This window comes from Chlorocebus sabaeus, chromosome 28 (assembly GCF_047675955.1).
Source record: "Chlorocebus sabaeus isolate Y175 chromosome 28, mChlSab1.0.hap1, whole genome shotgun sequence".
NCBI lineage: Eukaryota > Metazoa > Chordata > Mammalia > Primates > Cercopithecidae > Chlorocebus > Chlorocebus sabaeus.
Window position 1 is genome coordinate 15,504,559 of NC_132931.1, and position 139,006 is coordinate 15,643,564.

Here is a 139,006-nt window from a genome sequence, read left to right on the forward strand (position 1 = left end):
GGGGATTTTAGAAGGGGAAAAAAATGTTGCAAAAGCTTCTGTTTCACACCATAAACCATAGAGTGGAACTGCTTGCACCAGAACTAATTTTTTCATACAGAAGAGCAGTAAAAGTCTGAGCCATGGGCAAAGAGGGCAGACTCAAGAAGGAGGGTAGGCCAGGCACAGTGGCTCCTGCCTGGAATCCCAGCACTTTGGGAGGCCAAGGCAGGTGGATCACCTGAGGTCTGGGGTTTGAGACCAGCCTGGCCAACATGATGAGACCCTGTCTCTAGTAAAAACAAAAAAATTAGCTGGGCGTGGTGGTGTGTGCCTGTAGTCTCAGCTACTTGGGAGGCTGAGGCATGAGAATCGCTTGAACCCAAGAAGCAGAGATCCCGCCATTGCACTCCAGTCTGGGTGACAGAGCGAGACTCTGTCTCAAAAAAAAAAAAAAAAAAAAGGAGGGTAGGAGAGACAGGTTTGCTGTCCCACTGGAACCTCGGTCGCAGCAGCCACACTAAGGCCAGTTATGGATATGTAACCCCCAAGGGGTTCACCTTGCCTGCTGCCTAGACAGAGCCAACTTATCAAGATGGGAATTGCAGTGGAGAAAGGGTAATTTATGCAGAGCTGGCTGTGCAGGAGACCAGAGTTTTATTATTACTCAAATCAGTCTCCCCAAGCATTCGGGGATCAGAGTTGGTTTTTTCTTTCTTTTCTTTTCTTTCTTTCTTTCTTTTTTTTTTTTTTTTTTTTTTGAGATGGAATCTTGCTCTGTCCCCCAGGCTGGAGTGCAATGGCACAATCTCGGCTACTGCAACCTCCGCCTCCTGGGTTCAAGTGATTCTCCTGCCTCAGCCTCCCGAGTAGCTGGGATTACATGCACGCACCACCATGTCCAGCTAATTTTTGTGTTTTTAGTAGACACAGGGCTTCACCATGTTGGTCAGGCTGGTCTCGAACTCCTGACCTCATGATCCGCCTGCCTCGGCCTCCCAAAGTGCTGAGATTACAGTGTTTTGTTTTTGTTTTTGTTTGTTTGTTTGTTTTTGTCTGAGACAGAGTCTCGCTTTGTCACCGAGGCTGGAGAGCAATGGTGCAATCTCGGCTCACTGCAAGCTCCGCTTCCCGGGTTCACGCCATTCTCCTGCCTCAGCTTCCCGAGTAGCTGGGATTACAGGCGCCCGCCACCATGCCCAGCTAATTTTTTGTATTTTTAGTAGAGACGGGGTTTCACCGTGTTAGCCAGGATGGTCTCGATCTCCTGACCTCGTGATTCGCCCGTCTCGGCCTCCCAAAGTGCTGGGATTACAGGTGTGAGCCACCGAGGTTTTACAGATAATTTGGCAGGTAGGGGCTTGTGGGCAGCGCTGATTAGTCAGGTTGGAGATGGAATCATAGGGGGTCGAAGTGAGGTTGTCTTGCTGTCTTCTGTTCCTGGGTGGGATGGCAGAACTGGTGGAGCCAGATTACTCGTCTGGGTGGTGTCAGCTGATCCATCCAGTGCAGGGCCTGCAAAATATCTCAAGCACTGAACTTGGGTTTTACAAAAGTGATGTTACCCCCAGGAGCAATCTGGGGAAGTTCAGACTGTTGGAGCCAGAGGCTGCACAGCCCCTAAACTGTCATTTCTAATCTTGTAGCTAATTTGTTAGTCCTGCAAAGTCAGACTGGTCCCCAGGAAACAAAGGGGTCTTTTCGGGAAAGGGCTGTTTTGTTTAGGGCTGTTTTATCAGTTTTGTTTCAGAGTCAAACCATGAACTGAATTATTTCCCAAAGTTAGTTCAGCCTATGCCCAGGATGAACAAGGACAGCGTGAAGTCGGTTAGGTCTGATTTCTTTCACTGTCATAATTTTCTCAGTTATAATTTTGCAATGATGGTTTCAGAGACACAAAGGAGGATGCATTTGACAACATAACTTTGGGGTCAGCTGTAAGTGCTCCCCCTTGATGGTATAATCGCCTGACAGGCTCTTCTTTCAGCTACACAGATACAGCCAATTTACTGAGACAACGGTGTTACAGTAAAAAAAAGCTAATTTCCGCAAGGCTAGCCACGTGGAAGGACTGGAGTTTATCACTCAAATCAATCTCCTTGAAAATTCAGAGACTAGGGTTTTGTATGGATAATTTGGTGAGCAGGGGGCTAGGGAATGGGGAATCCTCATTGTTTGCACTAGGGATGAAATCCTGGGGGGCTGGAGCTATCTTCTTGCACCACGTCAGTCCCTGGGTGGGATCATGTGACCAGCTGAGCCCTTTTACCAGTCACAGTGGTACCAGCTGGTCCATTACAATACAGGATCTGAAAGATACCTTGAACACCAATCTTAGGTTTTCCAATAGTGATGTTATCTATAGGAGAAATTGGGGAGGTTATAAATCTTATGACCTATGGAACAATGGCTGGTTATCATTGAAGTAAGCCTACATTTTAGCAGAATTCATATTCCTCACATAAGCCTAATCTTTGGTTGTTTATTAGTTTTACAAAGGTGGTTTAGTCCATGAACAAGGAAGGGTTAGTTGTTGGGAAGGGGCTTTTATCATTTTTTAAAAGTTAAACTTAAGGTCGGGCGAGGTGGCTCACACCTGTGATCCCAGCACTTTGGGAGGCTGAGGCAGGCAGATCACGAGGTCAGGAAATCAAGACCAGCCTGGCCAATATGGTGAAACCCCATCTTTACTAAAAATACAAAAAAAAATTAGCCAGGTGTGGTGGTGCACACCTGTAGTCCCAGCTACTTGGGAGGCTGAGGCAGGAGAATCGCTTGAACCCAGGAGGCAGAGATTGCAGTGAGCTGAGATCGCGCCACTGACTCCAGCCTGGGTGACAAAGTGAGACTCTGTCTCAAAAAAAAAAAAAGTTAAACTAATGCTGGGTGCAGTGGCTCACACCTATAATCCCAGCGCTTTGAGAGGCTGAGGCAGGAGGATCGCTAGAGCCCAGGAGTTCGAGACCAGCCCGAGCAACGTAGAGGTACCCCATGTCTACAAAAATTAAAAAATACCCATGCATGAGGGCACTTCCTATAGTCCCAGCTACTCAGGAGCCTGAGGCTGAAGGATTGCTTGAGGCCAAGAGTTGGAGGCTGCAGGAAGCCGTGATCTGGTCACTGCAATCCAGTTTGGGTAACGAAGTGAGACCCAGTCTCAAAAAAAAAAAAAAAAAAAAAAATTAAATGAAATCCCTTCCATAGTTAACTTGGCCAATATCCAGGAATGAACAAGGGCAGCTTGGAGGTTAGAAGTAGGATGGAGTCAGTTAGGTCAGATTTCACTCACTGTTGTATTTGCAGAGGCAGTTTCAGTCTCCACCCATTCTTGGGAGTATCATCAGAGAGTGACAGTCAGGGTGAGGCATGCCAGCTACTGCAACGAGCAAGCTCACTGTGTCTGTGTGTGCAACAACTGCCCAACACTGTGTATTCCAGATGCCTCTCCCTCTGGTCCTCTTGCTTCCAGCTCATGTTCAGAAATCCTTCTGACACTGCAGTCTCAGAGGGATCCCCCTCCTCCAGGCAGCACGGCTTCCAAGGCCTTCCTACCTCATTCTGGAGGCTTCCATCCAATGACATAGCATCTCTAGCCAGCTCTGCAGAGGAGCTGCCCTGGTGGCTTGCTGGGCCAGAGGAGTTATGAGAACCTGGTAGGGGGCGGCTACAGTGGTTACTAGAGCCATTCCCTGAGGACATTTCACAGTCTGTGGGAGGCTTATTCCAGGTTCCTTCCATCGGCCTCACCCTTAGAGCCTCCCTGGGGGATTGCGGTGCACATCTTCTTTGGCTTCCATGATACCCTCTCTTCCCTGGCTCTCCTCCCACTTCTTTTGCTTTGTTTATTTAAAAAATGTTTTTTTTAAAAGATGCAAAGTCTTGTCCTGTTGCCCAGGCTACAGTGCAGAGGTGCAATAATAGCTCACCACAGGCTTGACCTCCCAGGCTCAAGTCATCCTCCCACCTCGGTCTCCTGAGTAGCTGGGACTACAGCTATGCACCACCATGCCAGGGTAATTTTTAAATTTTTTTTAGAGATAGGTTCTCGCGCTGGGCCCAGTGGCTCATGCCTGTAATCCCAGCACTTTGGGAGGCCGAGGTGGGCAGGTCATGAGGTCAGGAGATTGAGACCATCCTGGCTAACACGGTGAAACCCCGTCTCTACTAAAAATGCAAAAAATTAGCCGGGCGTGGTGGTGGGTGCCTGTAGTCCCGGCTACTCGGGAGGCTGAGGCAGGAGAATGGCGTGAATCTGGGAGGCGGAGCTTGCAGTGAGCCGAGATGGCGCCACTGCACTCCAGCCTGGGCGATAGAGCAAGACTCTGTCTCAAAAAAAAAAAAAAAAAGAGATAGGGTCTTGCTATGTTGTTCAGGCTGGTCTCAAACTTCTGGCCCCAAGTGATCCTCCAGCCTCAGCCTCCTAAAGTGCTGGGATTACAGGCATGACCCGAAGTGCCCAGCCTCGCTCCTACTCCTGTGGACATCCTCCCTTGGCTTTCTTTGTCATCTCCTCTTCTTCTGCTGGTCCCAGGAAGTTGGAGAGCCTCAGCCTTTTCTCTCGTCATATACTATTGCTCTTCCTAAGGAATTGCATCCATTCTGAGTGACCTTGCACAACTGTAACTGCAGCTTTGTGACTAAAATTTCCTTCTCCTTCCTTTGCATACACGTTCCCTTGAATCTGCACCCGGAGATGGCTGCCAGGGAGGAATTCTATTAATAGATTTGTCTTTGAGTCTGGGAAATGAAGGACACGCATCAAAAGTTCCTACCATGCCCCAAGCATCTCATGTTCTCACTCTTGCACCTCCATTCATCCTGGGTTGAATTTTTCTTTTTTTTCTTTTTTTTTTTGAGATGGAGTCTCACTCTGTCGCCCAGGCTGGAGTGCAGTGGCGTGATCTCTGCTCACTGCAACCTCTGCCTCCCGGGTTCAAGCGATGCTCCTGCCTCACCCTCTCGAGTAGCTGGGACTACAAGCACCCACCACCACACCCGGATAATGTTTTATGTTTTTAGTAGAGACGGGTTTCTCCATGTTGGCCAGGGTGGTCTCGAACTCCAGACCTCAGGTGATCCACCCGCCTTGGCCTCCCAAAGTGCTGGGATTACAGGCATGAGCCACCGTGCCTGGCCCTGGGTTGAATCTTAATTTGAAGAGGTATTTTTGACACATTCCTTGCATCATTCCAGATATCACTTATTAGTGTGTCCACTGATTGATTGCTCACCTGGCCAGCATCCACGTACCTTCCTAGTAGTGCCCACACATCCTTCTAGAATCCAGCCCCTCCCCTGAGCAACTCATGTGCTTTGGGGGAAACTGATCCTCTGCAGCTTCAGCAGGAAGCCTTGTTTTACCCAAGACAAAGGGCACATTCCATTTTCCTGGTGACATCATGGTTCACGGGTGAGTCTATGACCCAAGCCAGCTTAATCACACTGAATGTCAGTACTCCTACTTGGACCTGGAGGGAGACCTCCCCACTGTCCCTTCATTGGATGTGGGTGTGGAAGCACAAAGCCCCAGCTACGGATGGTGCCCATCCCATCATCAGGAGGAAAGCTGGTCTTCAGACGAAGCCGATCTTCCAGGCAGAATGAGGGACAAAAAGAACATTGGTTCTTGATGATGCCATTGGGCTGCTGGTTCAAGTCATTCCTGAAGCAGCATCATTTCTGGACATTCCAATGGCAGGGACCAAAATGTCTCTTTGGTTGTTTAATCTACTTTGAAGGCTGGGCGTGGTGGCTCACACCTGTAATATCAGCACTTTGGGAGGCTGAGGCAGGTGGATCACCTGAGGTCAGGGGTTCAAGACTAGCCTGGCCGATGTGCCAAAACCCTGACTTTACTAAAAATACAAAAATTAGCTGAGTGTGGTGGCAAGTGCCTGCAGTCTCAGGTACTTGGGAGGTTGAGGCAGGAGAATCACTTGAACCCAGGAGGCAGAGGTTGCAGTGAGCCGAGATCCCACCACGGCACTCCAGCCTGGGCGACAGAGCAAGACTCTGTCGCAAAAAAAAGAAAAGAAAAAAAAAAAAAAGAAGGCGCGGGGCAGCAATTACAGTAGCGAAGGCAAGGTGGAAATTTGGGTGTAAATTGTGCACCCATACATTATGCTCCAAGCCAGCTAATAATGACAGCTGTGTCCCCACCTACTGGCCACAGGAATTTTTTTGGAGGTGATATCAAGGATGTAGATTTCCTTCTGCTATAAGTTATCGTTTTCTTTTCATTCATTCAGTTGATACATTTTTATTGGGCATCTACATGAGCTAGGTGCTAAAATAGTTGCTACTGATATAACAATAAGCCAACACAGACCCAGTCCTTTTTTTTTTTTTTTTTTTTTTTTTGAGACAGGGTCTTGCTCTGTTGCCCAGGCTGAAATGCAGTGGCACAATCATGGTTCACTGCAGTCTCAAATTCCTGGGCTCAAGCAATCCTCCTGCCTCTGCCTCCCCAAGTAGCTGAGACTACAGGTGTACACCACACCTAACTAATTTAATACTTTTTTTTGTAGTGGTGAGGTCTCATTAGGTTGCTCAGCCTTGTGTTAAACTCCTGGCCTCAAAGGATCCGCCCTCCTCAGCCTCCCAAAGTGTTGGGATTACCAGTATGAGCCACCATGCACAGCTCAAAAATACTTTTATGTTCCTTTCCTTCTTCTTCTTCTTCTTCTTTTTTTTTTTGAGACAGAGTCTCGCTCTGTCTCCCAGGCTGGAGTGCAGTGGCGCGATCTCCGGCTCACTGCAAGCTCCGCCTCCTGGGTTCACACCTTTCTGCTGCCTCAGCCTCACGATTAGCTAGGACTACAGGCACCCGCCACCCTGCCTGGCTGATTTTTTTTTTTTTTTTTTTTTTTTTTTTTTAGTAGAGTCGGGGTTTCATCATGTTAGCCAGGATGGTCTCGATCTCCTGACCTCGTGATCCGCCCGCCTCGGGCTCCCAAAGTGCTGAGATTACAGGCGTGAGCCACCACGCCCGGCCATTCCTTTCTTTCTTCTTAATGTCTCCATGGCAAAATTCCTCATGGCCAATAAATCACTGATTGTAAACAAGCATCATGTGTGATGTGCCTTTTGCAAGCGTAGCTACGAAGTCCTGTATCCCATTTCCAAGGTATAGCATCCATCATTCCCTTGGGAGCAAGAGATCATGGTGTAAAGCTGGTTGATCCTGTCAACTGATCTCGAAGCAGGTAAAAAACTGATACTGCAGGTCCAGTTTCAGCAGCTGACAGGAGGGTTTAGCAACACTCCAAAGAGGAATTCTTTGCTCCATGCATCACAAGCAATGCAATCCTTTTGATCACGCTTGAATTAAACTTTTGGTTTTAAGCTTAAATAGTCTGTTTTCTCCTATGCTATTTATAAAATGCAGGTGCCAAGGTTTGTGCTTGGAGGTTTTAAAGAAAAGGCAAAAAAATCAAACACGCCTAGATTTCAGAAACTGACCAAGTACCAGGAGGTTAATCTTTTTTTTTTTTTTTTTTTTTGAAACAGGGTCTTGTTTTGCGGTCCAGGCTGGAGTGCAGTGGTGTGATCCTAACTCACTGCAGCCTTGACCTCCTGGGCTCAAACAATCCTCCCACCTCAGCCTCTCAAGTAGCATGTGCATGCCGGCACACCCGGCTAATTTTTAAATGTTTTGTAGAGACAAGGTCTCCATATGTTGCCTAGACTGTTCCCTAACTCCTGGGCTCAAGCGACCCTCCCACAAGGCCTCCTAAAGTGCTGGAATTATAGGCATGAACCTTGGCTTTTCAATTCTGGGTCCATAAATTTATGAAGACCTTGGATACAATGTACACAGGAGAAGGCATCCTGTTGGTAAGGAGTTTCATAAAAAGGAAAAGAAAAAGCGTCAAGAAGCTGACATAGGTAGCAACGAGACAGGAAAAGGGAAGAGCTTTAAGGCCAGTGTTTGGAGATCAGACATTTCCCCTCAAAGGAGGACAGGCCTGGCTCAGGTCTTCAGAGGCATCAAGAATAGACCCTGACCTCAGCTGATTCAGAGACGGTCAGAGCAAAGGACACCCCACAGGGCCTTCTCAGGGCTATGTTTGGAAGCAGCTCTTGTTACCCCAAGGCTGCCTAGCATCAAACAGCGTTCCCTTTTATCCTCAAGGTCTGTGGTCAAGTACTTGTCACTGCCCCAGGGGGAAGATATTTAGGGCTGTACAGAGCAAGATATCCTTGTCATCAGGAGCAAGGACACACGTGGAGCGGAATCTGACTGATGGGTACACATTGCACTTTCTGTCCGCTTCTGCAACGGAAGATGCTGGAATTGTTCAGCTAGATCCCAACAGTGTGAGTGGCTGAAAGCAAACTCTGTCCACCACGCAGACACAGTCTGAGAGCCCCCTAAGTGTGACTGCCCTGGGCCACCCGGATCCCCCTGCTGGACTCTGAGCAGGGACATGAGCGGGCTCTGTTCAGGCCGCAGGGCAGCTTAGTCCCTGTCACAGCCCCAGTGTTATCGCCCCCACCAGTCCCAGGTCGGTCCTCCTGTAAGTCTCCTGGTAATATTGCTCTAAAATCCCACTTCCAGCCCAGTTCAGGGACTCACGCCTGTAATCTCAACATTTTGGGAGGCCGAGGTGGGAGGATCACTTGAGCCCAGGAGTTCGAGATCAGCTTGGGCAACATACTGAGTCACCTGTCTCTATTAAAAAAAAAAAAAAAAAAAAAAAATTAGACGGGTATGGTGGCATGCACCTGTGGTCCCAGCGACTTGGGAAGCTGAGGCAGGAGGCATTGCTTGAGCCCAGGAGTTGGAGGCTGTAGTGAGCTATGATAACGCCATTGCACTCCAGCTTGGGCGACAGAGTGAGGCTGTTTCTGAATGAATGAATACATAAGCAAATAAGAAAAAATACAATACAATACAATACAATACAATACAATACAATACAATAGCACTTCCCAGCGGTTACACCCGGTCACGGAGGTCCCCAGGCTGCCTGCGAGGGCGCCGGGGAGGTCACTGTTAGTCCAGCCCTGCAACCGGCAGAGGCCCTCGCACACTTCCGCCGGAAGTCAGCCCCGCAGGGGCGTCGCGCTGATGTCACTGGCCCGCAGGAAGTCTTGTGTCGCGCCCGGGAGGCGCCGGAGCCCAGCGGCGGGCGGTAAGGCCGCCTCCGCGGGGCTGTGGGAAGCTTGGGCTGTCCCAGGACCGTCAGTCTCCTCCTCTGACCCTCCCTTACCCCCTGTGTGTGGGGCCGCCGTCCCACCGCCACCTCGCCCACGTCCGGGGACGCCCCGGTGTCCCCTCAGAGCCTGCTGCACTCCACGTCCCCCTACCAGGGCTCCAGCCCCCAGGGAAAGCTCCGGCCAGGTGCCTTGGATGCGGGTAGCATCGGGAGGCCCTAATGGGGAGGGGCAGGGAGAGACCCGAGGCTACCGACTTGGCTTATTTCTTCTCAACTAGCTGTTTCTCTCAAAGTCTTTATTATTATTATATTTTGAGAGGGCTTTTCGCTCTTGTTTCCCAGGCTGGACACTGCAACCTCCGCCTCCCGGATTCAAGCAATTCTGCCTCAGCCTCCCGGGTAGCTGGGATTATAGGCATGCACCATCACGCCTGGCTAATTATTTTGGTATTTAGTAAAGACGGATTTCACCATGTTGGTCAGGCTGGTCTCGAACTCCTGACCTCAGGTGTTCCACCCGCCTCGGCCTCCCAAAGTGCTAGGATTACAGGCGTGAACCACAGCGCCTAGCCTGTTTTATTATTTTTAGAGATGGGGTCCAGCTTTGTGGTGGCCTAGGCTGGAGGGTAGTGGCAGGATAACAGCTCACTGCAGCCTTGACATCCTGGGCTCAAGCAATCCTTCCACCTCAGCCTCCCAAGTAGCTGGGACCAGAGGTGCGTGCCACCACGTCCCGCTGATTTTTAAATTTTTATGTAGAGACAGTGGTCTCACTATGTTGCCCAGGCTGGTCTCGAACTCTTAGCCTCCAGTGATCCTCCTGCCTCGGCCTCCCAAAGATTTGGGAGCCGGCCTGAGCAACTTAGTCTGGACCATTTCTCCCAAAGTCTTACCCATTTGTGCTGGGGGTGCTGAAAATCCCCTGCTTCCAAATCCTTTTCCACAACGTATTCTGCCTTTGACTGCTACTCCTGTTTTATTATGTGGGTGTCGAATTGATCTGTCTCTGCAGTCAGATCCAGGCTCCTGGAAGGACAATGTCCGGTAGCTACTGGTCGTGCCAGGCGCACACTGCGCCCAAGAGGAGCTGCTGTTTGAATTATCTGTGAATGTTGGGAGGAGGAATGCCAGAGCTGCCAACTGAAAATTATCCAACCAAAAGAAATGTAGGCCGGGCACCCTGAATCACCCGGTGAGAACTGCTGCTGTTTGTTTGCTCTCGCCTATCATGTCATGAATAGTTTCTTGTTTATCTCACTTGGAATTCCAGCCCAGAATCATGTCTGCTAAGGTCAAAAGTAACCAGTTCTGGTATCTTTTTGTGAGTGTTTTTCAGACAAGGCTTCATGCTGTTGCCCAAGCTTGAACTCCTGTCCTCAAGCAATCCTCCCACCTCAGTCTCCTGAGTATTGGGGACCACAGGCATGCGCAACCACACCTGGCTAATTTTTGTATTTTTTGTAGAGATGGGGGTCTCGCTTTGTTGCCCAGGCTGGTCTTGAACTCCTGGGTTCAAGTGATCCTCCTGCCTCAGCCTTCCAAAGTGCTGGGATTACAGGCATGAGCGACTATCGCCGGCCAATTCCAGTACCTTTTTTTTTCTTTTCTAATTTTTTTTTTTTTTTTTTTTTTTTTTTTTTTTTTTTGAGACGGAGTCTCGCTCTGTCGCCCAGGCTGGAGTGCAGTGGCGCAATCTCGGCTCACTGCAAGCTCCGCCTCCCGGGTTCACGCCATTCTCCTGCCTCAGCCTCCCGAGTAGCTGGGACTACAGGCGCCCGCCACTGCGCCCGGCTAATTTTTTCTATTTTTAGTAGAGACGGGGTTTCACCATGATCTCGATCTCCTGACCTTGTGATCCGCCCGCCTCGGCCTCCCAAAGTGCTGGGATTACAGGCGTGAGCCACCGCGCCCGGCCTCTAATTTTTTTTTTAAACCACTACACTATGGAAAAGAATTCCAGTATCCCTGGGCACAGTGGCTCACGCCTGTAATCCTAGCACTTTGGGAGGCCGAGGCAGGAGGATCACAAGGTCAGGAGATCGAGACCATCCTGGCCAAATCGGTGAAACCCTGTCTCTACTAAAAATACAAAAATTAGCTGGGTGTGGTGGCATGCACCTGTAATCCCAGCTACTCGGGAGGCTGAGCTAGGAGAATCGCTTGAACCCGGGAGTCAGAGGTTGCAGTGAGCCAGGATCACCACTGCACCCAGCCTAGTGACAGAATGAGACCCCATCTCAAAAAAAAAAAAAAGAATTCTAGTGTCCAGTGTCTCAGTGTCTTTCTTTCTTTCTTTTTTTTTTTTTTTGAGACAGAGTCTCACTCTGTCACCCAGGTTGGAGTGCAGTGGCATGATCTCAGCTCACTGCAACCTCTGCCTCCCGGGTTCAAGCATTCAAGTGATTCTCCTGCCTCAGGCCCCTGAGTAGCTGGGATTACAGGCACGTGCCACATGCCCGGTTAATTTTTGTGTTTTTAGTATAGATGGGGGTTTCACCATGTTGGTGGCTGAAACCACCAGGCTGGTCTCAAACTCCTGACCTCATGATCCACCTGCCTTGGCCTCCCAAAGTGTTGGGATTATAGGTGTGAGCCACCATGCTCGGCCACAGTATCCAGTATTTTAACACAGGCCTGTGTGTGGACTCTGGTTCCAGAGGGTGATTCCTGATAGTTGTGGCCAGTGTCCTGGAGGGATGCTTCTTAGGACAGGATGCCTGATTCTGGGTGCAAGCATTCTCCTGACTGCCTCTAGGAGATGCTTGTTCTCCAGGCATTGTCAGCAGATTCTTTGGGGGAAAATCCTGTATCTTTGTGAATATTTAAGGAAGTAAAAGAATGATTTGTGCCTGGGGGCAAGGAAGGTGGATGCATTTTCTTTCTTCGTTTATTTTGCATTTGCAGGTTGGAGATGCTTCAAAGGCAGGCCACAGTGTTAGAGTGTTAGATTCAAAATTTTTATCTTGGGCGGGTGCAGTGGCTCACGCCTGTACTCCCAGCACTGTGGGAGGCCGAGGCAGGCGGATCACCTGAGGTCAGGAGTTCGAGACCAGCCTGGCCAACTTGGTGAAATCTCGTCTCTACTAAAAATACAAAAATTAGCCAGGTATGGGGCACGTGCCTGTAATCCCACCCTCTAGGGAGGCTGAGGCAGGAGAATTGCTTGAACCCGGGAGGCGGAGGTTGCAGTGAGCCAAGATTGCGCCACTGCACTCCAACCTGGGTAATAAGAGCCAAACTCCATCTCGAGAAAAAAAAAAAAATTTTTTTTTAGATTGAAACAGGGTCTCACTATGTTGCCCAGGCTGGTCTCAAACTCTTGCGCTCAAGCGATCTGCCCACCTCTGCCTCCCAAAGTGCTGGGATTACAGGCATGGGCCACTACACCTGGCCCAGAATTTTTATCTTGATGGAGGGAGCTCAGGACCATTTGGGAGGCCCCAGTGAGAGGCAGCAGGCCTCTGTTGTGTGTGCCTGAGGAATTCTGTTTTGTTTGTTGGTTTTTCTGGTTTTTGCTTTGAGACGTCATTAAAGTCTGGATGAATTCTGTTTTGGTGGTCATTTGGGAGTTGATTTCTGAGAATGTGTGCCATGGAAGAAATCTCAGTAGCAGATAGTCACACTCTTCCTGTTCCTTTGTAGCCCCAGGATGGACTTCCTGATCCTCTTCTTGTTCTACCTGGCTTCGGTAGTGATGGGTCTTGTTCTTATCTGCGTCTGCTCAAAAACCCATAGCTTGAAAGGCCTGGCCAGGGGAGGAGCACAGGTAAGGATGATCCTTGGATAGCACTGGAATTTGAATACTGTGCTAGTCTAAGAGACTCACCGGTTTTGCTACAGGACAAAAAGGAGATGCCAGGCCGGGTGCAGTGGCTCACACCTGTAATCCCAGCTACTCAGGAGGCTGAGGCAGGAGGATCCCTTGAGCCAGGAGTTTGAAGTTGCAGTGAGCTATGATCACACCACTGCACTCCAGCCTGGACTACAGAGTGAAACCCTGTCTCAACAACCACAAAAAAGATGCCACTCAACGTCATTGATGGATTGATTTCACTGATGGCAGTTGTGGGACATTCCATAGCCTCTGTCTGTGTGTGTTTTTTGTTCCTGCTGAAAGTCCTCTTGCGGTGGTGCTTTGAGAGAAGTGGTTGCTGTTTTCCTCTGGATTAGATGCCTGTGATTGGGCATGGATGTGAGCAGGGTCCACCTGGGGGACTTGATGGGTGACTCTGGGGGATGTATGAGCAGAAAGCTCAGCATTGACTGGCCCCCCCTCCTTCAGGGATCAAAGTGAGCAAAATGGGACAGGCAGCCTATGGGAAGGCATTGACTTGGGAGGGACCTGGGCCAAGCCCAGTGATCTGGGTGTGGACGCTGGAACCTGGGATTGAACCCAGGCCGGGGAAGCAGCGGCCTTCACATTAACATTCTGCAACTCATCCCCTCTGCTCACCTCACTTTCCCTGAAGACCCTGACAGGTGCCTTCTTCAGAGTCAGACTAGAAATGGAACTGGCGTGAAGGGAAGACCAGGAGAAAGAATTCCCCTCTTTATTCTCTGCTAAATCACTTCTTTACCCGTATACGGAAACCAAACTTCCTCTCACGCAGATTGCCAGCTGTGTGTGGAGTGTCTGATTTGTTTGGGAGTGGAGAAGTGAGAAGTGAAATGGAATCTTTCCCTTTCCTTTTGTTTCAGATATTTTCCTGTATAATTCCAGAATGTCTTCAGAGAGCCATGCACAGATCGCTTCACTACCTTTTCCATACGAGGTATTTCTATTTCAGAGTTTAAATATTCTCCTGTTTTCTGCTTTGATTATTAATTGTTGAGATCCTCCAGCTTCAGGAAGCTCCTCGTGGTTTCCAGCATGGTGAGGGAAAGAAGGCCAGAAAGAATCAGGAGTCCTGAGTTGGGAGCCTCTACTCATAGTTAATCTGCCTTTTGAGACGGAGGTTTTAACTTGTCTACTTTTAAATAGTGATATTTAAAGATTGGGAAAATACTGACATGTATTTCTTTTTTTTTTTTTTTTTTTTTTTTTTTTTTTGAGAGGGAGTCTGAGTCTGGCTCTGTGGCCCAGGCTGGAGTGCAGTGGCCGGATCTCAGCTCACTGCAAGCTCCGCCTCCCGGGTTTACGCCATTCTCCTGCCTCAGCCTCCCGAGTAGCTGGGACTACAGGCGCCCGCCACCTCGCCCGGCTAGTTTTTTTTTTTTGTATTTTTTAGTAGAGACGGGGTTTCACCATGTTAGCCAGGCTGGTCTCGATCTCCTGACCTCGTGATCCGCCCGTCTCGACCTCCCAAAGTGCTGGGATTACAGGCTTGAGCCACCGCGCCCGGCCGACATGTATTTCTGTTAAATACATGCAGAATGTTTCACAGAGTTTTCTATGTAATTCTTACTATTATCTCAAGCCCAAAGGAAGTGGTTGGCCCTTGGTTACTTTCTTTAGTATCATACAATTTCTTTAAGGAGAAGCCCCCACGAACAAGCCATGTGCCTGTTTTCTTTCAGAAACCACACCTTCATTGTCCTGCACCTGGTCTTGCAAGGGATGGTTTATACTGAGTACACCTGGGAAGTATTTGGCTACTGTCAGGAGCTGGAGTTCTCCTTGTATTACCTTCTTCTGCCCTATCTGCTGCTAGTTGTAAACCTGTTTTCTTTCACCCTGACTTGTGTAACCAATCCTGGTAAGTTGACGCTCTTAGCATATAGCATGGTGACAGCTCCACTGTCTTACTAATAGTGCTGCAAACAAGGAGAGGCCCCCCCCGCCGCCGAGGACTTTGTAAAAGATTTGATGTGTAGCATTTTCCTTATCTTTCAGTTTGGAGTGTTTTCTAATTTTTTTTCTTCTTTGACCCACGGGTTATTTAGAACCGCTTAAAATTTTTAGTTTATCTTTTTAATACTTTCACTTCATTTTGTCATATATAGAGCACGTGATTGGTATGGTGCTGTTCCTTTTTTTGTTTTTTAAGATGGAGTCATGCTTTGTCGCCCAGGCTGGAGTGCAGTGGCGCGATCTCGGCTTGCTGCAACCTCCGCCTCCCAGGTTCAAGCAATTCTCCTGCCTCAGACTCCCAAGTAGCTGGGCCTACAGGTGTGCGCCACCTCGCCTGGCCAATTTTTGTATTTTTAGTACAGATGGGGTTTCACCATGTTGTCCAGGCTGGTCTCAAACTCCTGACCTCGTGATCCACCCACCTCAGCCTCCCAAAGTGCTGGGATTATAGGCCTAAGCCACCGCCCTGGCGGAATTGTACACTTTAAATGGGTGAATTAGGTTTGTGAGTTATATCTGAATAAAGCCGTTATTAAAAATGAATTGCACGGCTGGGCGTGGTGGCTCATGCCTGTAATCCCAGCCTCTTTGGGAGGCCTAGGCGGGAGGATCACCTGAGGTCGGGAGTTCCAGACCAGCCTGGCCAAAATGGTGAAACCCCATCTGTATTAACAAAGAAAAAAACAAAAAATTAGCCAGGCGTGCGTTAGCACATCTGTAATCCCAGCTACTACTTGGGAGGCTTGTGTGGGAGAATCACCTGAACCCAGGAGTCAGAGGTTGCAGTGAGCCAAGATCCTGCCACTGCACTCCATCCTGGACGACAAACTAAGACTGTCTCAAAAAAAAAAAAAAAAAAAAAAAGATTGCTTTGGGAGGCCGAGACAGGCGGATCACGAGGTCAGGAGATCGAGACCATCCTGGCTAACACGGTGAAACCCCGTCTGTACTAAAAAATACAAAAAATTAGCCGGGCGAGGTGGCGGGCGCCTGTAGTCCCAGCTACTCGGGAGGCTGAGGCAGGAGAATGGCGGGAACCCGGGAGGCGGAGCTTGCAGTGAGCTGAGATCCGGCCACTGCACTCCAGCCTGGGCAACAGAGCGAGACTCCGTCTCAAAAAAAAAAAAAAAAAAAAAAGATATTAAAGATAGCAGTTTCAGTTGTGTTTTATCAGGACGGGTTTTGTGACCATCCAGTCCACCATATTGCATGAAACTGACCTATGTCCTTACTTTTCCCAGGCATTATAACAAAAGCAAATGAATCATTATTTCTTCATGTTTATGAATTTGATGAAGTGATGTTTCCAAAGAACGTGAGGTGCCCTACCTGTGCTTTAAGGAAACCAGCTCGATCCAAGCACTGCAGTGAGTGTGGTTCTCGTGACTCCAGCAGCACCCCCAACAGCACATGTGTGGGCTTTATCTGTGAGGGATTGTTTCCTGAGTCTAAAAGCAGAGCCAGTTCACCCCCAGACGTGTTGTGGCCACTATTTGTAGAGTTGAGATAATGGTTTCTTTCAGATGAGTGAGGGTCAGGTCTTGTGTTCCTATGTAGTAGACAGTCCTCATCCCCGGGCATAACAGCCCTTCCCTCACCACATGGGAGGACATGCTCCCCACAAGGTGTTTCTGTGGATGTTGTATTTGCGGATTTCAGTCCTACAAAGCCTAGTCTTCTGTGGAGGGCCCAAGATTCTAGACCAGTGCTGTCTAACAAAAATAGAATGTGGCTGGGCGCAGCGGCTCATGCCAGGAATTCCAGTACTTTGGGAGGCAGGCAGATCTCTTGAACCTAGGAGTTCAAGACCAGCCTGGGTACTATGGGAAACCCCACCTCTACAAAAAATACAAAAGTTGTAGTCCTGGCTTACTCAGGAGGCTGAGGCGGGAGGATCACTTGAGCCCAGGAGATCGAGGCTGCAGTAAGTTATGGTTAAACCACCACACTCCAGCCTCAGCAAGACCCTGTCTCAAAAAAAAAAAAAAAAAAAAAAGCCATAAATAGAAACAGTTTTTAAAAATGTTTTTCAAAATGTAACTGTGTTTGGAGACAGTTTTAATCAGGATGTTATTTAACCTAATATATGTAAAATATCATTTTAACATGTAATTAATGTAAAAAATTCTTCATGAGGTAGTTTATATTCTCTTTTTCATACTAAGCCTTTGAAATCTGGTGTGTATTTTACATTTACAGCACGTCTTGATTTGGACACTAAATTTGCATGTGGAAATACTTGTGTATTTAGATTTAATAAAATATACAGTTGAAAAAGTAGACTCACAGGTGCAAGCTATATGCGTACATTCTTAAAAGTTTTCCGGCCGGGCGCAGTGGCTCACTCCTGTAATCCCAGCACTTTGGGAGGCCGAGGTGGGCAGATCACGAGGTCAGGAGATTGAGACCATCCTGGCTAACACGGTGAAACCCCGTCTCTACTAAAAATAAAAAAAAAATTAGCCGGGCGTAGTGGCGGGCGCCTGTAGTCCCAGCTACTCAGGAGGCTGAGGCAGGAGAATGGCGTGAACCTGGGAGGCGGACCTTGCAGTGAGCCAAGATCGCACCACCGCACTCCAACCTGGGTGACTGAACAAGACTCCGTCTCAAAAAAAAAAAAAAGATTTTCCAATATCTGAATTTGGTACCAAAAAAATCATTTTCCTTTACCATCCCTGTCTACATTGACATAATGATTCATCTTAATCAGAAGAATTGACTTGACTTTAAAGCAGGGACATCAGTTGTTTTTTTTTTTTTTTTTTTTGAGACGGAGTCTCGCTCTGTCGCCCAGGCTGGAGTGCAGTGGCCGGATCTCAGCTCACTGCAAGCTCCGCCTCCTGGGTTTACGCCATTCTCCTGCCTCAGCCTCCCGAGTAGCTGGGACTACAGGCGCCCGCCACCTCGCCCGGCTAGTTTTTTCTGTGTTTTTTTTTTAGTAGAGACGGGGTTTCACCGTGTTAGCCAGGATGGTGTTGATCTCCTGACCTCGTGATCCACCCGTCTCGGCCTCCCAAAGTGCTGGGATTACAGGCTTGAGCCACCGCGCCCGGCCGGGAACATCAGTTTTAAAACTATGTCTATGCAAGTCAAGTAAATTAACTAACTCTTCTGTTGTCTCCATATTCACACTGAATTCAAAGGAGTATTGTAGTAAAAAGCAACTGTAAATTTGTCAATATTGACAAAATGTCCTTTCCATTTTTTGGTTTGGTTTTTGAGATAGGGTCTCACTCTGTTAACCCAGGCTGGAGTGCTGTGGTGCGATCATAGCTCACTCTAGCCTTGACCTCCTGTGCTCAAATGATCCTCCCGCTAGCCTCTGAGTAGCCGGGACCCCGGGTCCATGCCACCACCTCAGATTTTTCTAGTAGCCAGATTGCAAGTGCTCAATACCCACATTTGGCTGGCAGCTCCTGTACTGGACACTGCACTTCCAAAAGCTTAGTTTGGAACTAAGCAGTGCCATTTCCCTCTGATTATACATCCAGTGGTCAGACTGTGAAAATCTCAGCAGGTGTGTGGCATCCTTGTCTCATCAAGCACCATCCCAGGACATGCCCCCTCGTTTCTGTGCAGGTGTGTGTAACTGGTGTGTGCACCGTTTCGACCATCACTGTGTTTGGGTGAACAACTGCATCGGGGCCTGGAACATCAGGTACTTCCTCATCTACCTCTTGACCTTGACGGCCTCGGCTGCCACTGTCGCCATTGTGAGCACCACTTTTCTGATCCACTTGGTGGTGATGTCGGATCTATACCAGGAGACTTATGTGGATGACCTTGGACACCTCCATGTTATGGACACGGTCTTCCTTATTCAGGTAATTATGCTGTAGGTTTCTGACTTCAAGTTTCAGAATTGCAAAAAGGACATTTATTTTCCCAGTAAAAGCATGAAGTTAGGTGGGGCCTGTAATCCCAACAGTTTTGGAGGCCAAGGTGGGAGGATCACATGAGGCCAGGAGTTCAGGACCAGCCTGGGCAACATCCAAATGTCCATCAACAGATGATTGAATAACTGGTCTCCTGTAGAGACCTTGTCTGTACAAAAAATACAAAAATGAGCCGGGACCGGTGCAGTGACTCATGCCTGTAATCCTAGCACTTTGAGAGGCCAAGGCAAGCAAATTGCCTGAGCTCAGGAGATTGAGACCAGCCTGGATAACATGATGAAAACCCATCTCTACTAAAATACAAACAATTAGCTGGGTGTGGTGGCACATGTCCATAGTCCCAGCTACTCGGGAGGCTGAGGCACAAGAATCACTGGAATCCAGGAGGGAGAGGTTGCAGTGAGCCGAGATTGCACCACTGCACCCCAGCCTGGGTGACAGAGCAAGACCCTGTCTCAGAAACTAACAAATGTGAAGTTTTTTCTTTTTCTAAACTGATATAAAATTCACATATTGGGCCAGCCACGGTGGCTCACAGCTGTAATCCCAGCACTTTGAGAGGCCAAGGTGGGTGGATCACCTGAGGTCAGGAGTTCAAGACCAGCCTGGCCAGTGTGGTGAAACCTCGTCTCTACTAAAAATGCAAAAAAGTTAGCCGGGCGTGGTGGCCAGTACCTGTAATCCAGCTACTTGGGAGGCTGAGGCAGGAGAATCACTTGAACCTGGGAGGCGGAGGTTGCAGTGAGCCGAGATAGCGCCCCTGTACTCCAGCCTGGCCAACAAGAGTGAAAGAGCAAAACTCCATCTCAAAAAAAAAAAAAATTCACATATCATAAAATTCACCCTTTAAAGTATACCACAGTGGCATGAGTGTATTCACAGACTTGTGCAACCCTCACCACTGTCTAATTTCAGAACATTTCATCGTCTCCATTCCCTCCTGCCCTAGACCCAGGTAATCACTAATCTACTTTCTGTCTTTTGGGATAGGCCTTTTCTGGACACTTCATGTAAATGGAATTGTGCAATATGTGGTCTTTTCCCCTGGCTGCTTTCTTGTGGCACAAGGTTTTCAGGGTTAATTCATGTAGCACGAATCTACTTTATTCCTTTTGTTCGTTTGGGATGGAGTCTCGCTCTTATTGCCCAGACTAGAGTGCAATGGTGCGATCTCGGCTCACTGCAACCTCTGCCTCTCGGGTTCAAGCAATTCTCCTGCCTCCGTCTCCTGAATAGCTGGGATTACAGGCACAAGCCACCACACCTGCCTAATTTTTGTATTTTTAGCAGAGAAGGGGTTTTACCATGTTGGCCAGGCTGGTCTTGAACTCCTGACCTTAAGTGATCCACCAACCTCAGCCTCCCAAAGTGCTGGGATTATAGGCGTGAGCCTCCGCGCCCGGCCATATTTCATTCTTTTTTATGGCTGAATAGTATTCCATTGTATGGATAGACTGAATTTTAATTATTTGTTCATCAGTTGATGGACATTTCGGTGTTTTCACTTTTTGGCTATTTTTGAATAATACTGTGAACATTCATGTACAAGTTTTTTGTGTGGACATGTTTTTGTTTATAAAACATGTTTTATGTTTATGTTTTTATGTTTTATGTTTAAAAACATATGTTTTATGTTTATATTTCTCTTGGGTAAATTCCACCTAGAAGTGGAACTGCTGGGTTGTATAGTAACTTTTTTTTTTTTTTTTTTTGAGACAGAGTCTCACTCTGTCACCTAGGCTGGAGTGCAGTGGTACCAGCACAGCTCACTATGACCTGGAACTCCTGGGCTCAAGTGCTGCCACCTTGGCCTCCCAAAGTGCTGGGATTACAGGTGTGAGCCACTGTGACTGGCCCAGAATAACTCTTGATTTGAGGCCTTTATATGATAATGACAGTTAATCTTTTGTTATACTGGTTTTTTGTTTGTGGATCTTTTGGATCTTGGGAATGGGGTTTTGGGTTTTTTGGGGTTTTTTGGTATAGAAAAGTTCAGACATTCTTTCTCATCAAATCTCTTTTCTTTGTAACTTCAACTAGAAAGTCTCCTCCATCAGGAGTTTTGTCAAATGTTCTTTTTGCTTGTGACTTTCAAAAATATTAAACTTTCTAAATTCTTCATTTTGCTTATTACAAAAACAACTTACAAAACTTGAAGCAGCGCAGTTCCTATGGCCATACACCATTTACGGAGTCAGTTTCGTTTTTACCCAAACAAGATCACAGTGTAATCCTTGCATCTTGTCTTTCTCATTAGTCAATATATTAAATCTTTTCACAATCAGTACATAGAAATTGACATCATTTTTCATGGCTCCTTGTTTTCCCATTGTGTGACCATCTCAGAGTTTACTCTTCCTGATGGATGGACAGTTAACTTGTTTCTTGGCTGGGTGCAGTGGCTCACACCTGTAGTCCCAACAATTTGGAAGGCCAAGGCAGGAGGATCCCTCAAGGCCAGGAGTTTGAAAGCAGCCTGGGCAACATAGCAAGACCCTGTTTCTATTGATTTTTTTTTAATTTTTATTTTTTGAGATGGAGTCTCACTCCATTGCCCAGGCTGGAGTGCAGTGGCACTATCTCGGCTCACTGCAAGCTCCGCTTCCTGGGTTCATGCCATTCTCCTGCCTCAGCCTCCTGAGTAGCTGGGACTATAGGTGCCCACCACCACCCCCGGCTATTTTTTTGTATTTTTAGTAGCGACAGGGTTTCACCATGTTGGCCAGGATGGTCTCCATCTCTTGACCTTGTGATCCACCTGCCTCGGCCTCCCAAAGTGCTGGGATTACAGGCGTGAGCCACCACACCCAGCCTTTTTATTTTTATTTTTTGAGATGGAGTCTTGCTCTGTCACCTAGGCTGGAGTGCAGTAGCAAAATCTCAGCTCATTGCAACCTTCACCGCCCGGGTTCAAGCAATTCTACTGCCTCAGCCTCCTGAGTAGCTGGGATTACAGGCATGCGCCACCACACCTGGCTAATTTTTGTATTTTTAGTAGAGAAAGATTTCACCATGTTGGCCAGACTGGTGTCAAACTCCTGACCTCAAGTGATCTGCCCACCTCGGCCTCACAAAATGCTGGGATTGTAGGCATGAGCCACGGTGCCCGGCCCCTGTTTCTATTTATTAAGAAAAAGAAAAAAAAACTTCGGAAGAGGGGTTGATAAAATCAATGATACAATGAATATCCTTGTACATCTATTTTTGGGGTTGTATTGTTTTAAGAAAGACATTGATCTCTTTTGTCCTTCCGGATTTTATTTTGATGAATGAAGTCTGCATTTATTTTATAAATAGCTAACTAGAATAGCACATTTTCCTGAGTAAACTTTCCCTTTTCCTTCAGTGTGAACACTTCCTTCATCCCACAGGAAACTTATATGTACTGGGATTATTCCTGGGCTGCTTCTCAGTGCTGTTTATGTTCAGTTTGTCACATTCGGACACAGGTAGGTGGGCTGAGGAAGCAGCGCTGGTGGCTGTGGCAGGCCCAGGGTTGGCCGGTTTTCACTCTCTCGGATGTCACAGTCCAGCTGCCTAAATCACTGCCTTTTCTCTGCCCCCAGTACCTGTTCCTGACTTTTCCACGGATTGTCTTCATGCTGGGCTTTGTCGTGGTCCTGAGCTTCCTCCTGGGTGGCTACCTGTGCTTTGCCCTGTACCTGGCGGCCACCAACCAGACTACTAACGAGTGGTACAGAGGTGACTGGGCCTGGTGCCAGCGTTGTCCCCTTGTGGCCCGGCCTCCATCAGCAGAGCCCCAAGTCCCCCGGAACATTCACTCCCACGGGCTTCGGAGCAACCTTCAAGAGATCTTTCTACCTGCTTTTCCATGTCATGGGAGGAAGAAACAAGAATGACAAGTGTGTGACTGCCTTTGAGCTGTACTTCCCATTTATTTACACATGTGGATCCTCGTTTTCCAAGCATGGCTTGTTTGTTTTGATTTCTACTGTGCTTACAAATCACTACCAGTGGGCAAGGGAGAGAGGGGAAAATGGGTGTTGACTGAGGAATCCCCTTGCTTATCTTCTTTTGAAACCGGGCATCTCTGAAGTCTTGGTGTCAAGGGAATCAAGAGGGGACTTCTCAGAGATTCCAGGTGGCGCTGAGACCTTGGTGTCTCTAAACTCTGGGCATGTGGACAGGAGGGGCTTGCAGCCGCGTCTCTGGCCTGCCGGATATGCAGGAGGGTCTCCACTTGGCGCCTGCACGTTGTGCCTGGCTGTGCTTTCTTTTATGCCCCCATCTATTCTCCTCTCTCACCCAGGGATTTTCATCTCAACAACAGTGTCCTCACCCAGGCCTGCCTTCTGGCCAGTATGGGCTTGTACACCAGGCACATTCCTGCATGCGAGGCCTCCGGCCTGCCCTCCTCTGTCCACATTCAAGCCCTTTCTGACTAGTTTAAATATTGTGAAAGTGAACTGCAACCTATTTCAGAGGAGAGATGACTGCCAGAAATGAGGTCTTGGTGCGGAAGGTCTTTGGAGTGGGAGGGCTCTCAAGTGCAGGTGGCAGGTGTTCTGCACCCTGCTAGGCCAAGGAGCCCGCAGCCAGAGAGGCGGGGAAATGGGAATCAGGGGCAGGGGTCCTTCCAGCCATCTTCCCCTGTAGCTCCCCAGCTAAGAACTGATGGAAACGTGAAGACGGGTAGCTGGGGCGGCCAGGGAACCCAAGTCCGCTGGCCCAAGCCAAAGCCCGGCACCACCCCGCATCCTTGCTGGTGGAAAGCACGGTGAAATCAACCAGCGGCGGCTCTGAACGCAACGCAGAGTCGGCGCGGGGGCCTGGGCAAGGACAGAGCGGGCCAGCACTGGCGGTTGGGCGGGCTCTGGGGGCGGGGCCTGGGGCGGGGTCCACCTGGGACCGCGGCACGCCCCTCACCGCGCGCGCCGCCAGGGGGCGCCCTCCCGAGAGCGCCCCTGGGCCGAGGCCTGCGCTTGGCCCCTGCGGGCCGCCGTCTCCGTGCCCGGCATTCGGCCGCCGTTCGGCTGCGCGGCGGCGGCTCCCGCGGCTCCTGGCGGCGCCGCAGTCGGACCTTCGGGCGGCCGCTGGCCGGCGGCAGCGGCGATGGCACCCTGAGCAGGCAGAGAGCAGGCTGCGGCAGGCGGGCAAGCGGGCGGGTGCCGCAGCCCAGGCCCGTGTCGCGCCTCTTTGTTTCCACGGGCAGCGGCTCAGCCCCGGGCCCCGGGCGGAAGTGAGACGCGCTCGGCGCGGGGCCGCGGCGGCCGCACCATGAGCGACATCCGCCACTCGCTGCTGCGCCGCGACGCGCTGAGCGCCGCCAAGGAGGTGTTGTACCACCTGGACATCTACTTCAGCAGCCAGCTGCAGAGCGCGCCGCTGCCCATCGTGGATAAGGGCCCCGTGGAGCTGCTGGAGGAGTTCGTGTTCCAAGTGCCCAAGGAGCGCAGCGCGCAGCCTAAGGTGCGGCCCGAGACGGTCGGGTGCCCGGGCGCCGCAGGCAGGCGGGCGGGCCTTTTCCCCAGCGATGCAGGGCTGTGTCAAGCCGCGGGCGCCCCACGCCCAGGAGCCCCGGGCTCGCGCTTGGCCTCGCTCCTGCAGCAGCCCGCAAACCCCTCTCCGGGTCCTGCAGTGTTGCTCAGCTGCCTGTCCAGTCTGCGGGGCGTGTGACAGCCGAGTCTTGGTGTTAAAGGGACAAACTGGGGACTGCCCGCTCTCTAGAAGTCTGTTGGGCTGTTACCGAAAGGCTCGTCCTGAGCCCTCCAGGAGGATGTATAATGATCTGTATAGTTTTCCTCTTACATCTTTTTCTTTTTTTTCCTCTCTCTCTCTTTTTTTTTTTTTTTTTTTTTGTGGTGAGACAAGGTCTCACTGTGTTGCCCAGGCTGGAGTGCAGTGGTGCAACCACAGCTCACTACAACCTTGAACTCCTGGGCTCAAGTAATCCTCCCGCCTTATCCTTCTCAGTAGCTGGGACTACAGGCATGCACCACCACCATGCCCAGCTAATTTTTGGATGTTTTGTAGAGCTGGGGCCTCCCTGTGTTACTCAGGCTGATCTCAAACTCCTGGGCTCAAGATTCTCTCTCCTTGGCCTCTAAAGTGTTGGAATTATAGGTGTGAGCCACAACGCCTGGCCTATATGACTTTTTTCTAAGAGTAACAGCAAAGATCTCCCTGACATCTGAGCTTTACGAAGGGCGAAAAGTTCTACGGGGTAAAAAACTTTTTTCCTGTTTTCCTTTTATTTTTTTTGGAGGCGGAATTTCATTCTGTCACCCGGCTGGAGTGCAGTGGTACGATCTCGGCTCACTGCAACCTCCACCTCCCGGGTTCAAGCGAGTCTCCTCCCTAAGCCTCCTGAGTAGCTGGGATTATAGGCGCACACCCACCATGCCCGACCAAGTTTTGTATTTTTAGTAGAGACGGGGTTTCACCACGTTGGCCAGGCTGGTGTCGAACTCTTGACGTTGTGATTGGTCCGCCTCGGCCTCCCAAAGTGCTGGGATTACAGGCGTGAGCCACCGCGCCCAGTCTATTTCCTGTTTTTTTAACGTACGAGTTAATAAGTACGTTACAGCCACATTTCTTAACGCTTTTCCTGGATTTCTTTTGCAGAGACTGAATTCACTTCAGGAGCTTCAACTTCTTGAAATCATGTGCAATTATTTCCAGGAGCAAACCAAGGACTCTGTTCGGCAGATTATTTTTTCATCCCTTTTCAGCCCTCAAGGGAACAAAGCCGATGACAGCCGGATGAGCTTGTTGGGAAAACTGGTCTCCATGGCGGTGGCTGTGTGTCGAATCCCGGTGTTGGAGTGTGCCGCCTCCTGGCTTCAGGTACTGCTCAAGACAGACCCTCGGCCGGGTGCAGTGGCTCATGCCTGTAATCCCAGCACTTTGGAAAGCTGAGGTGGGCAAATCACTTGAGGTCAGGGGTTCAAGACCAGCCTGACCAACATGGTGAAATCGTGTCTCTACTAAAAATGAAAAATTAGCCTGGCATGATGGTACGTTCCTGTAACCCCAGCTACTCAGGAGGCTGAGGCACGAGAATCGCATGAACTCAGGAGGCAGAGGTTGCAGTGAGCTGAGATGGTGCCATTGCACTCCAGCCTGGATGACAGAGCAAGACTCTGTCTCAAAAAAAAAAAAAAAAAAAAAAGGGGGTCTGACCCTAAGAGTCTCTGAAGAGGAATTGAGGAGTTTGCTGTTTGGAATTCTCATTGAATTGGATTTCTGGAATTTTTGTTTGTTTGTTTAAATTATTCTTTTAGGCCATGCTTAGTGGTTCACACCTGTAATCCCAGCACTTTGGGAGGCTGAGGAGGGGTCAGATCACTTGAGGTCAGGAGTTTGAGACTAGCCTGGGCACCATGGTGAAACCCTGTCTCTACTGAAAAAACAGAAATTAGCCAGGCGTGGTGGCACACGCCTGTGGTCCCAGCTACTTGGGAGGCTGAGGCAGGAGAATCGTGAACATGGGAGGTGGAGGTTGCTGTGAGCTGAGATCACGTCACTACACTCCAGCCTGGGTGACAGAGTAAGACTCAGTCTCAAAAAAAAAATTTTTTTTTAATTAGGGCGTGTTTTTTTTCTTTTTCTTTCTCGTTTCTTTTTTTTTTTTTTTTTTTCCTTTTCTTTTTTTTTTTGTGAGAAGGTTTCAGTCTGTCCCCCAGGGTGGAGTGCAGTGATGCAATCTTAGCTCACTACAACCTCTGCCTCCTGGGCTCAAGTGATCCTCCTACCTCAGCCCACCATGTAGCTGGGACCACAGGCACACATCACTATGCCTGGCTAGTTTTTGTATTTTTTGTAGAGACGGTTTCACCGTGTTGCCCAGACTGGTCATGAACTCCTGAGGTCAAGCGATCCTCCTGCCTCAGCCTCCCAAAGTGCCGGGATTATAGGCATGAGCCACTGTGCCCGGCCTACGAACAGGATTTTGAGAGAAATTCAGCAAGTACTGCTGTAAACAAACCTTTTCATCATGTGACAGTTCACAGACTTTCCTGAATCTCTTCAATGTGATAGCAGCTAATTTTTACCTGTGGCATCTCACCTGGGATCCTGTAGGGTTACAAAAGTTGTCATTTCCTCACCTGAAGGCAGAAATGATGTTTCCTAAGTAAACTGTAAAACAAGAGCTGGCAGATGTTGTATGTAAAGGGCGAGATAGTGAACTGTCTTAGGCTTTGCAGGTCCTGTAGTCTCTTTCACAGCTACTCTGTCCTTCTAGTGCAAGAACAGCTTTAAACAGTAGGCAAACAAATAAGCATGGTCACGTCTCAGTGAAATATTGTTTATAGAAACGGGTGGTGGGACAAATTTGGTCTGTGGGATGGTTTTTTTGTTTTGTTTTGTTTTTTGAGAGAGTGTTGCTTTGCCGCCCAGACTGGAGTGCAGTGGCGTGATCTCGGCTCACCGCAAGCTCCGCCTCCCGGGTTCACGCTATTCTGCCTCAGCCTCCCAAGTAGCTGGGACTACAGGCGCCCACCATCAGTGGTGCCTGGCTAATTTTTTTGCATTTTTAATAGAGATGAAGTTTCACCGTGTTAGCCAGGATGGTCTCGATCTCCTGACTTCATGGTCCGCCTGCCTCGTCCTCCCAAAATGCTGGGATTACAGGCGTGAGCCACTGTACCCAGTCAGGTGTTTTTTTTTTTTTTTTTGGTTTGTTTTTTTTTTTTTTTTGGAGATGATCTTGCTCTGTTGCTTATGCTGGAGTGCAGTGGTGTGACCACAGGGCTCACTGCAGCCTCAACCTTCCCAGGTTCAAGCCATCCTCCTGCCTTGGCCTCCCGAGTAGCTGGGACTACAGGTGTGTGCCACCACACCCGCCTAATTTTTTCAATTTTTTTTTTTTATTTGGAGTCTCACTCTGTCACCCAGGCTGGAGTGCAGTAGTGCGATCTCTGCTCACTGCAAGCTCTGTCCCCCGGGTTCACGCCATTCTCCTGCCCCAGCCTCCCGAGTAGCTGAGACTACAGGCGTCTGCTACCACGCCTGGCTAATTTTTGTGTGTGTGTGTTATTTTTAGTAGAGACGGGGTTTCACCGTGTTCACCAGGATGGTCTCGATCTCCTGACCTCATGATCTGCCCACCTTGACCTCCCAAAGTGCTGGGATTACAGGCGTGAGCCACCGCACCTGGTCCATTTTTTCTATTTTTTATAGAGATGGGTTCTTGCTGTTACCCAGGCTCGTCTGGAACTCCTGGGCTGAAGTGATCCTCCCACCTTGGCCTCCCAAAGTGTTGGGATGACAGGCATGAGCCACCATGCCCAGCCTGGTCAGTGGGCTTTAGATTGCCCACCACTGCTTCAGTGTAAGCCTTTAACTTTTTTTTTTCTTTTGAGACAAAGTTTTGCTCTTATTGCCCAAGCTGGAGTGCAGTGGTACGATCTTGGCTCACCGCAACCTCTGCCTCCCAGGTTCAAGTGATTCTCCTGCCTCAGCCTCCCAAGTAGCTGGGATTGCAGGCGTGCCCCACCACGCCTGGCTAATTTTCGTATTCTTAGTAGAGACGGGGTTTCACCATGTTGGTCGGGCTGGTCTTGAACTCCTGACCTCAGGTGATCCACCTGCCTCGGCCTCTCAAAGTGCTGGGATTACAGACGCGAGCCACCACACCCTGCCCCATCAACATCTTTTTTTCATCTTGGAAGTGGTTCTGCCAGTTCTGATGGTATTCACCGTGTGTGCATAGTTGCTGGTCTACTCACGACATCTGTAGTTATGTGGACTGTGTGGCTTCTTTCCAGCGGACGCCCGTGGTCTACTGTGTGAGGTTAGCCAAGGCCCTCGTGGATGACTACTGCTGTTTGGTGCCGGGATCCATTCAGACACTGAAGCAGATATTCAGTGCCAGCCCGAGATTCTGCTGCCAGTTCATCACCTCCGTTACCGCGCTGTATGATCTGTCGTCAGGTAAACTTGAAACAGGTTATTTCTATGAAAGAGACTTCCATCAATGGCTAGTTTTTTTTCCGCTGAATACCCAGGTGAAGTGTCCAGTGAATGCTTTGGCCATTTTGTCTCTTAAATGTATATTTTTATTTTTATTATTTTTTGAGATGGAGCCAGTTGCCCAGGCTGGAGTGCAGTGGCATGATCTCTGCTCCCTGCACCCTCCCCCTCCCGGGTTCAAGCAGTTCTCCTGCCTCAGCCTCCTGAGTAGCTAGGACTACAGCCAGCATGCGCCACCACTCACAGCTGATTTTTTTGTGTGTTTTTGGTAGAGAGAGGGTTTTACTGTGTTCCAGGCCGATCTCAAACCCCTGACCTCAAGTGATCTACCCACTTTGGCCTCCCAAACTGCTGGGATTACAGGCATGTGCCACCATGCCCAGCTGAGTTTTAGTTTTTATTTTTTGAGACGGTTTCACTCTGTCACCCTGGTTGGAGTGCAGAGGTGTGATCCCAGCCCACTGCAGTCTCTGCCCCCAAGGCTCAAGTGTTCTTCCCCCGCACTCAGCCTCCCGAGTAGTTGGGACTACAGCTGCATGCCACCACGCCTAGCTAATTTTTGCATTTTTTGTAGAGACGGGGTTTCGCCATGTTGTCCAGGCTGGTCTTGAACCCCGAGCTCAAGCAATTCTCCTCCCTCAGCCTTCTGAGTAGTCGGGACCATAGGTTTGCACCACCATGCCTGGCTAATTTTTTATATTTTTTTGTAGAGATAGAGTTTCACCATGTTGCCCAGGGTGGTTTTGAACTCCTGGACTCGAACAATCCTCCCACCTCGGCCTCCTAAAGTGTTGGCATTACAGATGTGAGCCATTGCACCCGGCCTGAAATGTGTGTTTTTAATTTAGGCTAAAAACTAAAGATGTGGGCCACCTGGACGTATGCAATTTGCTAAGGGGGAACTATTCTTAGTGATCCCCATTTGCCTGAGGTGCAGTGGTCCAAGGGGCAGGCAGCCCAGAAAGCGAGGGTCTGCTGTCTGGTGAGATGTGACCCACTGCCGGGACATATGACTTGATTTTTTATCTTCCCCCTACTTTCTTTATTTTACTTTTTTGGATAGAGAATCTTGCTCTGTTGCGCAGGCTGCTGTAATATGGTGGTGCAGTCATAGCTCATTGTAGCCTCAAAACTCCTGGGCTCAAGTGATCCTCCCACCACAGCCTCCCAGGTCGCTGGGACTGTAGACACACACCACCAGGCCTGGCTGACAAAACCTGCTTTTCTGCTGCTGTTTTCGGTTCATCCTTCTCTGCCCTTGGCTGTTGCTGCTCACAAGGCTGACAAATAGTCTCTCTCTCTTCCTGGGTTGATAGCCAAACTAGCAGTTTGAAAGCCTTCAATGGCATCTCTCATTTTTATTCAGTCCAGTATTGGTCTCCCACCAGCCTGCTGACCTTTTTTTTTTCTTTTTTTTTTTTTGAGACAGAGTTTCACTCTTGTTGCCTAGGCTGGAGTGCAATGGGGTGATCTCGGCTCACGCAACCTCCACCTCCCGGGTCCTGGTTCAAGCAGTTCTCCTATCTCAGCCTCCTGAGTAGCTGGGACTATAGGCGTACGCCACCACGCCCAGCTAATTTTTGTAATTTGAGTAGAGATGAAGTTTCACCATATTGGCCAGGCTGGTCTCGAACTCCTGACCTCGTGATCCACCTGCCTCAGCCTCCCAAAGTGCTGGGATTACAGGCGTGAGCCACCACGCCCAGCTGAGCCTTCTTTTATCTGTCACCCTTTTTTTTTTTTTTGTGAGACAGAATCTCACTTTGTTGCTCAGACTGGAGTGCAGTGGCATGATCTTGGCTTACCGCAACCTCTGCCTCCTGGGTTCTAGTGATTCTCCTGCCTCAGCCTCCCGAGTAGCTGGGGTTATAGGTGTGCGCCACCACACCTGCCTACTTTTTGTATTTTTAGTAGAGACGGTGTTTCACCACGTTGGTGAGGTTGGTCTTGAACTCCTGACCTCAGGTGATTCACCCAGCTCGGCCTCCCAAAGTACTGAGATTACAGGTGTGAGCCACTGTGCCCGGCCACCTTTTTTCCTGTTGTTAGACTTTTTAACTCTCTTGAGAAAGTTTGTGTGGAAATATTGTGAACATGTAAGTGCATGCCATATTCATATGCTAATTTCTTTTTTTTTTTGGTTTTTTTGTTTTTGTTTTTTGAGATGGAGTCTTGCTCTGTCGCCCAGGCTGGAGTGCAGTGGTGCCATCTCGACACACTGCAAGCTCCACCTCCCGGGTTCAAGCGATTCTCCTGCCTCAGCCTCTCACCCGGCTACTTTTTTGTATTTTTGGTTTCAGTGTTAGCCAGGATGGTCTCAATCTCCCGACCTCGTGATCTGCCCCCCTCGGCCTCACAAAGTGCTGGGATTACAGGCGTGAGCCACTGCGCCCAGCCGCAGATGCTAATTTTTTTTTTTTTTTTTTTTTTTTTTTTTTTTGAGACGGAGTCTCGCTCTGTCACCCAGGCTGGAGTGCAGTGGCCGGATCTCAGCTCACTGCAAGCTCCGCCTCCCGGTTTCACGCCATTCTCCTGCCTCAGCCTCCCGAGTAGCTGGGACTACAGGCACCTGCCACCTCGCCCGGCTAGTTTTTTTTGTACCTTTTTAGTAGAGACGGGGTTTCACCGTATTAGCCAGGATAGTCTCGATCTCCTGACCTCGTGATCCGCCCGTCTCGGCCTCCCAAAGTGCTGGGATTACAGGCTTGAGCCACCGCGCCTGGCCCGCAGATGCTAATTTTATACTCTCCTTTTCCTAGCAGTTTGCCTGTGGAATGGGAGGCAGGTCGTGGAGAGCAGGGCCACACCGCTGCAGTGGGGTTTCCCCTAGCTCTCTCCTCCAAAGGCTTCCTAAGAGCTGTTAACATCTGGGAGCAGTATTCAGGCCTTTCATCTTCCAATAGGAAAGATTTCACTGAACCCAGCTATGGTATCATAGTTGCCTTTTTGTTTTTGTTTTTTTTTTTTGAGGTGGAGTCTCACTCTGTCACCTAGGCTGGAGTGCAGTGGTGTGATCTCCCCTCACTGCAACCTCCACTTCCCAGGTTTAAGCGAGTCTCCTGCCTCAGCCTCCTGAGTAGCTTGGGCTACAGGTGTGCACCACCATGCCTGGCTAATTTTTGTATTTTTAGTGGAGTCAGGGTTTCACCCTGTTGGCCAGGCTGGTCTGGAACTCCTGACCTCAAGTGATCTCCCTGCCTCAGCCTCCCAAAGTGCTGGGATTACAGGCATTAGCTACCGCACCCGACCTACCTTTTATGTCATTGGTTATTCCAGGCCAATGAGTACAGAAATTGGCTTTGCCATTGGGAAGGGATGAGTTAGCATATGGAACAGGAAAGAATATTCAGGGAATGCCACTGACACAGCAGAGCAGATCTGAAACACAGTGTTTTTCTCTTAAGCCAGCAAGTCCATTGAGTTGTTGATGATTTCTCAAGTCACTGCCACACAGCGGTGGCCCTGGAAGTCACCATCCGAATGGTGATTGAAGCTGATCTCGGGCACTTCTGGTAACAGGAGAGCATTCTTGGGGAGGCTGTGTCTTCAAAGCACAAAAAGGAAGATACCCACATAATAATATCCCCCCTTTCACGAATGGTGCTGAGAACGCGGAACTCTAGAGACCCTAACTGGGATCCTAAAGACTGAGGACTGACGAAGTGCACACGCCAACGTGTATGCTGAGGGCACACCTGCACAAGTGTGTGTGCACACACACACGCATTACCTACAGGCTGTTGGAGATGCGTCAGCTCAGATCTGAGGGGGCAGGGATACACTGGAGAGGTGGATATGACCCTGGCGTTGCCCAGACAGAAACATCTCTGTGGAATCAAGAGGCAGCACACATGGCCAGTCGCAGTGGCTCACTCCTGTAATCCCAGCACTTTGGGAGGCCTAGGTGGGTGGATCACTGCAGTCAGGAGTTCGAGACCAGCCTGGTCAACATGGTGAAATCCCATCTCTACTAAAAATACAAAAATTAGCCAGTGTGGTGGCAGGCGCCTATAGTCCCAGCTACTCAGGATGCTGAGGCAGGAGAATTGCTTCAACCCGGGAGGCAGAGGTTACAGTGAGCCAAGATCACTGCAGCCTGGGCGACAAGAGTGAGACTCTGTCTCAAAAAAAAAAAAAAGGTGGCGCACAGGACAGCAGCTGCTCCCCGCTGTAGCCATTGTCTCACCACAGTAGGTGGGCAGGGCTGTTCATACTCCAACAGTTGGCAGGAATCATCTCAGATGGTGGGCACAGCCCCAGAGAGAGGGGGCTGAGGACCCACTCCTGTGAACACAGCCAGCCTAAGGGCATTGCACACCAAGCCCCACATGTGCAGTACAGCCTCCCGATTAAAAGCCAGGCTGCTGAGGTCAGATCTGGGCCATACGCTTTTGTGTGTGTGTGTGTGTGTGTGTTTTCCTGAGACAGGATCTCACTGTGTTGCTCAGGCTGTTGTACAGTGGGACAACAACAGCTGACTGCAACCTTGACCTCCCAGGCTCAATGATCCTCCTACCTCAGCCTCCTGAATAGCTGGGAATATAGGTGTGCACCACCACTTCCTGCTATATATATATATATATTTTTTAAGACGGAGTCTAGCTCTATCACCCAGGCTGGAGTGCAGTGGCGTGATCTCGGCTCACTGCAACCTCCACCTCGCAAGTTCACGCCATTCTCCTGCCTCAGCCTCCTGAGTAGCTGGGACTACAGGCACCTGCCACCACGCCTGGCTAATTTTTTTGTATTTTTAGTAGAGACAGGGTTTCACCGTGTTAGCCACGATGGCCTCGACCTCCTGACCTCGTGATCCCCCCGCCTCTTCCTCCCAAAGTGCTGGGATTACGGGCCTGAGCCACTGCACCCGGCCACTCCTGGCTAATTTTTAAGAATTTTTGGCCGGGCGCGGTGGCTCAAGCCTGTAATCCCAGCACTTTGGGAGGCCGAGACGGGCGGATCACGAGGTCAGGAGATTGAGACCATCCTGGCTAACACGGTGAAACCCCGTCTCTACTAAAAGATACAAAAAACTAGCCGGGCGAGGTGGCGGGCGCCTGTAGTCCCAGCTACTCGGGAGGCTGAGGCAGGAGAATGGTGGGAACCCGGGAGGCGGAGCTTGTAGTGAGCTGAGATCTGGCCACTGCACTCCAGCTTGGGCGGCAGAGCGAGACTCCGCCTCAAAAAAAAAAAAAAAAAAAAAGAATTTTTGTAGAGATTGGGTCTCACTGTGTTTCCAGGGCTGGTTTTGAACTCTTGAACTCAAGTGATCGTCCCACTTTGGCCTCCCAAAGTGCTGGGATTGCAGGTGTGAGCCTGGGCCACATACTTTCAATGAATCCTGTGGAAATCACTTGACATGACTGTGCCTCAGTTTCCTTGTCCTTTGTATGAGACTAACCGCTGGGGTAGAGGGAGGATTAAATGCATTCGTCTGTGTAAAGCGTTCAGACCTGTGTCGGGTGAGGCGCGTTCATGTGTGTAGAGCGTTGAGACCTGTGCTGGGTTAGATGCGTTCGTCTGTGTAGGGTGTTGAGACCTGTGCTGGGTTAGATGCGTTCGTCTGTGTAGGGTGTTGAGACCTGTTCCAGGTTAGACGAGTTTGTCTGTGTAAAGCGTTGAGACCTGTGCTGGGTTAGATGCGTTCATGTGTGTAGAGCGTTGAGACCTGTGCTGGGTTAGATGCGTTCGTCTGCGTAGAGCATTGAGACCTGTGCTGGGTTAGATGCGTTCGTCTGCGTAGAGCGTTGAGACCTGTGCTGGGTTAGACGCGTTCGTCTGTGTAGAGCGTTGAGACCTGTGCTGGGTTAGACGTGTTCGTCTGTGTAGAGCGTTGAGACCTGTGCTGGGTTAGACGTGTTCGTCTGTGTAGAGCGTTGAGACCTGTGCTGGGTTAGATGCGTTCATGTGTGTAGAGCGTTGAGACCTGTGCTGGGTTAGATGCGTTCGTCTGCGTAGAGCGTTGAGACCTGTGCTGGGTTAGATGCGTTCATGTGTGTAGAGCGTTGAGACCTGTGCTGGGTTAGATGCGTTCGTCTGCGTAGAGCATTGAGACCTGTGCTGGGTTAGATGCGTTCATGTGTGTAGAGCGTTGAGACCTGTGCTGGGTTAGATGCGTTCATGTGTGTAGAGCGTTGAGACCTGTGCTGGGTTAGATGCGTTCGTCTGTGTAGAGCGTTGAGACCTGTGCCAGGTTAGACATGTTTGTCTGTGTAGACCGTTGAGACCTGTGCCGGGTTAGACGTGTTCGTCTGTGTAGGGTGTTGAGACCTGTTCCAGGTTAGACGAGTTTGTCTGTGTAGAGCGTTGAGACCTGTGCTGGGTTAGATGTGTTCATCTGTGCTGGTTAGACGTGTTTGTCTGTGTAGAGCGTTGAGACCTGTGCTGGGTTAGATGCGTTCGTCTGTGCTGGTTAGACGCGTTTGTCTGTGTAGAGTGTTGAGACCTGTGCCAGGTTAGACGAGTTTGTCTGTGTAAAGCGTTGAGACCTGTGCCAAGTTAGACGCGTTCGTCTGTGTAGAGCGTTGAGACCTGTGCTGGGCTCATAGGAAGCCCAGACTAAGTGTCACCATCTGTTCTTCTCTGTCGAGGCCACAGAGCCTGCCAGGTCTCAGGGATCATACCTCCTAGGGTTGCTTAGATGAGGGTTCCAGGTTTGGGGTTGGGGCAGCCCTTGGCAGCTGCCAGATGACTGATGGGATTCTGAGCTGGTCCCTGAAGGCCACCATTGCTGTCACTGCCCCATACAGGAGACACTGAGCACAGGGAGGACACATACTCAGGAGGGAAGGGGTGACGTGTGGCAGTGTGGGATAGAAAAAGCGTGGAATTTTATCTAAATTAGCACGCAGGAGGACATTTCTCCAAAGCATGGTGGAGTTCCAGGGAATTGTAGACTTAGGTATTTCTGCAGCCTCTCCCTTGCTCCACTGATGTGACTGGGCCCTGGGATGTGACAGTGACTGAGATGAGAGTCCCAGTCCCCCTGGAGTGGACGTCCTAGGAAAGGAGACAGAAGGTAACTAAGCCAGGAGGCGTGATCCGGACCATCAGGCAGGCAGTGCCGTGGGCCCTGGGGTCATGCTCCCTCGCTCCCTGTCCTCAAGGCCAAGAGCGCTCCTGACCTAATGGTCTTTATTTGCAGATGACCTCATCCCACCTATGGACTTGCTTGAAATGATTGTCACCTGGATTTTTGAGGACCCAAGGTTGATTCTCATCACTTTTTTAAATACTCCGATTGCGGCCAATCTGCCAATAGGATTCTTAGAGCTCACCCCGCTCGTTGGATTGATCCGCTGGTGCGTGAAGGCCCCCCTGGCTTACAAAAGGAGAAAGAAGCCCCCCTTATCCAATGGCCATGTCAGCAACAAGGTCACGAAGGACCCGGGCGTGGGGATGGACAGAGACTCCCACCTGTTGTACTCGAAACTCCACCTCAGCGTCCTGCAGGTCCTCATGACGCTGCAGCTGCACCTGACCGAGAAGAATCTGTACGGGCGCCTGGGGCTGGTCCTCTTCGACCACATGGTCCCGCTGGTGGAGGAGATCAACAGGTTGGCGGATGAACTGAACCCCCTCAACGCCTCCCAGGAGATCGAGCTCTCGCTGGACCGGCTGGCGCAGGCTCTGCAGGTGGCCATGGCCTCAGGAGCTCTGCTGTGCACGAGAGGTGGGTGCCTCCCTGGCCCAGGCCTCCTGGTGCAGGGACACCACCGCCCTGCAGAAGGAAAGAGGGGCTCCTGGACAGACACTGTTTTTGCTTCATTTAGGACTTCTTTTCCTCCTAGTGAACACAGGGGAGGAAGGTACCCCAGCCGCGCCCCCTGCACTCCACCCTCCCTGCTTACCCATCAGGTTCCTAACATCCCACAGATGGGAGGTCTGAGTGTCACCCAGGACTGGGGACTCCTCGAGAGCCTAGATAGCTTTCCTTTCGAGGAACCCGTTTTCTTTTTTACTTTATCTTTTTTTTTTTTTTTTTTTTTTTTTTTTTGAGACAGAGTCTCGCCCTGTCGCCCAGGCTGGAGTGCAGTGGCCGGATCTCAGCTCACTGCAAGCTCCGCCTCCCGGGTTTATGCCATTCTCCTGCCTCAGCCTCCCGAGTAGCTGGGATTACAGGTGCCCGCCACCTCGCCCGGCTAATTTTTTGTATTTTTTTTTTTTTTAGTAAAGACGGGGTTTCACCGTGTTAGCCAGGATGGTCTCGATCTCCTGACCTTGTGATCCACCCATCTCGGCCTCCCAAAGTGCTGGGATTACAGGCTTAAGCCACTGCACCCAGCCTATTTTATCTTATTTTTATTTATTTATTTATTGCGATGGAGTCCCCCACTATTGTCTAGGCTGGAGTGCAGTGGTGCCATCTCGGCTCATTGCAACCTCCATCTCCTGGGTTTAAGCAATTATTCTGCCTCAGTCTCCTGAATAGCTGGGACTACAGGCATGCGCCACCACAGCTGGCTAATGTTTGTATTTTTAGTACAGACAGTTGCACTATGTTGGCCAGGATGGTCTTGAACTCTTGGCCTTGTGATCCACCCACCTTGGCCATCCAAAGTGCTGGGATTACAGGCGTGAGCCACCGTGCCCGGCCCCCTTTTTCTTTTTCTGTGTCCTTTTTTATTTCCATTTCTCTTTTTTTATTTTTATGAGATGGGGACACTCGCTCTGTTGCCCAAGCTGGAGTGCAGTGGCACGATCATAGCTCACCACAGTCTGCAACTCCTGGGCTCAAGCGATCCTCCTGCCTCAGCCACAGAGTAGCTGGGACTACAAGTGTGTACCACCACACCCAGCTAATTTTTAAAAAAATTTTTGGGCTGGGTGCGGTGGGTCACACCTGTAATCCCAACACTTTGGGAGGCCGAGGCGGGCAGATCACGAGGTCAGGAGATCAAGACCATCCTGGCTAACACAGTGAAACTCCATCTCTACTGAAAATACAAAAAAAAAAAAAATTAGCTAGGCGTGGTGGCGGGTGCCTGTAGTCCCACCTACTTGGGAGTCTGAGGCAGGAGAATGGCATGAACCCAGGAGGCGGAGCTTGCAGTGAGCCGAGATCGCGCCACTGCACTCCAGACTGGGCTACAGAGCGAGACTGCATCTCAAAAAAAAAAAAAAAAATGTGTAGAGTCAAGGTCTCACCATCTTTCTTGTCCAGGCTGGTTTCAAACTCGGGCTCAAGTGATCCTCCCGCCTCAGCCTCCCAAAGTGCTAGGATTACAGGCATGAGCCTCTGCACCTTTCATTGTCCTTTTTTATTGAGGCATATTTTTTTTTTTTTGAGATGGAGTCTCACTTCTTTGCCCAGGCTGGAGTGCAGTGGCACGATCTTGGCTCACTACAACCTCTGCCTCCCGGGTTCTATTGATTCTACTGCCTCAGCCTCCCAAGTAGCTGGGATTAGAGGTATGTGCCAGCACGTCTGCCTAATTTTTGTATTTTTAGTAGAGACGGGGTTTTACCATGTTGGCCAGGATGGTCTCAAACTCCTGACCTCAAGTATCCTCCCACCTCAGCCTCCCAAAGTGCTGGGATTACAGGTGTGAGCCACTGCATCTGGCCTTGAGGCATAATTTATACACAATACAATGACGTGGGTTAAGGGCAGGATCTGATGAGTTTTGACTAATAGTTACACTCATGTGACCACTTCTCTGTTGATAACAGACAACATTCCCACTGCCTGTGGGTTTTTTGGTCTTTGTTTGTTTTGAAGACGAGCGCTTTAGATCCTCCCACCTCAGCCTCCTGAGTAGCTAAGACTACAGGTGCGTATCACCACACCGGCTAATTTTTAAATTTTTTGTAAAAATGAAGTCTCGCTATGTTGCTCAGGCTGGTCTCAAACTCCTGGGCTCAAGCGATCCTCCTGCCTAGGCCTCCCAAAGTGCTAACATTACAGGCAGGAGCCACTTTGCCAGCCTCATGGCCTGTTCTGAGGTTCCTTCATTCTCCTGCATTTCAGTCCTTGGACTCTCCCTGGAGAATGATATGGTGCTAATGACATGCTTGGGTTTGCGTTTTAGCAACTACCTCACTCAAAAGGTTGCCTGTGGTGCCAGGGGATGGCCGTGGGTTTCCCATCTTACTGCTGCTCTTAGATTGCCTTGGGTGCCTGATTGCCCAGGGAGAGCCCAGCCTCTGGGCTTTTTCCAGCCATCTGACAAATTGCCAGCAGGGCTGCCTCCTTTCCTAAGTGCCATCTTTTGTTTGGGGATGGGGTTTTTTTTGTTGTTGTTTTTGTTTTTTTTGTTTTTTTTTTTTGAGACGGAGTCTCACTGTCTCCCAGGCTGGAGTACAGTGGCCGGATCTCAGCTCACTGCAAGCTCCGCCTCCCGGGTCCATGCCATTCTCCTGCCTCAGCCTCCCGAGTAGCTGGGACTATAGGCGCCCGCCATCTCGCCCGGCTATTTTTTTGTATTTTTTAGTAGAGACAGGGTTTCACCGTGTTAGCCAGGATGGTCTCGATCTCCTGACCTCGTGATCCACCCGTCTCGGCCTCCCAAAGTGCTGGGATTACAGGCTTGAGCCACCGCGCCCGGCCTAGGGGATGGGTTTTTTAAAGCAAAAATTGAAGACTAGGAGAATTCAGATTCTATTTATTTATTTATTTATTTTTCTGAGATGGGGTCTCACTCTGTCACCCAGGCTATAGTGCGGTGCCACGATCTCGCCTCACTGCAACCTCCCCCTCCCGAGTTCCAGCAATTCCCCTGCCTCAGCCTCCCAGGTTGCTGGGATTACAGGCATGCACCACCACACCCGGCTAATTTTGTATTTTTAGTAGAGACGGGGTTCCTCCATGTTGGTCAGGCTGGTCTCAAACTTCTGACCTCAAGTGATCTGCCCGCCTCGGCCTCCCAAAGTGCTGGGATTACAGACATGAGCCACTGTGACCGGCCAGGGGATGGATTTTTTAAAGCAAAAATTGAATACAAGGAGAACTCAGATTCTTCTTTTTTTTCTTTTTTTTTTTTTTCTTGAGACGGGATCTCACTGTGTCACCCAGTCTGGAGTGTAGTGGTGTGATCTCAGCTCACTGCACTCTCCCTCTCCCAGGTTCAAGCAATTCTCCTGCCTCAGCCTCCTGAGTAGCTGGGATTACAGGTGCCCACCACCACTCCTGGCTAATTTTTATTTTTTAGTAGAGATGGGATTTCACCATGTTGGTCAGGCTGTTCTCAAACTCCTGACCTCGGGTGATCCACCTGCCTCGGCCTCCCAAAGTGCTGGGATTACAGGCATGAGCCACGGTGCCCGGCTAGAACTCAGTTTCTAAATGATGCTAGGGAAATGTAGTATGAGGCACTCTTGCTGTCTTGCTAGCATCGTTACAAAGAATACCAATGTGTATTTCCCCATGTTATCTCCAGTATGTTCCTTAATCTTATATGTCCTTAATTGCAGATGACCTGAGAACCTTGTGCTCCAGGCTACCCCATAATAAGTAAGTATCCTCAAGACTCCTACCTGGGCCAGCTTGCTGGGGCAGGGTGGAGGGAGGCAAGACAGGGCGAACCCCTTTGTCCTGGGTTCTTTGGGGAGAGCCCGGTAAGGACATGATGAGAAGTGGGGCGTGGATACGATCAGATAACGCCCGTGAACAGAACTCAAGTAGAAAGTAAACCTGAAAAACGGTCATCATGCTGGAAGTCCGTGAAAGAGGCCAGTCCCTAGTGAGCGTGCACCTGTTGAGTTGTTGAGTGGTGGGTGTGGCGCAGGGGGCCCTCTGTTGGTGACACTGTGAACTGCACAACCATTTGGGAAGTCTGGCTGAGCCACAGCCTAGAGCACTCTGCCAGCACTTGGCCATCAGGCCGCACGAACCTGGGTTCTGAGCATGGCCCTGTCTGGGATCGACTGTGATGCTTGGGAAGTCTCTTGACCTGTCTCTGTACCTCAGCTTACCGCCTTGTAAAATAGGGGTGATACTGTTCCCTGACTCACAGGGTGGTAGTGAGGATGAGACGCAGTGGTGTTTGTGAATTTCTCATCCTACGCCTTGCCACGTGGAGACCTCTGCAAATGCAGTCGTCAGGTGAAAAGTGGGAACTGTGGTCAGAATCTGGAGAGAATCCGGGCCTTGCCACTTCCAAAAGTCCACATGTCCTTGGGCAGCTTCCCTGCCTTCTGCCTGAAGTCCTCATCTGTAACATCAAGAAAACCATGGGGCCTGCCTCAGGTTCCTCTTGCCTCCCCCAGCTTCTCACTGTAAGATTTTTGTGAGGAGTAAATGAGTAAAAACAGGCCAAGGCCTGGGCATGGTGGCTCATACCTGTAATCCCAGCACTTTGGGAAGCTGAGGAGGGCGGATCACCTGAGGTCAGGAGTTCGAGACCAGCCTGGCCAATGTGGTGAAACCCCGTCTCTACTTAAAATACAAAAATTAGCCTGGCGTGGTGGTTTGCATCTGTAATCCCAGCTACTCGGGAGGCTGAGGCGGGAGAATCGCTTGAACCCGGGAGGTAGAGGTTGCAGTGAGCTAAGAGCGTGACACTGCACTCCAGCTTGGGCAATAGAGTGAAACTCTGTCTAAAAAATAAAAATAAAAAGGCCAGATGTGGTGGCTCACACCTGTAATCCCAGCACTTTGGGAGAACGAGGCAGGTGGATCACTTGTGGTCAGGAGTTTGAGACCAGCCTGGCCAACATGGTGAAACCTCATCTCTACTAAAAATACAAAATTAGCCAGGTATGGTGGTGTACACCTGTAATCCCAGCTACTTGGGAGGCTGAGGCTGGAGAATCACTTGAACCTAGGAGGTGGAGATTGCAGTGAGCTGAGATGGTGCTACTGCACTCCAACCTGGGTGACAGAGCCAGACTCAAAAAAAAACAAAAAGGCTGGGCACGGTGGCTCACAGCTGTAATCACAGCACTTTGGGAGGCCAAGTTTGGAGACCACAGCACCTGAGGTCAGGAATTTGAGACCAGCTTGGCCAACGTGGTGAAACCCTATCTCTACTAAAAACACAAAAGTTAGCCAGGTGGCAGGTGCCTGTAATTCCAGCTACTTGGGAGGCTGAGGCAGGACAATTGCTTAAACCCAGGAAGCAGAGGTTGCAGTAAGTCGAGACTGTACCATTGCACTCCAGCCTGGGCAATAAGAGCAAACCTCCATCTCAAAAAAAAAAAAATTGGCCAAATATGGTGGCATGCATTTGTAATCCCAGCTATTGGAGTGGCAGAGACGAGGATTGTTTGAGCCCAGGAGTTTGAGGTTGCACTGAGCTGTGATCACCACCATACTACCTGGGCAACAGAGCAAGACCCTGTCTCTTAAAAGAAAAAAAATGTGAAAACACAGAACGCGCTTAAACTAGTACATGGCCTGTAGTGAATATCTAGTCCTAAAGTGTCAGCTGCTTTTTTTTTCTTTTTGAGACAGAGTCTTGCTTTGTTGCAGAGGCTGGCGTGCAGTGGCATGATCTTGGCTCACTGCAAGCCTCTGCGTCCTGGGCTCAAGCCATCCTCCCACCTCAGGCTTCCAAGTAGCTGGGACTACAGGTGTGTACCACCACAGCAGACTGATTTTTGTATGCACAAAAAATGTTTCGTACAGATGCAGTTACTAACTAGCAAAGAACTGGAAATAACCGGTCCTACAGCGTGGTGATACTTAAGTAAATGAGTTGTGATACATCAGGAGGATGGAACATAATGCATCTGCCAAAAATAGTAACTGACTGCTGGGGAGGCAGTGTGGATGGTGGAAAGCAGAACTCCTGTGCACATGGACAGGGTTAATAGAAATGACAAAGTGAGCTTGGTGGGGTTAGTCATATTCTTCCTTCGGAGCCCTCACACTGGTCTTTAGCAAGGAGAAGCAGGCTTCCAGGGGCAGGTGTTGGCAAGCAGTGTGGACAGAGGGGCAGCACACGGCTCGGCAGCCCTGGGGATACATGTAGCGTTGGCCTGGCCCGCTGGCTCTGTCAGGTCCGGCGGCAGAGCACTGGGTAGCGCTCGCAGGCTGAGACAGACATGTATAACTCGAGTCCGGGGTTCAGCCGGATGCTGGTCCACACCCTGCAGAGGAACTGCATCTTTGTGTGAGGGTTGGGGACTCCCATCCGTGCCACACTTACTCTGCCAGGTTCTACAAGGAAGGAGCTGGGGCAGCTGTCTGGGTGGGTACAAAGCCTGAGGGGGCAGAAGGGAACAGTCTCTGGGATGAGACTGTCCTGCCTGAGGTGTCATAACAGCAACAGAGAGAGATCACAGGGCCACCTCTCCCAGGGGCCCACACTCTTCCTCTCCTCTTTTTCCTTTTCTTTCTTTCTTTCTTTTTTTTTTTTTTTTTTTTTTTGAGACAGAGTCTCATTGTGTCGCCCAGGCTAGAGTGCAGTGGTGTGATCTTGGCTCACTGCAACCTCTGTGTCCTGGATTCAAGTGATTCTCCTGCCACAACCTCCTGCGTAGCTGGGACTACAGGTGCCCGTCACCATGCCTCATTTTTGTATTTTTAGTAGAGACGGGGTTTCGCCATGTTGGCCAGGCTGGTCTGGAACTCCTGACCTCAAGTGATCTCCCTGTCTCAGCCTCCCAAAGTGCTGGGATTACAGGCGTGAGCCACTGTACCTGGCCTCTTTTTCCTTTTTTTGGTCTGGGTTCTAGAAGTTTCCACAGCATCGGAGGGCATTGCTGGTATCAGCTGGCACCTTTCCCCTCCTGCAGGAATCCCTTTGTGATAGTTCCCTTCTTTGTCCACCACTTTTATTTAACATTTTAGTGTTTTCTTCAGGGAATTTAAAAGACAGCAGGATACAAATCCTTTGTATTGTCCGAGTCTTTTAACTCGGGGTCAACCTTAGAGCCCCCCTGGAACTTCTCAGCAGTCCCCTGCTGGTCCTGTTCTGGAGCCTCTGACTCCATTCCTTCCGAGGAGCTAGCTGATGGCTGCCTCTCCTGACACAGATCTGGGGAGCCCTGACCTCCCAGGGGCAGGCCAGGCATGGCTATTGGGGAAGGACAGGGGGTTGCCTGGAATACCTCTTAGATTTCTTTCCCTTTTTTTTTTTTTTTCCCAAGACACAGCCTTGCTCTGTCACCCAGGCTAGAGTGCAGTGGTATGATCTCAGCTCACTGCAACCTCCACCTCCCGGGTTCAAGCGATTCTCCTGCCTCAGCCTCCCGGATAGCTGGGATTACAGACACCCACCACCACACCCAGCTAATTTTTGTATTTTTAGTAGAGACGGGTTTTCGCCATGTTGGCCAGGCTGGTCTCGAACTCCTGACCTTAGGTGATCTGCCTGCCTCGGCATCCCAAAGTGCTGGGATTACAGGTGTGAGCCACCATGCCTGGCCTACTTCTTAGATTTCTGACAGTCTCTGTGTTCATCGTCTTTCCAAATAGACTGGAAACTTCTTGAAGTGCTTTCTATCTCTGGCAGGGTGTGTACATGTTCAAATCATCACATGACCACAATTTGGCCTCTGCAGTACCTCCTCCTTGGGTTCGTTAATCTCTTGCTAAATTACTTACCCAGAGTTATTTAGTAGTAGTAACAGAAAGAAAAGGGGCTCAGAAGCGCTTTGGGCACTAAATGCACCAGCCCTCCACATACCTTCTGTTTACTGCCTGAGCCCCTCCTGGGGGCCCTGGGTCCAAGCCTTTGTACTGCGGCGCTTGGGGGTTCAGTCTGTGACAGACCAGCCCCTTGACAGAGCACAGGGGAGTAGAAGGAGAGCAGGCAGGGCTGTCGGAAGGGTGAAATGGCTGGGAAAACGGGCTGCTGTGGGACCCAGTTAGGACAACGTGCAGGGACAGAGAGCCTTGGCTGAGGGACGGGATGTGAGTAGAACCTGGCAGGCAGGCCTTGGTGTTAGGAGAGACCAGCACAGGTGCTGCAGACACGGAACCCAGCCAGGGCGAGATCCTGGGGCAGGTCAGGAGATGGGTGAGCAGAGCCCGTCTGTCTGCAGCAGAAGCTTCCAACGGGGAAGCAAGGGGAAGGCAGGGTAGGGAGGAGGCCTGGGACCTGAAGCTGGGAGGGCCCCAGCGGGCCTTTTTTTGTTTGTTTGAGACAGGGTCTCGCTCTGTCTCCCAGGCTGGAGTGCAGTGGCACAATCATGGCTCATGGCTCACTGCAGCCTTGAACTCCTGAACTCAAGCAATCCTCCTGCCTCAGCCTCCTGAGTGGCTGGGACTAAGGGTGTGCACCACCACGCCCAGCTAATTTTTAGTTTATTTTCTGTAGAGATGGGGGTCTCACTGTATTCTGTCTGGTCTTGAACTCCTGGCCTCAAGCAGTCGGCCTCCAAAAGTGCTGGGATTATAGGCGTGAGCCACCAGACCCGGCCAAGAGAGGTTCTGATTGGGGAGAACCCATGGGGAGTTGGTCCTTTCCGGCTGACACAGGACGGGGCAGGCCTCGCCTGGACTGGGGGAGCTGGGGGTGATGAGCCAAGCCAGGGAGTTTTGGGGAGTTGGGGGATAATCCTGGGGAGGGTGTGGTTAGAAGGCAAGGGCCGTGAGAAACTCGAGAGTCTGGGAAGGGAACCCGCGTTGGAAAGCCAGGTTGAGTTTGCGGGGAGGAGGATTCCAGGAAGTGGCGGCCGTGGTGTGCTATACCACCAGGATGGGAGGTCCAGGCCTCTGGGGCTCGGGGGCCTTGGTGGGAGCGCGGTGGCGGATGGGGAGAGCGTGCGTGCAGCTATTCTCAGAGCCCCGGTGCTGGGTGCTGGGTGGGGTGGGAGGGTCTGAAGCTGAAGCTGCGCGGGGCGGGGCGGGGCGGGAGGTGGGCGGGTCCCGGAGGTCCTGGATGCAGGCCTGGGCCGTCACCGGGCGGGGGGGTCCGCACTGGACTCCTTCTGGATTTCAGGACTCCGAATTTCGGAGTCATTTGCAAGGCCAGCTTCCTGGGGCTTCTACTTGGAATTCAGGTAGGGCGCGGTCATTCACGGCTCTGAGGAGACTGTGGCCGGCTGTCCTGTGTGTCCCAGCGCAGCAGAGAGCTGCAAAGGCTGACATGGAGGCCGCCTGTGTGGGCTGTGCGCCCGGGACTGCTGTGGCCGGAGCTCCGTGGGCCGTAGGCCCCGTGCAGAGCCCGCTCCCACGCATCCTCGCCTGTGGGGTCCTGGCTTTGCCACTGCTGCTCCGCGTCCACAGCCTGAACCTCCGGGTGGTCCGTGCCTGTGTCGGTGCCTCTCCCCGGCGGGGTGCGGGGTTCGGGGTCAGCCAGCCGTGCGCACCTGCGGAGTCCCCGGAGTCCGCCCGCCCTGACGCTTCTCCTTGTGTTCGCAGCCTCCTCCAGCTGGTGATCTCGGGTCCCGTGCAGCAGTCGCCTCACGCCGCGCTCCCCCCAGGGTTCTACCCCCACATCCACACGCCCCCGCTGGGCTATGGGGCCGTCCCAGCCCACCCCGCCGCCCACCCCGCCCTGCCCACGCACCCCGGGCACACCTTCATCTCGGGCGTGACGTTTCCCTTCAGGCCCATCCGCTAGGCCGGCCCGCGTGTGCCTTCTGTGCCCTTGCTGGACGAAGCCTTCCGAGAAGGAAGGGGTGGCCGGTCCCCCAGAAGAGAACCTCGGGGAAGTGGCCGGGTGGCCCCTCCCCGCCGGCAGAACCGTCTGGGTGTCACGGAGTCCAGGTGCTTCCCACCCGGTCGCATTCTTCGACATCCAGATTGGATGGTGAAGGGAAGAGTCCAGCCTCTGCTGAGAGCCTGCTGCGGGCGTTTTTAAAACATGCCGGACCTGGGAGCCTCTGTTCTCAGCACATTTCAGACACAGCCTGTGTGGCGAGGAGTGTGACGGGAGGAACCACAGGTGCAGGCCCATGTGTCTGGCCTCTTTCCTTGTGAAGACGATGTGTCCCCGCCAGAAAAAGTGGGCTCTTTCCGCAGCCCCGTGAGCTGAGCCCAGGCTGCGTAGTGACCACAAGCTTGTGTGCAGCGCTGCTCAGGGAAGCTGTCAGGAATTCCCCTCACCTCGGAAAGGAACTTCTCAGTTTTATTGGGGGTGTCTAAATTTTCCTTTCATATGTTCAAATAAATTTTTCTAAACAGTCATGTAGACTTTATGGAATGTATTTTTAACAGCTTCATAAATGTTGTTTCCAACTGCAGGCATTTCCTTCCCAATTCTTTTTTTTTTTTTTTTTTTTTTTTTTTTTTTTTTTTTTTGAGACGGAGTCTCGCTCTGTCGCCCAGGTTGGAGTACAGTGGCGGGATTTTGGTTCACTGCAAGCTCCGCCTCCCGGGTTCAATCGATTCTGGCGCCTCAGCCTCCCGAGTAGCTGGGACTACAAGTGCGCACCACAACGCCCTGCTAATTTTTTGTATTTTTTTTTTTTTTTACAGAGATAGTGTCTTGCTAGGTTGCCCAGGCTGACTTTGAACACTTGACCTCAAGCTATCTGCCCACCGTGGCCTCCCAAAGTGCTGGGGTTACAGGCCTAACCCACTGCACCTGGCCTGCTTCCCAATCTCTTATGGTCGTGGTAGTTTTTAGTCATTTCTTTTGATGGAAACAGCTTGGACACCCATGTCCCCAGCTAAGCCAGGCAGCTGAGGTCAGCGGGCATAGAGCACTCCCGACCTTTTTTTTTTTTTTTTTTTTTTTTTGAGGCGGAGTCTCACTCTGTCACTCAGGCTGGAGTGCAGTGGCGCAATCTCAGCTCGCTGCAAGCTCTACCTCGCGGGGTCACGCCATTCTCCTGCCTCAGCCTCCCGAGTAGCTGGGACTACAGGCGCCCGCCACCACGCCTGGCTAATTTTTAAAATATTTTTAGTAGAGACGGGGTTTCACCGTGGTGTCGATCTCCTGACCTTGTGATCCGCCCACCTCGTCTTCCCAAAGTGCTGGGATTACAGGCGTGAGCCACCGTGCCCCACCTTTCTTTTTCTTTTTTTTTTCTTTTTTTTAAACAGGGTTGCACTCTGTCACACAGGCTGGAGTGCAGTGGTGTGATCTCAGTTCACTGCAACCTCTGCCTCCCAGGTTCAAGCGATTCTCCTGCGTCAGCCTCCCAAGTAGCTGGGATTACAGGCGCCCACCATCACCCCCGGCTAATTTTTGTATTTTTAGTAGAGACAGGGTTTCGCCATGTTGGCCAGGCTGGTCTCGAACTCCCGACCTCAGGTGATCCACCCGCCTCGGCCTCCCAAAGTGTTGGGATTACAGGCGTGAGCCACTGCGCCCAGCCTGCTTCCGGTCTATTTGCTTTGGGTCACATTTCTTCCCTCAGGTACAAAACAGCCCTCAGGGATCTTTTTCCTACTGAAAAGGGAAGGGTGTCTGCTTGGAGTCCTCCCTTAACGGACTGCAGGAGGAAGCAAAGATCAGGAACTATGTCACTGGCTCTCCTAGCCTGAAGTGAGAGATGGAAACTGCAAACATGGAGCATTAAAAGATGGAGCTTACCTTGCAGGGATGAAATTTAACCTGGGGCTGGGCACAGTAGCTCACACTTGTAATCCCGGCACTTTGGGAGGCCAAGGTAGGCGGATCACTTGCGGCCAGTAGTTCGAGACCAGCCTGAGCAACATGACGAAATTCTGTCTCTACTAAAAATACAAAAATTAGCTGGACGTGGTGGTGGGCGCCTGCAAAATCCCAGCTACTCAGGAGACTGGGGCAGGAGAATCGCTTGAACCCAGGAGGTGGAGGCTGCAGTGAGCCAAGGTTGTGGCACTGCATGCTAGCCTGGGTGACAGTGAAATTCTGTCTCAGAAAACAAAAACAGAGAAAATTGGCTGGGTGCAGTGGCTTACGCCTGTAATCCCAGCACTGTGGGAGGCCAAGGTGGGCAGATCACCTGAGGTCAGGAGTTCAAGACCAGCCTGGCCAACATGGTGAAACCCTGTCTCTACTGAAAATACAAAAACCAGGTGTGGTGGTGTGCACCTGTAATCCCAGCTACTTAGGAGGCTGAGGCAGGAGAAATGCTTGAACCCCAATTGCTTGTTGTTCTGACACAGAGTCTCACTCTGTTGCCAGGCTGGAGTGCAATGGTGTGATCTCGGCTCACTGCAACCTCCACCTTCCAGGTTCAAGTGATTCTCCTGCCTCAGTCTACCAAGTAGCTGGGACTACAGGTGCCTGCCACCACGTCAAGCTAATTTTTGTATTTTTAGTAGAGACGTGGTTTCACCATGTTGGCCAGGATGGTCTCGATCTCTTGACCTCGGAATGAGGTGATCCGCCCACCTCGGCCTCCCAAACTGCTGGGATTACAGGCATGAGCCACCAGGCCCGGCTGATTATTTTCGTGCAATGTACTTCCCTGTCCTGGAACATTTGATGGCATTTATTAGGTGTTTGACCTGAAGACTGACACCTGACATTTGCACACTAGGTCACTGCCAATGCATGCTTCCGTTTTTTAAAATTTTATTATTTTTATTTTCCTGTTCTATTCAGAGAATGCAAGTATTTCTAGGGAAGGACACTTGAGAAGGTGCTCCATCAAAATGAAGGGCAGCGTCATCGATGCTCACTGCAGCATTAATCTCGGTGTTTCTCCGTAGTCTGCTGCTCCTCCCCAGAACAGAATCCAAACCTTTTCCATCATCTCCAGGAGGAGACAAACTTCCTGCCGCCCCACAGCTGCCGTCTGGGAGCAGCTCAGTCTGTCTTACTCCACTCCTTTTCAAGGCACCTGCTCCTGGCCAACCAGCTTTTCCTCTCAGGCTCAAAGGATCAAGAATCAGAATGGCACTGGACTTCTCCACTAGCAACTCTGGAAGCTAAAAGACAAACTGTTAATCGCACCATGGCACTCCAGCCTAGGAGATAGAGTGAGACTCTGTCTCAGAAAAAAAAAAAAAAAAAAAAAAAAACGCAAAAAAATTGTCTTTAACATTCTGAGGGGAAACAATTGCCAATCTATAATCCATAGCCAATCTAATGTGAGAATAAAGACTTTGGCCGGGCGCGGTGGCTCAAGCCTGTAATCCCAGCACTTTGGGAGGCCGAGACGGGCGGATCACGAGGTCAGAAGATCGAGACCATCCTGGCTAACACGGTGAAACCCCGTCTCTACTAAAACTACAAAAAAACTAGCCGGGCGAGGTGGCGGGCGCCTGTAGTCCCAGCTACTCGGGAGGCTGAGGCAGGAGAATGGCGTGAACCCGGGAGGCGGAGCTTGCAGTGAGCTGAGATCCGGCCACTGCACTCCAGCCTGGGCCACAGAGCGAGACTCCGTCTCAAAAAAAAAAAAAAAAAAAAAAAAAAGAGAATAAAGACTTTGGCCAAGTGCCATGGCTCACACCTGTAATTCCAGCACTTTGAAAAGCTGAGACAGGGCTGGGTGCGATGGCTCACACCTGTAATCCCAGCACTTTGGGAGGCCAAGGCAGGCGGATCACAGAGTCAGGAGTTCAAGACCAGCCTGATCAATGTGGCAAAATCCCATCTCTACTAAAAATACAAAAATTAGCTGGGTGTGGTGGCTGGCACCTGTAATCCCAGCTATGCAGGAAGGTGAGGCAGGAGAATCACTTGAACCTGGGAAGTGGAGGTTGCAGTGAGCTGAGATTGTGCCACTCTCTAGCCTGGGCAATAGAGCAAGACTCTGTCTCAAAAAAAAAAAAAAAGCTGAGACAGGAAGATCACTTGAGCCCAGGAGTTCGAGGCTGCAATGAGCCACGGTGGCACCACTGCACTCCAGCCTGGGTAACAGAGCAAGACCCTGACTCAAAAAATAAATATAATAAGAAAGAGACAGACATGGTGTGAGAACAGGGATTAGTGTGAGGCTAACAAAGGCCAATCCCGGAAAGATGGTGATGGGGGGTCCCAGGTTGACAGCCAGCGGCAGCCTCAACAGCATCCTGCCCAGTGTGGATCTACAGGGAGGAAACCCCTGAAGAAATGCCCTAAGGAAACAGTGAAGCAAATACCTTCCTGACCAGATTGACTAGGTGGAAAGTTGAGTTGGGAGGTATTTATAGCTCCAAAGGAAGATGTGGGAAGGCTTACTAAAAGATTCTACACCGGGCGCGGTGGCTCAAGCCTGTCATCCCAGCACTTTGGGAGGCCGAGGCGGGCGGATCACGAGGTCAGGAGATCGGGACCATCCTGGCTAACATGGTAAAACCCCGTCTCTACTAAAAAATACAAAAACAAAAAACACTAGCCGGGCGAGGTGGCGGGCGCCTGTAGTCCCAGCTACTCGGGAGGCTGAGGCAGGAGAATGGCGTAAATCTGGGAGGCAGAGCTTGCAGTGAGCCGAGAATGGCCACTGCACTCCAGCCTGGGCGACAGAGAGAGACTCCATCTCAAAAAAACAAAACAAAACAAAACAAAAAGATTCTAGCTGGGGCCAGGCATGCTGGCTCATTCCTATAATTCCTGCTCTTTGGGAGGCCGAGGAGGGTGGATCACTTGAGGTCAGGAGTTTGAGACCAGCCTGGCCAACATAGTGAAACCCCATCTCTACTAAAAATACAAAAGTTAGCCAGGTGTGATGGCACGCGCCTGTAGTCCCAGCTACCCGGGAGGCTAAGGGAGGAGAATCACTTGAACCTGGGAGGCAGAGGTTACAGTGAGCTGAGATCGTCCCACTGCACTCCAGCCTGGGTGACAGAGCAAAACTCCATCTCTAAATCAATCAATCAATCAATCAATCAATCAATAAAATAGCCAGGGCCAGGCGCGGTGGCTCAAGCCTGTAATCTCAGCACTTTGGGAGGCCGAGACGGGCGGATCACGAGGTCAGGAGATTGAGACCATCCTGGCGAACACGGTGAAACCCCGTCTCTACTAAAAAGTACAAAAAAAAAAAAAAAAACTAGCCGGGCGAGGTGGAGGGCGCCTGTAGTCCCAGCTACTCGGGAGGCTGAGGCAGGAGAATGGCGTAAACCCGGGAGGCGGAGCTTGCAGTGAGGTGAGATCCGGCCACTGCACTCTAGCCTGGGCAACAGAGCGAGACTCCATATCAAAAAAAAAAAAAAAAAAAAAGCCAGGTGCAGTAGCTCATGCCTGGTAATCCCGGCACTTTGGGAGGCTGAGGTGGGAGGATTGCTTGAGGCCAGGAGTTCAAGACGAAGCTGGACAACATAGGGAGACCTCATCTCAACAAAAGAATAAATTAGCCAGGTGTGGTGGTGCATCCCTGTAGTCCTAGGTACTTGGGAGGCTGAGGTGGGAGGATCACCTGAGCCTGGGAAGTTGAGGCTGCAGTGAGCTGTGATTGTGCCACTGCACTCCAGCCTGGGCAATGGGAGTGAGACCCTGTCTCAAAAACAAACAGCAACAAAAAGCTCAGTGGGAGGAACTGTTTGTGGACACAGTGGGACACCTCTCTGGTGCACAGGTGAGCAACGAGCCGGAGGGAGGGGAGCAGAGCCTGCAAGGTGTCAGAGAAGGGGCCAAGAGGAAGGGGAACCAAGGTGTTTCTCCCTGGACAGCATGGCTGAAGTGTCCAACGCTGCCCAGAGGCCAAACATGATGAGGGTTTAGTGACATGGATGTTGCTGGTGATATCACAGGAAGTTGCCTGGCTGGGGTGAGGCCAGGTCAGAGAGGAGAAGGAGGGATGGGCAGATGGGGATATGGCAAAGGAAGGTTGACTGTCAAGGGCAGGAGGGAGAAGTGGGTAGCTCTTTTATATTTTACATAGTCTTTTTTTTTTTTTTTTTTTTTTTTTTTTTGAGGTGGAGTCTCACAGTGTCACCAGGCTGGAGTGCGGTGGTGTGATCTCGGCTCACTGCAACCTCCGCCTCCTGGGCTCAAGTGATTCTCCTGCCTCAGCCTCCCGAGTAGCTGGGACTACAGGCGTGCGCCACCACACCCAACTGTGTGTGTATATGTGTGTGTGTGTGTGTATATGTATATATATAGTATTAGAAACAGGGTTTCACCATGTTGACCAGGATGGTCTCTATCTCTGGTCCTCATGATCCGCCCATGTTGGCCTCCTAAAATGCTGGGATTACAGGCGTGAGCCACCGTGCCTGGCCAGTAGAGTCTTGCTCTGTCGCCCAGGCTGGAGTGCAGTGGCGTGGTCATGCCTCACTGCAGCCTCCAAAGCCAGGGCTCACATGATCCTCCTGCCTTGGCTTCCCAAAGTGCCACTGCGTAAGCATAAGCCACTGCGCCTGGCCAGGGTAGCATGTTTTTAAGATGGGAGAGCCCTGAGGATGTGTAAATCCTATCAGAAAGAAGCCAGCTTAAAGACCTGAGGGAGGGAGGGGCCCCTCAGGGCATGAAGTCTTGCAGGAGGCTAGAGGAGGCAGGTACACACCTGCTCTGATCTCATACTCCTGGCCATATCCTCCTCACTCTATCTGCTCGTCCTTATCCTGCCTAGCAGGCTGCCATCTCAACTTCACAGATGCAAAGCAGTCATTTACCTGCAGTTACCTGGCTGCAAAAAGGTCCCATAACCCTAGATGACTCTGTCTCCAAAGCCAGGTTCTTGCTGCACTTTTTCTAGCCTGGGGCGGAAGCCACCAGAATACAGCCTTTTCAAGCAAGGGCCAGAGGCGAAGCCTCAAACTCCAGTGCCTGCGGGGGCCAGAGAGATTCCAAAAACAGGACAAGGTGGCCACCTGTGCCGCAGCAGTGTGAGCCCAGGAACAGGAGGAAGGGAGGGGGCTGTGCACCCTGACGGCTCTTGTCCCCCCGCCAGGGGGGCATTCCTGCTGCACCCCAGGAGCAATCTTTGTCACCAGATCTTTCATTTTTTTGTTTTTGTTTGCTTGTTTTTGGTTTTTGAGATGGAGTTGCACTCTTGTTGCCCAGGCCGGAGTGCAATGGCGTGATCTAGGCTCACCGCAACTTCCACCTCCCAGACTCAAGCAATTCTCCTGCCTCAGCCTCCCGAGTAGCTGGGGTTACAGGCATGTGCCACCACACCCGGCTAATTTTGTATCTTTAGTACAGATGGAGTTTCTCCATGTTGGTCAGGCTGGTCTCCAACTCCCGACCTCAGGTGATCCACCTGCCTCGGCCTCCCAAAGTGCTGGGTTTACAGGCATGAGCCACTGCGCCCAGCATGTTTGCTTGTTTTTAGATGGAGACGGGGTCTCGCTCTGTCACCCAGGCTAGGGTGCAGTGGAGCGATCATAGCTCACTGCAGCCTCAACCTCCTTCTGGGCTCAAGTGATCCACCCACCTTGGCCTCCCAAGTAGTTGGGATTACAGGGTACTTTTTAGTAGCCGAGTTAATTTAAAAAAAACAAAAACAAAACATTTTATGTAGATATGGGGTCTTGCTGTGTTGACCAGGCTGGTCTCAAACTACCAGCCTCAAGTGATACTTCTGAAGTGCTGGGTTTACAGGCGTGAACTACCATGCCCTGCCCCTAGATCTTTGGGTTTTTCTAAAGAATTTAAGCATCCCAATGTGAATGTGAATTCTCCAGGTTAGAGAGGTTTGTGCCCTGAGGACAGGAAAGTTAGGTGGTGGAACATTAAGACAGGGTCAGGGAAGGCCTCCCTTGGAGAAGACCCCTGACTCAGGGAGGAATCCGCTTGCCAAGTCGGGAAAGAGGAGAGGAGAGGAGAGGGTGGGAGAGGTGGGAGGCCTGACCACCAACCAGCCTTGTGGTCAGCGAAAGACCGCAGGGGCGCCGGGAGGGAGGATTCCAGCTCTGCCAGTTCTCTACGGTGGCCTCATTTGATCTATGCGGGTCACAGTCCCCGAACAGGGGGAGGGAGGCACACACTCCCTACTGGCCTGCCCTCCCCAGCCCAGGGGTCCAGGAGGAGGGCTCCACGGTGCGGACCCGGGTGGCCTCTCCAGGGCCTGCTCTGGCCGGGCCCGGATGGCGCCTACTCCCTCTTCGAGTGCCATCGAATTGAGTGCTCATTAGCCACAATTTGCACCCCGGCAGGGGCTCCCCGAGGCCACGCCTGCCCTCTAGGGGGTGGCAGGGATCGGGCTGGGTACCCCCCACCCAGACACCCAGGCAGTGACAGTCGCCAACCGTGGCGCGCGGACACGCGCAGCAGGGATGCGGCACAGCGCGCGCTGCGCTGGGCACCGGCCGGCCCGGGACGCCCCAGGGGCCGCCGCATCGTGTCCCCTGGGCTGGGTGAGTGGCCGGGCCGGGAAGGGTTAAGCCCACCGAGCTGCGGCTGCCTAGAGCGGCGGCGGCGGCGGCGGCGGCGGCGGCGGGGGCCGGGGCGCGGGGGCGCGGCGGGCGGGCAGGGGCGGGGGACAGGATGCGGATGCCGGGGGGACTTCCTGTGCCAGCCCCCGCGCCCCCGCCCCCGGCCCGGCCAGCGGCCCGAACGGACGCACTCCCCGGCGGGCGGGCGAGCCCAGGGGGACCCGGCCCGGCCGCGGCGCCCGCCCCGCCCCCGCCCCGGCCACCGCGTAGCCCGGCCAAGGCCGCCCGCAGGCTCCGCGCACCTGTAGCCCCCGAGGACCCGCGTCGCCTGGCCGCCGCCGACCCCAGGCGGGGCCACCCCGTGGTGCCGACCCTGGGCGCCGGCCTGGATCCCGCTGCCCGCGATGGTCCCGGGGGGCCGGCCCTGAGCCCCGCGCGGGATTCGGGGCGCTGCCTCCCGCCCCGACCCCTGCCGGAGAGTCTCCACCAACTTCTGCTCGGCCGCTCCTCTCGGCCCCTTCCCTTGGCCCAGGGCGACCTCGGCAGCCCAGACGGCGTGGACGCTCCGGAGTGCCCAGAAAGTCCCCGGGGTGGCCCTGCGCGTCCCGGCTCTTTCTGGATGGAGGTGCCTCCGGAATGAGCTGGCTGCACGCCGTGGCCTTCACCTCGCAGCCTCTGCTGACCACACCTCCCTAGCGCAGAGGCTGCCCCGGGAGCAGGAAATGCTCCACCAGGTGAGGCCCAGGGGGTCGTTGGCGCTGGACCACCGGGGACGCGTCCCTTGAGAGAGTTTGGACTGGATGGCGCAAGTCGGCCTGTTTAGGGGAGAGGGGCCAGTTCTGCACAGGCCAGGGTGGACCCTCAGGGGCACCTGGGCACAGGGCCAGGCGGTGGGTGACAGTGCTCTGGACACCTGCGTTGCCTGGGAGCTGGGGTAGCAGCTGACACATGTGGCCTGCTGGTGGCCTTCTCAGAGCAGGCCAGGAAGGCAATAGAATGGAAGGGGCCAGGCGCGGTGGCTCACTCAACCAACACTTTGGGAGGCCAAGACAGGAGGATCACCTGAGGCCAGGAGTTCGAGACCAGCCTTGGGCAACATCGTCCACAATATTAAAAAAAACCATAAAAATTAGCTGGGTGTGATGGCGCGCACCTGTAGCCCCAGCTACTCGGTAGGCTGAGGCAGGAGAATCGCTTGAACCAGGGAGACGGAGGTTGCAGTGAGCCAAGATCGCTGCACTCCAGCCTGGGCGACAGAGCGAGACTCCGTCTCAAAAAAAAAAAAAAAAACAGTATTAAAAAGGAGGCAGAAAGGATGTTGATGGACAGTCACTCTTAGACCCCAGAGCTCCCCACCCTAAATGTCCCTTTGGTGACTCTAGCTTTCCTCCCTTGTGAAGGGCTGACACCCACAGTTGTGTCTCAGTGGGGCTACCCCACTCTCTATCCCCCTGTGAAAGGTCAGGAGAGGCAGCTCTGCCTCTGTGCAGGTGACAGCCTCTGGTGCTGGCTACCACCTCCCCAGCCCTGAGCCTCCAGGCCGCCGGCACTCCCGGTTCCCCACTGCGGCCTGGAAAGTCCTGTAGTTGCAGCAGGGGTGGAACTGACCACTCTAGGTGGCCTGAGGCAGAGGTGGAGGGTCTGTGGCACCTGGCAGGAGGCCTGTGGCACCTGGCAGGAGCTCAAAGCACTCCCGCCTGTCTAAACCGCTTCCTTCCTTTCAGCACAGCCGACTCCCGGGAATCCGGGTCTGACCGCCAGGATGGAGGTGGGGCCAGCGACCGAGACCTTCGTGCTGGAACTTCGATGTCTTGAAGATGGGCGCCCAGGGCCTGACACCCTCTCAGGTGAGGGCCTGGGGGAATCCCTTGACAGAGCCCCATACCTGCCTGCCATGGCAGAAAGAGGCCCAAGAGTGGTGGGCAGCCTGCACAGACTCACACTAGCCAACCTCAGCTGCATCGAGTAACACCAGCAGCTCTGCCTTGAGATTTTCCAAGGTGACTGTGTCAGGCAGGCTGAGGCCAGGCTGGTGAGGGGCTCCCCAGTCCCCACATGAGTGCTGACTGGACTCACACTCACAGGTGCGTGCTGGCTGGAACTCATTGCTGTGTTTCCTGGCAGCCAGGGGGCCTCCACCATCCTCACCACACCTGGCTCCAGCTCCTGAGTCAATTTCCACTCAATTTCCCAGATCCCATTCAAGTACTGATAGGCATTCTTCCTCTGCCCCTCCTGCCCCCGATGTTGGCTCTGTGGCTTCCTTCCAAGACTTCTTCCTCTGGGACCCACTCTCGGCAAACCTTCTTTGGTGGCCACACTCATGAGAGCCAGTTTCCATTCTGTGCTTTAAGGGTGCTGAGTGAGGGCCTGGGGCAGGGCGGGACAGAGCTTGAAAAGGACCAAAGGAATTGAAGGGGTGGGATGGGGACATGTGGAGTCAAAAAGGACCCTTCTGACCAGGCGTGGTGGTTCATTCCCGTAATCTCAGCACTTTGGGAGGCCAAGGCGGGCAGATCACTCGAAGCCAGGAATTTGAGACCAGCCTGGCCAACATGGTGAAACACTGTCTCTACTACAAATACAAAAATTAGCTGAGTGTGGCGGGCGCCTGTAATCCCAGCTACTCAGGAGGCTGAGGCAGAAGAATCACTTGAACCCAGGAGGCAGAGGTTGCAGTGAGCCAGGATCGTGCCACTGCACTCCAGCCTGGGCGACAGGGCAAGACTCTGTCTCAAAGAAAAGAAGAAGAAAGGAAGACCCTTCTGACTTGTACATTTAGCTGACGAAACTTTGAGAAGGTATACATGTCAGACAACATTGAACTAGATGGTCACTAAAATGCCTTTGTTAAAAATACTGAGGTCAGGCACAATGGCTCATGCCTGTAATCCCAGCACTTTGGGAGGCCGAGGCAGGTGGATCGCTTGAGCTCAGGAGTTCGAGACCAGCCTGTGCAACATGGCAAAACCCCATCTCTACAAAAAATTTAAAAAATTAGCTAGGCATGGTGGTGTATGCCTGTAGTCCCAGCCACTTGGGAGGCTGAGATGGGAGGATCGCTTGAGCTTGGGAGGTTGAGGCTACAGTGAGCTGAGATTGTGCCACTGCACTCCAGCCTGGGAGACAAGAGTGAGACCTTGTCTCCAAAAAAAAAAAAAACCTGAAATTGCTGCCCCAGGGAGTCAGAGTGGCCTGTGGTCAAGACTGTGCCAGCAAAGGGGAGATTCACACAGGTACAATCTGTCTTGTTGCTCCCAGAAGGGGTGGGAGAAGGGAGTGCCCCTTCTCCCACCAGTGGACTTGCTGGGGGGACAGTTTTCACCCTGTCTTCTCCTACCATGTGCTTCCCCCCAGCTGATGTGAGTGTCTGTGAAAAGCACACTCACGGATCCATTAGCCTAACCAAAGGTTATTAGGAATATTTTACTAGAGGAAATTATATGCATGTAGATCTCCCTTGGTGGAATTTTTTTTTTTTTTTTTTTTTTTGAGACAGAGTCTTGCTCTGTCGCCCAGGCTGGAGTGTGGTGGCTGGATCTCGACTCACTGCAACCTCCACCTCCTGGGTTCAAGCAGTTCTCCTGTTCTCCTGCTGCAGCCTCCCGAGTAGCTGGGACTATAGGTGCATGCCACCATGCCCGGCTAATTTTTGTGTTTTTAGTAGAGGCAGGGTTTCACCATGTCCCTTGGTTCTTTTTTTGTTTGTTTTTGTTTCTTGTTTATTTGTTTTTGAGACGGAGTCTCGCTCTGTCGCCGGGCTGGAGTGCAGTGGCATTATCTCAGCTCACTGCAACCTCCACCTTTCAGGTTCAAGTGATTCCCCGGCCTCAGCCTCCCAAGTAGCTGGGACTACAGCGCACGCCACCACACCCGGATTTTTTGCATTTTATTAAAGATGGGGTTTCACCATATTGGCCAGGATGGTCTCGCTCTCCTGACCTCGTGATCCACTTGCCTCAACCTCCCAAAGTGCTAGGATTACACGCACGAGCCAACGCGCCCAGCCATCCTTTGATTTTATTAAATCAACATATTCCTGGAAAAGTGGCCAGAAAGCGTTGCCTTCCATTACAAAATGGAAAACGTGATGTTATAGGGAGAAGAGATATTGAAATCAGATTTGGGAATAGAGAATGCCGCCTCAGGTCACATATAGAAAGAAGAATTGGGATTTTCCAATAGCACCATAGTAACACTCAAAATGAGAAACTCATGGTGGACGTGGTGTGGAAAGAGAAGCGTAGTAACGGAGTGGTGCTGTTTATGCAGGGCCTCCCAGCTTTATGCCTCCCAAAGTGTTGGGATTACAGGCATGAGCCATCACGCCCAGCTCAGTTAGTCCTTTGTACTCAGGAATGACAATCTCAAACACTCCCAGTCTCCTTGGTATTTTTTGTTACTTTGCAAACCAATCCTAACCTGCAGAGAGAGGGAATTTTCAGGCACCTACCAGGTTCCAGGGACTATGCCAGGGCTCTCGTTGTTGTACTGTTTAAGCAGATGGTGTGCGTATCACTGATCTATTTTATAGACAGGGCTGTGAGCCTGCAGGAGGTTGTACACCTGCCGACTGGTAGAGTTAGGTTCTGAACTGAGGACTTCCCGCCTGAAACTTAGTGGTCTCTTTGACACTTTGGTGATGTTGGGAAACTATTTGCGGTAACAATTCCAGGCAGCTTTATATAAATTATTTATTATTTACAGAGAAGGAGAGTTTTATTTATTTAAGGTGTGGCTGTAACTGAGGTCGGAGTTCAGCATGGGGTTGGTGGCTTGGCCATTGGAACCAACCCCATGCTGAACTGGTTCAGTGGTTTCTACTGGAGGGTGATTAAGCACAAGAGACTTCTCAGGATGGTCAGGGAGCCCCCGGCACCCCTGCTGGTGTCAGTGCCGAGATCAGAGCATGGGGCCTGTGTAAAGGGAAGCTCCAAGGAAGGATCAGGGAGCTGGGGTCCAGAGGGAGGTCACCAGCAGTCCCTGGGCCTCCTTCCTTCCTTCCTTCCTTCCCCGCCCTTCCTTGTTTCCTTCGCTCTTTCTCTGTCTTTCTTTCGACATGGCCCAGGCTGGAGCACAGTGGTATGATCTCGGCTCACTGCAACCTCCACCTCCTGAGTTCAAGCGATTCTCCTGCCTCAGCCTCCTGAGTAGCTGGGACTACAGGCACGGGGCACCACACCTGGCTAATTTTTTGTATTTTTAGTAGAGGCAGGCTTTCGCCATGTTGCTCAGGCTGGTTTCGAACTTCTGAGCGCAAGCAATCTGCCCACCTCGGCCTCTCAAAGTGCTGGGATTATAGGCATGAGCCACCGTACCCGGCCACCTGGGCACATTTCCAAGCCACCCCCAGCCCCTGCAGCATTTCAGTTTCTGCTGGGCTGCTATCATTACTTGATCCAGCACTTTTGGGCTCCTGCTAAGAGTGTGTTAGTGTATCTTTGAGGGCAGGTAAGGGGCAGGTCCTGGGGTCTGGACCAGAGAGCTTCCTGTAGATGTTTCTCTCTTGGCTTCCTGCCATTTCTTCCGCAGGTGGCAGTGGTGGGAGTGAGAGTCAGGAGGAGGAAGAGCCTCAGGAGGGGAGCTGCAGTCCACAGCGGCCAGCAGTCTTGGCCCCAGTGGGGGCCAGTGAAATCGCTGAGGAAACCCAGCCAGGACAACAGGAATTGCAACTGCAGCAGTTAGAACAGCAGCCCAAACCGCAGCAACAGCCACAGCAGGAGCAACTGCAACAGCCGCAACCACACCTAGAACTGCAACAACAGCCGCAGCAAGACGGGCAACAACAGCTATCTCAACTACAGCAGGAAAAACACCAATCCACGCACCATCAGGAACTGAAACCTGAACTGCAGCTAATGCACCAGCAGCAACAGGTACAGCCACAGCAAGTGCAAGAGCAACAGCCATTACAGCAGCAGCAGGAGCAGTTGCAGCCACAGCAGGAGCCGTTACAGCCACAGCAGGAGCCATCACAGTCGCAGCAAGCACAAGAGCAACAGCCGTTGCAGCAGCAGGAACAGCTACAGCAGCAAGTGCAAGAGCAACAGCTGTTACAGCAACAGCAGGAACAGTTACAACAGCAGCAGCTGCTACAACAGCAGGAACAATTACAGCAGCAACAGTTTCAACAGCAGCAGGAACAGCTACAGCAGCAGCAGCAGCAGCTACTGTTGCTGCAGCAGCAGGAACAGTTACAGCAGCAACTGTTGCAGCAGCAGCAGGCACAGTTACAACAGCAACTGCTGGAACAGCAGCAGGCACAGTTACAGCAGCAGCTACTGCTGCAGCAGCAGGAACAATTAAAGCAGCAGCAGCAACAGCAGCTGTTGCAACAGCAGCAGGAACAATTGCAACAGCAACAACTGCAGCCTCCTCCCCTGGAGCCCGAGGAGGAGGAAGAGGTGGAGCTGGAGCTCATGCCGGTGGACCTGGGGTCGGAGCAGGAGCTGGAGCAGCAGCGGCAGGAGTTGGAGCGGCAGCAGGAGCTGGAACGGCAGCAGGAGCAGCGGCAGCTGCAGCTCAAACTGCAGGAGCAGCTGCAGCAGCTGGAGCAACAGCTGGAGCAGCAGCAGCAGCTAGAGCAGCAGCAGCTGGAGCAGCAGGAGGTGCAGCTGGAGCTGACCCCGGTGGAGCTGGGCGCCCAGCAGCAGGAGGTGCAGCTGGAGCTGACCCCGGTGCAACCGGAGCTGCAGCTAGAACTGGTGCCAGCCGCAGGGGGTGGCGGAGCGGCAGTCCCCGGGGCTCCAGCCGCGGTCGTGGTGGCTCCCCCAGGCTACGTGGTGCTGCAGGAGCTCATGGTGCTGCCAGCCGTGGCAGCGCCGGCCGTGGTGGCCATCCCGGGCCCGGCAGGCAGCGCGGCATTGACTCCCGCACGGCAGCGGCGGCGACGGCGCGCCAGGGACCGGCCGACTATCTGCGGGGAATGCGGCAAGGGCTTCAGCCGCAGCACGGACCTGGTGCGCCACCAGGCCACGCACACAGGTGAGCGGCCACACCGCTGCGGCGAGTGTGGCAAGGGCTTCTCGCAGCACTCGAACCTGGTAACGCACCAGCGCATCCACACGGGTGAGAAACCCTACGCCTGCTCCTACTGCGCCAAGCGCTTCAGTGAGAGCTCGGCGCTCGTGCAGCACCAGCGCACGCACACCGGGGAGCGACCCTACGCCTGCGGGGACTGCGGCAAGCGCTTCAGCGTCTCCTCTAACCTGCTGCGCCACCGGCGCACGCACTCGGGCGAGCGGCCCTACGTGTGCGAGGACTGCGGCGAGCGCTTCCGACACAAGGTGCAGATCCGCCGCCACGAGCGCCAGCTGCACGGCGCGGGCCGCTCCAGGGGCCTCGGCCTGTTGCGCACCTCGCGGCCCGCAGCCCTTGGTGGCCCAGCCCGTGCAGAGCAGGCCGCCACGGCCACTGCGCCCGCAGACAAGGCGCTGTGAGAGCCGCGATCGGGGCTGCCTGGCCAGGAGGGGACCCCCTATCCGCCTCCACCTGAAAAACTCCTTGACCCGGGTTCATGGGCGCTGGAGGCATCCTGGAATATCCCTGGAGTAAAAAGCTTCCACCATCACCATCATCATCTCCCAGATTCCCTGAGGAAATACCAGGTTCACAGATTCACCACCAGAAAGAAAACATCCGCCAAAACAGAAGTGGACTGGGACTGAAACAGCACGCGGGACACGTTTGTCTGCCCTTGGAGGGGCCTGCCAAAAATTTTTGCTCCGGGAAAACTGGACTTACTACGAACGAGGAAAAACTCCCAGTGGCGAGACGATTAATGACACTGGCCAAGGACTGGATACCCACCAGGCGATCAAAGACGTGGTGAGACACACATGGAAAAGCTTCGATCCTGGCGAAAATGATCCCAAGGAAAAATTCGGGGAAGAAGCAAACTTGTTTGCACTATGTAGAAACTGAGCAAGGCATTGAATCGTCCTCAGTGGCATTTGCCTTGAAAATACTTTCCAAGATGAAAATTCATCAGGGTGGGTATAATTCTGATGAAAACGCCTGTGTTCATCAACACAGGGTCAGAGCGCTCACGGGGTCAATGTGCAAATCCAAGTCAGGAAGTCCTGCTCCGGGTGGAAGGTCAAACCTTCCCGCCAGGGAACCAGGGGCTCCGGCGGGCATCGGAGGCAAGTTCTTGGCCTCTGCTACCAGGTCCCCTAGTCCCCCCAGGCCGCATTAATGTCCTCTGGAATAAGAGCCTGTGGCTGAAGCAGAGGGCCTTCTGCTAGAGTTTTCCAGGGTCTGGAAGGAGGGTCCTCCAGAAGGAGCTCCGGGGTAGCCCCACTGTGGCCCCCTGGACTCCACCCACTTCATGCTTCTCAGATACTAACCAGGGGCCGGCACTGGGAGTCCGGGGCAGATTTCTCCTGCACTAGGCTATGGGGGTTTGGAGGGCTGCCTGAGCAGACCCTGCGCCATGGCTAGGGCTGGGGGAAGAATGTCTGAGACAAGGTTTGGGAGCAATGCTCTTTACTACGTTTACCAAATCATCTGGGGCAGGGGCTGTGAGCTGCAGCAGTTGCTGGTGCCTTGTGGGAAAGTGGGGCAGGGAGGACGCTGCCCGTCACCTCTGTCCCCAGTCACTTCCTGCTTGACCTGACTCTTCACATGTGGCTGCTTAATTCCTGCCCCTCTCTCCCCAGCTGCTTCTCCTTTACTAACACACCTGCTACATTTTACACATGTGTTGGTAAGTGAGAAACAGAAACGAAAAATAAATTAAAATGCAGAAATACAACATCCTTGTCTTGGTGTTTTCACCTCTGGGTTTTGTGTCTTCCATAGGGCTTCCTTTCTTTTCTTTCTTTCTTTCTTTCTTTTTTCCTTCTCTTCCCTTCCCTTCCTTTCCCCTGTCCCCCTTTTCTCCTTTCTTTCCTCTTTCCCCTTCCCTTCCTTTCCTTTTTTCTTTCCTTTCTCCTTCTTTTTTTTTTTTTTTTTTTTTTGAGACGGAGTCTCGCTCTGTCCCCCAGCCTGGACTTCAGTGGCCAGAACTCAGCTCACTGCAAGCTCCGCCTCCCGGGTTTACGCCATTCTCCCGCCTCAGCCTCCGGAGTAACTGGGACTACAGGCGCCCGCCACCTCGCCTGGCTAGTTTTTTGTATTTTTTAGTAGAGACGGGGTTTCACCGTGTTAGCCAGGATGGTCTCGATCTCCTGACCTCGTGATCCGCCCGTCTCGGCCTCCCAAAGTGCTAGGATTACAGGCTTGAGCCACCGCGCCTGGCCTTCTTTTTTTTTTTTTTAATGTTGTTTGGGCTGTTCTCAAACTCCTGAGCTCAACTGATCCTCCCAACTCAGTCTCCCAAAGCACTGGGATTACAGGCGTGAGCCACCACACCTGGGTAATTTTTAATTTTTTTTCTTTTTTCCTGTAGGGACAGGGTCTCACTCTTCCCCAGGCTGGTCTCAAACTCCCAGTCTCAAGCAGTCGTTCCACCTCAGCCTCCCAAACTGCAGGGAGTACAGGTGTGAGCCACTGTGCCTGGCCAAAGGATCATTTCTTTCTTTCTTTTTTTGAGAGAAGGTCTTGCTCTATTGCCCAGGCTGGAGTGCAGTGGTTTGATCACTGCAGCCTCAAACTCCTGGGCTCAAGCAATTCTCCTACCTCAGCCTCCTGAGTAGCTGGGACTACAGGTACATGCCACAACGTCTGGCTACTTTTTTTTTTTTTTTTTTTTTGAGATGGAGTCTCGCACTGTTGCCCAGGCTGGAATGCAGTAGCATGATCTCTGCTCACTGCAATCTCTGCCACCCGGGTTCAAGTGATTCTCCTGCCTCAGCCTTCTGAGTAGCTGAGATTACAAGCACCCACCACCACGTCTGGCTAATTTTTTAATTTTTAGTTGAGATGGGGTTTCACTATGTTGGCCAGGCTGGTCTTGAACTCCTGACCTTGTGATCTGCCCGTCTTGGCCTCCCAAAGTCCTGGGATTACAGGCGTGAGCCCCTGTGCCCAGCCATGTCTGGCTAAGTTTTAATTTTGTTTTTAGAGATGGGGTCTCACTGTGTCACCCAGGCTGTTGGGGTTCATTTCAAGGAAAATGTTCCTGGTTGCTCTCCAGCAAGGAACTTACTATTCAGGCCCATTACCCAATCCTGCTCACCCCAGACTAGACTTCCAGCCTGAGGCCCTTGGCTGGGTAATGGACTTATTCAGTGAGACCCTTGTGGGAGGGCCAAGGACCCGAGGGTGGATGCTTGAGAAGGTCAGCTTTGGGATCCCAGCTTAGTAGTGGCTCACACCTGTAATTCCAGCACTTTGGGAGTCTGAGGTGGGGGGATCACTAGAGGCCAGGAGGTTGAGACCAGCCTGGACAACATAGCAAGACTCCATCTCTACTAAAAACGGTACCACTTCACTTTGGTCTGGGAAACAGCAAGACCCTTTCCTTCTCCCCCACAACATTCAGCCCAGCTGCAGTCTGGAGTGATGGTGCTGAGCTCGCCTTGCTGCACAGCCACTTGAAGGAGCGTCGTGAGGCCTGGAGTCTCCTCCCAGCCCTGAGAGTCCTTGATTCTTTTCTGTCTTTATTTATTTAGAGACTCTAATCTCTCTGTGTTGACCAGGCCGGAGTGCAGTGGCACGATCTCAGCTCACTGCGACCTCCGCCTCCCGGGTTCAAGCGATTCTCCTGCCTCAGCCTCCCCAGTAGCTGGGAATACAGGCACGCACCACCACTCCCGGCTAATTTTTGTATTATTTTTAGTAGAGACGGGGCTTTTGCCATGTTGGCCAGGATGGTGTCGAACTCCTGACCTCAACTAATGCACCCACCTCGGCCTCCCAAAGTGCTGGGATTACAGGCATAAGCCACCTTGCCCAGCCTTGCTGCATGGAGCCCCTTGATGCACCTGTGCGGACAGCTGGATGCACCTGGGAATTACCTTCCCCAGGATGGCCCTGGACCCATTAAGACGGGCACAGGAGGAGAATGCAGCCTGAGCTCTCCTGTTTTTGTTCGGGGCGGCTCTGAGTTGTGACTCACACTCGAGTTTGCCTGTGGGATCCAATCAAAACATCCCTTGCACACACACACACATATATATGTATATATATTATATATATATATATTTATTTTTAAGACAGGATCTCGCTCTGTTGCCCAGGCTAGAGTACAATGGCATGATCATGGCTCACTGCAGCCTTGATCTCCTAGGCTCTAGCAATCCTGCCTCAGCTTCCTGAGTAGCTGGGACTATAGGTGTGCCACTACACCTGGCTAATTTTTTTCTTTTCTTTTCTTTTCTTTTTTTTTTTTTTGAGATGGAGTCTCACTCTGTCACCCAGGCTGGAGTGCAATGGCGCAGTCTTGGCTCACTGCAACCTCTGCCTCCCAGGTTCGCGATTCTCCTGCCTCAGCCTCCTGAGTAGCTGGGATTACAGGCAGGTGCCACTGCACCCAGCTAATTTTTCTATTTTTAGTAGAGACGGGGTTTTACCATGTTGCGCAGGCTGGTCTTGAACTCCTGGCCTCAGGTGATCCACCCGCCTCGGCCTCCCAAAGAACTGGGATTAGAGGCATGAACCACCATGCCCAGCCTCACAGGATTTTGCTGGAGGCTGCATCTCTACTTGGCATCCTCTCCTTCCTTGACCCGCTTCTTTTACTCCAGCACCCTCCGGGATGATGGCCTTAATGCATCACTCACTCGGAAATTCGTGTGTTAAGGTCTGCTGCCCAGCAGCCTGCCCTGAGACCCATGGTGTAGTTCTGGCAAGTGGAGTCTGGGCTGGGGCCACTCCCCCATCAGGTAGCAACAGGGACCTGTTTGTAGGGGATGAGTGGTGGTTACCTTTGGCTGCCTTTTTTTTTTCTTTTTTTTTTTTTTTTCTCTCGAGACAGGGTCTCACTCTGTTGCCCAGGTTGGAGTGCAGGTACAATCATAGCTCACTGCAGCCTCCAACTCCTGGGCTCGAGGGATCCTCCCATCTCAGCCTCCCAAGCTGCTCAGACTACAGGCACACACTACCATGCCTGGCTTGTTTTTATTATTTTTTTGTAGAGACGGGGTCTTGTCATGTTGTCCAGGCTGATCTCGAACTCCTGGGCTCAAGCGATTCTCCAACCTCAGCCTCCCAGAGTGCTGGGATTACAGGTGCCAGCCACCGCCCCTGGGCTGATGCCCCTTTTTGACACGATGGGTGGGGTTCGAGATACAATAAGTTCTGCCAATCGCCTGCCTCCCCACGGGGCACCCGGTGGGCTGGAAACACAAGGAACATCAGACAAAGGAACCCAACCCCACTTCATCAAAAACTCAAAACAGGCTGGGTACAGTGGCTCATGCCTGTAATCCCAACACTTTGGGAGGGTGAGGTGGGTGGATCACTTGAGGTCAGGAGTTGGAGACCAGCTTGGCCAACATGGCAAAACCCCATCTCTACTACAAGTTAAAAAATTAGCTGGGTGTGGTGGCGGGCACCTGTAATCCCAGCTACTTGGGAGGCTGAGGCAAGAGAATTGCTTGAACCCAGGAGGCAGAGGTTACAGTGAGCCAAGATCGCGCCACTGCACTCCAGCCTGGACGACAGAGCAAGATTCCATCTCAAAAACAAACAGAGACAATAGGGAAAAGAGACCTCAGTATAGAACTGGGTTCAATTCTGGGCAGGCGTGGTGGCTCATGCCTGTAACCCCAGCACTTTGTGAGGCCGAGGCAGGCAGATCACGAGGTCAGGAGATCGAGACCATCCTGGCCAACATGGTGAAACTCCGTCTCTACTAAAATACAAAAATAATTAGCCAGGCATGGTGGTGGGCGCCTGTAGTCCCAGCTGCTTGGGAGGCTGAGGTAGAGGAATCGCTTGAACCCAAGAGGTGGAGGTTGCAGTGAGCTGAGATCGCACCACTGCACTCCAGCCTGGCGACAGAGCAAGACTCTGTCTCAAAACAAACAAACAAATGAAACAAAACCCTGAAAACAGAGGATGCCCCCCACACCTCCCCCATGAAGGGCTCCCAGCCTGCCAACAGAAGGTGGCCTAGGGAAAGAGGGAGGACAAGCAGGCCTATGTCAGCGGCTGGTCCACCTGCCACCCTGCTGCTTATGTGAGCAGGAGGAAAGAGGAGGGAGGTGATTGGCAGCCTGCCCCAGGGACATGGCCTGCCTGGGCCTGTGCACCCCAAGAGAGCAGGAAACGGCAAGAATAAGAAAAACAGATACCCACATGGACATTGCTGCTTGGCCCAGCCAGCGACTGGCCTGTTAGTGGGCAGCTTTCCCACCCTGGAGGGCACTGGAGGGTGGCTAACAGAGGTGGGCGGGAGCACCAGGAAGGCAATCCCTCACTTCAGCCTCAGCTTGAGCTCCTGCACCATGCCACTGGCTATCATGGCAGCCAGGGCCTTCAGCTCATGGCATCAGGCCTGGAGTAGGGCAAGTCCCCCCTGCCAAGTCCCAGCCATGAGGTGCAGCCTGAGAGTCACCGACTGGGAATTGAGGGATGACAGAAAGAGGAGTTCCCTGGCCTGCATGAGGATAGGTCGTATTTCAGCCCAGCCTGAAAGGTGGCCAGAGAGGGGGATGCAGTGGTGGCAGGGGACGTCTGTCTTGAGCAAGAGCCTGAGGTGGGAGCTGGGGGCAAATCCAGGGGTCTCAGTGGTCCTGTGGCTGGAACTTCTTGCCCCTGTGGGGGGTCCGTGGTGGCTATGAAAGGCGTCAGGCGGTGGGGAAGGTTGTGACTTGCCAAAGTGGATGGGGGTGTGGCACGCGGTCCCGATGGACAGCAGGAAGCCATCCAAAGGCTGTTTAAGGGAACCAGGTGAGAGACGACAAGACTTCAAGGTGACGGAGTTAAGCTCTGGTCACTGGAATTTTTTTTTTTTTTTTTTTTTTTTTTTTTTTGAGACAGGGTCTTACTCTCTGTTGCCCAGGCTGGAATGCAGTGGTGCAATCATAGTTCACTGCAGCCTTGAACTTGGGCTCAAAATCAAATGATCTTCCTGTCTCTGCCTCCTGAGTAGCTGGGACTACAGGTGTGCACCACCGTGCCCAGCTACTTTATTTTTATTTTTAAATTTATTTTATTTTATTTTTTGAGACACAATTTCGCTCTTGTCACCCAGGCTGGAGTGCAATGGCACGATCTCAACTCACTGCAACCTCCACCTCCCAGGTTTAAGCAATTCTCCTGCCTCAGCCTCCCGAGTAGCTGAGATTACAGGCAGGCGCCACCACACCCGGCTCATTTTGCTTTTTTAGTAGAGATGGGGTTTCTCCACGTTGGTCAGGCTGGTCTTGAACTCCCAAACTCAGGTGATCCGCCTGTCTCAGCCTCCCAAAGTGCTGGGATTACAGGCATGAGCCACTGCACCCGGCCTCTAATTTTTAAATTTTTTGTAGAGGCAATGTTTTGTCTTGCTATGTTGCCCAGGCTGGTCTCAAGCTCCTGGGCTCAATCAATCCTCTTGCCTCAGTCCCCCACAAAGTGCTGGGATTATAGGCATGAGGAATTCCCAATAAATGGGAATTATTGTTCAGCAGAAAACTGATCCCTTTGGGAAAGTTAATGTGGGGAGAATATGGCCTGGCTCTGTGGTCCTTGACACCACCGTGAAAGACCAGGTCACCCTCTGCCCATTGCCCTTCCGGAAGAAGCTTGTGCTCCCTGCCCCAGCTCCGAGTCCACCACAATCTCCCACTCAGGCAGCTGCAAGGCATGCTGGGAGTGAGTGGCCACTAGGGCTGGGGGCTGTCGGGGGCCGAAAGGAGGAGCAGATTCCTCCCTCCTGGCACCCACAAAAGTGTGTCCAGGGCTAGATCAAGTCCAGGTCCCCGCAATGGAATGGGAAGGAGCAGGCAGCAGTGGGGTCTCAACTGCCGACGAGGAGGCACGCAGGGCTAGAAACAGTCTTTCTCTTTCCTTGACCGGACTTCAGCCTCCCTAGAGCCTCTTCTCCACTCAGCCTTGACCTTTGAGTGTCTGTGCCCGTCTCTGCATTGCCCAGCTGTAGCAAAAATCCTGTCAAGTCAGTTTAGCCAGAATCTCCACCCTTCATATCTGATCAAATCCCTCCTCGCCCACCACCCGCCGGGTGCCGTCTGATCACTCTTGCCTACCTTCAGGATCCTGGGAGTCAGTTCAACCAGAACCTCCCACCCCTTCGTATTTTTCCACCCACCCACTCCCCTCCAACCTGCTCCTAGGCTGGAAGTCTCCACTTGTCCCTGCTGTATTCGGAATTGAGCCCAGTTCTATACTGAGGTCTCTTTTCCCTATTGCAATCGTTCCTGAATAAAATCTGTTTTTACCATTTTAACTACTGTCCAGCTCTGCTTTTTTCTCTTTTTGTTTTCTTTCTTTTCTTTTTTTTTTTTTTTTTTGAGACAGAGTCTCGCTGTGTCGCACAGGCTGGAGTGCAGTGGCCGGATCTCAGCTCACTGCAAGCTCCGCCTCCCGGGTTCACGCCATTCTCCTGCCTCAGCCTCCCGAGTAGCTGGGACTACAGGCGCCCGCCACCTCGCCTGGCTAGTTTTTTGTATTTCTTAGTAGAGATGGGGTTTCACCGTGTTAGCCAGGATGGTCTCGATCTCCTGACCTCGTGATCCGCCTGTCTCGGCCTCCCAAAGTGCTGGGATTACAGGCTCGAGCCACCGCGCCTGGCCTTTTTTTTTTTTTTTTGAGACAGGGTCTCATTCTGTCGCTCAGGCTAGAGTGCAGTGGCACCATCATAGCTCACTGCAGCCTCAGCCTCCCGTGCTCATGTGATCTTCCTGCCTCAGCCTCCCGAGTAGCTGGGACTACAGGCTCGCACCACCACACCTGGCTGTTTTTCTACTTTTTGTAGAGACGAGGTCTCACTATGTTGCTCAGGCTGTTCTCAACTCCTGGGCTCAAGTGATCCTCCCACTTTGGCTTCCCAAAGTGCTGCGATTACAGGAGTAATATGGTTTGGGTCCATGTCCCCACCCAAATCTCATGTTCAATTGTTATTTATTCTTGGAGATGGAGTCTCAGTCTGTCACCCAGGCTGCAGTGCAATGGCGCTATCTCAGCTCATTGCAACCTCCACTTCCTGGGTTCAAGAGATTCTCCTGCCTCAGCCTCCTGAGTAGCTAGGATTATAGGCACTCGCCACCACTCCTGGCTAATTTTTGTGGTTTTAGTAGAGACAGGGTTTCACCAGGTTGGCCAGGCTGGACTCAAACTCCTGACCTCAGGTGATCCACCCGCTTTGGCCTCCCAAAGTGCTGGGATTACAGGCCTGAGCCACCACGCCCGGCCTCTCAAGTTCAATTGTAATCCCCAGTGTTGGAGGTGGGACCTGGTGGGAGGTGATTGGATCATGGGGGCAATTTCTCATGGTTTGACACCATTCCCCTTGGAGCTGTCATGTGAGTTCTTGTGAGATCTAGTTGTTTACAAGTGTGTGGCACCCCTCCCCTCTCTCTCATTCCTCTGCTGCCGCCATTTGAAGTGCTGACTCCCCCTTCACCTTTTGCCATGATTGTACGTTTCCTGAGGCCTCCCCAGCCATGCTTCCTGTACAGCCTGCAGAGACATGAGCCAATGAAACCTCTTTTCTTTGTAAATTACCTAGTCTATCGCAGTTCTTTATAGCAATAGAACTGACACAAAGCATGAGCCACCGCTCCCAGCCTCAGCTGTGGTTTTAATAGCAGCATTACTGCCTTCAGCCCACTCCAGGCACATAGAGGCTCAGTGGGAGCATCCATCAGCACCCTTCTGTACCAGGCTCCCTGCCAGCCCCTGGCGTGAGAGCTCAGGAGGAGCCCAGGAGGGCTTCCTGTGGGAAGAGACGGCTGAGGAAGTCCTGAGAGCCGCGAGAAGGGGAGCTCTGCCCAGTCACGGTTCAGTCCCTGCAGGTGGGTCTGTGCAGATATGGGGCAGGCCCAAAGACCATGTACTTGAATGGAGATGCTCTCGGCCTCACAGAATTCCAAATGCTCCTGATGCCTGGTAACTTTCCACATACCTGTGTCCCTGCCAGTGAGACACACGAAGGCTGAAGCCCAGAACAAGCTTCATGCCGATCACTGGGTGGGCCGGCACCCTCCTCACTGCCAGCACCCACCGTGGAGGATGGGCAGGAGCCAGGCAGACGATACTCCAGGAACTGCTTCATGAGTATGCTTGGGTATTCCCCCAGCCCCAATCCCACCAACTGCTCATAGATACATGACTGACATGGAAATTGTACTAGTGCAAAAAGGGTATGATTTACTTTTTTTTTTTTTTTTTTGAGACGGAGTCTCGCTCTGTTGCCCATACCGAAGTGCAGGGGCGCGATCTCGGCTCACTGCAACCTCCGCCTCCCGGGTTCAAGCGATTCTCCTGCCTCAGCCTCCTGAGTAGCTGGGATTACAGATGCCCGCCACCACACCTGGCTAATTTTATATTTTTAGTAGAGACGGGGTTTCTCCATGTTGGTCAGGCTGGTCTTGAACTCCCGACCTCAGGTGATCCGCCCACCTCAGCCTCCCAAAGTGCTGAGATTACAGGTGTGAGCCACTGCACCTGGCCCCTAATTTTTGTATTTTTAGTAGAGACAGAGTTTCCCCACGTTAGCTAGGCTAGACTTGAACTCCTGACCTTAGGTGATCCACCCGCCTCAGCCTCCCAAAGTGCTAGGATTACAGGTGTCAGCCACCGTGGCCAGCTATTTTATTTATTTTATTATTATTACTTTTTGAGACAGAGTCTCGCTTCTCGCTCTGTCACCCAGGCTGGAGTGCAGTGGCACAATCTCAGCTCACTGCAAGCTCCGCCTCCCAGGTTCACGCCATTCACCTGCCTCAGGCTCCCGAGCAGTTGTGACTGCGGGCCCAGCTAAATTTTTTTGTGTTTTTAGTAGAGACGGGGTTTCACCGTGTTAGCCAGAATGGTCTCAATCTCCTGACCTCGTGATCTGTCCACCTTGGCCTTCCAAAGTGCTGGGATTACAAGTGTGAGCCACTGCGCCTGGCCTATTTTATTTTTGAGACAGAGTCTTCCTCTGTCACCCAGGCTGGAGTGCAGTGGTGTGATTACAGTTCATTGCAGCCTCAACCTCTTGGGCTCAAGCAATCCTCTCACCACAGCCTCCTGAGTAGCTGGGACTACAGGCGTGCACCACCACACCCAACTAATTTTTAAATTTTTAGTAGAATCAGGGTTTCACTATGTTGCCCAGGCTAGTCTTGAACTCCTGGGCTCAAGCCATCTTCCTGCTCCGGTCTCCCAAAGTGCTGGGATTCCAGGTGTGAGCCATTGCACCCAGCTACTTTTTTAAAATGTTGTGTAGAGACAGGGTCTTGCTATGTTGTCCAGGCTGCTCTCAAACTCCTGGCCTTAAGCTATCCTCCTGCCTCAGCCTTCCAAAGTGCTGGGACTACAGGCATGAGCCAATCCTGGCCTGCTTTTTCATTACTTCCTTCTTCAAATGAGTCTGGGGAAATCTATCAAGACTGAGTTCAGTAGTGAGTGACAAGAAGGTCCAACTGAACTACAATTTATGAAAACCAATTGTCCTCAGGTCAGAGGCATCCTCAGGTGGCCCAGGCCTGGTCTAGCATTTCCCCAAAGCCAAGGACACCTAAGCCCCACCAGCTTCCTTCCTCTCCTCTCTGTCTCCTCAGCCCCTCAGCAGCACTGTTGGAGCAAGAAGCAAAAATCACTGGTAGGGCCCGGCGAGATGGCTCACACCTGTAATCCCAGCACTTTGGGAGGCTGAGGTGGGAGGATCACTTGAGCCTGCGAGTTTGAGACCAGCCTCAGCAACATAGTGACACACCATCTCTACAAACACTAATAATTTAAAAAATTAGCCAGGCATGGTGGCACGTGCCTATGGTCCTAGCTACTCAGGAGGATCACCTGAGCCTAGGAGGTCAAGGCTGCAATAAAGCTATGATCACATCACTGTACTGCAGCCTGGGTGACAGAGTGAGGGAAGGGAAAGGAAGGGGAGGGGAAGGGAGGGGAGGGAAAGGAAAGGAAGGGAAAAGAAGGGGAGGGGAAGAAGGGGGAAAGGAAAGGGAAAGGAAGGAAAAGAAAGGAAGAAAGGAAGGAAAGGAAAGAAAGAAGAAAGGAAAAGGAAAATTATCTGTGGATGAGGGAGAGGAAGAAATTGAGTCTCGGATTAGGTATCAGGTGAGGACAGACCAAGAGGAGATCTGAGGAGATGCTGGGGTGATTTGGGGTCCCTGCCTGACAGGGTGGAGGGATCTAAGGCCGGGATGGAGCTGCTGACTCTCTCTTACACACCCTCCTCCCCTGGGGTCCCTTGCCGTCCATATTACAGGTGGTTTTGGGCAATGGGCAGCACTGGGAAGTGACAGGGTGCAGGAGGGCAGGGTTGGGGTACTCTCTCCCCGCCACACTGTCCCTCCATAATCACAGTGCCCACAGTGTTCCCATCTTTATATCTCCATCTCCCTCCAGGTTTGACAACATCCTGCCCTTTCCTGCTCCTGCAGGGCTAAGGGTGGCAAAGGCCTGGTGCCTTCACATTCCAGCTGCTTCCCTTTACCTGGTGTATTAGTCTGTTTTCATGCTGCTATAAAGAACTACCCAAGACTGGGAAACTTATAAAGGAAAGAGGTTTAACTAACTCACAGAGCCGGGCACAGTGGCTCATGCCTGTAATCCCAGCACTTTGGGAGGCCAAAGTGGGCAGATCATGAGGTCAGGAGTTTGAGACCAGCCTGACCAACATGGTGAAACCCCATCTCAACTAAAAATACAAAAATTAGCCAGGCGTGGTGGTAGGTGCTTGTAATCCCAGCTACTTGGGAGGCTGAGGCAGGAGAATCATTTGAACCCGGGAGGTGGACGTTGCAGTGAGCAGAGATTGTGCCACTGCACCCCAGCCTGGGTGACAGAGCGAGACTCCGTCTCAAAAACAAAAAACAAAAAACAAAAAAAACTGACTCACAGTTCCGCTTGACTGGGGAGGCCTCAGGAAACTTACAATCATGGTGGAAGGGGAAGCAAACACTTCCTTCTTCACATGATGGCAGGAAGGAGAAGTGTGGCGCAAAAGGGAAAAGCCTCTTACAAAACCATCAGATATCATGAGAACTCACTAACATGAGAACAGCATGAGGCGAACTGCCCCCATGATTTAATTACCTCCCACCGGCTCCCTTCCACAACATGTGGGGATCATGGGAACGACAATTCAAGATGAGATTTCAGTGGGGACACAGCGAAACCATATCACCTGGCAACACTGCTTTTGGTTGTTAATTGTCCTACAGTCAGAGCCCTTCCTGGGAACCGCCTGGGGGCAACTGCGCCTTCCTACTGAACCTGACAGATCAGGTAGGGTGGAGAAGGGTCTAATCTAGGGATCAGGGTTCTAAAAGATACCCACAGGGGAGTCAGGCAGTGTCATTCAGATATGGGCCGGGAAGAAGGGGACAGGGAGTGATGGGCACTGAGGACCATGGCCAAGCTCAGTCCCACCCACAGAAGCTGGTTACTTCTCAGGCCCTACTGGCTGGTGCCCTGCAAACCAGGGGCCTTGTGTTGCCAGAACTTCTGATTTTTCAAATTTTATTTATTATTAGAGATGGGGTTTCAATCTGTTGCCCAGGCTGGAGTGCACCGGTGCTTCGACCAGTGCTCACTGCAGCTTCGACCTCCTGGGTTCAAGCGATCCTCCCACCTCATTTTCTCAAAGTGCTGGGATTACAGGTGTGACCCACCTCAGCCCCCTAGAGTGCTTAATTTATAGGTGTGAGATCCTGCATTAGAACCTGATTTTTCAATTTTATTTTTTAAACAAGAGTGGGACTCCTTATTTTAAAATATTATTATATTAAGACATTTTAAAACACGAAGAGCCAAGCAACATCACTGTGAGGGGTCTGATTCAAGGGGCTGGGGCTGCACCCCTCTGTAGGACTAAGGTTTGAGTCCTCCTCTATCTTATTACTATTTTTTTTTTTTTGAGACAGAGTCTCACCCTGTCACCCAGGCAGGAGTGCAGTGGCAATCTCGGCTTATTGCAACCTTTGCCTCCCGGCTTCAAACGATTCTCCTGTCTCAGCCTCCCGAGTAGCTGGGACTACAGGCGTGCGCTACCACAGCCGGCTAATTTTTGTATTTTTTAGTAGAGATGGGGTTTCACCCACCATGTTGGCCAGGCTAGTCTCGAACTCCTGACCTCGTGATCCGCCCGCCAAGGCCTCCCAAAGTGCTAGGATTACAGACACCGCGCCTGGACGAGTCCTCCTCTATCTCTTGCCCAGTCAGGCCTGAGGTTCCCACAGTAAAGCACCAAGAACAATGGAGCAAGCGGGCTGGGAGCTGGGGAAGGGGCCTGGGCCACACCATTCCAGGTGGAAGACAGACCCTGGACTGCACCGATGCCAGAGCTCATCCTGACACCCCAGCTGCACCTCTTGGGAGCAGGTGCAGACAAGCTTGGGGGTGAGGGCCTGGGGGTGGCCGCTGAGCGCACCGACCCCTCCCTGGGCTCCTGGGGTCGCCTGTCACTTCTGCCCCTACACTGGCCATTCCCTCTGCCTGGACATCGCTTCTCTGCCGGTGGCCCCATGTCCCTCCGAGTGCGGGCTCCACAACCCGTCTCCTCCCGCACTCAACCGCCACAGCCCACACATAAGACGTTCACCCTGCCTGTCCCTCCTCCCTCCCCGCCCACAAGACGTTCACCCAGCTAGGGCCCGGGGGTCTGGCGGAGTCGTGGACACCTGGCCTCCTCCCCACCACAGAGGTCGCCGCCTCCCTCCACCATCCTGGGGTCCGGGGCAGGCCCCGTGGACGGGCGAAGGGGCCCCAGCGCGAGGCCTGGTCCTCAGCGGGCGCCCCCTGATGAACGAGGCCGGGCTGGGGTTCGGGGAAGGGTTAGGCGGCGGGACCTCGGGGTCACCTCCCAGACCTGGCCGGGGTGTCCAGGAGCGGGGCGAGGTCGTGGGCGCCCCACAAGTGTCGAGGGCGCTCCCGTGCCCTCCCTGCACGCCCGGTCCGAGGCCCAGCTGGGCAAACCTCCGCGACCCGCGCTTCCCAGCTCCGCGCCGCGGTCCCCGCGTGACCGGAAGTTCCTCCCCCCGCGGGCGCGGGCGAGGCGGGGCCGGCCGGCGGCACTTCCGGTGCCCACGCGCCGCCGTCGCGCAGCTCCCGGGCCGTCACTTTGTGTAGCGCGGGGCCCGCCGCCGGCCCGCAGGCCCCGGCTCTGGTGTCCGGCCCGCGGCTCGGCCAGCCCGGCCCGCGCGGTGAGTGGGTCTCGTGGGGCCGGTGGGCGGCGGCGCAGGCGGCAGGTGCGGGCGGGCCGGGCTTGCGCTCGGGGGCGGCGGCGGCGGCGGGGCCGGGCTGGCCCTCGACGCCCGGCGCGGGGAGGCCGCGGGGAGGCGGCGGGGCCAGGGCCTGCGGGGTCGGAGCGGAGCGCGGGTCGGGCCTTCAGCGGCAGCGCCCCCGCCTCCCGGACCCCCGTCCGGGCCTGCGCGTTGCGGACCCCCGGGGCCGGTCCAGGCAGGAGGCGGAGGGGGCAGGCCCGGGAGGCCACGCGTGACACCTCGGGGTGCTCGCCCACGCCTTCTCGGCCGTAGCGGCAGGGGCTGGGCCGTGGCCGCCCCCAGGACACACCCATCCAGGAGGGGCTGTCACCGTCTGGGTCTCTGCAGGAGGAGGCGGCTCCGGACGCCCCCTGGGGGGCGGGAGGCGCCCGGCCCGTCGCCCCAGGAGCCCGCTTTGTGACCTTGGGGTCCTTGTCTGGGCTTTCCCTCATCTGCCGAAGGAGCCCCGGTGGCCTGCTCGTCTGTCTTCTCCTGCCGGCAGGTGGGTAGGGACACCCGTCCCTGAGATTGGATGGGGTCTGGGCTGTCCCGCGTGGCAGCAGAGGTAGGAAAGGGGCTGGGCTTTGGTCGAGGACCTGATGGGCAAGAGGAAGTGCAGATACCAGGAGGATGAGGCCCCCAGCTCTGCTTGTGTGGGGAGACCTTGGTGCTTGGTGTGGTTCAACAAGTGTGGGCAGGTCTGGGGAGCCAGGTGGGGTGGTGAGGGGGCTACCCTGGGGGACCTGGGATGGCCCCCATGGAAATAACCTGCACCAGGAGCAAACCCTGGAGAGTAGGGGGATCCAGAATCCGAGGACAGACAGTGAGGACTGTGGTGGTCGGGGAAGGAAGTCTTCCAGGAGGGCATGAAGACCCGAAGGGCTCTGAGGGCAGTGGGGGCCACCCAGAGGGAATGAAGGGGGCTAGACACAAGCACACCCCCACAGCTCCCACTCTCCGAGTTGGGTTTCCCAGGCTTTGGAGCTTTTGTGGAGAGTTTCTATCCACTTTCAAGCTTTTTCTCTTCTTCCTGTCCTTGTCTCCCTCCCTTTTTCTCTTGGAAGATATCTTGTCACCTCCCCTTCTAAATGTTGGCTGCAGCACCGTATCCTAGAGTGCAGTAGCCTGGTAGAAATGAGGGTTTGGGGCCGGGTGAGGTGGCTTACGCCTGTGATCCCAGCACTTTGGGAGGCCGTGGTGGGTGGATCACCTGAGGTTGGGAGTTTGAGAATTGAGGGTTTGGGATGAAGTTGGTGAGGCCCCCTGTGGCCTCTGGTTTGGGATTGATGCTGATGAGGCCCCCTGTGGCCTCTGACCCAGAGTTGGATGCCAAGGGAGAGGTGAGCAGTGTTTACAGTGGCCTGGCAGGCTGGCAAGAGGAGGGAAAGAGTGCGGGTCTGGGGGAGGCAGATGACCCAGGGAGAGTTGCTGGAATCTAAACTGCCCGGCCCGCTGTGGTCTGGTTTGCAAACCATTCTGTTCTGAATCTTGGGTTGGGGACGATGTCTGGCTGTGTTTCTGACCTCTGTAGGAGCTGGTCCTCCACCTTCTCTGGTCATCCGTGGGTGGACTTCTTGGGAGAAAGAACTCGGTGTCCTCTTTGGAGGCAGAGACTCCCCACTGCTTCTGGGGTGAGTTCCAATTGTAAGGGTCCCACCAACCAGCAGTGGTCAGCCTGTTCTGGAACAGGACAGTAGGGCCAAAATGCTGAGTTTTAAAAGTCCTGTGTCCGTCACACTGGCTGGCGACTTTAGACATTCTTTTAGTCAGTGACTGCTTCTTAAGTGTTGGTGTGGGGGGAGTCAGACATGAGCAAAGGGAGCTTCTGCCGCCCTGGGGCTGACCATACGCAGGGAGAGAGATGATAAGACAGTCTCATAAGTGTAGTTTTAAGATGTGGTAGGTGCTGCGAGGGAAGAAATACAGGGAACTGTATCACCACTGGGACCCAGGGGGCTGCCTCAGAAGATCACTCAGGAAGAGGGGAAGAGAGTTCGGGGATGGGGAATAGCACACATAGGGCCTGAGATGAGATGAACATGCAGCCACTTTATTTTAAAGCCATGAAGTGTTCTTCTGTTGTGTCCTCATATTGGTGGCCTGGCTCTGGGAGTTGAAAGTTGCTGCTTCAGGTGGTGGCCAGGCAGGAGACAGCTCTGCCGGGCTTGGCATGGCACCTAGGCCCAACCTGAATCTGCGGCCTGAGGCTTGAAAGAGAAAAGCCTTCCTCTGGGCCTCAAGTGGGTGGTGGTTGGGAAACCATTGCTGAGTGTACCCAGCGCCCTGAGTGCTGGGCAGGGCCGCGTCCTCCTGGAGGTGGCTAGCATAACACGCAGAGCATGCGTTTCCACACTTCAGGCATCTTCACGCGCCAAAGAGCTGTGGACACTGAGAAGGCCGGCTTCTGGGAGAGGCTGGAGATTGGGGTGGCGCTCCCAGGCATAGTTCTGTGACTTGAGTCTTTGGGGGTCAGTGATTCTGAAACTAGAAAGGGGGCTGGAGCCACTGAGGGGGCACAGGTGACCTTTGGGACAGAGGTGGCTTCTGGATGCCTGTGTGTCCCAGTCCTTGACTTGGGTGGGCCTGTGTGAACGCTCAGAGCTTCCTGGCTTTTAAAGCGGTGTGGATTGTAAAGCAGCTGCTCACAGCAGTTCAGGAAACGAGTGCGCGCCGCTGCTATGGTTTGGGTGTTTGTCCAGGTGTCAGGCTGTTCTTGCATTGCTGTGAAGAACTACCTGAGACTGGCTAATTTATAAAGAAGAGGTGAAATTGGCGTATGGTTCTGCAGCCTGTACAGGAAGCATGGTGCTGGCATCTGCCTGGCATCTAGGGGGCCTCAGGAAGCCTTTAATCATGGTGGATGGTGAGGGGGAATAGGCATGTCACATGGCGAAAACAGGAACAAGCAAGAGAGAGTGAGTGGGGAGGCGCCACACACTGAAAGACCATCAGATGTCCTGTGAACTCAGAGCGAGCACTCATTACTCACTGTCTCCAAGGGGATGGCCCGCCCCTATGATCCAGTCACCTCCCACCAGGCCCCACCTCCAGCGTTGGGGATTACGGTTCAGCATGAGATCTGGGCGGGGACAAACATCTAGGCTCCATCAGTCCCCTTCTAGTCTCACGCTGAAGCGTGATTTCCAGTGTTGGAGGTGGGCCTGGTGGGAGGGGATTGGCTCATGGGGGCGGATCCCTCATGAATGGTTTAGCACCATCCCCTTGGTGATAAGGGAGTTCTCAGTTCATAAGAGATCTGGTTGTTTTAAAAGAGTGTAGAGCTTCCTCTCTCTCTCTTGCTGCCCCTCTGCCTCCCTCCATGAGTGGAAGCTTCCTGAGGCCCTCCCCAGAAACAGATGCTGGTGCCCTGTTGGTACAGGCTGTTGAACTGTGAGTGAATGAAATCTCTTTTCTTTATAACTTACTCAGCCTCAGGTATTCCTTCACAGCAATGCAGAAATGGCCTAACACAGCTGCCTAATTGATAGAGAAGTGACGGGTTATGGAGGGAGAGGTAATCACGGAGCAGCTTTCTCCTGTGTCTGTAAGAACACCAGGTGTGGTGGTCTGGACTGTTCTCATGAAGGCCACTCAGTCTTGTAGGAGTTCTGTGGCAGACAGCGTCCACTGCTTGAGCTGGATGAACTAGGGGGGGCCCAGTGCTCTGTGTGGCCAAGTGCCTGACATTCCAGGATGCTTCTGGGGCTCATGGCCTCAGCCCCTGGATTCTGGGCTTGGCTCGCTGTGGAAATGGCCCTGTTCAGGCCGGAGACACTGATGGTGTGTGTCCTGGGTGACGGGCCGGGTCTCAGGTTTATACCCAGAAAGGAGCCACCAAAATGGACTCATCAACTCTGTGACTCTGCCCTGCCCTCGGGACCCCACAGGGGCTGGTGAAGGACACGCAGTGGGGAGGGGCCAGGGGTCCCAGGGCCAGCAGATCCCGTCCTGCCGTGTCCATGGCCTTGGACCCTGGACCCTGTGTCAGTGTGGCCGTCTCTCCCCTGAGCTTCTGGGCTGAGCTGTCCCTGATGTCAGTGAGAGAGTAGGACCCTGTAGCCTCTGGGATTTTGATAAGTCAGCCCTTAAGAGTCTCTGATCCCCAAACTTGAAATGTCACAGGCATTTCCTGTCCTCCTGATGGTCTGGCAATGAGCTGTGTGTCTACTATGCACTGCACTTTTCACAGAGTGAGGGCTGAGGGCACATGAAGGTGACGCTGGCTCGCAGCCCCCGCTCTCCCATGTCCTGCAGGAGGGAGCCTGACCTGCTGGCTTCTCGGCACCTGTCTCTCCTCCCAGCCCCGTCGTGCCTTGCAAGTGCCTGCAGCTTGTCTGTGCTGAGACCTCTTGGCGTTCCCTGCTGGCCTAGTTCATGTGTGTTGAGGACCAGGTAAGCGTCTCTTTGTTCTGTGTATCCTTCTGGCTAAACACGGGCCACCCTCGGGCTGTGTGATGCTTCCTTGTGGATAAAGACTGGGAGAAATGGCTGATTTACTCCAGAAAAGAGCAGCAGTTCACACCAGGCGTGTAGTTCTTGGTGAAAAGGAGTTGAGACTGGCATCCTAGGGCTCACGTGGAGGGGCTCCTGGGGCAGCCTTTCTGGGTATGGAATGTCTTGGTGGTGCGGGGGAAGACTGTGGGAAGGCCTGGTCCTCCCTCATCTCCATTGCCTTCAACTACATAACGGGAGGAGTCAGCCCTGCCAGGCTGTGGGCGACCCTGTGAGGGGACCTGTATGGTGTGCTGAGAGCAGCGCATCACTGGCGTCCATCTGCGTTTCAGGCCACGCGGAGGCTCACTCCCAGGGAGGATGGCGGCACTCCACACGACTCCCGACTCCCCAGCTGCCCAGCTGGAGCGGGCAGAGGACGGGGCAGAGTGCGACCCTGACCAGGAGGAAGAGGAGGAGGAGGAGGAAAAGGGGGAAGAGGCACAGGAGGTGGCAGAAGAGGAGGAGGAGATAGTGGTGGAAGAGGAGGAGGATGGTGTGGCAGAGGTAGTGGAGGACACGCAGGTGGAGGAGGTGGCCGAGGTGGAGGTGGAGGCGGACGTGGAGGAGGAGGACGTGAAGGAGGTGCTGGCAGAGGAGCAGCATCTGGCATTGGGGACCCAGGAGCGACTTAGCCATGGTGGTGATGCCAAGTCCCCAGTTCTTCAGGAAAAGGGTAAGAAAAGCAGCCAGCCTTGCGGAGGAGGTGAATGGGGCTGAAGTGGACCAGGCCAGGGACCTGGTCAAGTCAGGAGGGCTCTTGGGCCGATAGGGTGGAGCTGAAGTCCGGCTTTGCAGTGAGGGTGTTTCCGGGGCTCCTGGCCCTGCAGGCTGGGGGCTCAGGGCAGCTGGCCCTAAGAGATCTCTCCCCGCAGGCCTGCAGCCCTCCCGGGCTCCAGCCACTCCTAGGGATGATGACCTGGAGGAGGACGAGGAGGAGGAGGAGGAGGAGGATGAGGACGAGGATGATTTGCTGACGGCTGGGTCTCAGGTAAGCTGCCCTCTCCGTTTGAGGCTTGGGTAACCTAGGCAGGGTTCCCCCTGGGGCCTCGGCACCTGCTGTCTGGAGACATATGTTGGCAGCGGCCACAGCACTGGGGTCCCCAGGCTGGGCCCGGGCCCTGAGTTGGGAGGGGGCCACAGGAAGCGGCTGGGTGTCCAGCCCCAAGCCCAGGGGTGTGGTCCTGCTCTCCTGAGCGTTGGGTTGTCCTGATCGCTTTGGCTGCCACCCACTCAACGGCACTGTGCACAGCGACTTCAGAGGCCTGGCTGTCCCCCAAGGCTGGCCGCTCCCGCACCTGGAGTGCCTGTCACATGTCCAGGGTCTGGGTTCCTGCTGCCCAGTCAGGTCAGGTGCCAGTGCCCACGCTCAGTTTAGCTGTTCCTGCTTGTCCACACAGGAGTGGGCCCTCCATGGCTGATGTGGCCGTTGCACCGGCTTGAGCCACACTGCATGAAGAGGGGAACTGGGGCAGGGCTCCTTGTCTCCTGACCTCTCACGAGCCACAGCTCTGCCCTAGGAGCTGGGTCATTCAGCCTCGTTGAGCTTGAGTCCCCATTCTCTGGCTGGGATCTGGCCCCTGCTTTCCAGGGCTGCGGCAAGGCCTGACAGCCCTCAGTGCCATCTGGGCATCTGTGTCCCCCTGACACCCACGCTGGAGGGCCTCAGTGGCCTCAATCATCCGTGGCTCTTTGTAAAGGGCTCCCTCAGCTTCTCACCTGGGGCTGTTTCCCAGGGGCTGGTGACGTTTGAAGACGTGGCTGTGTACTTCTCCCTGGAGGAGTGGGAAAGGCTGGAAGCAGACCAGCGGGGCCTCTACCAGGAAGTCATGCAGGAGAACTATGGGATTCTGGTATCCTTGGGTAAGGATGGGACCTTTAGTCCCCAAGAGGCAGCCTGGTGTGATGGCTGCCAGGGGCTTAGCTGTCTGATGGGGGGCTTTCGAATCCCAGGGTCTTTGCAAAGGTGGATGCTGGGCCCAGTCCACCTCCCAGGGAAGCCCTAGGACCTCATGGCCTCTGGGTGGGGCGGGGGATGTCACTGGCCAGGCAGCGCCCTGAGCCAGGTGATACATCTGTGGAAGCAGTCTGACTCTAGTCTCTGCGGCATGGCCCCTGAAGCCTCTGGGGAGGGAGAGGGAGGAGGAAGAGTGTGGGCGTCTTGCAGGTGAAGGTGTTGGGGGGGCTTGGTGGGAGGAGAGCAGGGGAGGACAGGGAAAGGTTCAGAGGGAAGGGAATGCCTGGACCCTTCGGAGCAGGGAGGGGTGGGGAGGGCTGATGCTGGGAAGGTGGAGGTGGAGGGGCACTGAGCGGTGGCACAGCATGGGCCGTAGGGCAGCGGAGGGCCCACGGGAGCTGCCTATAGCCATTGTCTGTTCTCCTGGCAGGATACCCAATCCCCAAGCCTGATCTGATCTTCCGACTGGAACAAGGGGAAGAACCTTGGGTCCCAGATAGCCCCCGACCTGAGGAAGGAGACATCGTCACTGGTGTCTACACAGGTGAGCGCGGATGGAATTTCGTGGTTTGTGCCGACAGCTTCTCAGAGCTGTTGTCAAACTTTGGCCTTCACCGAGCTCTCTGCAGACCTGGTACCTGGTGCCTCTGACTGCGCCTCTGACCATCTGTGCTGAGGAGCGAGGTATGGAGGGGGCTCCGTGGATATGGTGGTGGCCGGCCTGTGCCAACCTCTGCCTTTGCTGCCTGGCTTCTGGTGGTTCAAGTTCCAGAGAGGTCTGAGGGCTATAAGGTCCTTAGAGAACCTAGAGGCTCCTCCTAGGAACCTTTAAAAATGATTCCCTGTCCCACGTTGGAGCCTGTGAATTTCTTTTTTTTTTTTTTTTTTGAGACGGAGTCTTGCTCTGTTGCCCGAGCTGGAGTGCAGTGGCCAGATCTCAGCTCACTGCAAGCTCCGCCTCCCGGGTTTACGCCATCCTCCTGCCTCAGCCTCCCGAGTAGCTGGGACTACAGGCACTAGCCACCTCGCCCGGCTAGCTTTTTGTATTTTTTAGTAGAGACGGGGTTTCACCGTGTTAGCCAGGATGGTCTCGAACTCCTGACCTCGTGATCCGCCTGTCTTGGCCTCCCAAAGTGCTGGAATTACAGGCTTGAGCCACCGCGCCCAGCCTGGAGCCCGTGAATTTCTTTGCATGTGAGGGGCCAGCTGTCAGGTGGTCGGCTGAGCCAGGGCAGGCGCAGGAGCCCAGCACCCCGTCACGGAGGCCCTTCTGATGACAGCGCTAGCTGGTCCTCCTGCTTCTCCGCCCACTTGGCCGCGTGTCTGGGAAAAGGCTCACCGCAGTCTCCCTTGCTCTCCCTGGAGCACCGTGGGAAGGACTGTGACCGGGGTGGGCAGCTTGGGGCATTCTGGAGAGGAGGTTTTGGAGTGATGGGTGCAGAAGGCGTTCAGGGTGGTGAATTTTCCTGGAAGCCTCAGGCCCAGCTCTGGCTCTGCTCCTTCAACTCTAAGGCTCCCTTTACTCATCTGAAGAAATTGAACTCAACTCAGGTTCCCACTGGAGGATGCCACACTGTCAGTTGCGTGGAGGTTCTTAGTGGTGTCTGAGGGGCTCCTAGTGTTAGAGAGCTCTGCAGAGGCCCCTGCCCCACAGGTGTCTGGTTTGGGGCTGGGTGATGCCAGTCAGAAGGGGCAATGGGTAGACTCAGAGCACCGCATAGATGTGTTTTCAAATGAAAATACTGGTGTGTGGTGGCTCACGCCTGTAATCCCAGCACTTTGGGAGACCGAGGCAGGCAGATCACGAGGTCAGGAGTTCAAGACCAGTCTGGGCAATATGGTGAAACCCCATCTCTACTAAAAATATAAAAATTAGCTGGGTGTGGTGGTGTGCACCTGTAGTCCCAGCTACTTGGGAGGCTGAGACAGAAGAATCGCTTGAACCCGGGAGGTGGAGGTTGCAGTGGGCCAAGATTGCACCACTGCACTCCAGCCTGGTGACAGAGTAAGATGCCATTTCAAAAAAAAACAAAAAAACAAAAAAAAACCCATCAGATCTCGTGAGAACTCCCTCATCATCACGAGAACAGCATGAAGGAAACGGCCCCCATGATCTGATCACCTCCCACCAGGTCCCTCCCTTGACATGACACTTGGGGATTACAATTGGAGATAAGGTTTGGGTGGGGACACAGAGCTGAACTATCATTGAAGCCTCCTCTCTGTGTCATTGTAGGAGGCCTTTCCTGCCGCCATTCTCCAGACACTTGGGGACCCTCTTGGAACATTTCCTAGGCTTCAGTCAGGAGTGTTCTGGTTGGCAAGAAAGATCACTGCTGCCCCGGGATGAGTGTGGGATGTGGGTGACGCTCTCAGGAGAAGGGGACACAGGCCTGTGGGGCCCATCCCTCAGCATGTGGTCTACTTGTGCTCCTGTTCTCTGTGCCTCTTGGAGGGTTAGGGGTAGAGCCTTGTGCAGGCTTGAGCCTGAATGGTTCCCTTTCAGTCCAGGCGACAGGACCCTTGTGGCCTGTGCACCTGGCTGGGGTTTGCAAGCTCCCTGGGGCTGGCTGTGCCAGTGCCCCCTGCGCCCCCTGTGGCTGCTCATCGTGCTGGGGCTGGTAGGCCTGGGATGCCCCTGGCCCTGAGTGGGTGTGTAAGGGCGGCCTCTGAAATGTGACCCATAGCCTGTGTACTGAGTGGCTACCCTCCCCTGGTGCTCCCCGCTCCCCCAGTGCTCCCTGCCTCCCCTGCATTCATTTCTGGTGGGCTGAGCTGGCTGAGATCGCTGGGGCAGGACAGAGGCTGACTGTGCCCAGGCTGGCAGAGTTTGTTTCTAGACTGGAGTCTTGCAAGAGCCAAGTGTGTCCCTCTCTTGGGCTCCTTAATGAGTTGGGCCACAATGACATCTGGGTTCTGGCACTGCGCTCATCAGGACCCACCCCTCCTGAGGGCTGCTGAAGCTCCCACCTGCCCTTCAGCCATGCTCCAGCCCCATGCTTCCCCTCCTGCCCCTTCCCTGCCCTGCCTTTCTCCTTACCTAGCTTAGATCCCCACCCTGGTTGAACCCTGTTTTCTGCCGGCTCTGGTCTGCACTGGAGCAAGAATGTGCCTGGAGAAAATTGTGGCTGTGGGTGCCTGCAGGCCTTACGTGGCTGCCAGTGGCCTTGGCCTGGCAGGCCAACCCTGTACTTGTGGGGCTGCCTCTCCACCCTCTGAGATGGACCCCCTCAGCCACTGCAGACTGACCCTTCTGAGGTCACCTGCCCCAGTGAGGAGCAGGACCAGTGCCTGTCCTCAGAGGAGGCCCCCTCCTTACAGACCTGGCAGCCTGGCCAGGGCCATGCAGCTGGTTCAGATCCCAGTGCAGCAGCTGTGCCCAAGAGCCCTACCTCCCCCAAGCACCAATGTGTGGGGCCAGTGCCACCCTCGTCTCCTTAACATTTTGCAGAAAGGAGGGCTGCTAATGCCTATGAATTTGGGCGTGTCACCCTTGTCCACCTCCTCCCTTTGCTGCCCCCCATGAGGGAGGGTCTCTCTGAGGCCATCTGGAGTTTGTGTCTGGATAGAGAAAGTTGCACCAGCCGGGGGAGGGGAGGGAGCAGGTGTTGGCCTCACTCAGAACTGACTTCCACAGCCTGCACTCCAGGCCAGGCCTTAGCGGATGGGTTGTCAGAGGGAGAGAAGCGGGGCTGTTCAGTCAGCTCACTCTGCAGATTCACCGTGGGGCCCAGGTCAGGTTGGGCCTGGAGGGCAGGTGCCAGACTCCAAGATGGGCAGAGGGTGCCCAGGGGTGGGAGTTGTAGATGGTGGTGCCTGCTGCCATGGGTGATGTGTGTGGGCTACACTGAGCAGCATCCCTGAGTGATGTGAGATGTGTGTGGCATCCCATGGCTGGTTGGGACCGTGTCTCCTGGGTCAGGCATGTGGCTGTGGGGCCACTGTCTTCCCCACAGCCCCTGTGATTAGTGTCCTACATAGGACCCCCACCCTGTGCCCAGGGCAAGGCACTTACCAGACGTGTTCCGGGGGCTCTGCTGCTGGGGACATTGGCTGGCCCCTGGGATTACCACTGCCTCCTGCACAGTTAAACCAGGGCCTGGGGATAGAAGCTGGAGAGGCTGCAGTTGTGTTGGTGGGATTCTGGGTCAATGCTCGGCTTTGGTGATGCCGATGACCACCTTCCCTAGGGATCTTTGTGCATCCAGGGCCTCCCTGAGGGCCTTGGCACTGCACCAGCCACTGGTGAGCAGGAAGGCCCTAGTGTGGGCTGGAGGGTGCCCCGCCCCTCCTGTGCAGTCCAGGAGGCAGCCTGCCCCCGGGGCACAGGGCTGGCCAGGGGCCTGTCTAGGGTTAGGGACTGTGGCCCAGCCTCAAGAGGAAAGGCCTTGGTGGGGATCTGTGGCCACCAGGGCCTGATGGCAGGAAAGGAGCATCACCTGACATTTGGGGGACAACTTGAGCGATGACCAACAGAAAGCATGGGATGGACAGCAGGGGCCTCGGCATCTGCAGGGACCCATGGTGGCAGCAGCACCACCTGACCCTGGGAGGTGCTTCTGCAGCCGCGTCACAGGTGTTTATGGATGTGCATTTCATCCTTGCAGCAGTCCCACCAAGTGGATTTATCCACTGGTGCTGTTATCGACCCATTTTATAGATGGGGAAACTCAGATTTAAGGCCTTGCCCAGGGTCCCATGGCCAGTGTGTCGTAGGAGTAGAATTCACACCCAGGCAGAGCCCAGGCCCTCCAGCTGCCTTTTGAGGTGAAGCCAAGGGAGAGATGGTGTAGCATCCTGGCCTGGCCCCTGCTGTCCTGATGGAACTGAGCAGATGTGGGGCTTCAGCCTGCAGGAGGGTTACTGTGGTGGGCGCAGTGGAGTAGTGAGCCCTTGAGGAACATCTCAGCATTAAGATTTGAAGGGAAGCCTCTAAAGACGCCAGTCATGCTAGGGAGCAGCTGTGCCCGGTGCTGGCGCCTGTGGAGGGAGGTGGGGGAAGATAGTTCCTGTGACAGCCCCAACCCCAGCCCTGAGGCCTTTCCTTCATTCCCTTGGCACCCAACCTGCTGGGGTGGTCTCCCCTCCATCAGCTCCTGTCACCTGCCGCTGGATGGCGGGGGGGTCTTAGTGTTCCCAGTTCAGGACACAGGCTGTGAAGGTCCTTGTGGCTACACTCTGGAAGCTTCTCCCTCCCTAGACAGCTAACTTTGAGCCTCTGGTCGGCCTCTGCTTTTGATCGCCGAGCCTTGTGGTCCCTCGGGATCTTCCTGGAAGCCTAGCTGAATGTTGCTAGACCAGAGTCCTCAGGCCTAAAGGTGAGGTGCAGGGGAGAGGGACCGCCAGCCCCAGGGTTTCCTCTCCTCCGCTGTCCCCTGCGTTCTGGAGGAAGCAGGCGTGTTGGGCACCCTGGGCTGCTGTCACATGGTTCATGCCCCAGTGCCCTCCAGCTGTTGAGAAACATGTGCCCACCCCTCCTAGTCAGCCTCCAGTCTTGGGTCTGATGAGTTGAGCTGTGAGGAGGCCTCACTTAGATCTGAGAAAAGGCTTTGGATCTGAGAGCCAGCAAACGCCCTTGGGGCCACGTCCCTGGAGTCCTGTTGGCTGAACACCCTCAGTCAAGGATGTTCCCATCCACTTCGACAGAGCCTGGCCTGGGGCAGGCTGGTCTCCCTCTGGGACCCTTCCACTTCCTGGGAGCTCCCCTCAGAGTGCAGCCAGCTCACACTTCCCAGGGACTTGGATGCCCTTCCTGTCCCACACTCGGTGTCAGTGGTGGCCTATCACCATGCCATATGCTGGAGTGTGGCCCACTCTTGTCCCAGTTGTTGGACAGGCAGCATGCCAGCTCCAGAGCTGGTGGGAGGTGCCCTCTCTACAGAGCCTACTGGGAGGAGGGCTCCCTGCCTACCTCCCCAAGTGAGAGGCTTCCTTGCTGCACTGAGGATCAAGGGAGAGGTGCTGGGAGGAGTCTCCCAGCCCTGGGCAGCTGAGACTTCTGTGGGCAAGGCCGCACTTGGCCTGGGAGTCCAGTTCTTTGAGGCTTATTGTACAGTAAATGCTCGTTGAGTCTCGGCTGGTTGCTGAGGTGCCGACGCATCTCGCTACAAAATCGTAGTTGTTCCTAGGCTTGAACCTTCCCCGTTTGGAGGCATCTCTAAACCCAAGACCTGCATCAGAGCCTGAGGGTCAGATCCTTTCCAGCTCTCTGCCAGCCTCCCTACCCCGTAGGGTTGGGGCTTAGGGCTGCGGTGCAGCAGCCTTCCCGGACCTGGGGAGCGTTGCTGCCCAACGGGAAAGGGTGACCACTGATGGGGACTGGGCTTTTCTTTGCTGCTCTGTGCACAGAGTGGCTGTGGGTGGCAGTTCGAGGTGGACTCAATTTAGTGACAAGAAACCTTGTTATTTCAAGCTTACGTTTACTATAATAGTAAACCGAGAAAGTATCATGAAATGGGAAAGATGAAGTAACCCATTTTCTGACCCTTTTCTATGATACCTGTTTTTTCACAGTGAAGCCAGGCCTGTGTGGGTCTGTTTTCCCGAGGCTCTAGGTCCCCATATGGAATGCATGTGGGACAAGGCAGTGCCAAGGCCATGTAGCCTGGTGGGGGCCAGCGTGCGACATGAGGGGCCACCTGAGGCGCACTGGGACCTCCTGGGCTCTGACTTCCCCCCTAGGGCAGGACTCAGTGGTCTAAGTTTATCCAGCTAGGTGATGGCTGAAATGGGCCAGTGCCTTGGCAGGGGACCCAGGTGGGGTGAGGACGAGATTCCCACACCAGCTGTGGGAGCTGGAACCTTCCAGATGCTGAGACTGTGGGGTGGACACCGGGCAGGGTCCATGAAGGTGCATATGGGGCCACAGGCCAGGTGTCATCCCTGTGTTCCCTGTGACTTAGTGCCTGCTCCATAGACATCAGTTCCCTCCTGGGTGTGTCATGGTGTCTTAGGTGTATCAGCCATCAATAGGAGCCTCACCAAGCCAGCTCCATCTGCATGCTCTTTGCTGCCCGCACAGGTGCCTCGGAGGGCCAAAGGGAGAGGGCAGGGGTGCAGCTTGGTGGGAGAAGGTCTGAATCGGGGAGGCTGAGCACACCTTAGAGCTGACAGGCCGGGCGTGGTGGCTCACACCTGTAATCCCAGCAATTTGAAAGGCCGAGGCAGGTGGATCACCTGAGGTCAGGAGTTCGAGACCAGCCTGGTCAACATGGTGAAACCCGTTTCTATTAAAAATACCAAAAAAAGTGGCCGGGTGCAGTGGCTCACGCCTGTAATCCCCAGCACTTTGGGAGGCTGAGGCGGGCAGATCACAAGGTCAGAAGTTCGAGACCAGCCTGGCCAATATGGTGAATCCGTGTCTCTACCAAAAATATAAAAATTAGCTGGGCGTGGTGGCAGGCGCCTGTAGTCCCAGCTACTCGGGAGGCTGAGGCAGGAGAATCACTTGAACCTGGGAGGTGGAGGTTACAGTGAGCTGAGATCACGCCACTGCATTCCAGCCTGGGCGACAGAGCAAGACTCTGTCTCAAAAATAAAACAAAACAAACAGCCGGGCACGATGGCTCACCCCTGTAATTCCAGAACTTTTGGGAGGCCGAGGCAGGCGGATCACCTGAGGTCAGCAGTTTGAGACCAGCCTGATCAACATGGAGAAACCCCGTCTCTACTTTAAAAAAAAAAAAAAAAAAAAGCTGGGCATGGTGGCATACGCCTGTAATCCCAGCTACTGAGGAGACTGAGGCAGGAGAATTGCTTGAACCTGGGAGGTGGAGGTTGAGTTGGGCCAAGATTCCGCCATTGCACTCCAGCCTGGGCAACAAGAGCGCAATTCCGTCTCAAAAAACAAAACAAAACAAAATTTTAAAAAGACTAGGCGTGGTGGGTCACGCCTGTAATCCCAGCACTTTGGGACGCTGAGGCGGGCAGATCACCTAGGGTCAGGAGTTCGAGACCAACCTGGCCAACATGGCGAAATACAAAAAATAGCCAGCTGTGGTGGTGTGCGCCTGTAATCCCAGCTACTAGGGAGACTGAGGCTGGAGAACTGCTTGAACCTGGGAGGTGGAGGATGCAGTGAGCTTTAAAAAACAAACAAAAAGCCAGGCATGGTGGCATGAGCCGATAATCCCAGCTACTCGGGAGGCTGATATGGGAGAATTGCTTGAACCCAGGAGGCGGAGGTTGCAGTGAGCCAAGATCGAGCCACTGCACTCCAGCCTAGGTGACAAAGTGAGACTCCTGTCTTTAAAAAAAAAAAAAAAAAAAAAAAAGCTTAGAGCTGACAAAGGCAGGTTCTTTGTGGAGGGGCCGCAGGCTGCGCTGTCTTCCAGGAAAGCCAGGGAGGGGGAGCTCTCGGGAAAACGGCCCCAGCGTCTCCACCTGGTTTTCTCAGCACAGGATCCCTGCTTGGGTCTCACCCCTTGCTAGAGTTTGCCCCATTCCTCAGCAGGTGGCAAGCCCTGGAGGGAGCCTGCGGTCTGCAAGAGATGTTGGACGGGAGCCCTGGCTTTCCTGGGAGGGACAGTTTCGTGTGCTGCGTGTCCCCAGGTTCCTAGCTGGGGGCGGCGGCTTTCCTGCCCTGTGGCTGTTCAGAACTGGCAGTGGGGCATGGGCAACCACTCACTTGGCGAAAGGAAGTGCCCTGTCCGACTGAAGGAAGGTCCTGCTGGTGGTGTCTCAGAAGCCCTGATTTCTCAGGGCAGGAACCTTCCAAAGGCTCCTGTCAAGTTCACTTACCTCTCTCTTCTGGCCTGCCTTTGTCGTCTTCAGGAGCCTGGTTCTGGACGGACGACATAGAGGACCACGATGAGGAAGACGACGAGGACTTCCTGGCGGAGGTGGCTGAGGAGGAGAACGAGCCCCCAGGGCTCTGGTCGGCGGCCTACGGCGTGGGGGACGTGCCTGGGACGTGGGGCCCCGACGACTCGGATTCGGCGCAGACTCCAGAGGGGTGGGGCCCCGACCAAGGCAACCTCGGGGTACTGGCCGACGGCTCTGAAGCGAAGCCTTTCCTGCACGGCCGGGAGCCGGGTGCAAACCTGCTGTCGCCCTGGGCGTTCCCCGCCGCAGTGGCTCCGCTGGCCGGGCGGCCAGAGACCACGTGCGACGTGTGCGGCAAAGTCTTCCCGCACCGCTCGCGGCTAGCCAAGCACCAGCGCTACCACGCGGCCGTCAAGCCCTTCGGCTGCGAAGAGTGCGGCAAGGGCTTCGTGTACCGCTCGCACCTGGCCATCCACCAGCGCACGCACACCGGCGAGAAGCCCTTCCCGTGCCCGGATTGCGGCAAGCGCTTCGTCTACAAGTCGCACCTGGTTACGCACCGACGCATCCATACGGGCGAGCGGCCCTACCGCTGCGCCTTCTGCGGCGCTGGCTTCGGGCGCCGCTCCTACTTGGTCACGCACCAGCGCACGCACACGGGCGAGCGGCCCTACCCGTGTCCGCACTGCGGCCGCAGCTTCAGCCAGAGCTCGGCGCTGGCGCGGCACCAGGCGGTGCACACGGCCGACCGCCCGCACTGCTGCCCCGACTGCGGCCAGGCCTTCCGCCTGCGCGCCGACTTCCAGCGCCACCGACGCGGCGGGGGCTGTGCGGAGCCGGGTGGTGACGGCCCCCGGCGGGAGCCCGGCGAGACGGCGGCCGCCGCGGGGCCAGAGGACACCGACCCTGGGCCAGAGGGGCCGGGGGGACCTGAAGCCGGCGAAGCGGACGGAGAGGCGGAGGCCGCGGCCGAGGAGAGAGAAGAGGCGGCGGTGGCGGCGCCCACCCCCAGCGGCAAGGTGGACCCCGCGCCGGACCGGCGCTTCCTGGAGCTGGGCAACGGCCTGGGAGAGGGCGAAGGCCCCTCTTCCCACCCGCTGGGCTTCCACTTCCCCGTGCACCCCAAGTCCTGGCTGCACCCGGACAGCTTCCCGCTCCTGGGCCTGCCCGACTTCCGAGAGCGGCTGCCGGTCGACGGGCGCCCGCTCCCGGCGCCCCTGGGGGGCCCGCTCTCCCTAGTGGAGGGGACCGGGCTGGCCTGCGACCCTTTCGGCGGCGGCGGGGCCGGGGGCGGCGGAGGCGGCCTGCGCGCGTTCGGGCCTGCAGTCGGGAGTCTGCTCGCGGAGCCTGCGCCGGCCGCGCTGGCGGAGGAGGAGAGCCCGTGGATCTGCTCGGACTGCGGCAAGACGTTCGGGCGCCGGGCCGCGCTGGCCAAGCACCAGCGCTACCACGCGGGCGAGAGGCCACACCGCTGCGCCGATTGCGGCAAGAGCTTCGTGTACGGCTCGCACCTGGCGCGCCACCGGCGCACGCACACCGGCGAGCGGCCCTTCCCGTGTCCCGAGTGCGGCGCGCGCTTCGCCCGCGGCTCGCACTTGGCGGCGCACGTGCGCGGCCACACCGGCGAGAAGCCGTTCGTGTGCGGCGTGTGCGGCGCGGGCTTCAGCCGTCGCGCGCACTTGACAGCGCACGGGCGCGCGCACACCGGTGAGCGGCCCTACGCGTGCGGAGAGTGCGGCCGGCGCTTCGGTCAGAGCGCGGCGCTGACGCGGCACCAGTGGGCTCACGCCGAGGAGAAGCCGCACCGCTGCCCCGACTGCGGCAAGGGCTTCGGCCACAGCTCGGACTTCAAGCGGCACCGGCGCACGCACACGGGCGAGAAGCCCTTCCGCTGCGCTGACTGCGGCCGCGGCTTCGCACAGCGCTCCAATCTGGCCAAGCACCGGCGCGGCCACACGGGCGAACGTCCTTTCCCGTGCCCTGAGTGTGGCAAGCGCTTTTCGCAGCGTTCGGTGCTGGTCACGCACCAGCGCACACACACGGGCGAGCGGCCCTACGCCTGCGCCAACTGCGGCCGCCGCTTTTCGCAGAGTTCGCACCTGCTCACCCACATGAAGACGCACCGCGGCGCCGCCGCAGCGCCGGGCTCGGGTTCGGCCCCAGCTCCCGCGCCCAAGCCCGAGGCGGCCGCCAAGGGGCCGTCCAGCGTCGGCCCGGGGGAGCGCGGGAGCGCCCTGCTGGAGTTCGCGGGCGGCACAAGCTTCGGCTCGGAGCACCAGGCCGCGTTTGCCGGGCCCTCTGGCGCCTACAGAGAGGGCGTCCTGTGAGGGGCTCGGGGCCGACGGCAGCGCAGCCTACAGGGCCACCGGCCCCTCGCTCCTCGGGCCCCGGGAGGCTGAGGGTCCCAGTCCTGGGTGCGGTGCCTTCCCTCAGCCCCCGCCCTGCGGCCCCGGGTCTCTTGCCCGCCGGGTCCGTGAGCTCAGCCGGAGACGTGGAGAGCTCTGGAGAGGAGAGCAGCGCGGAGGCAGCGAGGCCTGGGCGCCACCCCCACGGAGACTGCGATATCCCCTGGGTGGGCCCGGGCTGTGAAGCAGGGCGGTAGTTGGCGGGCGATGCTATTTATTTCACCCGGATTCCGACTTCGGTGGCCCAGGGAGCAAGGGACTTGTGCATTTGCAACCGGCTGTGGCGGCGAGGGAGGGGAAAGCCCTTGCTCCACGGGAGGGTGGGGTCCAGTCACCCAGGTGGGCCAGCGAGATGCCTGGGAGGCCGGTGGGTTTGGCTGACCACTTCCTCCCATTCCTCAGTGGGAGACTTAGGGCCTCCCGGTCATCCGAAGGTTTAATTGCGCGAGGTGAGGGGAGGCCTTGTAGGTTTCCAAAGGGCGGAGCTCCAATGGGAAAACTTGAAACTTGTCTGCAGATATTTATTTCCACCTCTCGTATGGCCTAAAGAATCTAGGAGGAGAAAAAAGCCAGATACCAAACTGACGGCCAGGCAGACGGGTCGCGGGTGTTGACAGGGTCCTGAGGGAGTTTGAAGCCGTATTCTCGAGCCGCCTGCTGTCCTCTCTCCACACGGGCACAGAGGGCACCCTGGCGCCCGCCGCACCGGTTGGGTTTTGGTCTCTGCTTCTCTCATTCCTTTGGTACTTTCACCTCCTTCAGCCGGAGGTGGCAAACTCAGACATCTTTGGGCGCCCGAGGCCCTCGCAGCCCTGAGCCCCAGCTTTCACTTCCCTGGGCTGCCCGTCTCCCGGAATAGGCAGACGCTCCGTCCTCGGAGCCCAGCGCTCACTTAGAGCGACTGAAGTTGGTTGAAGGATCTTCCCCCACATCCCATAATTAGGGCCCTAGGACACCCGCAGGTCCCTTTAACTCTGCTTCTGTCATTACACTAGAACAAGTAGTGTTTCTGTTTAGAGTCCCATTTCACAAATTGGTTAGTGGAGGCACCCGTGTCCTGGCAGCTTGCACAGTGGCTGTCCACCTCTAGGGGGTGTGGACCTGAGCCGTGGCTCAGTGACAAACCAGGCACCCAACTATGCAAGGCCCCTGCCTGGTGGGCGCCCCACCCTCCGCACTGGGCCCATGGAAGCCACTGGGCAGGCAGCTAGGGTGTAGTTCATGTGACGCCCCCCCTCCCCTCATGCTTTTGGGGCCACTGTGAGTGGGGCCAGGAAACGGATTTTTGGTGCAGCTGCATTTCCTTATAGACCTAGTTCCTTCCACGTTAGTGTAGACATGGCCTTGGGGGCTGAGCGCAGCAGCCAGGCTGCCTGGGCTGGGGGCGGGTAGGAGGCACGGTAGTTGGTGGGTGGGAAGAGGGCCTGGGTGGTGGCGGTCAGTTAGCCTGGCTGAGTGAGGTTGCGGGGCGGGGTGGTGAGGAGAGCAGGGGTCCCGGGGAGGCATCGGGGTGCTGGGTAATGGCCTCAACCCTGGGTTTCTCCTCTCCCTGCGGGACGGGAGTCTCAGAAAGGGCCAAGGGCAAGGTGGGCTCGGGGGCTCTGGGAATCTCAGCTCTAGCCCTATATGGCCAGGATCTGCTGTCCCGGTCCTTCCTGGGCCCCAGCAGTTGTCCTGCAGCCGTTGGCAGGAGGGCCTGGCTTTAATAAAGAGTGGACAAACTGAGCTTCTGACTGGACTCCATGCTGTTGCCACTTCTTGGAACCCGTAGGGGAGGCTTTGCGTGGCCTCAGGTCCAACTTGCTTCTGCAAATATTTTTAAAAGATTTTCTCTTTTAAGAAATTAGAGGCCGGGCGCGGTGGCTCAAGCTTGTAATCCCAGCACTTTGGGAGGCCGAGACGGGCGGATCACGAGGTCAGGAGATCGAGACCATCCTGGCTAACACGGTGAAACCCCGTCTCTACTAAAAAGTACAAAAAACTAGCCGGGCGAGGTGGCGGGCGCCTGTAGTCCCAGCTACTCTGGAGGCTGAGGCAGGAGAATGGCGTAAACCCGGGAGGCGGAGCTTGCAGTGAGCTGAGATCCGGCCACTGCACTCCAGCCTGGGCGACAGAGCCAGACTCCGTCTCAAAAAAAAAAAAAAAAAAAAAAAGAAATTAGAATTGGTCCTAGGATGGCCCATGAGGAGTCGGCCCCAGGCCAGTGTGGCCCTGTGCTGCCCATGCCCACCGTCTTCCTTGGTGGCCCTCACCCTCTTCACACTTGATGTAGTGCAAACACCTGTCTTGGGCCATTACTGTTTGTGAAGGTGTTGGCCAGGCTTCCGGAGGCCAGAGCGAGGGGCCAGGTACCCTTCCTGGTGGTCCAAACACATTCCCAGCCCTTTCCTCAGAGGCCCCTGCACCATGTGGCTCATCCAGGGCTCACCTGCTCCAGTACCAGGGCAAGGTGCACATCCCCAGGGCCCCAAAATGCCTTCCTTAAAGCTGATTTGTTGATTTCTTTATTATCACATGGTAACCCACGATCAGATCTGACTCTCCTGTCCTTTCTCTATGGATCTGAAAAATAAGAACTGCTGTAATCAGATGTGATCTGGAGGCATCAGAACAGAGCAACCTAATACTTCTTTTCTCACCCAGGCTGGAGTGCAGTGGCGCAATCTTGGCTCCGCCTCCCGGGTTCAAGCAATTCTCCTGCCTCAGACTGCCAAGTAGCTGGGATTACAGGCATGTGCCACCATGCCTGGCTAGTTTTTTGGTATTTTTAGTAGAGATGGGGTTTCACCATATTGGCCAGGCTGGTCTCGAGCTCCTGATCTTGTGATCTGCTTTCGTTGGTCTCCCAAAGTGCTGGGATTACAGGTGTGAACCCCCGTGCCCGGCCAGAGCAACCTAACATTTCAATAGAAAAAAAATAAAGCTGGGCGTGGTGGTATGCATCTGTAGTCCCATCTACTTGGGAGGATCTCCTGAGACCAGAAATTCAAGGCCAGCCTGGGCAACGTATTGAGACCCCATGTCTGAAACAGACTTTTGAGTGGCAGACAAATACAAAGACCTAGTTAAAAAAATGGAACCCCTTGAGGATCTTATAGTCTATTCAGAAAAGTTAAATGAGGCTGGGTATAGTGGCTCATGCCTGTAATCCCAGCACTATGGGAGGCCAAGGTGGATCCCTTGAGCTCAGGAGTTCGAGGCCAGCTGGGACAACATGGCAAAACTCTTATCTCTATAAAAAATACAAAAATTAGCTGGGTGTGGTGGCGCATGCCTGTAGTCCCAGCTACTCTGGAGGCTGAAGTGGGAAGACTGCATGAGCCTGGGAGGCAGAGGCTGCAGTGAGCTATGATCTCTCCATTGCACTCCAGCCTGGGTGACAGAGCAAGACCCTATCTCACCAAAAAAAAAAAAAAAAAAGTTTTCCTGATACAACTTAAAATTGACTGTCCAGCCAAATACTTACCAAAAAAAAAAAAAGTTTATAGGGAGAAAAATACCTACTACCCCCCCATCCAATGGTCATAGAAAAAATAAGTAGACACCCTTTATTGCCAAGGAAGAGTTAAACCCTAGTGACCTGTGAAATGTGAGTCACGAAAGGTGGCGCTTAGAGGGGTCCCTCAACCCTGAGCATCATTTTTTCCCTCCACCCACCTTTGTTACTTCCTTTCTTTCTTGCCGGTTTCCCCAGCCTTCTTCCTTTTCTGATTCCTTTTGTCCTGATCTTTTCACTTAACTCATCCAACATTTCCTTCTATCTCCTTTTTTTCTTTCTCTAATTGGCTACATATGGAATAAAGTATTTTGAATTACGGGGTTATATCTATTAAATAAAGCTTTATGATCTTTGCTCTCTTTTTTTTTTTTTTTTTCCCCTGATTTTAAAAATACATGCTAGGACCAGGCATGGTAGTTCACTCCTGTAATCCCGGCACTATGGGAGGCTGAGGCGGGTGGATTCCTTGAGCCCTGGAGTTCAAGACCAGCCTGGACAACATGGTGAAATTGCTACCAAAACATAAAAAAAGGTTAGCTGAGTGTGGTGGCATGCACCTGTGGTCCCAGCTACATGGAAGGCTGAGGCTGCAGTGAGTCAAGATCCCACCACTACACTCCAGCCGGGGCAACAGAGTGAGATCCTGTCTCAAAAACAAAAGCGAATTATCTAACTCAGTGAATTTGAGCACTTCTGACTCGTGATCCACAGTGAGAAACCCATTTTCCATCATTGAACCTGAGTGTGCGTACGTGCATACACACACTTAGTGCACCAAAACTTACCTTTACTGCCTTTTTAAATTCCACCTCTTTCCATCTATTTCATTTTCTTTAAAGCCAATCTCAATTCATGATGAGTCAGGATCTGCAGTGTGAAAGCCATGGTTTGAATCCCTGTAAGCTGTAGCTCATCACACCCCCTTCTGAGCAGGACCTGCACCCAGCTCCAGGAAGGGGGCTTGCCCAGTGTTCGGCAAAGACAGGCCAGGGTGGGACACATATCAGGAAATGCTTTGGTGCAGAAGCACCTCTGTCTGAGCTACCTGCATTTAAGGAGGTGCTAGCCATGAAGAGACGCGGGGCAGTCCTTGGTAAACTGGGGGAGTGAGGCAGCCAGGACAGTGCACCTTCCTGCAGGCCCAGAGCTCCTTTTCTCTCCAGGGACTGGGCATTGAGGTCGCTGCTGCTTCTGGGGACCCAGGAACTCGGGGCTCTTTGCTTTTCCCCCTTGTCCTCCTCCCTGCCCTGTCCCCACTCAGGGAGAGATTCCAGGACAGATAACAATGGCCGCTAACACGTGTGTCCCAGACTCTGTCCTGAGAGCTTTATGTGAGTTAATTCCATTTAGTTCTCACAATGTTATTGTCATTCCTGTTTTGCAGATGAAGAAACCGAGGCATAGAGAGGTTCAGTCATCTGCCCCAGGTTTGAATGACATGTGACCCCAGCATGCTTAAGGGCATTTCCGAATTTGCTCTAGAGGTAGCCGTGCAAAGACCAGGCTACTGCAAGCATGATGGTCGCATACAAGAGCCTGTGCAGCCAGGCTCTGTTGCTGCAGGCATGTAGTGGGGTGGAAGCTGTCTATTGTCTGTTTCAGTTCTGCCTGCTGTGTTACAAATGACACCTCCCCCAAAGCACACACACACACTTGGTGGTTTACTATCACAGCCGTCTGACAACGTGCAAAGATTCCAGGGATCGGGAATGCAGGTGGCCACAGCAGGGCTGGCTTTCTTTCCCTGTTTCTTCACTTCTAGGACCTCAGCAGGGAAGGGACTTAGCAGTCAGCATCATGCACCTGTAATTGGGGCTGCAGTAACTTGGCAACTAGGACTGTCCGCTGGCGTGCACACAGGCGTCCTCCTGTGTGGTGTGGCTTCCTCAGCGTACTTGGATTTCTTCTGTGGTGGCCCTGAGATCTGAGCATGTCCCACATACCAGGCAGAAGCTGTATGGCCTCGGGCCGTGCGCAGTGGCTCACGCCTGTCATCCTAGCACTTTGGGAGGCTGAGATGGGCAGATCACCTAAGGTTCAAGACCAGCCTGGCCAAAATGGTGAAACCCTGTCTCTACTAAAAATACAAAAATTAGCCGAGCATGGTGGTGCATGCCTGTAGTCTCAGCTACTCAGGAAGCTGAGAGGGAATTGCCTGAACCCAGGAGATGGAGTTTGCAGTGAGCCAAGATCACACCACTGCACTCCTGCCTGGGCTGCAGAGTGAGACTCTCTCAAAAAATAAAAAATAAAATAAAAGAAGCTGTATGGCCTCATCTTAGAAGTTGTGCACCACCATATCCACCATACTCTACTGACTGGAGCTGATTCAAAGGGTGGGACACAGACCCCAATTCTCAACGGTAAGAATGTCACAAAATTTCATGGTCATTATTATTTTTTTAAAGCACAAATACTTTTATATTCAGCCCCTGGAGAGCCATCACATGTTTGAAAAGTTAAAACATGAACCAAAGGATCTAGTTTTAAAGACACAGCAATGAGGCCAGGTGTGAGGTTTTGTCATCCCAGCACTTTGGGAGGCAGAGGTGAGAGGATTCCTTGAGCCCAGGAGTTCAAGACCAGCCTGAGCAATAAAGCAAGACCCTGTCTCTACAAAACAATAAACAACAACCGGGTGTGGTGGCATGCGTCTGTGGTCCCAGAGACTTGGGAGGCTGAGGTGGGAGGCTTGCTTGAGCCTGGAAGAGGGAGGTTGTAGTGAGCTGAGATCGCGCTGCTGCGTTCAAGCCTGGGTGACAGAGCAGGATCCCATCTCAAAACAGAACAAAAAACCCCGCTATGATTGGGTGAAATCCTGCCCATGTAATAGAATTATCCATATTAGTAACAAAGTATAAAATGAAAAGAGAGTCTCTTAGAAGTTTGAAATTCTTTTGCAGTTTTTTTTTTTTCCCCCTCACTCCGTTGTCCAGGCTGGAGTGCAGTGGTGCGATCTTGGCTCACTGAAAGCTCTGCCTCCCGGGTTCACGCCATTCTCCTGTCTCAGCCTCCCGATTAGCTGGGACTACAGGCGCCCGCCACCTCGCCCGGCTAATTTTTTTTTTTTTTGTATTTTTAGTAGAGACGGGGTTTCACCGTGTTAGCCAGGATGGTCTCGATCTCCTGACCTCGTGATCCGCCTGCCTCGGCCTCCCAAAGTGCTGGGATTACAGGCATGAGCCACCGTGCCCAGCCCAGTTCTGTCTTCTTTATTCAAGAGGTTTGTAGTCATTTTCAGAATTCACTCCAGAGCCAACTTTTTAATTTTAGTATCAGCAAGCAAGGCTGGTTGTGGTGGCTCATGCCTGTAATCCCAACCCTTTGGGAGGTTAAGGTGGGTGGATCGTTTGAGCCCAGGAGTTTGAGACCAGCCTTGGGCAACATAGCAAGACTCTGTCTCTACTAAAGATACCAAAATTAGCCAGGTGTGGTGGCACACCCCAGTAATCCCAGCTACTTGGGAGGCTGAGGCACGAGAATCACTTGAACCTGGGAGGTGGGGTTGCAGTGAGTCAAGATCACGCCACTGCACTCCAGCCTGGGTGACAGAGCGAGACTGTGACTTGAAAAAAAAGAAAATTAGTATCTTCCTTCTTTCCAGTGTAGACTAAAAAGATTTAGCATCTTCCGGCTCTGCTGTGATTATTTCACATTGCATACCTATATCAAAATATCTCATGTACCCCATAAATATATACACCGCCTATGTACCCACAAAAACTAAAAATTAAAAAGCAGTATCGGCCGGGTGCGGTGGCTCACGCCTGTAATCCCAGCACTTTGGGAGGCTGAGGCAGGTGGATCACCTGAGGTTGGGAGTTCAAGACCAGCCTGACCAACATGGAGAAACCCCGTCTCTACTAAAAATACAAAATTAGCCAGGCATGGTGGTGCATGCCTGTAATCCCAGCTACTCAGGAGGCTGAGGCAGGAGAATTGCTTGAACCCAGGAGGCGGAGGTTGCAGTGAACTGAGATCGCGCCATTGCGCTCCAGCCTGGGCAAAAAGAGCGAAACTCCGTCTCACAAAAAACGACAACCAAAAACAACAACAACAAAACAAAACAAAACAAAACAAAACAAACCGTATCTTCCAAGATTCATGAAGATATTGCCTGTGTAAAATCAGAACGGGATGGTGGGAAAAAGAGAAATCAAGAGAACAAGAAAAAACTTGGAAATTAAACATAATGGCCCGAAAGAAAAAGAAAGAACAGCAGGTAAAGTTTCTCTCTTAAAATACAGAGCAAAAAAGAGGAAGAGGCAGAAATAATGATACGGAGGACTGACACAAGAATCTCCACACTCAGGTAATAGGAATTCAATAAGGAGGGAGGAACAGAACACGTCTGTCGCCCAGGCTGGAGTGCAGTGGCACAGTCATAGCTCAACGCAGCCTTGACTTCTTGGACTCAAGCGATCCTCCTGCCTCAGCCTCCTGAGTAGCTGGGGCTATGGGAATGCGCCACCAAGCCTGGCTAATTTTTGTATCTTTTATAGAGATGGGGTTTCATTCACTATGTTGCCCAGGCTGGTCTCGAACTCCTGGGCTCAAGCAATCCTCCCACCTCAGCCTCCCAAAGTGCTGGGATTACAGGCATGAGCCACCGTGCCTGGCCAGATCCACCCTACTCTTAACTACTTACATCTCTAATGACTCTATTCCCAAATAAGGCCACATTCTGATACACTGAAAAGGGAGTTAGGACTTTGATAAATCTTTTGTTTTTGTTTGCGGGGGGGTGGGGGGTGGGGGGTGGGCTGCTGGGGGGCACAATCAACTGGTAACACAAGGGAAAGAAGCAAACCAGCCAAGAGACAGAACTAAATGCCATCCTGATGTTGCTGTTTGGGCCCCTAGATCTGGCTCTGTCTGAAGCTAGCAAGAGCCATCCCGGACTTTTAAAGTTACTTAAAGACAATAGTTTTACTTTTTTGGCGTAAGCTCATTTCAGTTGGGTTTCTACATTTGCAGCAGAAAAGGCCTTCGATGGCAAAGCATCCTTCAGAGTGTAGCCTAAGTATCTGTTTCCCTCAGGTCTTCTCTGTTCCCTTAATCTAATTTAGATTTCTCTGTTCTATTTTTTTTTTTTTTTTGAGATGGTGTCTTGCTCTGTTGCCCAGGCTGGAGTCCAGTGACATGATTTTGGCTCACTGCAAACTCCATCTCCCAGATTCAAGCGATTCTCCTGCCTCAGCCTCCGGAGTAGCTGGGATTACAGGCACCCACCACCACGCCCAGCTAATTTTTTGTATTTTTACTGGAGTTAGTAGAAATGAGATTTCACCATGTTGGCCAGGGTGGTGTTGAACTCCTGACCTCAAGTGATCCACCTGTCTCTGCCTCTCAAAGTACTGGGATTACAGGCATAGCCACTGTGCCCAGCCCCCCACCGCCTTTTGTTTGTTTGTTTGTTTTGAAACAGGGTCTCACTCTGTTCCCCAGGCTGGAGTATAGTGGTGCGAACTCAGGTCACTACAGCCTTCACCTCCTGGGATAAGGTGATTCTCCTATCTCAGTCTCCTGAGTAGCTGGGACTACAGGTGTGCACTACCACATCAGCTAATTTTTGTATTTTTTGTAGAGACAGGGTTTCGCCATGTTGCCCAGGCTGGTTTCGAACTCCTGGGCTCGAGCTATCCGCCTGCCTCGGCTTCCCAATCCCTGTTCTGTTCTTTCATAGTCCCCTGTGGACTCTGACTTTCATAGTTCTTAGCTTCGGTTATTACATTATTATGTGGGTTACTGATTGAATGACTGTTTCCTCCAAGAGACAGTGTGATCCAACAAGGAAGGTTCTTTTTTTGTTGTTCTTTCTCCCCATGGACCAGCACAGTGCCTAGTAAAAAAAAATAATTATCTGCATAATAAACATGTTTGAATGAATGGGTCATTGACTGGAGAAAGGTGACGTGTAGACCTAGAGACATCAGATTTGGGGCGGTCCCCAGCTAATGACAATTCCTTGCTGAACTGCAGAGCCTCAACCCGCTCCAACCTTTTTTTTGAGATGGAGTCCTGCTCTGTCGCCCAGGCTGGAATGCAATGGTGCGATCTCAGCTCCCTGCAACCTCTGCCTCCTGGATTCAAGGGATTCTCCTGCTTCAGCCTCCCCAGTAGCTGGGATTACAGGCGTGCACCACCACACTAAGGCTAATTTTTGTATTTTTAGTAGAGACGAGGCTTCACCATGTTGGCCAGGCTGGTCTGGAACTCCTGACCTCGGGTGATCCGCCAGCCTCGGCCTCCCAAAGTGCTGGGATTACAGGTGTGAGCCACTGCCTGTATGGGAGGGGATGTGGAGGTGGGGGCTGAAGGGGTGGGGGAGGGGATGTGAAGGTGGGGATGATGGGGGAGGGGGTGGCGATATAGACGTGGGGTGTGAAGGGGATGGGGAGAGGGTGTGAAGGGATGAGGCCCGCACAGTCCCCGCCCCCATATGGGCGGAGCTTCCTGGCCGGGCCTGTGTCGCGGCAGAGCCCGGCGGGCTTTGCGCAGGCGCTTATGCCCTCGCGGGGTTTCCGTGCACTTCGCCTGCGGGGTCGCGCTGTGGCCGCGGGTGAGCCTGGGGACTGCGGAGCGGGCGCAAGGCGCGTCCGGACAGTCGCAGCCCTGACCCCTGGGACCGCCTTCCCCACGTGGGCTTGGGCTCCGCGCCTAGGTGGGGCGGGGGCGGGGTGGTCCGCGCGCAGCAGGGGGCCGCCAGGACCGCATTCCGGTTTCCTCGACTGGCCGCGGCGGCGGTGCGCTGTCGGCCCAGCAGGTGCGGCGGGGGCAGGGTCACGGGTGTCGCGCGCCGCCCTGGGCCCGCCTCCGCGGTGCCTCGCGTGAGGCCCGTGCCAGGGCCCGCTGAGTCTGGCCAGCTCGTGGGCCGCCTGGCTACCGCCTGGGTCCTCCGGGCGCTGCACCCCGCAGCTTCTGGGAACCGTGCGCGCCCACAGGCGGACAAGGTTCTTGCTAAATTGAGTTGTCCCCTAGGCTTTGCTGGACAGAGCGGCTCCACTGCGTTGACAAGGAGGGGGCTCAGGGACAGGAATCTCAGCGGGAAGACAACCCCTCCTGCGAAGGGAGGCCCATCAGGGCTTCAGAGAAGGGGCCCAGAGACGCATAAGAGGAGCGTGTGATGCGGAGGGGCCTGGGCTTAGGGGAAGCCCTGAAAGACCCAACAGAGGAAGGGAGCTGGGCAGAGGGTGATAGCAGGGGCCAGACTGAGCGAACAGTGCCCAGGCTGGTGTCAAACTCCAGGCCTCAAGTGATCCTCCCGCCTTGGCCTCCGAGGGTGCTGGGGTTATGGGCATGAGCCACTTTGCCTGGCCTACTCAATTCTGTTTTAAATGTTTGTGTTTGTGAAGTGAGACAAAAATTGTTAAAGCAATGGGAAACATTGCAGGTTTAAGCGCCACTAAGTCATATTGGAGTCAAAAAGGGATGCGGGGATGTGGTTCCCTCCTTTCCTTCTGCGGGGTCAAGGTTACCCAGCGGACGGGGGTGCTTTTAGGAGAATTAGGCGGGTGCAGAGCTGCCAGATCGCTCATTCTGTTTCTTCCCCCTTTTTCCAGGTATACTATTTGAAGAACAGGTTTCTTTGCTCTTAGAGGAGCATCAGAAAATGAACAAACCCCAGGTGAGTTTCTTTTTGTCGATTCTTTTTCGTTTTCCAGGGGATTTGCTGGCTTTCATAAAATTCGTTGATTCAGATGGACATTTAGAAAGCTACTTCAGGGTAAATGGGGAGTGAGAGGCAGCTGAGCAGCAGGCAGAGGCAGCTGCGGATCCCTGTGGTCATGTGATCCTACAGTCGTCAAAGGGGAGTGGCAGATTGGTCTTTTTCTTTTGAGACAGTCTTGCTCTGTTGCCCAGGCTGGAATGCAGTGGCATGATCTTGGCTCACTGCAACCTTCACCTCTGGGGTTCAACCAAATCTCATGCCTCGGTCTCCCGAGTAGCTGGGACTACAGGTGCTCACCACTACACCCGGCTAATTTTTGTATTTTTTACAGAGACGGTTTTGCCATGTTGGCCAGTCTGGTCTCGAGCCCCTGACCTCCTGGCCTCCTGCCTGGGCCTCCCAAAGTGCTGGGATTATAGGCATGAGCCACTGCACCCGGCCCTGATTTGTCTTTTGTCTTCCTAATCTGCACTTCATTTTCACTGGCCACCAGAAGAAATGAACTAGTTACTCTTGGGACGGAAAGATTTCCTGGAGTCTGAAAAAATGTCTGAACATCTTCATGGAGCAAAGAACCTTTGCAGTCAACCTCCCTGTTGCCTGCAATTGTTCTTTGTTGGAAGTGGAGGGTAGAACTCAGGTTTTATTCATTGTCTGGATCGACCACATTTTCTTTACCTCTTCATTTGCAGATGGACATTTTGGCTGTTTCCACTTTTTCGTCGTTGTAAATAATGCTGCTAGGAGCATTGGGGTACAGGTATCTGTTCATTCATTCGCATGTTAGTCTGCTTTGTGTAATCTTGCCACTTCCCCGCCACCTGCCTGGGATGTCCTGATAAAGCCTAAGCGCAGTGCATGTTTTCCCAGCCTGGCCTTCCTAGAATATTCTGCTGCATTGGCATTGAACTGCTTTCACCTTCTAGAAAGGCCCCTCTCCCTGGTGTCTTGTGACATGCTTCTTGTGGCTTTATTCCTGCTGCTCAGGTTTCTTGGTGCCCCTCATTGTGTCTTCCTCCTGCTCATAGCCATGGCTTATGTCCAGATGTCCATCCTTGACTCCCTCATCTTTCTACTCTGCCAGTCTTTCCCAAGTATTTCATGCCCTCTGTAGTGGTAGGGACAGGAGGCAGGGAAATTCTGGGCAGAAGAGAGCATGTCCCTGGCGAGGGCCCCACCCTCAAGCTGAAAAGCCTGACAGTGTGGTCCAAAGTGAGAATTTACATCCCTGTTTTCCCGCTTGAATGTTGCCTTTTCCCAAACCACCCATGGCCCACCCCGCCCCCCCATCCTGTGCCCATAAAAACCCCAGGTTTTGTCTGTAGAAGCCCTTTGTATTTCCATATCAATTTTAGGGCCGGGCGTGGTGGCTCACGCCTGTAATCTCAGCACTTTGGGAGGCCGAGGCGGGCGGATCACCTGAGGTTTTAGCCTGGCCAACATGGTGAAACCCCATCTCTACTAAAAATACAAAAATTAGCCAGGCATAGTTGCATGCACCTGTAATCCCAGCTACTAGGGAGGCTGAGGCAGTAGAGTCACTTGAATCCAGGAGGTGGAGGTTGCAGTGAGATGAGATTGTGCCACTGTACTCCATCCTGGGCAACAAGAGCGAAACTCTATCAAAAACAACAAAAAAATTAGAACCAGCTTGTATATATCTACAAAGAAACATTTAGGATTAAGGTTGGAATTGAACTTGTAGATAAGTTGGGGGAGAATGGACCTCTTTATTTTTACATCTATTGAAGTCTTTAACTTACTGCAGGATTGTTTTGTAGTTTACAAGGCACAGGTCTGGCACATCTCTCAAATGTATCCCTAAGTGTTTCATTTTTTTTGATACTCTTGTAAATGGTATTGAATTTCAATTTATGATTGTTCATTGCTAGTATGTAGAAATGCCAGATTTTGTATGTTTATACTGTATCCTGCAACCCTATTAAACTCACTAGTTCTAGTAGCTTTCTTGTAGGTTCTGCAAGATTTTCTACATGGACAATTCTATCATGTCATTTACAAATAGTTTTACTTCTTCTCTAATCTGTATGACTTTTTGTTGTTTTATTGCATTGACGAAAACCGCCCATATAATGTTGAACAGAAGTGAGACGGGACATCTTTGCCTTTCTTATTTTAATTTTAGGAGGACAGCAGTAAGTCTTTCACCATTACTGTGATGGCATCTGTTGGTTTTTCATGAGTGCTTTTTATTAGGTTGAGAAAATTTCCTTTTATTCTTTTTTTTTTTTTTTTCTTTTTTTGAGACGGAGGCTCACTCTCTTGCCCAGGCTGGAGTGCAGTGGCGTGATCTCGGCTCACTGCAAGCTCCGCCTCCCAGGTTCACGCCATTCTCCTGCTTCAGCCTCCTGAGTAGCTGGGACTACAGGCGCCTGCCACCACACCCGGCTAATTTTTGTATTTTTAGTAGAGATGGGGTTTCACTGTGTTAGCCAGGATGGTCTTGATCTCCTGACCTTGTGATCCACCCCCGTCGGCCTCCTAAAGTGCTGGGATTACAGGTGTGAGCCACCGTTCCCAGCCTCCTTTTATTCTTAAACTGTTGAAAGTTCTTTTTTTTTTAAATCAGGAATCAGTGTTTTGTCAAATCCTTTTCTGCATCTATTGATAAAATTATATGGTTTTTCTTATCTGTTTGTTAGTATCATAAATTATGTTTGATTTTTAAATATTAGTGTTCACCTGGTACAAACTTGTTCTAATATTCTTACCCTGTCTTGTATCTGTGGAATTTCTAGTGATGTTACCTCTCATCCCTGATAGTGATAATTTGTGGGTGCTGCCTGCTCCTCTTCTCTGTCTTTCATCAGTGTAGCTAGAGGTTTGAAACATTTATTGATTTATTTTTTTAAAAACATATATTATTGATTTTTGATTTTCTGTTCTCCATTTTATTGTTTTTTGTTCTCAGTTTTATTACTTTTTTCTGACTACTTTGGTATAATTTGCTCTTTTTCTGGTTTCTAAAAAGGTAGAAGATGAGGTCACTGATTTTATTATTACTATTTTTTTGAAGTGTGGTCTCACTCTGTCACACAGGCTGGAGTGCAGTGGTGTGATCTTGGCTCACTGCAACGTCCACCTCCCAGGTTCAAGTGATTCTCTTGTCTTAGCCTCCCGAGTAGCTGAGATTATAGGTGTCCGCCACCACGCCTGGATAATTTTTCTATTTTTAGTATAGATGGGGTTTCGCCACGTTGGCCAGGTTGGTCTTGAACTCCTGACTTCAGGTGATCCACCCACCTTGGTCTCCCAAAGTGTTGGGATTAACAGGCGTGAGCCACCATGCCCGGCCTGCTTTCAAATTTTTAAGAAAATGTAGTTTAAGGGGCATGATTTGAAAAAGTGGTGTGTGTAGGGGGGTACATTTTCTGGAGGATAACTGAGTTTTTTGTGGAGCCAAAGCTGAAAAGCAAGCTAGTCGAGTGTAAGAATCTCTCTTAGACATGTGACTTGTCTTTGGAAATGAATATTTTAGAAGATATTTATTGTGGATTTTTGTAAAGATACTTTGAACTAATATAAACCTTATTTTATCTGTTGGCACATAGATAGTGGCACATAGATAGTGGGCTTTATCTATACAGGTTTTTTATTTTATTTTATTTTTTTTAGATGGAGTCTCGCTCTGTCACTCAGGCTGGAGTGCAGTGGTGTGATCTTGGCTCACTGCAAGCTCTGCATCCCGGGTTCACGCCATTCTCCCACCTCAGCCTCCCAAGTAGCTGGGACTGCATGCGCCCACCACCACACCTGGCTAATTTTGTTTTTGTATTTTTAGTAGACGTGGTTTCACCGTGTTAGCCAGGATGGTCTCGATCTCCTGACCTCATGATCCACCCACCTCGGCCTCCCAAAGTGCTGGGATTACAGGTGTGAGGCACCGCGCCTGGCCTATCTGTATAGGCCTTAGTCATCTGTTTTCTCTCACGTCTCAGCCATCCTGTGGTATTTCTCCTTAACAGCCATGTCTCCAAACACTGCTTTTCACTCCATTTCCTGCTCATGATTTCTGTTGGGCTGACCTCATTTTTCTGTCCTGCTTTTCCCTCAGTTAACTCTTCCCTATGTTTAATAATTTCACCTTTTCAGTTTTGAGGGTCGTCTTTTTAAAAATAGCAAATATATATGTGTTCCTCGCTAGTTTTTCCCTCCCTTTTCCACTATTGCAGGCGGTTTTCATTTTTTGAAACCAAGGTGAAATACATATTTGGGATTTCATCCCAGGAGCCTGGGCCTGAAAATAGAGAATCCATGATATAAATCACACGTACATAGGAAATGTGTTAACATTTTTTTTTTTTTGAGACGGATTCTCGCTCTGTCGCCCCAAGCTGGAGTGCAGTGGTGAGATCTCGGCTCACTGCAAGCTCCGCCTCCTGGGTTGATGTCATTCTCCTGCCTCAGCCTCCTGAGTAGCTGGGACTACAGGCGCCCGCGACTACGCCCAGCTAATTTTTTGTATTTTTTAGTAGAGACAGGGTTTCAGTGTGTTAGCCAGGATGGTCTCGATCTCCTGACCTCTTGATCCGCCCGCCTCGGCATCCCAGAGTGCTGGGATTACAGGTGTGAGCCACCACGCCTGGCCAACATTTTTAACATATACTTAATTTTTCTCATTTCTAGAAGTTGAGAAATTAAAGAGACCTGATAAAGGAAAGCCGGGAAAATCGAGATAAATATTTGTGGTACACTTCAGTCCTCAGTAACAACACACTGACTAAGAAAAGGGAATACGTTTTTGGGAAAACCCTTAATCTGGGTGCAAACCAGGTTTCTTCAAGAAAAATAGCCTGTCAGTTTGACTCATGTGGAATGAGTTTGAATATGTTTCAGAATCAAGTATTGGTGACAAAAATTACTCCAGTAATAATGCTGATGAAATTAATATAAGTGAGAAGTTGCCTTTTGGTAGTAATCAGGAAAACACTCATGCTGGAAGGAAATCTGTTGAATATAACCAAAGTGGGAAGTCACCAAGTCATAGTGAGGACCTTATTGAGGATCAGGAAATTCAAGCTTTGAGACCACCTTTGGAAGATAACGAACATGGAAATGTCTTCCTTGAGAAGGTAGCCATCATCACACAAGAGACAGCTCAAACAGGAGAGAAACCCGATGATTATAAGGAGCATGGAGAAAATGTCAGTGCCACGTCAACTCCCAAAGTTCATCAAGAAACTCACATAAGGAGGAATCACTCTGAAGTTAATGAGTGTGAGAAGTCAACCTTCTTCAAACATCAGAAAGTTAATACAGGGCTGAAAACCCATGGAGCTAATGAAAATGAGAATTGCAGTCACACGTCACATCTTACTGTGCCTCACAGAACTCACAGGGTAGAGAAAACTTTTGAATGTAGTCATTGCAAGAAATCTTTTTGCCAGGAGTCCCACCTCACTGAGCATCAGAGGACATGCACAAGAGAGAAACCATGTGAAAGGAATAAATATGGGAAAACCTTTCAGAAATTACAACTTATCAACTCTCAGATAGTACATCGAGAAGAGAAACCCCATGAATGTGGTAAAACCCTAGTGAAGTCAGCCCTCACTAATCACCAGATAATTCAGTCAGAAAAGAAGCTTTATGTATGTAGTGACTGTAAGAAACCTTTTTCTCATAGCTCAGTCCTAAGAGTCCATCAGAGAATTCACACAGGGGAGAAGCCCTATCAGTGTAATGGGAAATCCTAAGCAAAATGAAACTTCAGTCACCATCAGAGAACTCTTACACATGGGAGAAACCATATGAATATAAGGAATGTACGAAATCCTTCCATGTGAAACCAAACCTCACTAAACATCAGGAAACACATACAGGGGAGAAACCTTTCAAATGTACTGAATGAAGGAGAACTTCCTTCCAGAAATCACAGTTGGCTGATTATTACAGAAAACACACAGGAGAGAAACCCTGCAAATGTAATGAATTTGTTGGCCAGACGTGGTGGCTCACGCCTGTAATCCCAGTACTTTGGGAGGCTGAGGCGGGCAGATCACGAGGTCAGGAGATCGAGACCATCCTGGCTAACATGGTAAAACCCTCTCTGTACTAAAAATAGAAAAAATCAGCCAGGCGTGGTGGGCGCCTGTAGTCCCAGCTACTCAGGAGGCTGAGGCAGGAGAATGGCATGAACCCATGAACCCAGGAGGTGGAGCTTGCGGTGAGCCAGGATCACGCCACTGCACTCTCACTTGGGCGACAGAGTGAGACTCTGTCTCAAAAAAAACTTTTTTTTTTTTTTTGAGACGGAGCCTCGCTCTGTCGCCGGGGCTGGAGTGCAGTGGCTGGATCTCAGCTCACTGCAAGCTCCGCCTCCCGGGTTTATGCCATTCTCCTGCCTCAGCCTCCGGAGTAGCTGGGACTACAGGCGCCCGCCACCTCGCCAGGCTAGTTTTTTTGTATTTTTTAGTAGAGACGGGGTTTCACCGTGTTAGCCAGGATGGTTTCGATCTCCTGACCTCGTGATCTGCCCGTCTCGGCCTCCCAAAGTGCTGGGATTACAGGCTTGAGCCACTGCGCCCAGCCAAAAAAAACTTTTAATGAATGTGGAAGATCAATCCTACTATAAGGCAACCCTAAATGTACATCAGGGAAAGCACACAGAAGACAAACCCTATAAATGTACTGAGTGTGAGAAATCCTTCTCTTATAAATCAGCGCTAATTATACGTGAGGAAACACACACAGGTAAGAAACCCTATGAGTGTAATGAATGTGTGAAACCCTTTTGTGGGGAATCAAGTCTCAGTAAACATCAGAAAATTCACACCAGGGAGAATCCGTATGAATGCAGTGAATGTGGAAAATCTCTATGAATTCAGTTCTCATTGTGCATCAGAGAACTCACACTGGGGAGAAACCCTATGGATGCAATGAATGTGAGAAGTCCTTCTACAACAAGGATGCCCTCACTAAACATAAGAGAACTCACACAGGGGAGAGGCTACATAAATGTAATGAATGTAGGAAGTCCTTACAACCCTAGTTATACACCAGAGAACTCACACTGGAGAGAAACCTTACAAATGTAATGAATGTGAAAAATCCTTCTATCTGAAGTCACATCTTTTTTTTTTTTTTAATTTTTTGAGATGGAGTCTCACTCTGTCACCCAGGCTGGAGTGCAGTAGCGTGATCTTGGCTCGCTGCAACCTCCACCTCCTGAGTTCAAGCAATTGTCATGCCTTAGCCTCCCAGCTAGCTGGGATTACAGGTGCCCGCCACCACACCCAGCTAATTTTTGTATTTTTAGTAGAGACAGGGTTCCTTTTTTTTTTGAGACGGAGTCTCGCTCTGTCGCCCAGGCTGGAGTGCAGTGGCCGGATCTCAGCTCACTGCAAGCTCTGCCTCCCGGGTTCATGCCATTCTCCTGCCTCAGCCTCCCGAGTAGCTGGGACTACAGGCACCTGCCACCTCACCCGGCTAATTTTTTGTATTTTTTAGTAGAGACAGGGTTTCACTGTGTTAGCCAGGCTGGTCTCAATCTCCTGACCTCGTGATCTGCCCGTCTCGGCCTCCCAAAGTGCTGGGATAACAGGCTTGAGCCACCGCGCCCGGCCTGAGACAGGGTTTCACCATGTTGGCCAGGATGGTCTCAAACTCCTGACCTCAAGTGATCAGCCTGCCTCAGCCTCCCAAAGTGCTGGGATTACAGGCATGAGCTACTGCACTTGGCCTGAAGTCACATCTTAATATTCATCAGAGAATTCACACAGGAAGGAGACCTCATGTACGTAATGAATGTGGGAAGGCCTTTTCTGTGAAGTCAGACCTCACTGATCATCAGAGAACACACGGAGAAGAGAAACCCTATGAATGTACCGAATGTCAGAAAACTTTTCGCCATAAATCTACCCTGATGGTACATCAGAGAACTCATACGGGGAGAGGCCTTAAAAATGCAATGAATGTGGAAAATCTTTCTCTTTTTTTTATTTTTATTTTATTTTTTTTGAGACGGAGTCTCGCTCTGTCGCCCAGGCTGGAGTGCAGTGGTCAGATCTCAGCTCACTGCAAGCTCCGCCTCCCGGGTCTACACCATTCTCCTGCTTCAGCCTCCCGAGTAGCTGGGACTACAGGCACCCGCCACCTCGCCCGGCTAGTTTTTTGTATTTTTTAGTAGAGACGGAGTTTCACCGTGTTAGCCAGGCTGGTCTCGATCTCCTGCCCTCGTGATCCGCCCGTCTCGACCTCCCAAAGTGTTGGGATTACAGGCTTGAGCCATTGCGCCTGACCCGGAAAATCGAAAATATATGAAGTCAGCCCTCAGTCAGCATCAGAGAATAAATACATGGGAGAAACCCTGTGAATATAAAGAATGTGGGAACGCCTACCAGAGGTCACACTTTACTAAACATCATCAAACATACACCAGGCAAGAAACCCCATGAATGTAAGGAATGTGGAAAAACCTTCCAGAAGTCATGCTTCATTGAACATCAGAGGACACACCCAGGGGAGAAACCCCATGAATGTAATAAACGTGGGAAATTCTTCTGCTATAAGTCACCCTTAACCATTCAGCAGAGAACTCACATGGAAGAGAAGCCCTATCAATGTAGCAAATGTGATACGTATTTCTGTATGAAATCACACCTCCCTGTGCATCAGAGATCTCATACCAGGAAGAACCCTTTTGAGTGTAATGAATGTGAGAAAATGTTTTGTGTGAAGTCAAACCTCATCAGTCATCAGAGAACTCACACAGGGGAGAAGCCATATGAATGCAATACATGCAGGATATCCTGTGTGAAGTCATCCCCCACACAAGAGTGATACCCTGAATTGTAACAAATGTGGGAAATCCTCATGTGTAAAGTCCATTTGTTTTTCAAACCAGAATTCATGGTAGAAACCTTATGAATGTAAGTAATGTAGGGGTCTCCTTCTGTGTAAATTAAATCATTAGTTGGCATCAGAAAACACAAGATATAGGGGCTGGAGGCTTCTCCACAAATGAAATGGATATGGGAACATTTTGTGTTATCTTAGAAAATACTGGCCGGGCACGGTGGCTCAGGCCTGTAATCCCAGCACTTTGGGAGGCTGAGGCAGGTGGATCACCTGAGGTCAGGAGTTCAAGACTAGCCTGGCCAACATGGGAAATCCCATCTCTACTAAAAATACAAAAATTAGCCAGGCATGGTGGTGGGTGTGTGTAATCCTAGCTACTTGGGAGTCTGGGGCAGGAGAATCACTTGAACCCAGGAGGCGGAGGTTGTGGTGAGCCAAGATCATGATATTGCACTCCAGCCTGGGTGACAAGAACGAAAACTCTGTCTCAAAAAAAAAAAAAAAAAAAATTACAGAAAACTCAAATGGGAAGAGACCCGTGAGAACAGCTTGTATATTAGTATCTACCAATAAATCAAATATGGTATGTTTCACATAAATCACAGGGAAAGACCAACGTAACAGAAATATAAAAGCATTTACAAAGTTCCAGCACATTTACACGTCAGATGATTGATACTGGTGTAAAACTCTGTTTGCTATGCATGAAAGCTTTCAGGAAAAATTCAGATATAAGCAGAGAATTAATACTGAAGGGACATCTATTAATTTAGGAGATAGAGATACTTTTTTTTTTTTTTTTTTGAGAAGGAGTCTTTGTCACCCAGGCTGGAGTGCTGTGGCGCAGTCTTGGCTCACTGCAAGCTCCACCTCCCGGGTTCACGCCATTCTCCTGCCTCGGGCTCCTTCGTAGCTGGGAGCTACCACGCCCTGGCTAGTTTTTGTATTTTTAGTAGAGACAGTTGCACTATGTTGGCCAGGATGGTCTTGAACTCCTGGCCTCATGATCCACCCACCTCGGCCATCCAAAGTGCTGGGATTACAGGCATGAGCCACCGTGCCTGGCCCCCTTTTTATTTTTCTGTGTCCTTTTTTATTTTTATTTCTCTTTTTTTATTATTATTTTTTAAATGTATTTATCTTTTTTGAGACGGAGTCTTGCTCTGTCGCCCAGGCTGGAGTGCAGTGGCCGGATCTCAGCTCACTGCAAGCTCCGTCTCCCCGGGTTCACGCCATTCTCCTGCCTCAGCCTCCCGAGTAGCTAGGACTACAGGCGCCCGCCACCTTGCCCGGCTAGTTTTTTGTATTTTTTAGTAGAGACGGGGTTTCACCGGGTTAGCCAGGATGGTCTCGATCTCCTGACCTCATGATCCGCCCATCTTGGCCTCCCAAAGTGCTGGGATTACAGGCTTGAGCCACCGCGCCCGGCCTCTCTTTCTTTATGAGACAGGGTCTCTCGCTCTGTTGCCCACGCTGGAGTGCAGTGGCACGATCATAGCTCACCACAGTCTGCAACTCCTGGGCTCGAGATCCTCCTGCCTCAGCCTCCCAGAGTAGCTGGGACTACACGTGTGTACCACCACACCCAGCTACTTTTTAAAAAAAATTTTGTAAAGTCAGGGTCTCACCATCTTGTCCAGGCTGGTTTAAAACTCTTGGGCTCAAGTGATCCTCCTGCCTCAACCTCCCAAAGTGCTAGGATTACAGGCGTGAGCCACTGTGCCTGTCCTTGTCCTTTTTTATTGAGGCATATATTTCTTTTTTCTTTTTTTTCTTTTGAGATGGAGTCTTGCTTCTTTGCCCATGCTGGAGTGCAGTGGTGCGATCTCAGCTCATTGCAACCTCTGCCTCCTGGGTTCTAGCAATTCTACTGCCTCAGTCTCCCAACTAGCTGGGATTACAGGTATGTGCCAGCACGTCTGGCTGATTATTGTATTTTTAGTAGAGATGGGGTTTCACCATGTTGGCCAGGATGGTCTCAAACTCCTGACCCCAAGTGATCTGCCCACCTCAGCCTCCCAAAGTGCTGAGATTACAGGTGTGAGCCACTGCACTTGTCCTTGAGGCATGATTTATACACAGTAAAATAACGTGGGTTAAGGGCAGGATCTGATGAGTTTTGACTAATGGTTACACTCATGTGACCACTTCCCCATTGATAACACAGAACGTTCCCACTGCCTTTGGTTTTTTTGGTCTTTGTTTTGAAGACGTCTTACTCTGTCACCCAGGCTAGAGGGCAGTGGCACGATCATAGTTCACTGCAGCCTTGACCTCCTGGGCTCAAGTGATCCTCCCACCTCAACCTCCTGAGTAGCTAAGACTACAGGTGCGTATCACCACACCTGGCTAATTTTTTTTTTTTTTTTTTAGACGGAGTCTTGCTCTGTCACCCGGGCTGGAGTGCAGTGGTGTGATCTCGGCTCACTGCCAGTTCTGACTCCAGGGTTCACACCATTCTCCTGCCTCAGCCTCCCAAGTAGCTGGGACTACAGGTGCCCGTCACCACGCCTGGCTAATTTTTTTGTGTTTTTAGTAGAGACGGGGTTTCATCGTGTTAGCCAGGATGGTCTCAATCTCCTGCCCTTGTGATCTACCCGCCTTGGCCTCCCAAAGTGCTGGGATTACAGGCTTGAGTCACCGCGCCTGGCTGAGAGATTTTTTTTCTCTCTACAAATACTGAAATACTAGAAGTCACATTTCAGGTACCAAATTTAGGAAATGTAATATGTGATACATCTAATGCTAATGACGTTCATTGTTGGAATATGAAAGCTTTTGAAAAACAAGTTGCTGTCACAGGCTGACTGTATTACACATTTGAGTCCTTGAGGTAAGATGGGTACATTTGTTAGTGAGAAACATACAACATACGTACATGGCCTGTGTCTGATTTACACAGTGGAACTCCACAGAGTGGTCAGCAGGAAATCTCTCTCCATAGCTTAAGAACTGTTTTAACAGATCTACCACACGAAATGCCTCCAGTGTTTCTTTGTATCTTTTTGTTTGTTTGTTTTTGAGTCAGAGTCTCGCTCTGTTGCCCAAGCTGGAGTGCAATGGCACAATCTCGCTTCACTGCCACCTCTGCCTCCCGGTGTCTAGTGATTCTTCCTCCTTCAGCCTTAGGAGTAGCTGGGATTACAGGTGCCTGGCACCGTGCCTGACTAATTTTTGTATTTTTAGTAGAGACGGGTTTCTCCATGTTGGGCAGGCTGGTCTCAAACTCCTAACCTCAAGTGATCTGCCCGCCTTGGCCTCCCAACGTGCTGGGATTACAGGCATGAGCCACTGTGCCCGGCCTCTTTGTATCTTAATAGTACAGTATACTTGATACGTGACATGTATGACAAATTTGAAGTACACAATATGTTATTAAGTGAGAAATGCAGAGTACAGAAAACTATGTGGCTTGCTGTCTTTTGTGTGAGAATTGAGAGGAAGAAATAATATGTATTTACATAGATATTTTGTATATATATTTCTCTATTACATATGTTTATTTTTTTTTAATTCTAAATTTTTTGTAGAGATGGGGCTCGCTATGTTGCCCAGGCTGGTCTTGAACTCCTGGGCTCAAGCGGTGTTCCTGCCTCAGTCTCCCAAAGTGCTGAGATTACAGGCATGAGCTACTGTGCCTGGCCAATATATTTTATGTAATACATATATTTTGCAAATAAGTATAAACTACAAACTACAAACCTGAAGAGTAAGTTACAAACTAAAAAATGAATACGTATGGAGATGGGAGTGAACAGGGTGGCGGGGCTGAGGATAGAGACAAGGCTTCTTCAAGTATACCTTTTTGTGAAGTTTTGACTTTTGGATAAATATGAGTCATTTACATACTCAAAAGCACATTTTGAAATTGCAAGCGAAGAAGAAATCAACTGAAGTTTATAGCAAATGAGTAACTTCACTAAGCAGAAGAGCTCATTCTTTCAATAGACTTTTAAATGCAGTATTATGAGCAATTCCTTAGTGGGATTTTTTTCTGTTTTGAGACAAAAAGAACTTAAAAAAATGACAGGTGTCACTCATTAATTTCCACGTTAGTAATATCGGTGTTATTTCCAACCTATTTTGTGGGAATAGATTCAAATAGTTCTAAGATAAAGCAACAATAAATTGTGAAAGTTACTGGAGGGGACCAAAATTTCCACTTTAAGAGATGACTATAACAACTCAAAGTAGTTATGTAAAACTCCCCATAATGATGAATATATATTGAAAATATCACTCATGATTTTTAAAAAACATTTATATCCTAGGTCTGTTCATGGGAGGGCCCAGAACCAATGGTTCCCCTGTAGTGATGAGCAAATTCAGCCCTCAACATGGCCATTCAAGGAACCAGGACTCCTTGGAGCAACAGCTGGTCTAGGTCTGGGTCCTGAAGTGCCCAAGGTAAGCCTGGAACGTCCTGGGTCAGAAACCAGGGAAGCACTCAAAGATTCACAGTAATGTGAAAACGCGAACAGACGCTATAACTAGAAGGGGCTCCCCTGGTCAAACGTGAAGCACTTTGGTGAACAAAAACAATGACAGTAACTGACAATAACATTCTGAATAAAGAAAATTCTGGCCGGGCGCGGTGGCTCACACCTGTAATCCCAGCATTTTGGGAGGCTGAGGCGGGCGGATCACGAGGTCAGGAGATGGAGACCATCCTGGCTAACACGGTGAAACCCCGTCTTTCCTAAAAATACAAAAAAAATTAGCTGGGCGTGGTGGTGGGCCAGTCCCACCTACTCGGGATGCTGAGGCAGGAGAATGGCGTGAACCTGGGAGGCGGAGCTTGCAGTGAGCCGAGATCACGCCACTGCACTCCAGCCTGGGCAACAGAGCGAGACTCCATCTCAAAAAAAACAAAACAAAACAAAACAAAAAAGGCCGGGCGGGGTGGCTCACGCCTGTAATCCCAGTGCTTTGGGAGGCTGAGGCAGGTGGATCACCTGAGGTCAGGAGTTCGAGACCAGCCTGACCAACATGGAGAAATGCCGTTTCTACTAAAAATACAAAATTAACCAGGCACAGTGGCGCATTCCTGTAATTCCAGCTACTCGAGAGGCTGAGGCAGGAGGATCGCTTATACCTGGGAGGCAGAGGTTGCAGTGAGCCGAGATTGTGCCTTTGCACTCCAGCCTGGGCAACAAGAGCAAAACTCCACCTCAAAAAGAAAAAAAAAAATCTAAGTCTATAGTGATGCAAAAAAGAGAGAGACTAAAGGCATTTCCATGATTGGTGGGAGCTCTCACACAAACTCCTTACTTTTGGCCGGGTGCGGTGGCTCAAGCCTGTAATCCCAGCACTTTGGGAGGCCGAGACGGGTGGATCACGAGGTCAGGAGATCAAGACCATCCTGGCTAACCCGGTGAAACCCCGTCTCTACTAAAAAAATACAAAAATCTAGCCGGGCGAGGTGGCGGGCGCCTGTAGTCCCAGCTACTCGGGAGTCTTGAGGCAGGAGAACGGCGTGAACCCGGGAGGCGGAGCTTGCAGTGAGCTGAGATCCGGCCACTGCACTCCAGCCTGGGCGACAGAGCGAGACTCCGCCTCAAAAAAAAAAAAAAAACAAAAAACTCCTTACTTTTTAATTAGAGGGAAGGAATTAGATTTTCACCCTGTCCTTTTAGTAGGATCAATCGTTTATCTCCAGGGATGGAAAGCTACTTGTTATAGAATAATGTCAGCTAATAAATGCAGATGGAATGACAGATTTTGAAAAGCCACTAATTTGCAACCCTTAGTACATTTAGGCACTGATTAATGGATGCTACAGTCATTAGATGTGAGGGAAATAGGATGCTTGTGTAGTGCCAGAGTATCACCTGCAGATACGTCACTGAATGTGGAAAGAAAGGTGCCTTTACAATCAACGATTGTCCCACTTTGACCAGTTGAGCAAAAGATTATTAATGTTAGTGACATTAATAGTTAATGCCTCTTGATGAAATACAATACAAAGTAGTTGCATTTTCTGGTAGTATTTTGGCCAGAATATTTCACCTGAATTGAATCAAGTGTTTCAACCTCACTTTTAGTTTTCAGGAAATACAGGAGATAGAGGAACAACTGCAGTCGAGAAAACAAATCAGAATATGGGACATTTAGAAGACACCTGGCTAGGTCTCTTCAAAAAGCTGAAATCTTTTTTTTTTTTTTTTTTGAGATGGAGTCTGGCTTTGTTGCCCAGGCTGGAGTGCAGTGGCGCCATCTTGGCTCACTGCAAGCTCCGCCTCCCGGGTTCACGCCATTCTCCTGCCTCAGCCTCCTGAGTAGCTGTGACTACAGGCGCCTGCCACCGCACCCAGCTAATTTTTTGTATTTTAGTAGAGATGGGGTTTCACCATGTTAGCCAGGATGGTCTCAATCTCCTGACCTCATGATTCGCCTGCCTCGGCTTCCCAAAGTGTTGGGATTACAGGTGTGAGCCACCACGCCCAGCCGCTGACATCATTTTTTTAAAAAAGAGAAAACGTGGAGGCACTGTTTTTCAAGGGCAAACGTCCTGAATATAGAAAGATGAACTGGCTCGATGTCTGCAGCCTTGAAGTGGTTCAGGAAAAAGATGCATGCATAGATAAAGCAAAAATGGCAAAATGTAAGCAAGTGTTGATCTGGCAGGCACATGGCTGTTTTTCTTAAAAGAGTTGTGTTTGACAAATTTTATAATAAAAAGTTTTGGAGAAGTACTGCACCACTTAGCAATTCTGTTACTGTTCCTTGGCATATATAAATAGCTCTGCTCGTGGTTATTGATCTGCTTGTCAATAAAGAAGCCAAAGAGTACCTTTTAAAGTGTTCAGCTGTTTTGGGTTTTAGTCACTTCAATAAAAACAGAACGTAACCAAAGGCTGGTCATGGTGGCTCATGCCTGTAATCCCAGCACTTTGGGAAATTGAGACAGAAGGATTATTTGAGCCCAAGAGTTCAAGAACAGCCTGGGCAACACGGCGAGACCACCCTGTCTCTATAAAAAGTTGAAAAATTAGCCAGACATGGTGGTGTCCACCTGTGGTCCCAGGTACTTGGGAGGCTGAGGCAGGAGGATCTTTGAGCCTGGGAGTTTGGGTTTGCAGTGAGCTGTGGTCGTGCCACTGCACTCCAGTCTGGGCAACAGAGCAAGACCCTATCACAAAAAAAGAAATAATGCAAAGGCAGGGTATACCATTAACAACTCAAGCTTGTGTTAAGAACTAGGTGCAAACAGTAGTGCTCATTACACTGACAGTGAAAATAGTATTGTATAAAGAAAACACACTTCTCTTTCTACTGACACATTTCTAAGTGGTGCCTCCAGAGGTACATGGCATAGCCCAAGCGGTAGGAGCCCAGGAACCATTTGCCAACAGGGTGGCAGCTGTCGTGCTCTTATTCGTTCTCCCTCCTCTACCTGGATTTCCTTGCAGCGGGGGGCAGACTGCTCTCTGCTGCTTTGTTACGTGAAAGCCTTGATGGGGCCTGTTTTCCCCTCCGCAACAGGGATTGTTTGGGTTGGGCATACGACCAAGCCTTGACCTCTAGGATGTGTAGGGAAGTGTTCTGTATGATTTTTGGGAAAGGATTTATCATTGATAAAGAGACATGAGCTGAATCACATCGCCCTTCTGAATACATCCATTGGTTGCGTCTTGTGGCCCAGGGCTGTAGTTGGAGGCTGGTGAGCAGAGATGGAAGAGCTTGGCCACTGATGGTATGAAACACTGATTTAACCCACACCTAGGTGGCTCTGGATTAGGCATTTGAGGTAATTAATTTTTCTGATTGTGTAAGCCTGTTGGAGTTGAGATTTTTCTGTGACTTGGAGCTACAAGGCATCCTGACTTTGAAGAAGGACAGTTTTTGTTTGTAGAGATGGGGTCTCTATGTTGCCCAGGCTGGTCTTGATTTCCTGGGCTTAAGTGATCCTCTCGTCTTGGCCTCCTGAAGTGCTGTGATGACAGGATACATTTTTTAAAAGAAGTTGTGTAATTCAGAAGTGTTAGTTAGCCACAGTGATCTGGGGGCAAGAATGATTTTGAGAAAATGATTCAGCAGCTGCTTTCTGCTCTGTAAATGTAATGTAAATGTAATAAGGAAATACAGGTACCCTTGAACAATACAGGTCTGGACTGAGCAGGTCCACTTGTAAGTAGTGTTTCCCCCCCCGCCATAGGTGGCCCTCCTTATTTGCAGGTTCCACATCTGCAACCATATACAGCTCAAAACTATAGTATTCACAGAATGCAAACCTGAGAATACAGAGGGCCAACTTTGTATACAGGTTCCAAAGAGTGAACTTCAAAACTTTTGTATGCACAGAGTTTGGTATCCACAGGGGGTGCTGGAAACAATCCCCCCATGGATACTAAGGGACGACTGTAATGTCATTTCTTATTGGTAAGAATCCAGAGCAGAGGGTTGGGCGCGGTGGCTCAAGCCTGTAATCCCAGCACTTTGGGAGGCCGAGACGGGCGGCTCACGAGGTCAGGAGATCGAGACCATCCTGGGTAACACGGTGAAACCCCGTCTCTACTAAAAAATACAAAAAACTAGCCGGGCGAGGTGGCAGGCGCCTGTAGTCCCAGCTACTCAGGAGGCTGAGGCAGGAGAATGGCGTGAACTCGGGAGGCGGAGCTTGCAGTGAGCTGAGATCTGGCCACTGCACTCCGGCCCAGCCGACAGAGCGAGACTCTGTCTCAAAAAAAAAAAAAAAAAAAAAAAAAAGAAATCCAGAGCAGAAAATGTTCTTGTGGAAATTAGTTGTATATTAAGTATTCTTTCTCTTCACATCAAATGTCATTTTTAATTGATCAGATTATGCATTGCCTTTTTTTCTTGACAAGGTCTGGATTCACGTATGGATGTCATCTTTACTTTTGCAATGAATTACTAGTTGTTCTTACACCATTTAAGAAATCCATCTCTTTGTCCCTGGTTTGAAGTCCTTTTTTTTTTTTTTTTTTTTTTTTTGGTGAGATGAAGTCTTGCTCTTGTCCCGCAGGCTGGCATGCAATGGCATGATCTCGGCTCACTGAAACCTGCGCCTCCGGGGTTCAAACGATTCTCCTGCCTCAGCCTCCCGAGTAGCTGGAATTGCAGGCACCTGCCACCACGTCTGGCTAATTTTTATATATTTTCTTTCAGTAGAGATGGGGTTTCACCATGTTGGCGAGGCTAGTCTCGAACTCATGACCTCAGATGATCCACTCGCCTCGGCCTCCCAAAGTGCTGGGATTACAGGCGTGAGCCACCGCTCCCGTCCGAAATAGTATTTTTATCATGGGGTAGGTCATTGTTAGTAGTGTCTTTGCTTTTTGTGTGCTCAGCACTCTTTCTCACATCTTTGTAGAAGGAGAAGCTGCAAACCCCGGGAGCTGGAAGTTCTCTGGGTGCCCATTCATTCATTCTGCCATCCTTTTGGCCCATCTCGATTTTACCAGGGAAGGACATTCAATCTAAGAAAGGCTAATGACAGTTGTCGGGAGTTTGTAATGGGTCATTGTAGAGCCTTTTTTTTGTTTGGTTTCACTGGGGAGTTGTCAGCAGCTTGGTTTTATTGGTTTTTGTCTAATTTAGTTTTAGTTCTGCTTAGACATAGCTTGGGAGTCCCGTTACGCTTTGCTTAACAGGGCTATATTCTGAGAAATGGGAATGTCAGCGTGCTTACACAAACCTACATGGTAAAGCCTGCCATCTGGGCTGTATGGTATGGCCTTCCATGAAGGCTGGCAAAGGGCAAAGCTGCTAAAAAAGGCTACAAACCTCAACAGCATGTGACTGTACTGAATACGCTAGGCAACGGTAACACAGTTGCATTTGTGTATCTAAACACAGAAAAGGCAGTAAAATGCCGTATTATAATCTTACGAGATCACTGTTGTATATCTGGTCCATCACTCATCAAAATGTTATGTGGTGTGTGACCATACTCTAATTCTGAGTTTTATTCTATTTTACTGAACCATTAATACTTTATAATTATGCGAAAGAAGATCATGTTCCAATTCCTCTTGCTTTATCATCTTTTCCATACATCGAAGGACAATCCTGTTTTTCAAACTTTTTGGCTTTTCCTGCAATTCATTCTCAGAGATGACCTTTAGAATAGACTCACTAGGCTCTTCTTTCCAAAGCCTATGGGGATTGTGATTAAATTTGCATTTATATTTAACCTCAATGAACTGCCCACTGAGGGGGGCCACTCAATCCAGCTGGCTTGAACAATCCCTTGATGACCAGAGACTGGGGGGGTCACTCCAGCTGCTCTCCCGGAACCCAGGGACATCACCATGCCCCACTGAGCATTCCTGGGGCCCCAGGCCTGCCTCATCTTCCTTCTCATCTTCCTTCCAATTGTCTCCCTTCTAGCTTTCTTTGGGGAAGGTGGCACCTAATTTGAATGCCCTAGAGGTTGACTTTTTTACCTACCTGCTTTACCCAGGGACTTGCAGCTTCCAGATGGGGGAGGAGGAATTTTTTGTTGAAGTTAGAGGCATTTGCTGGATGCCTTCTCCATTGTTTGAGTGGTATTTCGTCTTAACAAATGCAAACGTTAACAGCTTACACAATAGAACTTCAGTTTTCAATCACACCAAGTCCAAAATCAGCACTCTTGTTCAGAGAGTGGCTTCCAGGGACTTCCGTTTTTCTGTCAGTGGCTTCTCAGTTCTCCTTCCTAAGGTTTCCAAGGTCAGTCTCCTCATTAGCAGAAAAGGAGAGAGGATGGAGAAGGCACACTGACTTTTTGGCCACCTCACCTGTGGCAAGTGATGCAACAATTCCACCCAACCCCACTGGTGACAATGTCATGAGGGCCCCATTTGTGCAGATGGCTGGCAGGTATCATATCTGCCCGGACAGTTGTCTCTGTCATCTTCCCCCCGCTCTGGTCCTGACAGGCATCTAGGCAACTCTGTCACATCCTAAGGCTTTGCTCTCCCATCTTACCTGTCCATTTGTCCAGCTGCCTCCTCATGTCCTGAGGGCCAAAACCGAGTCACCTGGCCACAGCTAGTTAAGAGGAAAGTGGAGAAATGAACTCCCCAGCTAGAGCCTGAACAACATAGTAAGACTCTTTCTCTACCAAAAACAAAACAAAAACTGGGCGTGGTGGCACACACCTGAAGTCCCAGCTATCTGGAAGGCTGAGTGGGGAGGATCACCTGAGCCCAGTAATTTAAGGCTTCAAAGAACTATGATCACACCACTGTGCTCCAGCCTGGGAAATAGAGTAAGTCTGCCTCTAAAATAATAAAAATAAAAGAAATCTCATTAGGTGCCCAGCTGAAACTTGAAGAAGGGGGAATCCTACAAAAGAGGGGGAACACTGTCATGCAATTAGCAGTCTGTTACAGAGTTCTGTCATGCGATGCAGATACTCATAGATGGGAGTATTTGTTCAACAAAGCAAGGATGTGTCCAGCAGTTTGAGCAGTCCAACCATTTTCCATGAAGGCTGGCACAGGGCAAAGCTGCTAAAAAAGGCACAGACTTCACTTAGGCACCTGAGCCATGAAAATCTGGCTAGAATTGAACAGAGTATTTATTATCAACATTGGTTACTTTTTTTTTTTTTTTTTGAGACGGAGTCTCGCTCTGTCGCCCAGGCTGAAGTGCAGTGGCCGGATCTCAGCTCACTGCAAGCTCCGCCTCCCGGGTTCACGCCATTCTCCTGCCTCAGCCTCCCGAGTAGCTGGGACTACAGGTGCCCGCCACCTCGCCCAGCTAGTTTTTTTTTTTTGTACTTTTTTCAGTAGAGACGGGGTTTCACCGGGTTAGCCAGGATGGTCTCAATCTCCTGACCTCGTGATCCGCCCGTCTTGGCCTCCCAAAGTGCTGGGATTACAGGCTTGAGCCACCGCGCCCGGCCCCCTTTTTTTTTTTTTTTTTTTTTTAAGATGGAGTCTCACTCTGTCACCCAGGCTGGAGTGCAGTGGCGCAATCTCAGCTCACTGTAACCTCTGTCTCTGGGTTCAAGCGATGCAATTCTCCTGCTTCACGCTGCCGAGTAGCGGGGACTATAGGCGTGCACCACCATGCCTGGCTACTTTTTGTATTTTTGGTAGAGACGGGATTTCACCATGTTGGCCAGGCTGGTCTTGAACTCCTGACCTCAAGTGATTCACTGAGCTCGGCCTCCCAAAGTGCTGGGATTCCAGGCGTGATCAACGAGGCTTCTGTGAGGACCTGGCTATGATTTGAATGGTTGTCCCCTACAGAACTAAAGGTGGCATTTTTGAGAGAGACTGGGTCCTCATGACCCAATGAGCTCTCATGGCTCTGCCCTATGAAGAAGTTAATGCATTAATGGGTTAATGGATTAATGGGTTATCAGGAGTGAGTAAGTGATCACTAGAAAAAGCCAGGTGGGCTCTCCTGAGCCCCCTCACAGTGTGAGGCCCTTTGCCCCTCAGGACTCTGCAGTCACCACCAGCATGAAGGCTGCTAAGAGACGCAGCCCCTAGACCTCAGACTTGCCAGTCTCCAGAACGGTTAAATCAATGTCTTTCCTTTATAAATTACCCAGTCTTTGATACTCAGTTACAGCAACAGTAGATTCAGACCAACCCCTCTCCTATTTTACCTGATTTTCTTTCCTCTTCATACCAGACCCCACCTCATTCCCTCCCCCATAGGCAATACATGAAATTGACGATGTTAAGTAGTGTTGTAAACCTATATAATAGATGTGTGTGTATGTATGAGAAATTCTGACATTTTGTTTAGTTACACTAAATCTTCTATCAATTTTCCCACTCGTATCTAAGAGATTTTTATCAAATGTGCTACATGCCCGTCGAGCATTTTACTTCTGACTGCTCACAGCTTTCTACTGCTTGTATCACATTTTACTTATCTCTGTTAAGGATGTTCACCTAGGATGTCTCACAAATCTTGTTATGAAGAAATTCCAGTCTATAAAGAAAAATTTGCAGCCGGGCATGGTGGCTCATGCCTGTAATCCCAGCACTTCGGGAGGCTGAGGCCACGAGGTAGGGAAATCAAGACCATCCTGGCTAACACGGTGAAACCCCATCTCTACTAAAAATACAAAAAGTTAGCTGGGCATGGTGGCAGGTGCCTGTAGTCCCAGCTACTCAGGAGGCTGAGGCAGGAGAACAGCGTGAACCCGGGAGGCAGAGCTTGCAGTGAGCTGAGATCGAACCACTACATTCCAGCCTGGGTGACAGAGTGAGACTGTCTCAGAAAAGGAAGGAAAAAAAAAGGAAAAAGAAAAATTTGCTTAATCTAAAGTAAAACCAACAAGTAGAATATATGAGGATATTCAGCAAATAATTAATAAAAGGGTAGTATAAAAAAAAAAAGGATATAATCTATACCTGAAATTAGTGGTTAGAAAATGCAAGTTGAAACAACAAAATACCCCATTCACATCCTTCAGAACAGCAAAAATTACAGGTACATATAGTAAATATTGGTGAAGATGTGAATGGTAATTGAAAAGATTTTGTGCTATAAAATGACACCCACTCTAAGGAAGTGACCAGGCAGTACCTTTTAAAATTAACGTTGGCCTGGCGCGGTGGCTCGTGCCTGTAATTCCAGCCCAGCACTTTCGGAGGCTGAGGCGGGCAGATCACAAGGTCAGATTGAGAGCATCCTGGCCAACATGGTGAAACCCCATCTCTACTAAAATACAAAAAATTAGCTGGGTGTGGTGGTGTGCGCCTCTCATCCCAGCTACTCAAGAGGCTGAGGCAGGGGAATCACTTGAACCCGGGAGGCAGAGCTTGCAGTGAGCTGAGATCCCGCCACTGCACTCCAGCCTGGTGACAGAGCGAGACTGTGCCTCAAAAAGAAAACAAAAAAAATTGGTATCTATGCCTTATGCAATGTACACCATCAGTTTATATGTGCCAGGGAAGTTCATTCACATAAGGATGTATATATAAGGAATTTCATCATAATGACAGGGTAGCAGTTAGAAGTGCTGGTTTTGCAGGTAGAACATTTGATAAAATCATTTAGGTTATGAATGAAAAAAAGGATGGAACAAGATTTTATTTTTCCATTTGGCACCACATCAATCTCTTCCAATTTGAGGTCTTTCATTCTTTTTTAATTACAAGAAAATTTTAATTCATATGTTTTCCTTGCATGTTGTCTCTTTTTTTTTTTTTTTTTTTTTGAGATGGAGTCTCACTCTGTCGCCCAGGCTGAAGTGCAGTGGCCGGATCTCAGCTCACTGCAAGCTCTGCCTCCCGGGTTTACGCCATTCTCCTGCCTCAGCCTCCCGAGTAGCTGGGACTACAGGCGCCCGCCACCTCGCCCGGCTAGTTTTTTTGTATTTTTTAGTGGAGACGGGGTTTCACCGTGTTAGCCAGGATGGTCTCGATCTCCTGACCTCGTGATCCGCCCGTCTCGGCCTCCCAAAGTGCTGGGATTACAGGCTTGAGCCACCGCGCCCGGCCTGTTGTCTCTTTTTCTTATGGGAATCCTAGTATATGGTTATTTCTACTATCTGCTACATCTCAGTTTTTGATTTTTCACTTTCCGTTTATTTATTTCTTCTGGTGCCGTGGAAGAAATATTTGCCATTAAAACAGAACCTACTAACTTGTTCTTTGAGTGTATTGCTTCTATCAGTCTCATCTATTATTTCCTTCATGTCAATTATGCATGCTCAACAATATACCTTTCTTTTGGTAACTATATTTTTACACACACCCCATTCATCTTTATATTTTTCTTCAAAGATACGTATTAAGGCTGGGCACAGTGGCTCAAGCCTGTAATTACAACACACTGGGAGGCCAAGATGGGTGGATCACTTGAGGTCAGGAGTTCAAGACCAGCCTGGCCAATATGGTGAAACCCCATCTCTACTGAAAATACAAACATTAGCCAGGCGTGGCAGCACGTGCCTGTATCCTACTCAGGAGGCTGGGGCAGGAGAATCGCTGGAACCTGGGAAGTGGAGGCTGTAGTGAGCTGAGATCACACCACTGCACGCCAGCCTGGGTGACACAGTGAGATTCCATCTCATGAAAAAAAAAAGATATGTATTAAGAACATTTTGAAATCTGTCTGGATGCCTGTATTTCATTATGTTAGGCCTTTTCATGTAGAGGGTATTGTGTACTGTCTCTTAGTCCCAATTCCTCATGTGTCTGACTACTTTCCTGAATTTTTACTTGGATACTGCAAATCCTGGCTGAGAATGAGTACCAGGGAGAAGGCCTAATCCTCCTGTTTCTTCCTCTTGGGTGGGTTTAAGTGGAGGAGTGTCTTACAGAAAAAAATCCCCTATCGCCACTGCATGGAATGAGACCACCCTCCTTGACTGACCCTCAGGATGCCACTTGACATGATCACAGTGAGCACTGCCTCCTTCAGATGTCTCCAGTCGGCTGGGCATGGTCGCTCATGCCTGTAATCCCAGCACTTTGGGAAGGCGAGGTGGGCAGATTACGAGGTCAAGAGATCGAGACCATCCCAGCCAACGAGGTGAAACCCCATCTCTACTAAAAATACAAAAATTAGCTGGGCGTGGTGTTAAGAGCCTGTAATCTCAGCTATTTGGGAGGCTGAGGCAGGAGAATCGCTTGAACCCGGGAGGCAGAATTTGCAGTGAGCTGAGATCATGCCAGCGCAAGGCTCAGTCTGTCTTTAAAAAAAAAAGTCTCCAGTTGCAGCAATGACTGGCTTTTTTTTTTTTTGAGACGGAGTCTCGCTCTGTCTTCCAGGCTGGAGTGCAGTGGTGGATCTCGGCTCACTGCAAGCTCCGCCTCTCGGGTTCACGCCATTCTCTTGCCTCAACCTCCCGAGTAGCTGGGACCACAGGCGCCCCCCACCACGCCCGGCTAATTTTTTTTTTTGTATTTTTAGTAGAGATGGGGTTTCACCATGTTAGCCAGGATAGTCCCAATCTCCTGACCTCGTGATCCACCTGCCTTGGCCTCCCAAAGTGCTGGGATTGCAGGCGTGAGCCACCGCGCCTGGCCATGACTGGCTTTGGAAGTGAGCAGAGGATGCTCTAATGCAACCTGCGTGCTCCCATAGCACCGAGCTGCTCTCCTAGCTTATGAAGGCACCGTGGTGGGCTATAATTTGCTGGGCACACTACAGAGGACCGTGAACGTATAGGGAAAAAGATTACAATTCAACTGCTCTTTCAGATTTGTTCTGTCTGCCATGACCTTTCCCACAGAAGGGCCCCATTCACGTCCTTAGTTCTCTGGACCCAAACACTGCCCTTATTTCCATGGCACCTCCAGGCTTGTGCTATCACAAGCCAGCAGCCCGTGCTAGTGCATCAATTTGGCAGGAAACATACACTTTATAGTCAATGAAGGGAAAAGCAATTTATTTTTGATGTAGTTATCTCTGTGATAGGAAGAAAAAGGCAACAAAATTTTAAGAATGTATTTCCTGGTGGGCCTCATTTTAAGATGGGCCAAAAATCCCTCAATTTATGAAAACATTGGCATCTTTTGAACTATAAACATGTTACTATGAACACTGACTATGTTACTGAAGAGGCAGTTTAGGACCACTTATATACGTATCAGAACCTTTGATGTGCAGGCAATCCATAGGAGAAGAAAATGCCAAGCCATTTAAAGTTTTCAGATATTTTACTGAAAATGCATACTGTACAATTAAGGTATAACGACACGCCAGTGTGGGAACCTCTGTAGGTATCATTTCCACAAATGTGCTATGAATACAGAGTTCCTACACAAAACTATACAACTTACCAGATGTAATTCCTGTTATGTACCATACTCACAATCATCTTGGAGAATATGGAGAAAAAGTGCTGGGTAACAAAAACAGGAGCCATGTGTGATTTTAATAAATGAAAAACATGGCATTTCAGCTCAGTGGTAAAGCAGTAAATAAATCAGATGATCAGCTATCAAGTCATCATGTGAGAGAAAACAAAATTAGACCCTTACCTCATACTATGTGTTGTCAGCTAACACTGTAGCAGTGATACATGAATCACATAAATTAAATTCTCTCAAACAAAATTTATCCCATGTATTAGAAAAAAGGAGGTATGCCTAACATTGTGTCACGTTCCAAAGGTGAATTTTGCAAGTCAACGATATGACAGTTCAAGGAAGCATACATTTAATTGTTTCAACTTGATTTCTAATGCTCAAACTATTTACGTCAAAATTTACAGAAAATAAATCTCTATATCAACAGCTTAAAATAAATGACTTACCTAAAGTCCACTTCTGAACTGTGTAACTCCTATAAAGGTTTAAGTCTGTACCAATTAGAATGTCTTCAGTTATTAGTAACAGAGCATCCTAAATCAACTGGCTTAAAAATAAGTTTAGTCTCTCACAAAAGAAACAGTCCAAAGGAGGAGTGGCTACAAGGCTGGTTGGTTTAGTGGCTCAAAGACATCATCCAGGTCTCAGGGTCTTTGGGTCTTTCCGCTCAGGCCATGACGAAACTATAATCCATTGTTGAAAGATGGTTTCCAGGCACCACATCCAGACAAGTTACTGTTCACCAAAATATTCCACTTCCCTTTGCTTGAATTCTTGGGCTTTTGAGAAAACCTTTTCTGGAAATGGTCTGTCAGGTATATAGTTTGTTTTATGTCTAGAATTGGGCCCTGTGACCACTGTAAACCAACTGCTGGCAATGAGAAGGGGAGTGTCATTGGTGAAAACTAATCAGGATTTATCTTACGTCCTTTTGAGGATAAATGGATAACCAGACTCAGCCAGTGGAGTGAGAAAGGAGTGACTAAGAAAGTCACTTGGCAATGTCTGCCACAAACCCTTATTAGAATGTGTTCTTATTTCATTCAGTAACAGGAAGGAGTAGAGAACAAGGTTTAAAAGCACTATGATATCAAATGAAAACACAGTTAATTCCTATGTTACACAGCATCGTGCTGTGCACTGCTATGTCAGTGTCCAAATAAAAAATAGTAGGAAAAAAAATAGATACAAATGGGAATATTTTACGTATGTCTTAAAACTGTATAGAGTACAATGATTGATTTTCTCACTCCTGGAGAACTGTGCATTAACAATTTTAAATTACCTAAACAAAGTTTTCTATCTATTTTTATACGTGGATATTTATCTCTCTGGCTGACTCAGGTACAGTTGAAAACATGATAAAAGCATTGGTCCTTTAGGGCTGATATTGTTCATTAAGAATGATCAAATGCATTACATCCTAGAGAAGAGTGCAAGAAAAAGTATACTTTATACCTATGAAATGATATTAACCTAGTGCTGTTTAGAATATTCTGACCATATGAATTACAAAATTAATAAGGATACAGTTTTTTTTTTCAAACATGATTCAAAGTGAACATACAATTCCTGTAAGGTAATGTGATAAAAATAAACAACCCTCTACCCCAAACATAAATCCTATGTTCTTTGGGAACTGCTTACATGAGTTTAAGGTTACCGACATAACTAGCTATCCTGATGACGTTACAGCTTCTATTTACACAAGGAGTATGTTTATTCACAGCAGGAATCTTTTCTTTTTTTCCTTTTCAAATTTGCTGTTGTATCAGAAACACATCTTTTAGTATTAACAGTTTTCAAAGGTTTCTGTCTTCCACATTCCTTATATTGATAGATTTCCCCTTGGCTATGAATTCCCTGATATGCAAAACAGTTCCAATCCATGGCGACGTGTATATACATTCTTAATATTTATAAATTTTCACTTGTCTGTAGTCTAGTATTGTTATACCATGTGGTCTTGTTATAATCATGGTTTCCATTCTGTGAGTCTTCAGATTATGAGTCCAACACACAAGGGGATGTCCACAGTAACCTGTGTGAGCTCTCTGATGTACATGGTGTTTGACTTCAGGCAGGAGTTTCTGATTCACTATTTTGAAAGGGTTCTCTGTTATAAAGTGAGGTCTGACTTCAGAGAAGCCTTCCCACATCTATTACGTTCATATTCCCTCTCCGGTGAATTCTCTGATGGCTGTTGAATGCTGATTTGTGGTAGAATTTTTTTCCACATTCAGTACACTCATAGGGTTTCTCTCCTGAATGAGTTCTGTAGTGTACAGTGAGGTATGACATCCGAGAGAAGGCTTTTCCACACTCATTACATTCAAAGGGTTTCTCTCCTGAATGAATTCGATGATGTATAGTGAGATAGGACATCTGAGAGAAGCACTTCCCACATTCATAACATTCATAGGCTTTCTCTCCTGTGTGTGTTCTCTGATGTCGATTAAGGGCTGAATTCTGGCAGAAGGTTTTCCCACATTCACTACATTCATAGGGCTTCTCTCCTGAATGAATTCTATGATGTATAGTGAGGTATGACATCTGAGAGAAGAATTTTCCACATATATAACATTCATAGGGCTTCTCTCCTTTGTGTATTCTCCGATGTCTACAAAGGGCTGAGTTCTGGTAGAAGGTTTTCCCACATTCACTACATTCATAGGGTTTTACTCCTGAATGAGTTCTATGATGTATAGTGAGGTATGACAACTGGGAGAATAACTTTCCACATTCGTTACATTCGTAAGGTTTCTCTCCTGTGTGCACTCTCTGATGTCTCATGAGGGCTGAATTCAGGTAGAAGGTTTTTCCACATTCATTACATTCATAGGGTTTCTCTCCTGAATGAGTTCTATAATGTACAGTGAGATATGACAACCGAGAGAAGAATTTTCCACACTCATTACATTCATAGGGTTTCTCTCCTGTGTGGGTCCTCAGGTGGGTCGTGAGAGTAGACTTGCGGCAGAAGCATTTCCCACATTCACTACACTTGTAGAGTTTCACACCTGTGTGAATTTTCTGATGGTCATTAAGTGCTGACTTCTGCGAGAAGGTTTTCCCACAGTCATGACAAACATAAGGTCTCTCTCCTGAATGTGTTCTCTGATGTTGTGTGAGGTGTGTCTTCTGGCAAAAGGATTTTCCACAGTAACTACATTCATAGGGCTTCTCTCCTGAGTGAGTTCTCTGATGCTGAATGAGGTGTAACTTCTGGTAAAAGTTTTTCCCGCATTCATTACATTCATAGGGCTTCTCCCCTGTGTGTGTTCTCTGATGCACAGTAAGGGTTCCCTTCTGGCAGAAGGACTTCCCACACTGATTACATTCGTAAGGTTTCTCTCCTGTGTGAGTCCTCTGATGTATAATAAATTTTGACTTTTTACAGAAGGATTTCCCACATTCACTGCATTCATAGGGCTTCATTTCCATATGAGATGCCTGATGTACAGTGAGGTCCGACATCTGAAGAAAGGCTATTTCAGATCCATTCCACTTATAGGGCTTGTCTTCCATGTGATTAACAAAAACAGTGTCCTTTTGGAAGGCTTTCTGGCATTCAATATATTCAAAAGGCTTCTCCAAAATATGAATTTTCTGATAAAGACTTTCTTCGTTTAGAGTATAAGGTTTCCCATTTTGATTAAATTCATAAGCTTTATCTCCTGGATGAGTTTTCTCAAGCTTAATATGGAGGAGCGATTTCCCACATCCACTACATTCATCAGCTTTCATTCTTGCATAGCTTCCATCGCTACTAATATATTCTGAAACAGACGCTAAACACTTTTCACAGGAGTCACAGAGGCTATTTCTATAGGCTGTTTTTCCTGAAGGAACAGCGTTTGTTTCTACATCAAAAATTTTAACAGGAACATTACCTCTCTCTTCAATCAGGGTCTCAGTGAACACAGTTTGTCTTGAAGGTTTATTTTCGCCTTCCTGGATTCTCTCTATTAGGTCATCAGCTTGCCAGACTTCATCTAAAGAGAGATAAAATTAACCAACTTTTGTACATCTTCCTATGTATGAGATATGGAATGAGACTCATATGACTTGTGCACAAGCATCTCATTGTGAGTAGATGCTAGCTTCATGAACAGATGAAAATAATTCCAAGTATACTTTTCTCCTTTATTCTTTTGCTTAAAATTACACACACACACACACACACACACACACACACCCCTCTAGGAATGGAGAAAGAGGGAAGTAAACTGACAAAAACACATGCGCTTTTGATCTACTTTATATTTTGTTCAAAACTGGGTATAGAAGATAAAATATAGCACAGAACAATGACTGGTAGGCGAAGAATGCTGGATGAATGGCTGACGGGGTAGATACCGACAGAGCGATGAGGAGTGCTATTGGACAAGGAGGGTCAAAAGATGTATTCAATCAGGGATTTCTTTAGGGGGTGGGAAAGCTGTACTTTATACCATATCACTTGATACCAAGTTGAGAGAGATTACAACTGAAGGCGTTAGCACTGTATATTAAGATTTTTGTGGTAGCATTTTCACTAGACTACATCCCTCCAAACTATTATGGCTTCTTTCCTCATTCCATGTAGTAGAATAAACTAAATCTCCTCATGTTTAACGGAAGAGCCCTATAACCAGGGCATTCGCCCTGTAATTCTGTTTCACTTGGATGAAGAATCTCAGGAATATATATATATCCTACAGGAAATATAAAAGAGTCTGCAGTGCTATAGACTTCTCTTGTGAGGGTAGCGATGAGATCAGCTGGAAACTTTACTATTCTAATGATGCTATGATTGAATGCTAAACTCATTCTGACCATGACATTCTACTTGTTCCTATTTGAACAGTATATTTAATAGCATGAAATCTGGTGAGGTGGCCTAGAGCAAGCTACTTAGCAATTCCCTGTAGTCAGTATCCTTCACCTGCCAAATGGAGATAATGGCACCTACCTCAGAAGGTGGTTGTAAGATTGCAGAAGTTAATGAAGTGCTCAGAGCAGCATCTGGCACAAAACACATGCTTGATAAGCTTAGCAATTATTCTTCCCATCTTTCAATCTCCTGACCATTTCCTTAAGCCAGTCCCACCCTGACATACTACCATCACTTAATTCTCAATATGAGTGCTTTCCCACTCCTGAGTAGCATTTAGTGTACAAACCTTACGAATCAGATCCCTGGCTGGGCATGGTAGCTCATGCCTGTAATCCCAGCACTTTGGGAGGCCAAGACAGGCGGATCACTTGAGGTTAGGAGTTCGAGACCAGCCTGGCCATGATCGTGAAACCCTGTCTCTACTAAAAATACAAAAATTAGCCAGGCGTGGTGGTGGGCGCCTGTAGTCCCAACTACTCAGAAGGCTGAGGCAGGAGAATCGCTTGAACCCAGGAGGTGGAGGTTGCAGTGAGCCGAGATGGCGCCAGTACACCCCAGCCTGGGCAACAGAGTGAGAATCTGTTCTCAAAAAACAAAACAAAACAAAACAAAACAAAAAAAGCCAAAACAAATCAGATCCCTTACCATGCTCCTAAAATAGCAATGTTATTTTTACTTATCTTAGAAGTGTCTGGATGAACCTGACTACCGTACTTGCTATCATGCACATTCAGTGAAAACGGTATCAACCGTATCCTCTATAACCTGTGCTTTCTCTGAACCCACTGCCAAAGTATCAACAGACCCAACAAGAAAAAAATCTGAGAAACAATACTTTTTGCCACCTGGGATCATTATATGATTCCAAGCTAGGATGACAGTCATCTACCAAAAATATTCTGTTGCAGGAAAAGCAAGCTATTTGTTGCACAAGGAGGGTCCTAAGATACATCCAAGTAGAGAGGTGTTTTGGAGGAGGTGGGTCTTCACTTTATACCTTCTCATGTTACATCAAGTTGGCAGAGACAGGTCACGATCTAAGGCATCCTTGCCTTATGCTAAGATCACTGTGTGTCTGATCAATGCCCAGCGCATTTCACCTCCAGTCTCCACCCTTATTGTTTCACTCAGTTTGCTTGACTTCCTGCCTTCATCTTCTCAAAACCTACCTTTGTAGGGGATTTCCATGCTTAAAAAAAAATACTTCTCAAATCCTTTCTCACCTCAATTAATTCCATTTCCCCTTGAAGTTGAGAATACTGTCTACAGAATCATTTTAGTACAAAGTGACAGCCTTGCATTGGGACATCAGCACTCCATGTAAAATGCTGAGTTTTAATTACTTCATGCAGCCCTGTTCTCTTTTTATTTTTATTTTTTTGAGACGGAGTCTTGCTCTGTCACCCAGGCTGGAGGCAGTGGTACGATCTCAGCTCACTGCAACCTCTGCCTCCCGGGTTCAAGCGATTCTTCTGCCTCAGCCTCCTGAGTAGCTGGGATTACAGGCATGTGCCACCAGGCCTGGCTAATTTTTGTATTTTTAGTAGAGACACGGTGTCACCATATTGGCCAGGCTGGTCTCAAACTCTTGACTTCATGATCCGCCCCCCTCGGCCTCCCAAAGTGCTGGGATTACAGGCATGAGCCACCGCACCCAGCCCTTGTTCTCTTAACCACAACCTTTCACCTAGGAAGGATGGTCCTATTTCCTTTGAACCTCTGAATAAAAATCAGATGAGCTGTTCTTAATCTGAATCATATAGGTGTTTTTCCACTACTTGCAAAATATATGGGGATGTGACCCAGGCATGTATTATTTCTTTTTTCTTTTTCTTTTTTTTTTGGTAGAGACAGGGTTTCACTATGTTACCCAGGCTGGTCACAAGCGATCCTCCCACCTCAGCCTCCCAGGTTTGGGATTATAGGTGTGAGCCACTACATTTGGCCCAGGCATGCATATTCAGAAATATCTGCCTGCAAATTATTTCTGAATGGATGGACAAGAAAGTTCTTTCACCTGCCTAGCTTCTCAGATAATCAAAGAAAGAAATAAATGTCTCTCTATGTTACACACTACATCAAGGGATAACATGCCCTTTTCCTTGCAGGACTATGATCCAAGAGCAAAACAGCTCAAGCAAAACATAGACACTATCAAATAACAGATTACTTAATCAGACTCACTTCTTTATCATATCACCCCTGGGTGAAACTGAAGGTGAGGGAAGGGAGATACAGAAGTCATGATAAAAGTCAGGAAGGAAAAACTTCAGGGAGGGGTTGAAGATTTGAGATCAGACTTAAAGAATGTGTTATCTGGGGAAAGAAAGCACACCTTAATTTAAGGAAATGTAAAGCTGTAGGGACAATAGTCTCATGAAGAGAAGACATTAGGAGTGTGGACCAAATGGAGTTTAGTGAGAGTTTTGGGGAACAACAGAAAATTACTTTTTCCAGGCAATATAGGGCCAATATTGTTGAGATCCTTAAGGGACAAGAAATTAAATTCCCTTTAGGAAGTAAAATGTAACCAGCTATAGGCTTATCTTGGGAGGCTAGCGGTGATATCACCAGCTATAGGCTTATCTTGTGAGGCTAGTGGTGATATCACCAGCTATAGGCTTATCTTGTGAGGCTAGTGGTGATATCACCAGCTATAGGCTTATCTTGTGAGGCCAGCGGTGATAGCAACTAGAAACTTTAGATGAAGACATACTGCACATCCAACTAGGACTCATAGTAATCCAGGCATGA

The 139,006-nt window shown here is 51.2% G+C and overlaps 5 protein-coding genes and 1 long non-coding RNA gene across 27 annotated transcripts in view; 5 read left to right on the forward strand and 1 right to left on the reverse strand.

Moving 5' to 3' along the window:
• Positions 1 to 9,028: 9,028 nt before the first annotated feature.
• On the forward strand, positions 9,029 to 22,753 carry ZDHHC4 (zDHHC palmitoyltransferase 4). Of its 11 annotated transcripts, none has more exons than XM_008018747.3 (9): positions 9,044 to 9,116; positions 10,153 to 10,332; positions 12,783 to 12,906; positions 13,839 to 13,912; positions 14,658 to 14,836; positions 16,173 to 16,298; positions 18,511 to 18,755; positions 22,199 to 22,276; positions 22,394 to 22,753. In XM_008018747.3, exons 3-9 carry the CDS (start codon positions 12,790 to 12,792, stop codon positions 22,685 to 22,687), a joined length of 1,113 nt encoding a protein of 370 aa, XP_008016938.1. In that variant the 5' UTR covers positions 9,044 to 9,116; positions 10,153 to 10,332; positions 12,783 to 12,789; the 3' UTR covers positions 22,688 to 22,753. The 11 variants fall into 11 exon arrangements, with proteins under 11 accessions (XP_008016944.1, XP_008016938.1, XP_037851393.1 ...); XM_037995467.2 differs by having other exon boundaries at positions 9,056 to 9,325; positions 22,174 to 22,276; XM_008018746.3 differs by having other exon boundaries at positions 9,057 to 9,325.
• A 1,022-nt stretch (positions 22,754 to 23,775) lies between these two features.
• On the forward strand, positions 23,776 to 46,779 carry INTS15 (integrator complex subunit 15). The gene is made up of 6 exons (XM_037995462.2): positions 23,776 to 24,257; positions 25,413 to 25,634; positions 28,559 to 28,724; positions 35,905 to 36,432; positions 40,173 to 40,212; positions 46,012 to 46,779. The coding sequence occupies exons 1-6, from the start codon at positions 24,066 to 24,068 to the stop codon at positions 46,211 to 46,213; spliced, it is 1,350 nt and encodes a 449-aa protein (XP_037851390.1). The 5' UTR covers positions 23,776 to 24,065; the 3' UTR covers positions 46,214 to 46,779.
• Positions 46,780 to 55,044: 8,265 nt separating this feature from the next.
• On the forward strand, positions 55,045 to 63,526 carry ZNF853 (zinc finger protein 853). Of its 2 annotated transcripts, none has more exons than XM_008018754.3 (3): positions 55,045 to 55,505; positions 56,501 to 56,618; positions 60,304 to 63,526. In XM_008018754.3, exons 1-3 carry the CDS (start codon positions 55,494 to 55,496, stop codon positions 62,208 to 62,210), a joined length of 2,037 nt encoding a protein of 678 aa, XP_008016945.3. In that variant the 5' UTR covers positions 55,045 to 55,493; the 3' UTR covers positions 62,211 to 63,526. The 2 variants fall into 2 exon arrangements, with proteins under 2 accessions (XP_008016945.3, XP_037851376.2); XM_037995448.2 differs by having other exon boundaries at positions 55,046 to 55,505; positions 56,496 to 56,618.
• A 13,304-nt stretch (positions 63,527 to 76,830) lies between these two features.
• On the forward strand, positions 76,831 to 96,371 carry ZNF316 (zinc finger protein 316). Of its 10 annotated transcripts, none has more exons than XM_037995437.2 (9): positions 76,831 to 76,970; positions 77,379 to 77,532; positions 78,562 to 78,661; positions 81,285 to 81,422; positions 81,815 to 82,197; positions 82,397 to 82,512; positions 83,258 to 83,384; positions 83,909 to 84,022; positions 92,251 to 96,371. In XM_037995437.2, exons 5-9 carry the CDS (start codon positions 81,843 to 81,845, stop codon positions 94,566 to 94,568), a joined length of 3,030 nt encoding a protein of 1,009 aa, XP_037851365.2. In that variant the 5' UTR covers positions 76,831 to 76,970; positions 77,379 to 77,532; positions 78,562 to 78,661; positions 81,285 to 81,422; positions 81,815 to 81,842; the 3' UTR covers positions 94,569 to 96,371. The 10 variants fall into 10 exon arrangements, with proteins under 10 accessions (XP_037851365.2, XP_072868907.1, XP_037851370.2 ...); XM_073012806.1 differs by having other exon boundaries at positions 77,492 to 77,532; XM_037995444.2 differs by having other exon boundaries at positions 76,832 to 76,970; positions 77,492 to 77,532; positions 81,332 to 81,422.
• An 8,230-nt stretch (positions 96,372 to 104,601) lies between these two features.
• On the forward strand, positions 104,602 to 121,438 carry LOC140710620 (uncharacterized). Of its 2 annotated transcripts, XR_012091724.1 has the most exons (5): positions 104,602 to 104,707; positions 105,708 to 105,772; positions 106,510 to 106,577; positions 118,909 to 119,044; positions 120,682 to 121,438. It is a non-coding gene; the product is annotated as an uncharacterized lncRNA (long non-coding RNA). The 2 variants fall into 2 exon arrangements; XR_012091723.1 differs by having other exon boundaries at positions 118,909 to 121,438.
• A 9,763-nt stretch (positions 121,439 to 131,201) lies between these two features.
• ZNF12 (zinc finger protein 12) overlaps positions 131,202 to 139,006 on the reverse strand; it is an 18,000-nt gene continuing 10,195 nt past the window's right edge. The window contains exon 5 of the mRNA XM_008018762.3: positions 131,202 to 135,368. Within this exon, the coding sequence (XP_008016953.2) occupies positions 133,513 to 135,368 (1,856 nt within the window). The 3' untranslated portion in view covers positions 131,202 to 133,512. The remainder of the gene's footprint in view (positions 135,369 to 139,006) is intronic.

Excerpts from the sequence above, each read along its gene's own strand:
- ZDHHC4 (XM_008018747.3), top strand. The coding sequence starts at position 12,790 with ATGGACTTCCTGATCCTCTTCTTGTTCTACCTGGCTTCGGTAGTGATG. Across the intron at positions 13,913-14,657 it reads CACTACCTTTTCCATACGAG|AAACCACACCTTCATTGTCC; the intron begins GTATTTCTATTT and ends GTTTTCTTTCAG. Across the intron at positions 16,299-18,510 it reads AGCTCGATCCAAGCACTGCA|GTGTGTGTAACTGGTGTGTG; the intron begins GTGAGTGTGGTT and ends GTTTCTGTGCAG.
- INTS15 (XM_037995462.2), top strand. The coding sequence starts at position 24,066 with ATGAGCGACATCCGCCACTCGCTGCTGCGCCGCGACGCGCTGAGCGCC. Across the intron at positions 24,258-25,412 it reads AGCGCAGCGCGCAGCCTAAG|AGACTGAATTCACTTCAGGA; the intron begins GTGCGGCCCGAG and ends TTTCTTTTGCAG. Across the intron at positions 40,213-46,011 it reads TCCAGGCTACCCCATAATAA|CCTCCTCCAGCTGGTGATCT; the intron begins GTAAGTATCCTC and ends TTGTGTTCGCAG.
- ZNF853 (XM_008018754.3), top strand. Across the intron at positions 56,619-60,303 it reads AGGGCCTGACACCCTCTCAG|GTGGCAGTGGTGGGAGTGAG; the intron begins GTGAGGGCCTGG and ends TTTCTTCCGCAG.
- ZNF316 (XM_008018757.3), top strand. The coding sequence starts at position 81,238 with ATGAAGGTGACGCTGGCTCGCAGCCCCCGCTCTCCCATGTCCTGCAGG. Across the intron at positions 82,198-82,396 it reads CCCAGTTCTTCAGGAAAAGG|GCCTGCAGCCCTCCCGGGCT; the intron begins GTAAGAAAAGCA and ends CTCTCCCCGCAG. Across the intron at positions 82,513-83,257 it reads TGCTGACGGCTGGGTCTCAG|GGGCTGGTGACGTTTGAAGA; the intron begins GTAAGCTGCCCT and ends GCTGTTTCCCAG.